Below are 144,179 nucleotides of genomic sequence, written 5' to 3' on the forward strand. Positions count from 1 at the left end.
GCGGGAAGGCCGAAGTTACGCTGTAGCGCAGACAGGCGAGCAGCAGCAGGATGTGAACGCCGGAAGCGCGAACAGACGGCCCGCACTTTATGCAGCAGCTCTGACATGTCGGGGTAGTTGTGAATGAACTTCTGCACCACCAAATTCAGCACATGCGCCAAGCAAGGGATGTGCGTCAAATTGGCTAGTCCCAGAGCTGCAACGAGATTTCGCCCATTATCACACACCACCAGGCCGGGCTTGAGGCTCACCGGCAGCAACCACTCGTCGGTCTGTTGTTCTATACCCCGCCACAACTCCTGTGCGGTGTGGGGCCTGTCCCCCAAACATATGAGTTTCAGAATGGCCTGCTGACGTTTACCCCGGGCTGTGCTGAAGTTGGTGGTGAAGGTGTGTGGCTGACTGGATGAGCAGGTGGAAGAAGAGGAGGAGGAAGCCGAGAAGGAGGAGGTGGCAACAGGAGGCAAAGATTGTTGCCCTGCGATCCTTGGCGGCGGAAGGACGTGCGCCAAACAGCTCTCCGCCTGGGGCCCAGCTGCCACTACATTTACCCAGTGTGCAGTTAGGGAGATATAGCGTCCCTGGCCGTGCTTACTGGTCCACGTATCTGTGGTTAGGTGGACCTTGCCACAGATGGCGTTGCGCAGTGCACACTTGATTTTATCGGATACTTGGTTGTGCAGGGAAGGCACGGCTCTCTTGGAGAAGTAGTGCCGGCTGGGAACAACATACTGTGGGACAGCAAGCGACATGAGCTGTTTGAAGCTGTCTGTGTCCACCAGCCTAAATGACAGCATTTCATAGGCCAGTAGTTTAGAAATGCTGGCATTCAGGGCCAGGGATCGAGGGTGGCTAGGTGGGAATTTACGCTTTCTATCAAATGTTTGTGAGATGGAGAGCTGAACGCTGGCGTGTGACATGGTTGAGACGCTTGGTGACGGAGGTGGTGGTGGTGGTGTTGGTGGTACATCCCCTGTTTGCTGGGCGGCAGGTGCCAACGTTCCTCCAGAGGCGGAGGAAGAGGCCGAGGCGGCAGCAGCAGAATAGGCCGAGGCGGCAGCAGCAGAAGAGGTAGCAGGGGGAGCCTGAGTGACTTCCTTGGTTTTAAGGTGTTTACTCCACTGCAGTTCATGCTTTGCATGCAGGTGCCTGGTCATGCAGGTTGTGCTCAGGTTCAGAACGTTAATGCCTCGCTTCAGGCTCTGATGGCACAGCGTGCAAACCACTCGGGTCTTGTCGTCAGCACATTGTTTGAAGAAGTGCCATGCCAGGGAACTCCTTGAAGCTGCCTTTGGGGTGCTCGGTCCCAGATGGCGGCGGTCAGTAGCAGGCGGAGTCTCTTGGCGGCGGGTGTTCTGCTTTTGCCCACTGCTCCCTCTTTTGCTACGCTGTTGGCTCGGTCTCACCACTGCCTCTTCCTCCGAACTGTGAAAGTCAGTGGCACGACCTTCATTCCATGTGGGGTCTAGGACCTCATCGTCCCCTGCATCGTCTTCCACCCAGTCTTGATCCCTGACCTCCTGTTCAGTCTGCACACTGCAGAAAGACGCAGCAGTTGGCACCTGTGTTTCGTCATCATCAGAGACATGCTGAGGTGGTATTCCCATGTCCTCATCATCAGGAAACATAAGTGGTTGTGCGTCAGTGCATTCTATGTCTTTCACCGCTGGGGAAGGGCTAGGTGGATGCCCTTGGGAAACCCTGCCAGCGGAGTCTTCAAACAGCATAAGAGACTGCTGCATAACTTGAGGCTGAGACAGTTTCCCTGGTATGCATGGGGGTGATGTGACAGACTGATGGGGTTGGTTTTCAGGCGCCATCTGTGCGCTTTCTGCAGAAGACTGGGTGGGAGATAATGTGAACGTGCTGGATCCACTGTCGGCCACCCAATTGACTAATGCCTGTACCTGCTCAGGCCTTACCATCCTTAGAACGGCATTGGGCCCCACCATATATCGCTGTAAATTCTGGCGGCTACTGGGACCTGAGGTAGTTGGTACACTAGGACGTGTGGATGTGGCAGAACGGCCACGTCCTCTCCCAGCACCAGAGGGTCCACTAACACCACCACGACCATGTCCACGTCCGCGTCCCTTACTAGATGTTTTTCTCATTGTTATGGTTCACCACAACAACAAATATATTATTTGGCCCAATGTATTGTATTCAAATTCAGCGGGATATAAATTTGAGGCCTAGTATTTAGGCGCTGGGTGACCGGTATGGATTTAGTGACAGAATTAGACTTGGAAATGCACAGAAGCGTGTGTGTGAAGTTATTCTGAATGACCCTATGTGCACCTTCAATATGATCTACCCTTTTAGGGATAGATTTCAAATAGCTCTGATATAGCAGAAACGACTAAATTATGAAATTGCTAAATTGGGAATTGTATTTCAACCCAGAACAAAAAATGTGCTTTGACGGACACTAAATAACTTTCCCAGCCACAACAGGACAGCGGTAACGAGAGATTTAGCGGGATATAAATTTGAGGCCTAGTATTTAGGCGCTGGGTGACAGGTATGGGTTTAGTGACAGAATTAGATTTGGAAATGCACAGTAGCGGGTGTGTGAAGTTATTCTGAATGACCCTATGTGCACCTTGAATATTATATACCCTTTTAGGGATAGATTTCAAATAGCTCTGATATAGCAGAAACCACTAAATTATGAAATTGCTAAATTGGGAATTGTATTTCAACCCAGAACAAGAAATGTGCTTGAACGGACACTAAATAACTCGCCCAGCTACAGCACTAGGGACAGATTTAGCTGGATATAAATTTGAGGCCTAGTATTTAGGCGCTGGGTGACCGGTATGGATTTAGTGACAGAATTAGACTTGGAAATGCACAGAAGCGTGTGTGTGAAGTTATTCTGAATGACCCTATGTGCACCTTGAATATTATATACCCTTTTAGGGATAGATTTCAAATAGCTCTGATATAGCAGAAACCACTAAATTATGAAATTGCTAAATTGGGAATTGTATTTCAACCCAGAACAAGAAATGTGCTTGAACGGACACTAAATAACTCGCCCAGCTACAGCACTAAGGACAGATTTAGCGGGATATAAATTTGAGGCCTAGTATTTAGGCGCTGGGTGACAGGTATGGGTTTAGTGCCAGAATTAGACTTGGAAATACACAGTAGCGGGTGTGTGTGAAGTTATTCTGAATGACCCAATGTGCACCTTGAATATTATATACCCTTTTAGGGATAGATTTCAAATAGCTCTGATATAGCAGAAACCACTAAATTATGAAATTGCTAAATTGGGAATTGTATTTCAACCCAGAACAAGAAATGTGCTTGAACGGACACTTAATAACTCGCCCAGCTACAGCACTAAGGACAGATTTAGCGGGATATAAATTTGAGACCTAGTATTTAGGCGCTGGGTGACAGGTATGGGTTTAGTGCCAGAATTAGACTTGGAAATACACAGTAGCGGGTGTGTGTGAAGTTATTCTGAATGACCCAATGTGCACCTTGAATATTATATACCCTTTTAGGGATAGATTTCAAATAGCTCTGATATAGCAGAAACCACTAAATTATGAAATTGCTAAATTGGGAATTGTATTTCAACCCAGAACAAGAAATGTGCTTGAACGGACACTAAATAACTCGCCCAGCTACAGCACTAAGGACAGATTTAGCGGGATATAAATTTGAGGCCTAGTATTTAGGCGCTGGGTGACAGGTATGGGTTTAGTGCCAGAATTAGACTTGGAAATACACAGTAGCGGGTGTGTGTGAAGTTATTCTGAATGACCCAATGTGTACCTTGAATATTATATACCCTTTTAGGGATAGATTTCAAATAGCTCTGATATAGCAGAAACCACTAAATTATGAAATTGCTAAATTGGGAATTGTATTTCAACCCAGAACAAGAAATGTGCTTGAACGGACACTAAATAACTCGCCCAGCTACAGCACTAAGGACAGATTTAGCGGGATATAAATTTGAGGCCTAGTATTTAGGCGCTGGGTGACAGGTATGGGTTTAGTGCCAGAATTAGACTTGGAAATACACAGTAGCGGGTGTGTGTGAAGTTATTCTGAATGACCCAATGTGCACCTTGAATATTATATACCCTTTTAGGGATAGATTTCAAATAGCTCTGATATAGCAGAAACCACTAAATTATGAAATTGCTAAATTGGGAATTGTATTTCAACCCAGAACAAGAAATGTGCTTGAACGGACACTAAATAACTCGCCCAGCTACAGCACTAAGGACAGATTTAGCGGGATATAAATTTGAGGCCTAGTATTTAGGCGCTGGGTGACAGGTATGGGTTTAGTGCCAGAATTAGACTTGGAAATACACAGTAGCGGGTGTGTGTGAAGTTATTCTGAATGACCCAATGTGCACCTTGAATATTATATACCCTTTTAGGGATAGATTTCAAATAGCTCTGATATAGCAGAAACCACTAAATTATGAAATTGCTAAATTGGGAATTGTATTTCAACCCAGAACAAGAAATGTGCTTGAACGGACACTAAATAACTCGCCCAGCTACAGCACTAGGGACAGATTTAGCTGGATATAAATTTGAGGCCTAGTATTTAGGCGCTGCGTGACAGGTATGGGTTTAGTGACAGAATTAGACTTGGAAATACACAGTAGCGGGTGTGTGTGAAGTTATTCTGAATGACCCAATGTGCACCTTGAATATTATATACCCTTTTAGGGATAGATTTCAAATAGCTCTGATATAGCAGAAACCACTAAATTATGAAATTGCTAAATTGGGAATTGTATTTCAACCCAGAACAAGAAATGTGCTTGAACGGACACTAAATAACTCGCCCAGCTACAGCACTAGGGACAGATTTAGCTGGATATAAATTTGAGGCCTAGTATTTAGGCGCTGGGTGACCGGTATGGATTTAGTGACAGAATTAGACTGGGATATGGCCAAAAAATAAACAGACTATTGCTGGTTAAATGCACTTGGTGTGACAGCTTCACCCTGATGTAGGCTTTAGCCAAAAAACAACCACACCATTGAGGGTTAAATGCACTTGGTGACAGGCGCAGCTTGCCCCTGATTTAGTATATGGCCAAAAAATGAACAGACTATTGCTGGTTAAATGCACTTGGTGTGACAGCTTCACCCTGATGTAGGCTTTAGCCAAAAAACAACCACACCATTGAGGGTTAAATGCACTTGGTGACAGGCGCAGCTTGCCCCTGATTTTGTATATGGCCAAAAAATGAACAGACTATTGCTGGTTAAATGCACTTGGTGTGACAGCTTCACCCTGATGTAGGCTTTAGCCAAAAAACAACCACACCATTGAGGGTTAAATGCACTTGGTCGCAGCTTGTGCTGGCGCACCACAAGACACAAAATGGCCGCCGATCACCCCAGAAAAATGTGACTGACAAACGGTCTGTGCAGCCTAAAAACAGTGAGCAATTGAGGATCAGCAGCTCAATGATCCACAGCTGCAGATCGATCAGTTAATCAAGTCCTTTGGAGGAGTTAATCTGCCTAATCTCGCCCTACTGTCGCAGCCGCAACCTCTCCCTACGCTAATCAGAGCAGAGTGACGGGCGGCGCTATGTGACTCCAGCTTAAATAGAGGCTGGGTCCCATGGTGCTCTGGCCAATCACAGCCATGCCAATAGTAGGCATGGCTGTGATGGCCTCTTGGGGCAAGTAGTATGACGCTTGTTGATTGGCTGCTTTGCAGCCTTTCAAAAAGCGCCAAGAAAGCGTCACAAAAGCGCGAAGAAAGCGACGAACACCGAACCCGAACCCGGACTTTTACGAAAATGTCCGGGTTCGGGTCCGTGTCACGGACACCCCAAAATTCGGTACGAACCCGAACTATACAGTTCGAGTTCGCTCATCCCTACTTATAACGTCTCGTTTATTTATGGCGCATTACTCCCATTATACCCCTGTATTTTAGATAGATTGGCATGCTTGTCCCATTTATGGTACCAAATGATGTACAGAGGATCCATTTTTAGGATTAAAATACTAAATGTCAGAAATGAGAAGAGATAATTTGACATTTTGTGCATGTTGATAACATTAAATAGATGAACGTTTGAAGGTTGTGTTGCTGAATGTGGTAATGAAGCCTGGTTGTAAGTCTTGAACGTATTCCCCGTGTGACAGTACAGCTGTTCTCCTCTTGTTTTATCGTCAATGGTGACAATATTTCACAAAGCAGCCCAGCAGGACTGTCACGGGGAAGGATTCTTGTGATGATTTAAACATAAGACTCCATACAGCCGAAATCCCAGGCCCTTCCGACCAACGGCTGGGAAACAAAACAACTGTTTCCTACAGCTACTGTGTGAGACAAAGCGGATTATGAAAGCCGAGACCTTAAAAATAATTGGTGGTTTTAAACTGCACCATAGGCAAAACGATAACAAATGAGGCTCATAGCACAGATTACAAAACACTGTCGATTTTTGCCAAAATTTCTCTATCAAATCATATAATATCTTCCACTGACAAAAACACCAGGTGGCTGCTGTTAAAAACAAGATTCTTTGTGTCATTGTGAGTCCACAAGTTTATTGAATCGTCGTGCAGAAATGTCTGGTTTGAAGAGGAGCGCTCACCGCTCCTGACATGTCTGTTGTAGTGACTACTTGCATTCCCCCGAAATAACAATTCTGCAGCATCTAGTCTTATGACTGCATGATGTGCAATCGCTTTATTACTCCTGCTAGAAGTGTATGGCACATGCACAGTGAAGTGAGAGTACCTGCTGCGGCTTCATTGGTGCACTACACAGGCGCTAGGCGCCTTCAGCCTGTCCGAAAAGGAGAAGAGCTAGAAGACAGCTAGGTTGACTCTTCTTAGTGTCTCCACCTCCGTGACTCCAGATGGGTAATTAGCATATGGCGAATGCAGGAAAATGACAAAATCCTGCTTGTACTTTTCCTAAGCGCGCTTTCACACGACCGTGTTTTGCGGTCCGCAAATTGCAGATCTACAAAACGCAGATACCGGCCATGTACGTTTTGCATTTTGTGCACCTCACATGGCCGGCGCTATATGCCTTTTCTTGTCTGCGATTGCGGAAAAAAATTGGACATGCTCTATATTTTTTGCGAAGCCGCGTAACGGAATTACAGATGCGGACAGCACAAGGTGTGCTGTCCGCATCTTTTGCAGCCCCATTGAAATGAATGGGTCTGTACCCGTTCCCGCAAAATTTGTGTGAATGCTCCCGAATAAGAAATAATCTTTTAACAGGTTTCAGTTTTAGATGCACTAATTTCAATTCAGTCGTATAATATTTAGGGGCATTTCACACACAGCTTTTGTCACTTTTTTTTTTATGTATTTTTATTTATTTTTTTTCTTGAGCCAAAGCCAGATGTAGATTCAGAAGGAATGGGAAAATGTAAAGGAAGGAATTGTTTTTCTATTGCTGGCATCCATTTCTGGCTTTAGCTCAAAAGATTGCCTCATAAATAGCTGTGGCATTTTTTTGGAAAAAATGTGTGCGAAAACAGCCTTTAAAGGGAATGTGTCATCAGAAAATGACCTACTGCTTAATTCAAGTTTTGTCTGTTAATTATACAGAGGTGATATCAGTCATTGTAATTCTGCCTGGGATGATAATGATATGACTGCTGAAAAGTACCTGTACAGGAAGTCTCAACATATTAGGCTTAGCGGCTAGTGCAAAAAATGCATGATTTTTGGTATTTGTTTTAAATATAGATAGTAACATGGAAAATGAAAACAAAAATTGTAGAAAAAATGTTTTAAATAAACTTGTGATTTAAACAATAGGTCATTTTCTGATGATACTTTCCCATTAAGGGTTTGCCCAAGTTTTGAATTCTGCAAAGAAAAAAACAGCGCCACACTTTTCCTCAGTTGGTAGGTGGTATTGCAGGTCAGCAGCATTCAATGGAGCCGAGCTACATAAACTTCTGCAGCCATGTCTTTTGAAAAAAAGTAGCAATGTTTTACTGACCCATCTCTTTAACTAAAATATTTTTTGTCTCAATATGTCCTACTTAATTAGATTGCTGATACTATGACTCAACTTAGAAGCACAGGTCATGTATACGTCCAGGCACATTGTTTTTTTCCCTTTGAATATAATGTATCTGGTTATCTTCCAGCTGGTATAATATTACAGGCTCATCCCTAAATAATGTTTGTTTGGGAAAGAAACTGTAAGAATGGTTTTCATTAAAGTAATATGACCAACATCATAAACCAGATGAATATGTATGAAATAAACCCATCGCCGTGACACATGTCCTACTCAGAAAAAGGATAAAAATCAGAGTTTACCACTAGATCAAAGCAGAAGAGATAAGAAGAAAAAACCCGCCTAGATTTAGAAACCGCACATGCTGAGTGCGGGTCAAGTTATTGTATATGGTGATTAGTATCATGTGTCCGCAGATGGAGAAGCTGCAGATCTGAAGGAGTAAGCTGAGCAATATCTGGAATGTGTCTTCTGTACTGATATGAAGAGAAGTCAGGGAAATATCTAGAACATAAAGGTAGAGCGTCAAGGGAGGAAACGGGACGAGCGTGTAAAGTTCAAAGCAAGTAAAAAGGAAACTAGGGTGAGAATGGGGCTGGTGTAATGTTAGAAGGTATGAGGCACACATGGTCTTCTTCTGTAGGCCAAACCATACTGACAAAAGCACACCTTTCAAGTCATGTCATAAATCAAGTAGCCTGACTGTAATGCGCTAAAGGCCGGATCTCTCTAGAGTCTATAGACAGGAGTCTTTTTGGCAATTCCAGTTCTGCTCGCACCCATTTCCATTTATGTATTTAAAAGCATTGTCTGAGAACAACCAAAAACGGGGGAAATGTTGGGAAATGCCATAGAATAATGAAAAATATGTTAGAGCTCTTTCACACGAGCAGATGCCGTGCGGGTAATCCTCTGCGTGAAAGAGAGCCAGGCCCCGCTCCGGACAGCAGAGACACGGAGCAGTAACATGATTGATTATACTCCGTGCCTCTCTGTGACCTTTTTACTACAAAATCACGATGACAACTTTATCTCACCGAGATTTTGTAGTAAAAAGGTCACAGAGAGGCACGGAGTATTATCAATCATTGTCTCTGCTGTCCGGAGCGGGGCCTGGCTCTCTCTCATGCAGCGGATTACCCGCACAGGATCCGCTCGTGTGAAAGAGCCCTTATTTAGAAACAAGTGACCACTGCAGCTGATTACTTGCCTAAAGGCTGCCATACACATTCACGGTCTCTCCCTACTCCCTCCTGACTACCCCATATACATACACGCTCATACGAATATGTATGTGTATTCAATAGGGAGGGAGGAGAAGGCCTCTACCAGCCACTTCTGTGGGAAGCTTATCTCCCAGGAGAACAAAAGGATTGGGCAAAAATATTCATCCCATCCTTCTCTCCCCCAACATCATCTGTCAGTAGAGTCAGAAGCTCCCCATACAAATTAGACTATTGACAAAAACAACCGTTCATGGCGGGTTCAGCTGACAATACACTTGTGTATGGCGGCCTAAGCGGTCTCCGTTTTTTTTAGATGAATAACCCCTTTAATCTAGCAACCATACCTATGTATTTGTCAAATGTGATCTTATTATTTATGGATGGAATGTGAGGGTATTGGAAGAAATACTGCATCCAAATATGTAAAGGGAGGGAACGCCACTACTAACCTAAAAATTACAGATTTGTCAAACTATGTAATTTTCTCAATATGGTCATTAAAGTGCACTTGCACCTTAAAGAGCCAATTTAACCATTTTGGACCTTTTTTGTTAGAAGGGTCCCTGATGGCTTCCTGGTCACAGGGTGTCCTTCTTCTAGGACTTTCACCACGGTCCATCAGGGTGCTACTGGTTGGGGGTGTGTCCCTGCACAGTATGGCATTATCCAATCAGTGCTGCCAATTTTAGACTGTGCAGACACACCCCCTAAATGGTAGAGCTAGAAGGACCTTTATTTCTGACTGCTGGTAATTCACTCATAAAGCTTTAGAAGGAATAATAGAGGAATGGCACAACATAAAGTCAAATGAGTAGATGCACCAGAATTGTAACACTATGGGGAATGCAAGTATTTACTAAAACGGAAATGTCGGGAGAGGTGACAGTCCTATTTAACCCTGTATGGGGTTTCTTATACACGTGCTTCTTTCAAATGCCCTGTGACACAATACTTCTTTATGTAACTTATGTGTCTCAATAATACACACTATAATATTAATTAGCTTTGTCTTCATTGTTTCCTCAGTGTTGCACAAGTAGAGCAGAAGCACGGCGAGATGCGGCCAAGGTTGCTTTAATCAACTCCCTTTACAATGAATTACCCACCCGGACAATCACACACGAGTTCATCATGAAAAGTGTCCAAGAAGCTGTGGCCTCCACAAGTGTAAGTCTAAAGCCAAAAACATTTGCCACGTACGGTAACTCTTTGCCACATCAACTCTCTAGGTTAAGGTTATGCGGAAGGTTTGCGTACAGGGATAGGCATAAAATATAAGTTATAACACCATAGGATGTGCAAAACAATACCCTCAGCTCTGCCGCATTTGTCATTAAATTTATTCCAAAGTGTCCTCTCCCTTATTCCTACAACCATCCGAAACATCTACTCCCAAAATGAACAAAGTAAGAGCTGACATAGAGATTCACTCATGCACATTTACTGTTTTCTGGATCTGTAACATTATGGCTAAGATGTCATCTTGCACATAGCCTTTGTCTGATTCGCTTGTTGGCCACGGCCGGTCAGTGAAAATTGTTGTTCTGGCCCAAAACAACAGAAGTTAAAGCGATCAGTCGCAAATCAATATCTGCCATGATCTTGGCATGATACAGACCTGAAGGTCTGTTGTTTGCCTTGATCACCTTTCCAAGTATTGTCAAAGACTGCATCCGTCACCCAATCACTGTTATCTATGGTGTTACATAGGACTGCAAGTTACCTCGTCTACATTATCTGTACATAGAGGGTTATCACAGTATTATCTGTGGTGTTACATGGGTCTGCAGGTAACATTTTCTACAATATCTGTACCTAGAGGGTTATCACTGTGTTATCTCTGGTGTTACATAGGACTGCAGGTAACAATTATTACGTTATTTGTACTCTGTTATCACTGTGCCATCTGTGGTGGTACATGGGACTGCAGGTAACAATTACAAAATTTTCTGTAACCAGTGAGTTATCACTATGTCATCTGTGGTGTTACATAGGACTGCAGGTAACATTTACTACATTATCTTTATTCAGAAGGTTATCACTGTGCTATCTGTGGTGTCGCATCCCATCACAGCTATGGTTACAGGGAGGAGGGGGTTATCAGTGATTGATAGCATTGTGTGTATAAGAGATCGCTCTGTCACTGATTACTCCTCCCCCCTGTACCCATAGCTGTTCGCAGGAAGTGGAAAAAGCAAAGATATATGAATAAATTACAGGTTTTACTGAATCTTTTCCATCAAAACTATATATCAATCTTCTTGGCTTCTCCTTCTCTATAACATGGTTCAGATTGCATTGCGTTTTGTGGTGAAAGGTCCTCTTTAAGGGTCCTTTACCTTGCCTGGGCAGATTATCACTAACAAGTCTTCATACAAGCTCTCTGTATCAATTACTTGCTGGTGTAAAGCTGCCACCGATTACCTATAAATGACCGAAAGGTTAACCTTGATCATTATTTGCCAGCAGCAGATCCCACCATCTAAACAGCAATGATTCTTTGGAGGAGATCGCTGCATGTAAATGTAGAGGCCTCCTCAAATGACGAGCAGGCGATTTGTCGAGAAGGAATGTTTGCATCCCGACAATCATCTACTCCATCTGGCCATGTAAAGGGGCCTTTAGAAGTAAATGGAGAGAGACATGCATGTGGAGTCACCTCCTCATACACTGCAGTAGGCAAATAAAGCTCTGTTCTCGAGAGTCCGCATCTATTGGACTTGTATGGTAAACCCACAGAAAAGTCAGAGATGGGAAATTGGGAATACCCCTTAAATGATTTTCACACACAATTTGAAGTTTACCCTATGGTTGCTACATGGGAATCCACCCTTATTAACAGATTCCCCATCTTTCATGATGTATCGCCCAGCTCCACTCAGTAACTGCAAAGGCTTAGAGCAGTTGTGTACTTAGATATGACTGGGCCCCACAGCAAATTTTTTAATGGGCCCCCTCCCCCAGCAACTTGTTCGCAACTCTCGAATCCTGTGCAACCCCCACTCCTGAGTAGCAGCTTCGTCTGTTTTCTACAGTGTAACTATATATAATGTAATTGTATAATACTGTTGAGGGGGCCCTGTATATAAAATCTGTTAAATCCTCCTCTTAGGTGGTCCCCTTCTGAGTTCAGGCCCCAAATCAGCCGCTTCCCCTATATCTACACCCCAGGCTTAGAGGGAACAATGGCAGTGACGTGACCCCATTCATCCAGAAGTTTACAGGATGGGGACCACACTGCTGAAGGGAGCAAGGGAGCCAAACAGAGCTTTGGTTAGTGCAATGGCCAGGATACGGAGATTTAAGGTTCTGATTTGTCGTGACTCCAATTGCAGCGTGTGCAGGGTACTACCCCAGGGCCCTTCCAAGGTGTTATAATGTATATCCCAGATTAGGAATGCCAGAGTGGTATGATTGCTTATAATGTCTCTATAGGGTGGTGATAATTCTGTCAACGGTGTTTCCGTTTCTTTAATGAAGATAATTTGTATCCAAGCAGTATACAGCCTTGGTCTCTTAGTCCCAGCAGGTTTTTAGCAATGATTGGCAGGAATGAGTGCTTCTGCTTTACATGTGGGGAGCTTTCAGGATAAGTAGTCTGCTTGGTAGCTCTGTAATTGTGACAGGAATTAATCTTCTGCACTTTTCTATAACTTCTGCTGTATGGGGGCAGACTAGCTGAAGAGGAATGGCTTCTCCTAGGTCTCTGGACTTATCTCTCAGATTTCTCAGGGAATGCTTTCTTCCTGGAACTCTGGAGGTTGTAGTTTCTGCTTCTTTTCATCCAGCTGAGGCTGAAGCTGCTCAGTCTGGGGATATGATCAAGTCTCAGCCGAGACAAGATCCTTGCTGTCTTCCCTATGCAGGGGATCTCCTACACACACACACACACACACACACCCTACCTCTAGCAGGGGGTGGGCTATACTGATTCTAACTTCCTTCTTCACCCATGCTGCAGGATGTTGGAACAGCCCACTTCTCTCACAGATGGGGAGCTAAGCTGGAATAATCCATTCCTGCCTAGATACACTAAACTAGGACTTGTACCTGACCAATGCATTGCTGCCATCTGCTGGTGAACCCGGGAAATTACAGGAACAATTGTATTTAACATGGTTTTATATGCACATTTGTGAAGACATAATATAAATTACATCAGATGACAATACACAGGCTCTTAGAAGATAGTAGCGGGGTAGAGGCGTGTAGTAACACAACTCTGGGGTGTTACATTAGCAGGCGAGTACGGGTTTTTGAACACGCCCAATGTGCAGATACTGCTGGACAACCCTTTTAAATATTTGAATCTTTCTAAACCTGTACCTCAATAGTGAAAAATAGGACAATATACAATAGGATGGATAAGAGGTAAAACCTCCTATCATTATTTACCCAAAACATTGCAGGATTAAAACGTGTAAACACTCCTATAGGGTAATGAATTTATTAAAGAAATAATTCTGCGTCCCATCTGAAACACATATTTCATCTGCACGTTTGTGGTTTTTGAAAAGTTCTAATATGGTCATCAGAGAACTGTGAAAAGCCTGTTCCAAATCTTCCACTTGCCTAAACTAACAGCCTCACGTGACCACTATCAGTTGCTGCGCACAGTTACAGAACATTTCTAGAAGTAGAGACATTTTATTTTTAATCCCCAGAACAGGTCGTCCAAACTTTTCTGCTTTTCTCTTAGATGTTAACGATCAAATATGCGTAGCTCAATGTACTCAGTGTCTCATAAACACAGATTAACTTCTATAAACTGAAGACAGAATCATGCCACTAAATTTTTCTCCAAAACTTGTAGATCTTCTCAGTCGTCTCTGAGGAGCTGGGTTAATAAGTTTTGTGACCTCAAATCTTCAATTAATGTTTTTATTGTTTTATTTTTTTCCGTCCAAAATACATCTAGAAAATGATATAAGATGTCACCCACAATGAAGGTGCGGGAGACAGAACAGATGTCATCAGTTTTTACATTGGATATGAAGAAACGCTGGCTATTAGCAAAGCGAGCGCAGGGCAGGAGCTCCCATTTCACATTGTTGCTCTACCCTGCTAAACCCCAAATGCTGTGGAGCTGGCGGAGGAGATGGGTCAAACACCCCCAGAGCTTCTGGTCACAGAGAAGCACACGTGTTAGATGTTTGGCCTAAAATCGAGACCCATGTGTGCAAGGTTTGAGAAGAGCAGCAGTGGTTTCCAGTCTTTACAGCCTTTAGTTTAGCCAGAGAGGAATCTGTACACCAGTATACAGCGGTGTACAGGAATATAAACTCTAAAGCGCAATAGGCTATGGAACTTTAGGCTCCTATTTCGCTAGTAAAAGTAAAAAAATAAAAATAAAGTATAAAAATAAACAAGTCAAAAATAATTTCAAACTTGTTTAGATAAAGTGTTTGTGAAGGTCGAGGTACACTTTAACCACTTCAGCCCCGCTAGGTGAAACCCCCTTCATGACCAGGCCTACTTTTTACACTTCGACACTACACTACTTTCACCGTTTATCGCTCGGTCATGCAACTTACCACCCAAATGAATTTTACCTCCTTTTCTTCTCACTAATGGAGCTTTCATTTGGTGGTATTTTATTGCTGCTGACATTTTTACTTTTTTTGTTATTAATCAAAATGTAACGATTTTTTTGCAAAAAAATGACATTTTTCACTTTCAGCTGTGAAATTTTGCAAAAAAAAACGACATCCATATATAAATTTTTCGCTAAATTTATAGTTCTACATGTCTTTGATAAAAAAAAAATGTTTGGGCAAAAAAATAATGGTTTGGGTAAAAGTTATAGCATTTACAAACTATGGTACAAAAATGTGAATTTCCGCTTTTTGAAACGGCTCTGATTTTCTGAGCACCTGTCATGTTTCCTGAGGTTCTACAATGCCCAAACAGTAGAAAAACCCCACAAATGACCCCATTTCGGAAAGTAGACACCCTAAGGTATTCGCTGATGGGCATAGTGAGTTCATAGAACTTTTTATTTTTTGTCACAAGTTAGCGGAAAATGATGATGATTTTTTATTTTTATTTTTTTCTTACAAAGTCTCATATTCCACTAACTTGCGACAAAAAATAAAAAATTCTAGGAACTCGCCATGCCCCTCACGGATAACCTTGGGGTGTCTTCTTTCCAAAATGGGGTCACTTGTGGCGTAGTTATACTGCCCTGGCAATTTAGGGGCCCAAATGTGTGAGAAGTACTTTGCAATCAAAATCTGTAAAAAATGACCGGTGAAATCCGAAAGGTGCACTTTGGAATATGTGCCCCTTTGCCCACCTTGGCATCAAAAAAGTGTCACACATCTGGTATCGCCGTACTCAGGAGAAGTTGGGGAATGTTTTTTGGGGTGTAATTTTACATATACCCATGCTGGGTGAGAGAAATATCTTGGCAAAAGACAACTTTTCCAATTTTTTTATACAAAGTTGGCATTTGACCAAGATATTTTTCTCACCCAGCATGGGTATATGTAAAATGACACCCCAAAACACATTCCCCAACTTCTCCTGAGTACGGCGATACCAGATGTGTCACACTTTTTTGCTGCCAAGGTGGGCAAAGGGGCACATATTCCAAAGTGCACCTTTCGGATTTTGCAGGGCATTTTTTACACATTTTGATTGCAAAGTTCTTCTCACACATTTGGGCCCCTAAATTGCCAGGGCAGTATAACTACCCCACAAGTGACCCCATTTTGGAAAGAAGACACCCCAAGGTATTCCGTGAGGGGCATGGCGAGTTCCTAGAATTTTTTATTTTTTGTCGCAAGTTAGTGGAATATGAGACTTTGTAAGGAAAAAAGAAAAAAAAAGAAAAATCATCATTTTCCGCTAAATTGTGACAAAAAATAAAAAATTCTAGGAACTCGCCGTGCCCCCCACGGAATACCTTGGGGTGTCTTCTTTCCAAAATGGGGTCACTTGTGGCGTAGTTATACTGCCCTGGCAATTTAGGGGCCCAAATGTGTAAGAAGTACCTTGAAATCAAAATGTGTAAAAAATGGCCTGCGAAATCCGAAAGGTGCCCCTTTGCCCACCTTGGCTGCAAAAAAGTGTCACACATCTGGTATCGCCGTACTCAGGAGAAGTTGGGCAATGTGTTTTGGGGGGTCATTTTACATATACCCATGCTGGGTGAGAGAAATATCTTGGCAAAAGACAACTTTTCCCATTTTTTTTATACAAAGTTGGCATTTGACCAAGATATTTTTCTCACCCAGCATGGGTATATGTAAAATGACACCCCAAAACACATTCCCCAACTTCTCCTGAGTACGGCGATACCACATGTGTGACACTTTTTTGCAGCCTAGATGCGCAAAGGGGCCCAAATTCCTTTTAGGAGGGCATTTTTAGACATTTGGATCCCAGACTTCTTCTCACACTTTCGGGCCCCTAAAAAGCCAGGGCAGTATAAATACCCCACATGTGACCCCACTTTGGAAAGAAGACACCCCAAGGTATCCAATGAGGGGCATGGCGAGTTCCTAGAATTTTTTTTTTTTTTGCATAAGTTAGCGGATATTGATTTTTTTTGTTTTTTTTCTCACAAAGTCTCACTTTCCGCTAACTTAGGACAAAAATTTCAATCTTTCATGGACTCAATATGCCCCTCACGGAATACCTTGGGGTGTCTTCTTTCCGAAATGGGGTCACATGTGGGGTATTTATACTGCCCTGGCTTTTTAGGGGCCCTAAAGCGTGAGAAGTCTGGAATATAAATGTCTAAAAATGTTTACGCATTTGGATTCCGTGAGGGGTATGGTGCGTCCATGTGAGATTTTATTTTTTGACACAAGTTAGTGGAATATGAGACTTTGTAAGAAAAAAACAAAAACAAACAAAAAATGTCCACTAACTTGTGCCAAAAAAAATGGCTGAATGGAGCCTTACCGGGGGGGGGGGGGGGGGGGGGGTGATCAATGACAGGGGGGTGATCACCCATATAGACTCCCTGATCACCCCCCTGTCATTGATCACTCCCCCCCTGGTAAGGCTCCATTCAGACGTCCGCATGATTTTTACGGATCCATGGATACATGGATCGGATCCACAGAACGCATGCGGACGTCTGAATGGAGCCTTACAGGGGGGTTATCAATGACAGGGGGTGATCAGGGTAATCAGGGTGATCACCCCCCTGTCACTGATCACCCCCCCTGTAAGGCTCCATTCAGACGTCCGCATGATTTTTACGGATCCATGGATACATGGATCGGATCCACAGAACGCATGCGGACGTCTGAATGGAGCCTTACAGGGGGGTTATAAATGACAGGGGGTGATCAGGGTAATCAGGGTGATCACCCCCCTGTCACTGATCACCCCCCCTGTAAGGCTCCATTCAGACGTCCGCATGATTTTTACGGATCCATGGATACATGGATCGGATCCACAAAACGCATGCGGACGTCTGAATGGAGCCTTACAGGGGGGTTATCAATGACAGGGGGTGATCAGGGTAATCAGGGTGATCACCCCCCTGTCACTGATCACCCCCCCTGTAAGGCTCCATTCAGACGTCCGCATGATTTTTACGGATCCATGGATACATGGATCGGATCCACAGAACGCATGCGGACGTCTGAATGGAGCCTTACAGGGGGGTTATCAATGACAGGGGGTGATCAGGGTAATCAGGGTGATCACCCCCCTGTCACTGATCACCCCCCCCTGTAAGGCTCCATTCAGACGTCCGCATGATTTTTACGGATCCATGGATACATGGATCGGATCCGTAAAAATCATGCGGACGTCTGAATGGAGCCTGACAGGGCGGTGATCAATGACAGGGGGTGATCAGGGAGTGTATATGGGTGATCACCCGCCTGTCATTGATCACCCCCCTGTAAGGCTCCATTCAGACGTCCGCATGATTTTTACGGATCCATGGATACATGGATCGGATCTGTAAAAATCATGCGGACGTCTGAACGGAGCCTGACAGGGGGGTGATCAATGACAGGGGGGTGATCAGGGAGTTTATATGGGGTGATCAGGGGTTTATAAGGGGTTAATAAGTGACGGGGGGGGGGGGGTGTAGTGTAGTGTAGTGTAGTGTGGTGTTTGGTGGGACTGTACTGACCTACCTGAGTCCTCTGGTGGTCGATCCTAACAAAAGGGACCACCAGAGGACCAGGTAGGAGGTATATTAGACGCTGTTATGAAAACAGCGTCTAATATACCTGTTAGGGGTTAAAAAATTCGGATCTCCAGCCTGCCAGCGAGCGATCGCCGCTGGCAGGCTGGAGATCCACTCGCTTACCTTCTGTTCCTGTGAGCGCGCGCGCGTTCACAGGAAATCTCGCGTCTCGCGAGAAGACGCGTATATGCGTCCAGGAGGAATAAAGCAACCACTTCCCGGACGCATATACGCGTACGGCGGTCGGGAGGTGGTTAAATACCCCACCTAGCTCGGAGATTGGACACTGTGACCGGAACCTGACTGGCTCAGCATCTAGGCTCATTGTTATAGCTGGAGCTTGACTGGTCAGCATGGCAAACCTCCCAGCACAGAATTTGGGCTGGTTGGTAGTAACCTCCCGACAACCAACCCTTCCCGAACCCCCTTTTGGCTGACATGTCAAAATGACAGATGACTACCGTAGTTTTGAGCGAACTTGTGGTTTCATGTTCAGCGTACAATGTTCGGGTTATCTAAGAATTCCGTTATAGACCATAACTTGGGGTCCATGGTAGCGAAATCCATAACTGAATTCTTAGATAACCCGAACCTTGTACACTGAACTTGAAACCACAATTTTGCCCAACACTACACGTGACATGATCACTGCAGCCAATCACTTTTTTTTAAGTGGACACCACTGAGGTCACTGCTGCAGCCAGTGATTGGTGGGGGACGTGGGAAGTGGCAGCACAGGGGAGGTGGGAAATTTCCTGTTTTCCAAGAACTTACAATACTTTAAATTTACCATGTTCATCTTGAAAAAAAATTAAAATTATGAATGCTTAGTGTATATAGTGTAGCCATATATGTTAGAAAATGTTCTTGACACATGGTTACCACTTGGCATGAGTATTCTCTTTTTAGCATGTCTGGCAGCTATGCGCCATAATACTTCTTTTGTGCATTACTGGAAAGCATAGTTGAGTAATCTTCATGGTGCAGAGGCATACCACAAATATGATATATTTTTTTTTTACCTTGAGAATATTTGAGAAACATGTAAGTTAGGATTAAACTCAAGTCCACCACAATACAACTTAATTTAAAATGGTTATTCATAGGAAATATACAATTTCTCATAAGACGGCTGGAAGGGTTGGAATGGGTTCAGGTGGGCTATTGAATGTTTTAATGACCACGGTAGACTACAGAAGTCAATGCAAATCATGCATATATTAACATCAGATAGGAATCAGTCCTTCCTAGCAGAACTTTTAGATCTACCAAAGTCATGCTTACATTTCAGGTAAAATGTCTGCTAACAGGCTATCCCAGACTTCTGCATTTATTTTGAATGGCACGACATTACTCAGACTTGATTTATGTTATGTACGGTGGTGGCTCTTGGCCATAAAGAGAGATTTTCCTGATACTTAACATTTCTAAGGCAGCCATACAATTTAAAACAACAGTCCTTGGAATACTATGGTTTGTAATCTAATTCAGGCATCATGATGGACAGGATGATAATTTTTGTTAAGTTTAGTTTTTGTTGATTTTGTTGAGTTTTGGTATTAACAACGGCTTTGTTCTATAAGAAGGAAGGTTAGAATTAGCTTAACATAACACAGGTTTTCCTTGCTACTTAAGAAACCCCACAGAACTAGGTATCTTTGTTCTTACACAACCTGGAGCAGATGTATTCAGCAATAATACAGCAATGCCTAAAAAAAATGCTAGTATTTAATTGTCCACCCAACTTTTCGCTAGTGAATCGGTGATTCTTGTCTTTCAATTTGGTGTAGCATAATGGTCTTTACCATTGAACTGGTTCTTCTTTTCATACTATATGCTATTATCCATATTGTCCATATTATCAGGTCTGCCTAGGTTTCCATCCTGCAGAATGTCTACCCCAGACATGGGCAGTCAAAGACAGAAGATCGGTATCTGGGTCCCTTGCTCTCCGATAGTGCCTCCTCATGTCTGTCTGACAATCAAGCAATAATTATGAGCCAGGAATTTCAATAGCTCAGTCCCTATCATCCAATATAATAGGTTACCAAAATCTAACATTAAGAATCTACTAGCTGCTTTTAGGGTATGTTAATAGCAGATTTGTTGCACAGCTGGAAGATTGGTGGTATATCGCTAGGATATGCCACCAATATCAGATAACTATCTCTAGAATGAAGGTCCCAAAGAGAACATAGAAATGCATGGCTGCCCTCCATTCATTTCTATGGGATTGCTGAAAATAGCCAAGTGTGCTACTTGGCTGTTTTCGGCGCTCCCATAGAAATGAATAGAGGGCGGTCTCGCATGTAACTTTTGAACTTTGGTCACTCCGTTCTAGAGATGGGTACAGGTCCCAGAGGTGGGACCCACACCTCTCTGATATCGCTGGCCATCAGTGTTCCAGTTGAGACAACTCCTTTAATGTGACTGCCCCATCCAATTGAATAGGACTTAAAATCTGAAACGGATATATAGTACGATGCAGAAACACACCCATTAAGATGTATGGACGGGACTTTTCGTTAGAGAAAGAAATTGTGAACAAACCCTATCCATAAGGGTACATCCACATGGGGCAGATTTTTCACTGTGGAATTTCCACTGATGATTGTTCTATGATTTTATGAGGACATCCTTAAAGGAAGCCTTGGCAAAATCCATATGTGCCACATGGCGATTTGTTTGTGAATTTTACTGCATGCTTGCTGTGGAATTGATTACAAAGTGTGAAATCTGCAGTGAAAATCTGCAGCATAAATTGATATGCCACAGATTTAAATTCCCCACTGCAGGTGGATTACACTGCAAATTCCACATGGATTTTTCATGCAGCATGTGCAGGAGACTTGGTAAAATCTCACATGCTTTGCAGCTGCTCTGTACACTGGATTTTCTGCCTGTAATTTCACAGCGATACATCTGCAGCTGAACAGATTGTAAAAGTAACAGTGTGCCCTCTTACCCTCTGTGCCCATATGCAGCTGCACTGGTTGAACAAAAAATATGCCCTCCCCTGCCTTATGGGGTGCATGCCATCTGTTTAGAGGGTAATTGCCCTATGCTCATGCATTAATCATAACCTTAGAATTTCTTGATGCTATTTGTCTGAATAGGGGGTACATTGAGAATCATTGAACTAGACTCTACAGCGGTGGCAGCAACTGGTCATCTCTACATGTGGTGCAAGCCTCCCTTTTCCATTTGTGCATATAGGCAGAACAGCAGAGTGTATGGAGCTGTGTACTGCTTGTAGTAGAATATATCAGACACAGGGGCTCAAACTCCATTATTAACAGACTCTGGTTTTGTTTTTTGTAGCTTATGTGTGGCCACCTCTCCACCGAATATGGTGGGCAAATATGGTACATTGCATGTGCAGTCCTCCAAGAGAGGCTAAGCCGCATCTTTGGTTCCCATGAAGTGGTATGTTGACTACCGGTGAATCTAAGAATGATGGAACTGATTAGCAGACGGGTTTTTCCACTGCTGATATTGGCATAAACCATAAAGTTAGCGAGGGTTGTACCGCTTGTCCATTCCAATGTTTTTTTCTCATACCAGGCTTGGACATAGACATGTTATTGTGTTTACTGGGCAACTTTGCTTATGTAGTGGTAACAGTTGATTCTGGAAAACTATTTTTCTTTTTAAATCGATTTTATAGTTTTTTTCCATTTGTTATTATTTACTGGTCCTCTGTGATGTTTTTTTTTTTTTTTTTTGGGGGGGGGGGGGGGGGGATTTACTGCATAATTTTAAGTGTATTGTACACTCCTGGCACCATAGATTACTCTTCAGTTTGATCAAAGCAGCTTAGTATTCTTTGCCAAACATCCCCATGCGGAGTTCTGCCAATGACTGGAGAATAATTCAATGCAAGAAGCAAATAAAGTAAGTCGAACCAGCATAAAAATTATCTAAAAAGACAAACACAGAAATGTCTGTACATACATGTATATGTGAATAATTTGAGTTTAAAGGTTCAAAGAAAAAGCTAGACAATTATGAGCTAGTTTGTAGTTCTAGTTTATAGAAGTTTAACTTCTATAAATGCAAAATGACTTGACCATTTATTGAGAGATCATGTTGGACGGTATGTTTTGGACAATGATATGGTCACCAGTAGCCAACATGGTTTTATGAAAGCGAGGTCTTGTCAAACCAGTTTACTTTGGTAATGGATGAAAGTGTCAATAGCTTTAAGAAGGGAATTGGGTCTCTACCATTTAGCGATATTTGCCTTCCTCTGGATCAACATGGGTTTGCAAGTGTTAAACAGTAGACTTAGGTGGTTTTTAACCAACTATGTACTGTTTTCCACATTCCCATGAATCGCCTCTTTATAAACACCTTAATGTTAACAAAAAAAAATGAAATGTGAACTTTCCTATGGGGTCATTCTGTCTTTCCATGGATTTGAGATTTTATTTTATTTTTTATATAAAATGTTGCAGGGATTTAGAAATCAGCACAACCCATATGCTCTGCTACAAACCGGATTCCGAAAAAGTTGGAACACTATACAAATCGTGAATAAATACTGAATGCAATGATGTGGAGGTGCCAACTTCTAATATTTTATTCAAAATAGAACATAAATCACGGAACAAAAGTTTAAACTGAGAAAATGTACCATTTTAAGGGAAAAATATGTTGAATCAGAATTTCATGGTGTCAACAAATCCCCAAAAAGTTGGGACAAGGCCATTTTCACCACTGTGTGGCATCTCCCCTTCTTTTTACAACACACAGACGTCTGGGGACCGAGGAGACCAGTTTCTCAAGTTTAGAAATAGGAATGCTCTCCCATTCTTGTCTAATACAGGCCTCTAACTGTTCAATCGTCTTGGGCCTTCTTTGTTGCACCTTCCTCTTTATGATGCGCCAAATGTTCTCTATAGGTGAAAGATCTGGACTGCAGACTGGCCATTTCAGTACCCAGATCCTTCTCCTACGCAGCCATGATGTTGTGATTGATGCAGAATGTGGTCTGGCATTATCTTGTTGAAAAATGCAGGGTCTTCCCTGAAAGAGATGACGTGTCTGGATGGGAGCATATGTTGTTCTAGAACCTGAATATATTTTTCTGCATTGATGGTGCCTTTCCAGACATGCAAGCTGCCCATGCCACACGCACTCATGTAACCCCATACCATCAGAGATGCAGGCTTCTGAACTGAGCGTTGATAACAACTTGGGTTGTCCTTGTCCTCTTTGGTCCGGATGACATGGCGTCCCAGATTTCCAAAAAGAACTTCGAATCGTGACTCGTCTGACCACAGAACAGTCTTCCATTTGCCACACTCCATTTTAAATGATCCCTGGCCCAGTGAAAATGCCTGAGCTTGTGGATCTTGCTTAGAAATGGCTTCTTCTTTGCACTGTAGAGTTTCAGCTGGCAACGGCGGATGGCACGGTGGATTGTGTTCACTGACAATGGTTTCTGGAAGTATTCCTGAGCCCATTCTGGGATTTCCTTTACAGTAGCATTCCTGTTTGTGGTGCAGTGTCGTTTAAGGGCCCGGAGATCACGGGCATCCAGTATGGTTTTACGGCCTTGACCCTTACACACAGTGATTGTTCCAGATTCTCTGAATCTTCGGATGATGTTATGCACAGTTGATGATGATAGATGCAAAGTCTTTGCAATTTTTCGCTGGGTAACACCTTTCTGATATTGCTCCACTATGTTTCTGCGCAACATTGTGGGAATTGGTGATCCTCTACCCATCTTGGCTTCTGAGAGACACTGCCACTCTGAGAAGCTCTTTTTATACCCAATCATGTTGCCAATTGACCTAATTAGTGTTAATTGCTCTTCCAGCTCTTCGTTATGCTTAAATTTACTTTTTCCAGCCTCTTATTGCTACTTGTCTCAACTTTTTGGGGATTTGTTGACACTGGGAAATTTTTAATCAACGTATTTTTCCTTTAAAATTATACATTTACTCGAATTAAACGTTTGATCTGTCATCTACGTTCTATTACAAATAAAATATTGACATTTGCCATCTCCACATCATTGCATTCACTTTTTATTCACGATTTGTTTAGTGTCCCAACTTTTTTGGAATCCAGTTTGTATAATGAACCAATAACTAAAGGTGCTCATAAAAATTAGATTCCTAAAGGCTTCCATTACTCATATTATCACACATTTTGAAATCCAACAAGCCCAATCCTTCTTTCCCCTGGAATCTGCCGTGGGGGGGAATATTGGTTCACCACAAAATACATTAGTCAGCTGATTCCCTGGAGATTGGTGGGTTCAGCCAACCTTAATTTAACGTATAGCTGCTATGGAACCACTGTTTGAATCAAGACAGAGGTACTTTCACACTTGCGTTGTTTGATTCCGGCAGGCAGTTCCGTTGCCTGAACTGCCTGCCTGATCAGGCAAACTGTATGCAAATGCATGTCATTTTTTCTGACTGATCAGGCATTTTTCAGATTGATCAGGAGCCTGATCAGTCTGAAAAATGCATTGCAATACCGGATTCTGGTGTCATCAGGCACATTTTTGAATGTCTGCGCATGGGTCCGTCAATGCGGCAATCTGAATGCCGGATGCGGCACTAATACACTCCTATGGAAAAAATTACGGATCCGGCATTTAGGCAAGTGTTCAGTTTTTTTGGCCGGAGATAAAACTGCAGCATGCTGCCTTATTATCTCCGTCCTGAAAAGTAAAAAAGACTGAACTGAAGACATCCTGATGCATCCTGAACAGATTACTCTCCATTCAGAATGCATGGGGATAAAACTGATCAGTTCTTTTCCGGTATAGGGCCCCTAGGACGGAACTCTATGCCGTAAAAGAAAAACGCTAGTGTGAAAGTACCCAAGTGATTCTGTAACAGTTTGTTCAGCCAAGGGGCGGGATAGACAGACAGAACATATACTGTAGCGGAGCTCATTAGCCCAAAAATACATGCAAATGCACACAAACAAAAAGAGGCATTAACCTCTACACATCAACACATGGCTCTAGATGCACACCCACAAGTATCCAGCAACCAGTCCACATGGCATACAATGGAACACCGTGAATAGAAATCCTCACGCCCTTCCTCCAGAGGACAGATGCCCACAAACATGGTGGGCCAGTACGCACAAGACAGAGGCAGATGTGCACATGGCTCTAGATGCACACCCACAAGTACCGGCAACCAGTCCACACGGCATACAGTGGAACACAGTGAACAGAAATCCTAAAAATGGCCAGCTTTAGAAGGTGATAGCATCAGACATTAGTGACCTTTTTAAAGTTATTAAAACCAATGGTATCTGAACTACTGGGTGTCACCTCAGTTAGCCTCAGAACTTGGACTATGTCTTTCACAACTTGACTAGTCTAGTGATTTATAGGCATCTTTCAGTTTCTTGCCCAACCTCCTTTTTGGCGAACTTAATTTCCTTAGTGTGCTACAGTGCCATCTCAGCTCTTAGAAGTCTGAAAACTTACTTACTGCAATGATTTGAAATCATTTTCCTCTGAAAACCAATTTTTGAGTTTTCAGCAAATCCCATCATTAAATTTCCTCCAAAGCAAATATGCCGCTTTGTTTAAAGTTGTTTTCACGCTTTGGCAACTCTTTTCGATCTTTGTTGGTGTGGGCCAGTAGAGTGACAGGTTTAGTGCGTGAACTGAAATGTTGCTAATTGTCGAGATATTACAGAAATCTTGACTAAACCAGAGGAATAGTCAGTTTCCTGGCGCAGGAAATATATATTGACAGACCGGCCTCAACACAACTTTCTGCCTCTTGTAGATACAATGATTGGACCAGATTTCAATAGTACCCAAAATAATTCACCATGTGTAACAGAATCTTAGATTGTGACAAAATGTCCCAAGAAGATATTTGCTGCACACATAAATATGTCAAATAAAGTATTTTACTAGCTGAGGAAGAAGGAAAGAGAGGCAAGTAAAGTACAAACAAAAATTTCCACTACAAAGACGGGAAATATAAAAGCACGCAGAAATGTAATAGGTGGGTTTTTTAATGTCCCTGAAATGTTTTCATTTGTGGGAACTTACAGACCTCTTAAGGACAGGCTTACTTCACCCCAAAGTAATTCATAACAAGAGGGTCTCCTGGAGCTTCGGATGCTGCAGATTTGCTAAGCTTATGGCATAGCCTTAAATGCACTTTACCTCTGGGCAATCTTATCTGAGCTGATTTCTACATTATTAGTGAACCTTTAATAGGGAATCCTTAGAAATGGAGTTTAGTATGTCTGAAGTTAATATTTTTTTTGCCTGATTCTGTAAAAATCTTACAGAAAATAAATATCTACAGATGTTAAATATACAGAACTTTTTATATACGGCACCTGATCATCGGATCATTATATAGCAGAGCCGTGCTACTGTACAGCTTCCAATACATGAGGCCTAGGTTATAGTTAGGCTACTTTCACACTCGCGTTTGGTGCGGAGCCATCTTGTATCTGCACAGACGGATCCGTACCAATAATGCAAATGCTTGTATCCGTTCATAACGGATCCGTTTGCATTATTCATAAAAAAAAAGTCTAAGTCAAAACGGATCAGTCTTGACTTACATTGGAAGTCAATGGGGGACGGATCTGTTTTCAATTGCACCATATTGTGTCAGTGAAAAACGGATCCGTCCCCATTGACTTACATTGTAAGCCTAGACGATCCGTTTGGCTCCGCATCGTCAGGCAGACTCTTAACCCCTTAAGGACCGGGCTCATTTTCACCTTAAGGACCGGGCCATTTTTTGCAAATCTGACCAGTGTCACTTTAAGTGCTCATAACTTTAAAACGCTTTGACTTACCCAGGCCGTTCTGAGATTGTTTTTTCGTCACATATTGTACTTCATGACACTGCTAAAATTGGGTCAAAAAAGTTATTTTTTTTGCATAAAAAAATACATTTTTTACCAAAAATTTAGAAAATTAGCAAATTTCAAAGTTTCAGTTTCTCTACTTCTGTAATACATAGTAATACCCCCAAAAATTGTGATGACTTTACATTCCCCATATGTCTACTTCATGTTTGTAGCATTTTGGGAATGATATTTTATTTTTTGGGGATGTTACAAGGCTTAGAAGTTTAGAAGCAAATTTTGAAATTTTTGAGAAATCTTCAAAATCCCACTTTTTATGGACCAGTTCAGGTTTGAAGTCATATTGTGAGGCTTAGATAATAGAAACCTCCCAAAAATGACCCCATTCTAGAAACTACACCCCTCAAGGTATTCAAAACTGTTTTTTCAAACTTTATTAACCCTTTAGGTCTTCCACAAGAGTTAATGGCAGATAGAGAAACAATTTTGAAATTTCTATTTTTTGGAAAATTTTCCAATATAATCAATTTTTTCCAGGAGTAAAACAAGGGTTAACTGCCAAACAACACTCAAAATGGGTTGCCCTGATTCTGTAGTTTGCAGAAACACCCCATATGTGGTGGTAAACTACTGTTTGGCCGAACGGTAGCACATAGAAGGAGGGGAACACCATATGGGTTTTGGAAGGCAGATTTTGCAGGACTGGTTTTGTTTATACCATGTCCCATTTGAAGCCCCCTGTTGCACCCCTAGAATAGAAATTTCAGAAAAGTGACTCCATCTAAGAAAGTACACCCCTCAAGGTATTCAAAACTGGGTTTACAAACTTTGTTAACCCTTTAGGTGTTCCACAAGAGTTAATGGCAGATGGAGAAACAATTTTGAAATTTCTATTTTTTGGAAAATTTTCCAATATAATCAATTTTTTCCAGGAGTAAAAGAAGGGTTAACTGCCAAACAACACTCAAAATGGGTTGCCCTGATTCTGTAGTTTGCAGAAACACCCCATATGTGGTGGTAAACTACTATTTGGCTAAACGGCAGGACATAGAAGAAGGGGAACGCCATATGGTTTTTGGAAGGCAGATTTTGCTGGACTGGTTTATTTACACCATGTACCCTTTCAAGCCCCCTGATGCACCCCTAGAGTAGAAACTCCATAAAAGTGACCCCATCTAGGAAACTACGGGATAAGGTGGTTGTTGTTTTGGGACTATTTTAGGGGTAAATATGATTTTTGGTTGCTCTATATTACTCTTTTTTGAGGCAATGTAACAAAAAAATTAAATTCTAAAATTGTTTCTACATTCGCTATTTAGTTTTGTGGAACACCTAAAGGGTTAACATAGTTTGTAAAGTAACTTTTGAATACCTTGAGGGGTGTAGTTTCTTAGATGGGGTCACTTTTTTGGAGTTTCTAGTCTAGGCTACATCAGGGGGGGCTTCTAATGGGACATGGTGTCAAAAAAAAAACTGTCCATCAAAATCTGCCTTCCAGAAACCGTATGGCGTTCCCTTCGTTCTATGCCCTGCCGTGCGGCTATATAGCCATTTACGACCACATATGGGGTGTTTCTGCAAACTACAGAATCAGGGCCATAAATATTGAGTTTTGTTTGGCTGTTAACCCTTGCTTTATTACCGGCAAAATGGATTTAAATTGAAATTTTGCCCAAAAATAGGTGTTTTGGCACAGTTTTTATTTTATATTTTTAACACCGTTCATCCGAGGCGTTTGGTCAAAAGTTATTTTTATAGCGACGACTTTTACGCACGCGATGATGCCCAATATGTATGGCTCTCAGACTTTGGACACACTAAGCAGGCATCCTAAAACTGCGGCCCTCCAGATGTTGTAAAACTACAATTCCCACTATGCCCTGATGATGGCTGTAGGTTGTCTGGGCATGCTGGGAGTTATAGTTTTACAACATCTGGAGGGCCGCAGTTTGAGGATGCCTGCACTAAAACTAATATTTTTTGGGGAAAGAAAAATAGTTTTCGTGTCTCCAAAGTCTGAGAGCCATAGTGTTTTATGTTCTCTAGTGAACTGTTGGGGATTATAAAAATTTAGTACTCCATGGAAGTGTGATACTCCCTGAAGCAATTGATAATGCAGAGGCCCGGATGATCGGGGCACGTGTCACACTGAGTTGTGGTGTCCTTCCGTATCCCCCTCTTGTGACACACTCTGCACTTTTTTTGGGTTCGTCCCTTCTTTCCAGTATGGGGGACCACACCTGGAAAGTGTTGGCCAGGGACGATCCGGGCGCCTCCAGTTCCCGAGGTACTCCGGCCTGCTCTTTCCCGGTCCGAAAAGATCAGGTCCTTGAGGACTGCCTCATAGAATTGGAGGAATGTCCCTGTGCTGCCAGCGCTTCGGGATAGTACAAAAGAGTTGTACATGGCAACCTGCACCAAGTAGACCGCAACTTTTTTGTACCATGCCCGGGTTTTGCGCATGGCGTTATATGGCGTGAGGACTTGATCAGAGAGATCAACTCCTCCCATATACCGATTGTACCTCGCACAGGGACTGGGGTGGTGCCGTTACCGTGGATTGTGGACAGCATAAGGACATCCATCACCCTCCTGCACCCTCCTGCCTCCTCCTGGTGGGGGGGGGGGCAAGTGGCAGGGGGGGGTCTGGGTTAGGGTTAGATGGATAGATGGAAGTTTGGATAAGTTTTTTTTATTTTTTTTTTTTTTTTTCCTAACTTACTTTTCCCTTCTTTCCCTGCCTAACGGTGCCTCTCCCTCACTGACCCTAACCTACCTGGGTGGCGATGGGTGCAGGAGGGTGATGGATGCAAGTGGGGGGGGGGCAAGTGGCAGGGGGGGGTCTGGGTTAGGGTTAGATGGATAGATGGAAGTTTGGATAAGTTTTTTTTTTTTTTTTTTTTTTTTTTTCCTAACTTACTTTTCCCTTCTTTCCCTGCCTAACGGTGCCTCTCCCTCACTGACCCTAACCTACCTGGGTGGCGATGGGTGCAGGAGGGTGATGGATGCCGATTAGGGGGACACAGGAGCTGGTGCTGGACGATGCTGCCGGGTGCTCGTGCAGAACAGGAAGAGGAGGGGAGAGAGGAGCGCAGGAAGTTTGAATCTCGCGCCTCTCTCCCCTGCACCAATCAGCACCCTGGACAGCAGTGTTCAGCACCAGGGCCAGCACCGCCTCCTCAAATCCTCGGACTGCGATTGATGGTGTATAATTACGCCACCGATCGCAGTCTTTTTCCGGTTCATCGGGTCACAGGACACCCGAATGGACCGGAAACGCAGAAAACCGCAGGTCTGAATTGACATGCGGTTTTCTGCGATCGCCGATACGGGGGGGTCAAATGACCCCCCCCTGCGTTGTTACGGGATGCCGGCTGAATGATTTCAGCCGAAATCCCGTTCCGATTAACCCCCGCGGCGCCGGAGTTACGGTTTTAAGTCAGGACGTACCGGTACGTCCTCGGTCCTTAAGGACTCGGGAAATAGGGCGTACCGGTACGTCCTCGGTCCTTAAGGGGTTAATAACTTCAGTGGATCGTCTGCCAGTTATGGGGATTTATTAATAAATGCGCCCGTATGTTAAGGTCTCAAGAAGTCTTTACATAAGGGTTTTACTACAATCTGACTTTACAGATCAGTGATAATTACTATATTTAAATGGCTAACATCAGCAGATGCTGACCTTTCAGTTATCTGACCTGTATAAAAATATGCTGATCATCGTGTTCTCAAAGCTCAATACCAAAATCCGAGTCTCCAAACCCATCCTAGATTAGTATTTAGTATTTTGGGAACAAGTAGATGAAGATGTGGGTACTTATCCTGCGTCTAGTTGCATGCCACAACCATGTAGACTGGTGCTTCCCAAGCATTTTCCCTCATTACCCAAAACCTTTTATCAGAAATTCCTAACTGCACAGGAAAACATACAGTATATGACAAGTGAAGAGATCACCACCCGTGGTAGTTTAATTTATTTTCATTTTAATATAAATACTTTTTATTATATATTTATATAAATGTGTTCTATATTTATATTATACATAATACTCATGGCTAACGTAAACGGCTTTTCCAGGATCCACTAGGTTTTGCCTAGTCCCTCTAGTGTGTTTCACCTAATACAAGAATCAAACTCATCTTGTCCCCACCGCGCCTGTCCCCGGCTGTGTTCTGCTATTCTGTGCGTTTGCTATCTTTTATAAGCCATGTCCCCTTGTTAGGCAGATCTTCCGTGCTATCACTCAGCCCCCTCTATTCACACACACACTGCAGAGGTATTAAACTCCCAGCAGTACAGGTGCACACTGGATAGAGGAGACGTCACATGGAGGCTATTAGCATGGTCACATTTTCTTACAAGACCTCTTTGTGGATAGCACAAAAGACTTAAACAAGGGGGGGGGGGGCATACACTATGAAATGTAGACAATGGCACAGAACTTCAATAAAGGCTATATTACTAAGCACCATATAGTCATCTTAGAAACACATTGGTCAGTAGTAACCAAAAAGTAGACAACCCCTTTAATTTGTATGGCTTAAATGTGGCCATACACACTAGTCTAAAGTTGATTAGAATGGAAAGGCTATAGACAACTTTTGTGGCAAAAAATAATACTTTTTAAACAGTTTTTTAATTAAAATGTTCTATGGTGTGTCTTTTACAGTTTACATTTTTACTGCTTCTGTAGACGGTTGAGAAGCGGAAGGAACAGTCTCCACATGCAGTGAGATTGAAAGCTGTGTACTGCAAATGTGGGAAAAATTTGAATAAAGACTAATTGGAGAAATTATTTTGACCCAAGATAAGTGGAATGAAATAATTATAATAAAAAACTAAACCTGTCGATAGCCTGTAACAACAATCAATTATATTAGCTGACTGATGACATAGTAAGGAAAAAATGTAGTAGAATTGCTAGTCGATGAACAAACTTTCCTGTGAAAGAACATTTTAGCCAGATCAATCATTCCGCTGCTGGTTCACTGAACACGTATGGCCAGTTTGAGTGACTGTAATGGCCAATATGGATTTGAATGTGTGTGGCTGCATCAGGGTAATGATCATTCACCAGATGGTCATTCGTTTACCTGCTGTTCAGCCATTAACCTACTTCTGTCTATTGTTTATGGCCTCTTTAAATGTGTTACTTTAATCTGAGCTACCTATTGCATTGTTCTTTGGCAATCCGAAACCAGCAGAATTTTGATTAATGCATTGGCCTCCAAGTGAATCAGTGGGAAAAAAATCAAAGCTTGCCATATTATGCAGGTGTTTTTGTTTTTATGTGCCAGAGAGACCCTTGGACCCCATCAGGTTTCAGGGTTCATTCGCCACTGCTACCGCTGCACCCCCTATAGCATGCACACACAAGCGCTAAACACACCATACACACCCAGTGTTAATCATAACCTGTCAGTTTTCCTTTGTTTTAATTTGTTCTTGAATTCCCTTTGAAATAACAATTATGGGGTTTCTTTTCTTACAACTTGATAGTGCCCCATTCCTGTCAGGAACTTACCCAGCCACGTGCCAGTGCCCAGCTCTTGTAGTAGGGTTGCCATGCCGACCAGATAAGCTCTTGCTGGTCACCCCATCAGTGACAGGATGTCACACCAGTCGGGTCACTGGCTCAGTGTCCAATACCAGAGCTGGGTGGGAATTTAAGTCGGGCACTTTCCGCTTGTCTTTGCCTGTGATTCATACAGTATGTGTCCTGGTTCCTGTTCCTTCTGTTGTGCATTGTGAAACTTTCTACTCCTGGTCTCTGGATTAACACTTTGTCTACTGATCTGGATTCAGTTGTCTCTCCTGGTGAACTGACTTTGATTTATATCTGGATTTACCCCTTCTCTACCGATTTGGCTCCTACTGGCTAGCTGACTATTCTTCTGTACTCCTTGGTCATTCTGATAGGTCTCTGCCTGCGATCTACTTACTCCACAGACTTAACTTGGGTCCCTAGAAGCCAAGTCCATCCGGCCTTGTGATGGTCTCTGGTGAACAACCTAGGGGTAGCACAGTGGCTTTGTGGTTAGCACTGGTGCCTTGCAGTGCTAGGGTCCTAGGTTTGAATCCAGCCGAGTTCACTTTCTGCATGGAGTTTGTATGTTCTCCCCGTGTTTGTGTGGGTTTCCTCCAGGTTCTCCCGCACTCCAAAGCCATACTGATAGGGAACTTAGAGTGTGAGCCCCACTAGGCACAGCTTGATGTCTGTCACCAGAGTGGTGAAGGAAGCATGGTGGCCGTTTTTGAGTTTTGATGGCTGTGTATCTGATCGGTGGCTTTTTTTTACAAGCAAATTCTCAGTTTTTCCTCTTGGAAAACTGCTAATAAATTGACAACAGGGTTGTCCTGTCCTAATTTTCCTGGTCAATGGAGTGTGTCCCTACTCTGTCTGCACTGATAGCACAGTGTGCAAGTATGTAGGTTCCCACCCCTTTGACAAGGAAATAAATAGCACCCCCTTGGCAATTTATTCATACATTTCCATAAGGAACATCAGAGGTATGGCACAAGACAGAGTTTTAAGAAAATGTATTCCAAAATTGTGATGATTATAGGGCATGCAAATATTTACTAAAACAGCTGAGAGAATAGAGGCCTTTAAGAGGCACAAAGACATTTCCATGGGGTATAAACCAACCACTTTTTGGGAAAAAACTAAAAGTCTAAGCTCAGCTATCCTGAACATTTCTGATTAACATATTTTGTGGCTAAGAAGAAAATGTCTCTTACCACAGAGCCGTGTTTTCTTTAGGTTAATTATTGCTAAGAAATCTTCTCAAACGAGCCATGCGTTATTTTATTCAGGCTATCCCTATCAGTGAAACCTAATCATCAATACATTGCAATCCTTCCCTCGTTAAGCCGGTTCCTGTGAAGTTTGCAGTTCACTGAAGGAATTGGCAGGGCTTTTCGTTCCTGCTACATTTAAGTATGGTAATTTGACCTTGCAGTAATAACTTTTGGATGGTGAACAGTTTGGAGAATTGCATTTAACTTCTGGGTGGCAGGTAAACAAAATTCAACCACAAAAATGACTTACAGCTTGGAAGCTTAATAGAAGACAAGCATATACCTAAGATATTTAACTGCTTCCTTGCTTTTCATATATTAGGTGCTTTTTGTAGATAAGACCATATTAAGAAATTTGATATGTACTCCCAGCAGTCCCACTTTTTTATCTACTTGTTTCTCATATAGCATTAAATCTGCCTTAGGCCTAGTTCACATGATAATTTTTTTTGCAAGTGTACGGGCCGTTTTTTTGTGTTCCGTATACGGAACCATTCATTTCAATGGTTCCGCAAAAAAAACGGAATGTACTCCGTATGCATTCCGTTTCCGTTTTTCCGTTCCGTTGAAAGATAGAACATGTCCTATTATTGCCCGCAAATCACGTTCCGTGGCTCTATTCAAGTCAATGGGTCTGCCAAAAAATCGGAACACAAACGGAAATGCATCCGTATATCTTCCGTATCCGTTCCGTTTTTGCTGAACCATCTATTGAAACTTTCATGCCCAGCCCAATTTTTTCTATGTAATTACTGTATACTGTTAATGCCATACGGAAAAACGGAACGGAAAAACGGAACAGAAACTGAAACGCAACAAAAAAACGGACCGAAAAACACTGAAAAAGACATACGGTCGTGTGAACTAGGTTTTAGGGTCCATTCACACATCCGTGTGTGTTTTGCGGATCCGCAAAAAACCAGCAATGTGCGTTCACACATTGCCGGCACTATAAAAGAATATGCCTAATCTTGTCCGCATTTCCGGATCCGGGCAGCACATCATTCGGCCCCATAGAAATGAATGTGGAACAGAATTGCGGACGCGTGAATGAAGCCTTTTATAAACTGGTTCTCTGCCCCCCATACTATTGACCTGGACATATTCTAGAGTTGTACTGTACCTTTCATGAAACTATCTTATCATGGATGGCAGCCAGAATTGTGCCAGTTAAAGGGGTCGTAGAGGATTGGAGAAAATGGCTGTTTTCTTCCCAAAACATCACCATACTCATGGATTTTGTCTAATATTGCAGTTCAGGTCTATTGAAGTGAATGGGGCTGGGCTGCAATAGAACACACAACTGGTGGACAAGTGTGGAATTGCTTTTGGAAGAAAGCAGCTATGTAATCCTGAAGAACTTAGATCCTAAGTATAGGCTATCAATATCAGATTGGTGCGGGGCTGACTCCCAGCAGTCCCACCCATCAGCTGATTAAATGGGCTACGTTGCTGGCTCATATTATTCATATACTGTATATAATTCATTCATAGTTTCAAATGACAATTTTTTAGTTTTGCACCCCTTACTGGTTCCCCATCATCTTTTTCCTATTATCTAGTGTTTAAAGTGGCTTCTCCTCAGGATGGGCCATCATTATGTGATTGGCGAGGGTCATAAACCCTGCACTCCTGCCAATCAGCTTTTTCAGAGCAGGTCCGACGCTGGAACTACACAACTCCGTCCACTGGGCAGTGGACAGACCTGGTTACTGCATTCACTTCATTGGGAGTTCAGTAGTTTCAGTGCCATCTTGATTATCAGAGCTACTGCAGATCAGCTGATTGGTGGGGATGCAGGGTGTTGGACCCCGCCGATCAAGATAGTGATGGCCTATGCTGAGGACAACCTCTATAGGAGCTAGGGTCATCAATGATTTGTCCTAATATAGCACTGTAATAATATTATTATTATTATTATTATTATTATTAACTTAGACAGTTTTTACACACACAGATAATGGATACAACCCAATAACTAGTTATCAAGATATTAATTTGAGCCAAACCATTCACCCATGGACACTGAAACAGGAAATATTAATATTGAAAAAACACTCGGTGATGATGGTTTCTGAATGGTCCATAGTGAAATACAGCTATGATCCTGCCCAAAAACAAAGGGTCGATTCCAGCTTCTGACGTATAAAATAATAAGTTCTTTATTCAGCTTTCAGAGTTTAAGATTATCCTAGTATTGAGAACTCTTAGTAGGACAAACTTTCCACATTGAAATACCTATATGGCCTGGATTTTTAACAGGAGGTTGCCCTTTAATATTTCACAGCACTCCTTACACATAACTGCTAAATGTTACATTCACAGGAGGAAATCCATAAGCTGTGTACTGTTCTATGTAATGATGTGATTTATATACAGCCATACAATTAAGCTGTAGGCTACACTGGCCAGTGACGGGGCAGCCTCTGACAGTGCCTTGGTGAAAAGATTTCTTACCAGTAATCATGGTCATGGAATATACACCCAAAAGTTACAGATATTGTAAGGTCACGCACACTTTTGCCAGTATTTTTTTTAACTCTAAATGCGTTGGAAAATTTATAGCATCTGAATCCAGCAACATTAACGCAGTGCCATTGAAATATTTATGCTGGCTTTTAGATATCCCAGAGGAAAGTCGCGCCCAGAAGTCTACAAAGGGTATTTTTAAGCAGAGAAATCTTCATAAAAATGATTAATTACTTAAAATTGCCATCCAATACCAAGCAGGAATAAATCAGCGGTTAAAAAGGAGCCATGACGTTAGCATTTAGCTTATTTAATTCGTATGATTCTCAAGTGCAGTTTGTGAATATGATTTAATAGGTAATGTGGTGATTTGGAAGGATCTCAGTGCTGCAAACACAAAATCGTCTATACATGGGTGCAAAATGTTTTCCCTGAGTTATAGCTTGATATGACGTGAAAAAAAAAGTTAGAAAACCCAAGGGTTAGGTTTTTTTTTTTCTCCATTGTATATAGGCGTTGTCTGTGAACACTAGTCATGATTCCTTGGCCATATACCTTACAGCTTTAATAAATAATAATAATTATCTAAACAGCCGAAATCTGTTCCTTCCAACTGCCCAATACTAATGTATGCTTAGCGCGGTCAAGTGTGCACTTGTTTTGCAATAGGGGGAGAGGCATATCTCCAGTGGTAACAGAGGATCATCTGCTGTTAGGCTAGAGTTGAGGGACCCCCACCCATTAGATAATCGTCCAGTACTGCTGAAATCGGTGGGGTTCAGCCAGCTTACGTCTAATGTGCATAGGCACCTTTACTCCAGAACAGCTAATTGTTACATGCCATCACTTCCTATAACCTGCTGGCAGATCCCCTTCCAAACCGAGGTGTAGCCATAAGGGGAGCAGAGGCAGGAGGCACACCCATAAGAAGACATCAGAATTATAAATGGCACATGGTAAAGTGGCAAGCCCTACATACAGGGAAATACAGCGCCACATACCTCTTACATCCAGTGACGTCTCTTTGATGTAGATGTTCTCTTTTCTCAGCTTCTCCTTTCAGACCTTCAGACCAGACCACCATTTTTCAGCCATTTCTCGTCTCTGCAGTTTGACCAACAAAATCTTAGTTTACTACTTTTCCATCATCCTCCCATCTTCTGGACAAATCATCCTACCACCCCCAATACTGTGACGCTGTGCTCCCCAATACTATACTGCAGAAACAGATAAACCCCCTGATAATAGTAGTATCATGCAGATAGTGCCCTTCAATAATTATTGGCACACAGTGCCCTAAAATAACTGCGCCCAGCAAATAGTGCCCCTGACACTAATAGTGTAATTATAACGTCCCCCAAAAATAATTGTGGTAAGCTGATACTGTGCCAAGGTGCCCCCACAGTAATTGTGCTCCCAAAAGTTCCACCAATAGGAATAATTCTCTGCTAGTGCACACATGGTAGTAATAGTACTCCTACAGTGCCCCCAACATGTCCCTACTGTGCCCCAGAAGTAATAATGCTCCTATAGTGCCCATACTAGTAATCATGTTCCCCATAGACCCCCCCCCCCAGTAGTAATAAAGCCCATTATAATGCCCCCAGAAGTAATAATTATACCCAGTTGAGCTAATGTCCTCATAGTGCCCCCATAATGTGCCAGTATAAAATACCCCTATATAGTGCCCCCAGTAAAGGCCCCATAGTGATCCTCTCCCCCCTTCTTCCTAGTGCCCCCATAATGTACCAGTATAAAATGCCCCATATATAGTGCCCCAGTAGATGCCCTCAGTGTCCCCCATAATTTGCAAGTATAAAACAGCCCTTCTTGGTGCCCCCTATAGATGAGCCCTTAGTACTCCTCTCTCCCCTTCCCCATAATGTGCCCTAGTATAAAATACTCCTATACAGAGCCCCCCATATAAAATACCCCTTCTTTGTGGCATCAGTAGATGCCCCCATAGTGCCAGTAAAAAGTGCCACTAATAATGTACCAGTAAGAAATGCCCCCATAGATGCCCCCAAATGTGCCAGTAACAAGTTCCCCATAGATGCCCCCCAGTCCCTAATCATGTGCCAGTAAAAAGTGCCCCCATAGATGCCCCCCAAATCATGTGCCAGTAACAGGTGCCCCCATAGATGCCCCCCAATTATGTGCCAGTAGTAGTACCATATATAAAAAAATAAACAGTTATACTTACCTCCATCAGGCTGGCAGCGATGCGATGCAGGCCTCTTATGGCCTGTATCCCACACTGTACAGCTCAGGCGGCACGATTATGTCATCGCGCAGCCTGCACCGGCCTCTGATTAGTGCCTATCAGAGGAAAGGGGAAGGGAGACGCCTCCCCTGCCCCGCCGCAGCACTTCCATCTGTATCAGATGGATACAGATGAGTATGGAGATGAGCGCTTCCACAATGGAAGTGCTCATCTCCCTGTGCCCTGCTGCCACCCCCCCACGTCACCAGTGGCCAGCAGGGCTCAAGAGGCAGCTGCCTTGGGCCCCCCAGGAGCAACTGGGCCCGGGCAGCTGCCATTTTTGCCCCGCGTTAAAGACGCCTAGGAGCTTCAGGTGATACCTCTGACCTAAAGAATACTTGTATGTCAAGAGGATCAAAGACTGTGATAATACAGTATAAAAATATACAGCGTAATATAATATTACAGTTACCAGGGTTAGACTGGCCCACCAGAGTACCAGAAGATCTTCTGGTGGGCCCAGGCTAGGGGTGGATTGGTCATAGACCTTACAGGGAAATTTCCCAGTGGGCCGATGCCCAGGGGGCCACCCAAATCCCCCTCTCTGCCGCTGGATGGGTACATAATGAGCTTTTAGTGGTAATTAACACTGTAAGAATCAAGTACACATGTACCCAGCCAATTCCTGCACATATCCTACTGAATTCACCTAAGCCCCCTGCTCCATAGACAATTGGAGGAGGAGGGCAGAAGATGGTAGCTATTGATGGCCAACACAGAGGGAAAGCTTTTGGGGCAATATATTGTGCTGCATTGTGGTATATGGTATGGTATTGCTGACCCCTCTTACTTATGTTGCCCCGCCTCCTGTCAATTTAGACAATCCTACAACATGGGACCACTTTTAGTTATTTTTTTACAGGCCCTTTTTATGTTCCCAATCCGCCCCTGGCCCAGGCTCTTATAACAATAGGTCCCAATGGTCCAGGAGGAGAAAAAATATTTGGTTGCCTTTAGAACTAATCACTTGCCAACTGGCTCTTTTTCTTTGATTCAACGCCTATTAAACATTACTGATGATATAGGTGTTGGGCCTTCAGAATAATTTCCTCTGGTGGGCTCAAGGTACCTCAGTCCGATACTGCCTGTTACAGATTTTGTTTTGGAGCCTAAGAGCTTCAGGTGATACCTCTGACCTAAAGAATACTTGTATGTCAAGAGGATCAAAGACTGTGATAATACAGTATAAAAATATACAGCGTAATATAATATTACAGAGTGGAAAAAGTAGAGCAGACAACCGCTCACCCAGCCCAGCACAAGTCCATACGTATCCAAACAAATAGGCACAGCAGGGAGGATTGTGTATGGGAAAATCTATGCTATTTGTATTTTATTGTCTTTTCCATGAAAAATAACATTTTAATATGGAGGGCGTTTCACGTTTTATGTCCCAATACAACACTGTGAAAGGCCATTTGATGTTTTCGATACTGGCGTACTTTCTAATGGATCAAGAGAATATTGGATGCACTTTAATGGCAAAACAGTGTAATCACACTGGAACAGAAAGAAATTGTACATGAAGCGTCTTCCCCTAAGCTCTATATAGTTTAGACATTTGTTGTTCCAGAATGAGTTTGTTCCATCCCCTTTACAGCTGGCAAGTTGCTAGCTTGGCTTATATTTGATATAAACTGGAAAAAAATATTGACTCCAAAAGAATGAACTGAATAAAAAAAAGACTTAAAGGGTTTTTTCTGGTTTGTATCAACATGTTTTAAAATAATAATTTTATTTAGGTAGTTTAAATGTTGTAATTTCTTAGTGTTCACATGATCATGTCCGTGCATCTTTTTCTTAGGCTACTTTCACATCTGTGTTTTTTGCTGGATCCGTCATGGGTTCAGCAAAAAGGCATCTGGCATATAATACAACCGTCTGCATTCATTCAGAGCGGATCGGGTGTATTATATTCCAAATGAACAAGACCATTAGTCAGTGGGTGCCGGATCCATTTTTTTTTCATGTCCCTAAAAAAATTTGATCCGTCATCATTGACTTGCATTGTGTTTCATGACGGATCTCTCTTGATCAGTATCTCTTGAAGCCTTCAAAAACGTTGCTTGCAGCGCTTTTGTGTGCGTCATGGGAACGCAACGAAACGGAACGGAATCCATTCTGGTGCACTCCATTCCATTCTGTTCCGTTTTTTCCCCACTCACAATGAATGGGAACAAAACGGAAGCGTTTTCTCCGCTTTAGAGATCCTATAACGGATCTCCATTGTGGAAAGGAAAAGCGCAAGTGTGAAAGTAGCCTAATTTCCTGTGATGTTATGTCCATGGACATGTCAAAGCAGCAACGGGGGCAGTGATAGGGGAGTGTCTATGTAAATAGCTGGTGGGAGGAGCTATAAACTAGCTGGGTGTTGTTAGGGGCGGTGCTGGGGGGAGTCTCTGTATAACTAGCTTGGTAGGAGGAGCTATAAACTAGCTGGGTGTTAGGGGCAGTGATAGAGCAGGGTGTATGTAACTACCTGAGTGGGAGGAGCTATAGAGCGGTAGAGAAAGGAGAAGTGCATCATGGGATTGGTTGGATATAGCAACAGGAAGTGCCACATACAGGATGGAAACAAAGCAGAATGATTTGTTTACATGGTGAAAACAGGTCAAAATGAAAAAAGCATAGGCGAAATAGTGTATACCATAAGCCGTAATAATCACTTCAAAGCCCTTTAAAGATGAGCCACATTAAGGAATTTATTACAGAACTGTATAAATGGCTGTACAGTGCATCTCAATAATAACCTGCAGACCTGGGCAGAAGTTTGAATTTCTGTGGTTGCCCTGTAAACCCCTCAAGAAGATACATGTCTCTGTTTACCTGTCAGCTTACCTGTCAAGGCAATTGTGAGCGAATAAGGCCCTAAGCACACGGCAGAACCGCATGGATGGAGTCAAGAAGCACACAAGGCCCCAACATTTCCATACTGTGGAACCGTAGGAACACCATCACCATGAGCCACTACATGGTGTATATACCCGTGTATTATAAAATATCTCCATCATATAGCACCAGGGCAACAAGGCACATTTGTTTTCCGATCAACATTATATAAATCTATTAAAGAGAAAATAAATCGTGTGTGTCTCGGTATGAAATGGGAGGTACGCCGAAGCCATTATACTTCTAAGGCCCCTTTCACACGAGCGTGATGGATTGGCTCCGGATGCGTTCAGGGTGCGTTCAGTGAAACTCGCACCATTTTGCAAGCAAGTTCAGTCAGTTTTGTCTGCGATTGCGTTCAAATGTTCAGTTTTTTTCCGCGTGAGTGCAATGAGTTTTGATGCGTTTTTCATTCGCGTGATAAAAAACTGAAGGTTTATAAACAACATCTCTTAACAGCCATCAGTGAAAAACACATCGTACCCGCACTAGCTTGCGGATGCAATGCGTTTTTCACGCAGCCCCATTCACTTCTATGGGGCCAGTGCTGTGTGAAAAAACGCAGAATATAGAACATGCTGCGATTTTCACACAAAACACAGAAGTGATGCGTGAAAAACAGCGCTCATGTACACAGCCCCATTGAAATTAATGGGTCAGGATTCCGTGCTGGTGCTATGCGTTCACGTCATGCATTGCACCCGCGCGGAAAACTTGCTCATGTGAAAGGGGCCTAAGAGTGCTGCAATATGACTCCTACCAACTTCATATCTGTAGCAAGCTGTGATATGGCCGTGAGCGCGAGGCCTAATATTTGATGATGGAACTGCAAGACCAGTGCATAGAGTTTGCACCTACAGTACAGACCAAAAGTTTGGACACACCTTCTCATTCAAAGAGTTTTCTTTATTTTCATGACTAAGAAAATTGTAGATTCACACTGAAGGCATCAAAACTATGAACTAACACGTGGAATTATATACATAACAAAAAAGTGTGAAACAACTGAAAATATGTCATATTCTAGGTTCTTCAAAGTAGCCACCTTTTGCTTTGATTACTGCTTTGCACACTCTTGGCATTCTCTTGATGAGCTTCAAGAGGTAGTCACCTGAAATGATGCTTAGCACTTGTTGGCCCTTTTTGCCTTCACTCTGCGGTCCAGCTCACCCCAAACCATCTCGATTGGGTTCAGGTCTGGTGACTGTGGAGGCCAGGTAATATGGCGCAGCACCCCATCACTCTCCTTCATGGTCAAATAGCCCTTACACAGCCTGGAGGTGTGTTTGGGGCCATTGTCCTGTTGAAAAATAAATGATGGTCCAACTAAACGCAAACCGTATAGAATAGCATGCCGCTGCAAGATGCTGTGGTAGCCATGCTGGTTCAGTATGCCTTCAATTTTGAATAAATCCCCAACAGTGTCACCAGCAAAGCACCTTACACCATCACACCTCCTCCTCCATGCTTCACGGTGGGAACCAGGCATGTAGAGTCCATCCGTTCACCTTTTCTGCGTCGCACAAACACATAGTGGTTGGAACCAAAGATCTCCAATTTGGACTCATCAGACCAAAGCACAGATTTCCACTGGTCTAATGTCCATTCCTTGTGTTCTTTAGCCCAAACAAGTCTCTTCTGCTTGTTGCCTGTCCTTAGCAGTGGTTTCCTAGCAGATATTCTACCATGAAGGCCTGATTCACACAGTCTCCTCTTAACAGTTGTTCTAGAGATGTGTCTGCTGCTAGAACTCTGTGTGGCATTGACCTGGTCTCTAATCTGAGCTGCTGTTAACCTGCGATTTCTGAGGCTGGTCACTCGGATGAACTTATCCTCCGCAGCAGAGGTGACTCTTGGTCTTCCTTTCCTGGGGCGGTCCGCATGTGAGCCAGTTTCTTTGTAGCGCTTGATGGTTTTTGTGACTGCACTTGGGGACACTTTCAAAGTTTTCCCAATTTTTCGGACTGACTAACCTTCATTTCTTAAAGTAATGATGGCCACTCGTTTTTCTTTATGCTTTTTTCTTGCCATAATACAAATTCTAACAGTCTATTCAGTAGGACTATCAGCTGTGTATCCACCTGACTTCTCCACAATGCAACTGATGGTCCCAACCCAATTTATAAGGCAAGAAATCCCACTTATTAAACCTGACAGGACACACCTGTGAAGTGAAGACCATTTCAGGTGACTACCTCTTGAAGCTCATCAAGAGAATGCCAAGAGTGTGCAAAGCAGTAATCAAAGCAAAAGGTGGCTACTTTGAAGAACCTAGAATATGACATATTTTCAGTTGTTTCACACTTTTTTGTTATGTATATAATTCCACATGTGTTAATTCATAGTTTTGATGCCTTCAGTGTGAATCTACAATTTTCATAGTCATGAAAATAAAGAAAACTCTTTGAATGAGAAGGTGTGTCTAAACTTTTGGTCTGTACTGTACATAATATTTCATGTGAGGGGCAACTAGTGATTTCTAAAGTAGCATAGTATCATGAGCATAGAAGCTCTATTTGATGTATCCCATGGTCTTATTAGTCTCAGCAGTAGCTGCCTGACACTGGTTGCTACAGTTAAGTTTACTAACCACCAATAGCTATGAAAAAAAATTCTTACTCTTCAGTGTTTTGCCCAACTAGTGATTGCAATTTGACTTTGTTTGACTTTTTCTGTATCCCCCATATCTGTATATTTAACTTTTTGCATTTTACAGGGCAATGTAGACGATGCTGATGACCCAAGTACAAGCATTGGTGCCTATCATCATATGTTGGAGGCTAACATTGGAAGGACTATGCTGGAATTCCAGGTCAGTAACATAAGTAGTATCATTTGTGTATTTCTTGATTGTCATAAAAATTTCACTGTACTCCAAGGACCAGCCCAAAAACCAGAACAGTCTGATAACGTATACAGAAATAAAAGATATATGACTGTTTCAGGAACATATAAAACACCAAATGGTTCCAAGATATTGAATATACCTCAGATGTGTGAGCAGGGAGCCCGTCTGCATTTCATCAGATTTTCATTATCTAATTAATATAAAAAGTCTGAATTCGTACAAGCATGTGAAAACCAGGGAGTCAGTGTTAAGCCTCCTGCACATGACCGTATGGCTTTTTCAGTGCTTTGCGGTCCTTTTTTCACGAAACCGTTGTTCCACTTTTTGTTTCCGTTTTCATTCCGTTTTTTCGTATGGCATATACAGTAATTACATAGAAAAAATTGGGCTGGGCATACAATTTTCAATAGATGGTTTCGCAAAAACGGAACGGATACAGAAGACATACGGATGCATTTCCGTATGTGTTCCTTTTTTTGAGGACCCATTGACTTGAATGGAGCCACGGAACGTGATTTGCGGGCAATAATAGGACATGTTCTATATCGGAACGGAAATACGGAAACAGAATGCATACGGAGTACATTCCGTTTTTTTGCGGAACCATTGAAATGAATGGTTCCGTATACGGAGCGCAAAAAACAGCCAGTAAACAGGGGGGGGGGGGGGAACGGTACGGTTGTGTGCAGGAGGCCTTAGATGGTTGTAAGGAGGACATCAGGGTTTTTCATTTGACATGGCTTAAATACACCCATCAAAGAAAGTCTCCTAGTTGTGATGCAGCAGTGGTGAGATGGCATTTCAATACAGATGTTGTAACTTTAACTGAGCAGATGAAAGATCCTCACCACATTTTTGGATGAGTACTGAATTATGTGATAAATATTAAATACTATATTTTATTAGAAGCCGAATTAGAGTCCTTTATTTCAAATGTTTCTTGTCATAACCTCACATTCGAGCAGTCTGTGATCATGGACCGTCACTGATTTCCAGAATAAAAGAACTTTATGAAATGCTGAAACTCATTTCAGTTTTCTGTTTCTAGAAGACTAACACAACAATATGTGTAACTGAAATCAATGGTAGTTTGCTTCAGAGTTTGCTGTCACATACGGCAAGCGGCACTTGCTTCTAGTCGACTGGTTGAACCTATAGTATTGGGCGTTGTATAGCAAGCACAGTGCTTGTTGTCAATGTCCATTGGGATGTCTGATCAACTACCTACTGAACAAATGCTAAGCTAAATATAAGTGACCTTTGTTATAGAGATCGGTTGCTTCATTCTGAAGACAAAGTACAGTACTTTGAATCCATATGTATATGAGCAGTTAGGTGCACCAGTGGCAGCCCCAAGGCACTCTGTGCACCCTTGCTCCTCCTGCTTCCGGTGTCAGTCCCTCCCATTCCTTTTTGACTGACAGGGCCAGCGAGATGACTATACAGGAACTTGGCCAATCAAGAAGTAGTAGAAGGGCCTGGCAGTGGATGCCCGAGGAGTGCACAGAGTGGTTTGGGCCCACCTTTATTTGTATATGATTGAAAATATTTTTTCTCCAGATTGAAGCAACTAATCTGCATACTAAAGGTACCTGGCATTATAGCTAATCCTGCTTAGAGATGCTTTTACGATTAGAGCACAGTGAAATTACCATTTTCTCAATATGGTTCTTGTTACAAATCCGTCCCTAGGTCTGAAAGAGGCTATGTTTGGTCTTCAAGATCTGAGCTTCTAAAGCTGAACTGTAATGCCACCTTTAAAATGGGTAAATTATAGTCTGGGGTTTTCTGGGACTTTTTAACTGATGCCTCTAGAGCTCTGGTGACTTTTCAAACAGTTAATCGGTAGGTGTCCCGGGTGTCGGTCCCCCACCAATCATATACCGATGAGGATAGGTCAGTCTTGGGAAGCTCCTTTGACAATATATTCTGGATGTAAGTCCAGGTCAGTAGACCTACAGAGGGGGCAGGGTGTTATACAGTGGCTATAAAAAGTCTACACACCTCTGTTAAAATGTCAGGTTTCTGTGATGTAAAAAACTGAGACAAAGATAAATAATTTCAGAACTTTTTCCACCTTTAATGTGACCTATAAACTGTAAAACTCAATTGAAAAACAAACTGAAATCTTTTAGGTAGAGGGAAGAAAAAATATAAAAATAAAATAATATGGTTGCACACCCTTAAACTAATACTTTGTTCAAGCACCTTTTGATTTTATTACAACACTCAGTCTTTTTGGGTATGAGTCTATCAGCATGGCACATCTTGACTTGGCAAGATTCGCCTACTCTTCTTTGCAAAAACATTCCAAATCTGTCCGATTGCGAGGGCATCTCCAGATTTTCAATCGGATTTAGGTCTGGGCTCTGGCTGGGTCATTCCAAAACTTTAATCTTCTTCTGGTGAAGCCATTCCTTTGTTGATTTGGACGTATGCTTTGGGTCGTTGTCATGCTGAAAGATGACGTTCCTTTTCATGTTCAACTTTCTAGTAAAAGCCAGAAGGTTTTGTGCCAATATTGACTGGTATTTGGAACTGTTCATAAAATTCCCTCTAGTTTAACTAAGGCCCAAGTTCCAGCTGAAGAAAAACAGCCCCAAAGCATGATGCTGCCACCACCATGCTTGACTGTGGGTATGGTGTTCTTTTGGTGATGTGCAGTATTGTTTTTGGGCCAAATTATCTTTTGGAATTATGGCCAAAAAGTTCAACCTTGGTTTCATCAGACCATAACACCTTTTCCCACATGCTTTTGGGAGACTACAGATGTGTTTTTGCAAAATGTAGCCTGGCTTGGATGTTTTTCTTCATAAGAAAAGGCTTTCATCTTGCCACTCTACCCCATAGCCCAGACATGAAGAATACGGAAGATTGTTGTCACATGTACCACATAGCCAGTACTTGCCAGATATTCCTGCAGCTCCTTTAATGTTCCTGTAGGCCTCTTGGTAGCCTCCCAGACCAGTTTTCTTCTCGTCTTTTCATAAATTTTGGAGGGACGTCCAGTTCTTGGTAATGTCACTGTTGTGCCATATTTTCCCCTCACCCATGACGGCACCCAGTGCGACTCAGGACCTCCCATCAGGACAGGAAACCTGAGAAGATAAAAAGGACACACCTCCTCCCAACACCAGTTCAGGTTTCCTGTTCTCCGGATGGGAGTTCCTGAGAAGCAACGCAGCGGATCGCTGCATGACATACCTCGAGGAAGACCCAGCGCTGGGGGGGGTCTGTGGCATGGCCGTGGGAAGACCTATCCCTGGGGAGCGGTAGTTCTGTGGCCGTGCCGGAAGCCGCTCCCCACAATTCTGCCTGCTCCCGCACTCGCTACCGGTCCTGCGGGGAGCCGCTGTGGCCGTGTTCAGGCGGCTCCCCACGCCGACATGCCCAGGTTAAAGGTGGCGCCCGCGCGTCTAAGCGCTTATGCGCATGCGCGGGGCCGTCCTTCAGGGGGCCGGCTGATGACGTTGGGGGGGCGGGGCTCTCTCCCGACGCGCAGGACCCGGAAGTGAGGGCCGAGGTGCGTCTTTTAAATCTATAAATGCGGCAGCAGGTGCAGGCAGCCAGCAGGGCACAGTTCTTGTGCTGAAGTAGGATACAGCTGGAAGCATGTCGGACCCTACTGATGGACGCGCTGAACCCCTGGACCCCTTGAGGCCTGCAAGTCTGGTACTGGTCCTAAGGACGGGGAGAGGAAAATTCACTGGGTGAGAACGTTCCTTTTTTAACTAATAAGGTGTTTCTGTCTTAGATCCCCAAGCCTCCTAAAAAATCATCTTCCAAGTCCAAACACAAGGAGTGTGCAGACTGTAAGACGGCTCTATCTGCATCCTATCAGAAATCTCTGTGCACAGCTTGTATAGACAAGCTGATAGCGGTTCAGTCCCAGACCCTTACAAGATCTATGAAGTCCCTAATCAAAGCGTCCTTCAGGGCGTTCAGTAAAGGCCGTGCCAGATCCCCGGATAAAGCCACAGAATATGATACTGTGGAAATGGACTCATCCGATAGTGAAGCCAGAGAATCCGGACAGTTAGATTCCAGTAATTCGGACTCCTCGGACGAGGAATATTCAGGGAAGTCCATTTTTTCCCCTGACGATACGCAGCCGTTACTTAAAGCGGTCCGAGCAACTATGCAATTGGAGGACATTAAGCAGACCAGATCGGTTGCGGATCAGGCCTTTCAGGCTTTAGGCCCTAAGAAGCATCGTTTTTTCTGTACATGAGAGCATGCAGGCGATTATTAAAAAGGAGTGGAAGAATCCTGACAGAAAGTTCTTCATACCCTCCTCTGTTAAAAGAAAGTACCCCTATGAAGAAAAAGTGTCCTCAAGCTGGGATAAGGCCCCTACGGTGGATGCACCAGTCGCCAAGATTGCAAAAAAGTCTGCCCTCCCCTTTGATGATTTAGGTTGTCTCTCGGACCCATTAGATAAAAAAGCGGATATATATCTTAAACGGGCTTGGGAGACGTCGGCCGCCTGTCTCAGGCCGGCAGTCGCAGCCACTTGGGTTTCCCGGTCGCTGAGACTATGGATTGACCAGCTAGAAACGCACCTTAAAGAAAAAAGGCCTAGAGAAGAGCTCCTAACCTCTCTTACCTCCTTCTCAAGAGCAGCTGATTTTTTAACGGATGCCTCCACTGATGTGATGCGCTTTTCCGCCAGAGCCTCTGCTATGACAAACGCGGCTAGAAGGGCTATTTGGCTTAGATCCTGGAAGGGTGACCAGGGATCCAAGGCCAGACTCTGTACCCTTCCGTGTGAGGGCGACAGATTATTTGGGTCATCTCTAGATGACATCCTAGAGAAGGCCTCTGACAACAAAAGGGGATTTCCTGTCCCTCAGAAGCCCCCCTTTTTTCGTAGGCCCCAGCAGAGTTTCAGAAGGCAGAGGGGCAAGCCCTATGATAGGAAGGAGAGGGATCGGTTTCAGAGGAAATCTAGCGGCTTCCTTTTTAAAACCCAAGATAATAAAAAAGATAAGCAGCAATGACGCCAGTCTCCAGGTTGGGGGAAGACTCTCCTCCTTCCTCCCGGCCTGGTCAAAGGTCACCCAGAACAAATGGGTTTTGGGAGGGATAGCAGAGGGATTCAGACTGGAATTTCTCTCCTATCCCCAAAATTTCTTCACCCGCACTCCAACTCCGAAAGATCCCTTAAAGTCCACAGTGTTAGAGGCAGAGGTTCAGTTGTTATTGGACAAAGGAGTCGTTTGTCAAGTTCCAAAAGAAGAGGAGGGCAGGGGGTATTACTCCCCACTCTTTCTGGTAAGGAAACCCAATGGGACTTTAAATCGTTTTAGATTTAAAATCATCCGAAAACAAGTTCCTGAAATACAAAAGACAACTATAGACCTGCTATACAAGGATTGCTGGATGGCAAGTGTAGACTTAGAGGATGCTTATTACCACATCCCTATTCATCCCTCCTCCCAAAAGTATTTGAGAACAGCAGTCCAAGTGAAGGGCCAGCTTCTGCATCTTCAATACAGGGCCCTCCCGTTTGGGGTCTCACAAGCCCCGAGAATTTTTACAAAGGTTGTGGCGGAGATGGTGGCATTCCTCTGATTGTCCAGGGTAGTGTTAGTACCCTATCTGGACGACTTTTTGTTCATAGCCCAGACAAAGGTACAGTTACAGACGGATCTTGTCCTGGTGTGTTCTCTATTGAAGGATCTGGGATGGAAGGTCAATCGAGAGAAATCTTGCCTATCCCCCTCTCAAAATTGCATATTTCTAGGGATGCAGCTAGACTCCACGGCTCAGAAAACGTTCCTTCCTCAAAAGAAGGTAGTTTCAACAAGAGAACATGTTTGGATCCTCTTCCGCTCTTTCCGATGCTCCATCAGAAAGGCGATGACAGTTTTGGGGCACCTGACGGCCACGATTCCCGCTGTACCGTTTGCTCAGATTCACACAAGATCGTTACAGTGGGATATCTTAAAGATATGGAATGGTCTTCCACAGACGCTAGAGGAAAAATTTCATCTCTCCTCCAGAGCAAGGTATTCCCTCCTATGGTGGACATCCGAGAAGAATCTTTCGGCAGGAATGCCCTGGTCCTTCATAGAACCCATACGGATAACAACAGACGCCAGTCCTTGGGGTTGGGGGGCTCATTCAGATGGGAATTACTGACAGGGAAGATGGGATTTAAGAACCAGAGCCTGCACATCAAATTACAAGCTCAAAGCAGTAGAAAGGGTTCTAAGAGTGGCAGTTCCAGATGTCTTAAACAAAAAGCTGGTCTTTTACTCGGACAATTCGACGACGGTGGCCTATATAAATCATCAGGGCGGAACAAAGATACTATCCCTAATCTTCCTCTGCCAGGAAATTTTCAAAATAGCAGAAGACAGGAACCTGCTTCTATCAGCAGTACATCTGAAGGGAAAAGAACATGGTGGCCGACTTTTTGAGCCGAGTGGAACTCAATCAGGCAGAGTGGAGTCTGAACTGAGAAGTTTTTTCCCAGATTGTCTTAAAGTTTGGGACCCCAACTATAGACCTCTTTGCTACCCGGAAGAACAGGAAGACGGAGAGGTTTTTCTCTTTAAATCACACAGAGAATCCTACAGTGGTGGACAGTCTGGCCCAGGACTGGAGCCGGGAACGCAGCTATGCCTTCCCGCCTATTTCTCTAGGAGTTCCCCACACATACCTTTCTCAAACATTATAGGTTACAGCTCCATTCTGACGCCTCGTTTGGGGAGAAGGTCCTTCAAGCTGTGCCCCCCCCCCCTAGACTCTACTTATAGTCTATCTCGCACTGGGTGCCGTCATGGGTGAGGGGAAAACAACATTGCTTACCGGTAATCGTTTTTCTCGATACCCATGACGGCACCCGATAGTTCCCTCCCCATATATAGATATATATACAGATATATTTATAATATAAATATATATATATATATATATATATATATATATATATAGGGTATCAGTCAGGTCTATATGAAGTAATATAGATTTAAAAAATAAAAAGGGTCTTTAATCCCTTATCACTTCTCTCCGGAGAACAATTTATTTCTTCCACTGGTGTTGGGAGGAGGTGTGTCCTTTTTATCTTCTCAGGTTTCCTGTCCTGATGGGAGGTCCTGAGTCGCACTGGGTGCCGTCATGGGTATCGAGAAAAACGATTACCGGTAAGCACTGTTGTTTTCTCCACTTGATGATGACTGTCTTCACTGTGTTCCATGGTATATCTAATGCCTTGGAAATTATTTTGTACCCTTCTCCTGACTGATACCTTTTAACAATGAGATCCCTCCGATGTTTTGGAAGCTCTCTGTGGACCATGGCTTTTGCTGTGGGATGCGACTAAGGAAATTTCAGGAAAGACCAACTAGAACAGCTGAACTTTATTTGGGGTTAATCAGAGGCACTTTAAATGATGGCAGGTGTATGCCGACTCCTATTTAACATGATTTTAAATGTGATTGCTTAATTCTGAACACAGCTACATCCCCCAGTTATATAAGGGTGTGCACACTTATGCAACCACATTATTTTAGTTTTTGTTTTTTTTCCTCCCTCCACCTAAAAGATTTCAGTTTATTTTTCAATTGAGTGGTACAATTTATACGTCACATTCAAGGTGGAAAAAGTTCTGAAATTTTATCTTTGTCTCATTTTTATTTAATTTTACATCACAGAAACCTGATATTTTAACAGGGGTGTGTAGACCTTTTTATATCCACTGTATCTGCAATAAAACCTATTAAACAATATGCCCATCTGATTGAGACCTTACAGAAACTTGAACCCTTTTTTTTTTTTGCTATGTTATAGAAAACCTTCAAAAATCTAGATATTTTTTTTTCTTCATTTCATGGAGAATTAAGGAGAACTTATCGATGCAGTAGTAACACATGGGCAATTTTTTTATTTTTTTCGTCAAAGTGTTACAATCCGGCCATGAAACTCAAGACATCAAATAGGTAGCTGCCAACAATGTCTGAAATTTGCTGTACATTTGGGAAATATAAGAAGGCAAAAGAATAGTTGTGCAGTTTGTACAGCAAATTTAATTCAACGCATGCATTTTGCTGTGCTCTCGATCCCAATACTAAACATTTCCCCATACACCACATAAAAGAGAAGTTGATGGTGCCAGCAGAAAGCTGAGGCACCAGATGATTGTAAATGGCAGGAAAGTCGGATCCAAACATGCACTGGCCAATTATCAGAGCAGATTAAATAAACATTTTCAATGCTTAGATGCTGATTATTGAGGGTGTGATGAGTGTGTCCCGATAGAGCTTGTTAATGCAAGTAAATTTATGCTAGGAGATCAGATACCCATGAATAAAACATACTACCCTACAAAGAAATATAAAATGTCCTCTAAGGTATATGAACCTACCATATTTTTTCCAGCAGGAAATTAGTTCTTTCCTCACCTCCAAACATTAATAGGTGAGAACAGTGAGTGGCCAAAAAATAGACCCTGAATACGGCTCTTTGGGGAAGGCTGAAATGAAACACAGCAGGGGGTACGGTTACAGTATTTGCCCACTTCTATTTCTCTAGGAAAACAGACAGATTTGCTGCACCAGGTTTATGTCAATCAAAACGGTTAATTAAATTTGATTTTGTTCGATCATTACCCCATGGAATTTTTTTCCTATTCCATTGGAAGTGAAATTACGGGATATTTTTTTAGATGACCACATTAATGCCAAATACTACACAGACTTGGCTGTAAAGGCTGCATTGAAAAAACATTACATCTAAAAAGTTACAAAAAGCCTTGTTATATTTCATTACTTAAAGGGGTTGCACAGGTTTAGAAAACCTTAATGAGTCTGACTTGCAATGCCTTCTACAAGCTGTGGCCAGGTTTCCCACTGCTTTTGGAAGAAAACAAAGTTATAAAATGGGAATCCTGTTGGCAAATGTGTTTGTTACTCAGGTCTTCAATCATTTAGATATTGTCATGTAGCCTTCTTATATGTGGTGGAAAAGTGGTGGGAAGACTATGCTTTGTTTCAACCCATTAAGAAGGCAGCCTAGTTTGATACGTAAAAGGGTTGAACTTGTTCACCTTCAGGGGCCTTTCTGCCAACCCCTCCCCAAGCCTCCAGACGTGAGAAGGGAAGCATACTTACCCCCCCACCCCCTCCTCTGAGTTCCAGCTCCTTCAATCCCCTGACACCACTGCCTTGTTCCGACCTCCGCATGTCAACATTCTTTTTGACGCAGGTCACGTGGCCACAGCTGCCAATGACTGGTCGCAGTGATGACGCGTCCCCCATGCATGATGTGACCCAGCGACATGACATCTGGGGGACACACCACCACTGCGGCCAGTCATTAGCTGCAACGACCACGTGACCCTTGTCAAACAGACATTTATATGTGGAGACCAGAGCAAGGCAGCGGTGGCACAGGACCGAAGGAGCTGGAACCCAGTGGTCAATAGCAGGTACGTATGCTTCCCTCTGCAGGTCTGATGTCTGGGGGCGAAGGGGGTCAGGCAGAAAGGCTCCCTGAAGGTGAACAAACCCTTTAAGGGCAAGGCAATTATTATTTTTTTATTTTCATTTTTCATCTGTGCTTTTCAAAAGCCATAACTTATTTGTCCATAGACATAGACATATGGGGGTTTATTTTTTGTGCGATACATTGTTTCTTTTTGATATCAACATGAGGGTCGGCGGTATGAAAATACACAGTGATTCTGCCATTGTTTTTGGGTTTTGTTTTTACAGCATTAATTGGCTGGTATAAATGACATACATGCCATACATTGATCCATTGCTTCTCGGCGTCATTTATAAACACCTACTATACGTTTTGATCACATGGTGACCCCCGCCCCCACAAAACAGCACCTGCAGCTGTGATCCTGTGCCTGTGGGCTAGTGGGGCCCAGCGTTCTGGCCAGCAAGGGTGTTGTTGGGCTTCTGGGTCTCACCACCCGCAGGTTCTGTGTTGCAGAACCTGCGGGTGTTGCAAATATATAAATTGAGAGGGGGCAAAAAAATGAATGTATAAATTAAGAAAGGGGGCAAAAATGAAATACACATTGAGAGAGGGGGCAAAAAATGAAATGTATACATTGAGAGAGGGGGCAAAAAGGTGTAGGTTTGACTTGGGGCCCATAGAACTCTAGTTACGCCACTGCATGAAATGGATATCTAATGCTTTTAACCTTTGATCCATTGTCCTCTTATCCCATTATCCTTGAAGGTGTTTGTTATCCATAAACAAAAGAAGCTGACAAATGTCCACTAATCAAGTTCAGTATCTAGAAGAACCTATGGATTACATAAATGTGTCACTAAAACTGTATGATCTCATAACTAGCTAGTTCTAATCATAAAACAGAACATATAATTTCTTAGCAAAAGTACATCAAGCTTATTCACTAACCAAGCTATTTCTTTACTTTAACTCTTCCTCAAACTTTAAGGTAGAAATATAAGATAGATGTCTGACCGAGACAGCATGGCGGAGCCACAAATAGTATCCTACTGCTTTTTCTGGCAGCCTTACACTCTTAGGAATGGTGTTTTCCTGGCGAAAAACTCTTTAGGTCTACCTTGCAGCAACTCAAAGCAAACAGGTCTTCTGTCTTGTCTGTTCACTTGCAGACTCTCTACTAACCAGTGGGCAGGACCAGCCTGTCTCCCAGCACCTAACCACCAGTTTAACTGTTTCCTAACTATACATAGACTTTAGGAATACATGAAGCATAGAGAAGTTACATTAGACATTTGTACCACTAAAAATACAGTGGTCCCTCAAGCTGCAATAGTAATTGGTTCCAGGACGACCATTGTATGTTGAAACCATTGTAAGTTGAGTAATCGGTTCCAAAGCCCCAAAAGGTCATCCAAAATAAGAGAAATGAAAATTTTAGAAAAATAAGCAGATAACAAAGATAGATAAAACAAGTCCTTAAATATAACAGTCAGGGATAGATGCTAATAGGTTGGATCGGAGTCTGAGACATTGTATGTTGAGTCTGGTTTCAACTTATGATGGGTCAGAAAAGACCATTTTATGTTGAAAATATTGAATCCTGAGGCCATTGTATCTTCAGGGAATACTGTACACAGCATCTCAGTAAACATTGTAACAGCTTTTAAAGTAGGAGTGATAGGATTAACCCTTTTTGGCAGTAAATCACGGTATTAACCCTTTAGCAGTGATCCACCAGGTCACTGCATTTCCACCCATGTACTGTATCAAACAAAATCCAGGTCCACAGTTCAGTATGAGTTAACTAAGCCTGTAATCTGCTTGCCCGGCAGATAAGACCTCACCATTTTAGGGTTAGCAATAAAAAAATCATTTTGTAACGTGTTTGTGCACTCAGCTATAAATGTGTCACTTCCTTCCCCGTTTGCAGGCCACCCACGACTTCAATAACGCATGTTATGTTCTTTAAACCACGAGCGAAGCCTGGTTACTGAACACATCAGACATAGCAGAGTTTATGATCTGCTCAGGGTTTGTAATATGTTGTTTCAGGACTGTGTACTGGTGACAAGATGGCATTTTATAGCCAGCACGACCTGTAATTCGTGCTGTTTAAGGACAGATGCACACGGAGCCCTGGCTATATCACTATGTACTAAAATGGCTGCAACAAACCAATGCAGTATTCTAGTCATTCAAATCCTCCCGTTGGCACTAGCGCTGACAATCTTAACGAAAACACAATTACAATATAAAGAATAACAGAGCAGCATCTCATCACACAGAAATTCGCCGATCCGGCCAAGGAAGAGTATTGCTTTCAGGAAAGGCTGTGGTAGGTTTCAGAACCGGAGTCTTGAGGCTTCAGTGAGTTTATAATGAAATAAAGAAACAGCATTTTTTGGGGAGGTCAGACGCACATTGGCATTTCATATTTCTTTTATTATATTATCCATTTGAGAACATTTCATTTACCTTTGTGCCTTTTATAAAGAAGTAAAATTATCGGGAATGAAAGCATTTTTTGGACAATAGAATTAGTCTGACTTATAATGGATATAAATAATGAGTGGATGTTGAAGCAATCTGTTGTATCATCAAGATGTAGCATGGCTGAATTTGTCATTTAACCCATTTTGTCTGCGTTGTTTATTAATCATCTTTTTGCTATGATGGAAAAAACACATCTGGGGAGATTTATCATAAATCAGGCGCAGCATCCGGCAGCACACCTGGGTATCATAGCCAGGTGCACGCCGCCGGCCCTCACCCTTTCTGGGAAGGTGACAAAGCCTACGCCGCCAGCCCGCCCCCTTTCTGGGAAGGTGACAAAGCCTACGCCGCCGGCCCGCTCCCTTTCTGGGAAGGTGACAAAGCCAGCGGAGAAATGCCACTTGTGCAAATACTTTTGCGCACATGTCGTTGAAAAGTTTGAAATGCACAATTAGCAACTGTTTCGCACCACAAATGTGGCATATCATAATGATAAATCTGGCCAACAATAACTTCTGTTTTTATGATGCCATATAGGGGCTCACCTACAATGCTCACATTATAATGTCATCATCATAGGTCAACCATAGTGTCACACTGCCTCCAAAATGACAAATGCTGCATACCTTCCAGAGTCAGCAGCAAAGTCTCCAGTGGCAGTCCCAAAACAACAGGCAGAATGCCCCTAAAAAGGGTTGTGTGACCATAAGTACTTTTTCATTAACGAGGGGCTGGAGTAAAGCAGTGGTCCCCAATGCCCACTGCCACTCCAATCATCTCTGTGGGACCACCAGAGATAGACAACTGCTAGAAAAAAGTTCCTATGGTGGGACAACCTTTTAAAACATTTTCAGGATTCCAAGCAAAACACGTTATAGAGCGTGCCGTCAAAATCAGTCCCAGCAACAGAGCTTTCATTAGAAGTGAAATAGTGCCCCAGTGCCGCCTCATCTGTGCCCATGTAAAAAAATAAAAGTGCCCCCCTAAATTATTCATCTGGTAACCAGTCTGGTGCCAATAAGTAAAAAGTCGCAATTCAGAGGATAGAGATCAGTATGAAGTGTTCAGTAACTGACAGCGCCATCTCAACCGGCCTCTGACCTTGCGAAGAGACTAATATACTATTGCAGTCTATGGTTGAGAAGTTAATATTAAAAGGGTTGTCCTGCCATATATATTGATGACCTATCAGGTACGACCTATGGTCACGCCTGCCAATCAGCTGTTTAAAGAGGAGGCAGCGCTCCATGCTGCCGCTGCTTCCTGGTCTTTACACTACGTGTCTCCTGTGGAATGGCGGCATAGTGTAATTAAAAGTACCCGCTCCATTCAAGTGAACGGAGTGAGTACTTGTCATTACACTGCACATCTGAGGTGAGGTGCAGGGTAATGAAGAGAAAGCAGCCTTTGTATGGAGCGCCACCTCCTCTTCAAACAGCTGATTGACGGGGTCCCAAGTGTCGGACCCCCACGATCTGATATTGATGACCTATCCTGACGATAGGTCATCAATATATATGGTTGGACAACCCCTTTAAACTCTGCCTGAGGCTAACTATGGCAGGCCTGGGACTCTTCAGAAGGACTCAGGCTGTCATAGCAAGTGAATGGCTGCTGCAATCTCATTGAGGATGAGCTGTGAGCTGACATTAAATCCAGCTCAGTCCCTATAAATTATTTCTCAGATGCCATGCCATAGTTGACCAGAGCATCTGAGGGCTTAAATGTCCATGATCAGAGTTGTCTCCATAGGGCAGTTGTATGCTGTGTAAAACAGCAAGCACACCTGCAAGACATGACTACTGACAGCACCTCAATGGGAGTCATCTTTAGAGACCAGACATCTGACGAACATGTATGGCCGTTGTCTGAAAGTGGGGAAAAAACAGCAATCGGTGACTTAATGTTGAAAACTATGCCTTTATTGTCACCTCATTAAAATTAAGGGGGGTCTGTGCCATAACACCCATGAATTCTCTTGTTGTCATTCATAAACAGGCTTTCATGAAACATTTGACCACTGAGAGGTATAGTACACATGTGGACAAAATTATTGGTACCCTCCCGTTAAAGGAAGATAAACCCACAATGGTCACTGAAATCATTTGAAACTGACAAAAGTAATAATAAATACAAATTTACTGAAAAACAGCGGAAATCAGACATTGCTTTAATAGTTTAACATGTCCCCGTGGTAAAATTATTTTCAATCTTTTCTAGGGGTACCATAATTTTTGTCCAGGACAGTTTCATTAGTTTTTTTTAGTTTTTTATTATTATTCTGTTTAACCAAAATTTTAAAGGCAATGTCTGATTTTCAGTAAAATGTTATTTATTATTACTTTTGTCAGTTTCAAATTATTTCAGTGACCATTGTGGGTTTTTCTTTCTTTAATGGAAAGGTACTGACATTTTGCAGAAGTGTAGCAGAGACTAAGATGTAGATGTGTATTATTACGAAGATGTAGCAGTGGCTTGGTGATGTCCTGGATTCGAATGTGACCAAAGACAACATCTGCAGAAGTTTCTATCTTCTCCCCTTGTAGGCATGGACATCCTCTAGTTCCTTCCCATACCACAAAAACATGCTGATAGGATTAATTGCTTTCTATGAAATTGTCTCTAGTGTGTGTCTGAGATATGGCAATTATATTGTGAGCCCCATTGAGGAAGGCGACTGTAGATCACTGCAGAATACGTTGGTATTATACATAAATAATGTCTGAGTGAACAGATAAAACAATATGGAAATATTCCTTTGGACTGTGTTGTATAAATAATATTCATTGGGTTTTATTCCAACAATTACAGTTAATAAGAATTAAATTTTCAAGATATCACATTGTCATGACTCCTAATAAACAATATATAATAGCTATGTATAATGTATATGTTCAGTAAACAATAAGTGAATGTTGTGTAATAATCTTATTCCTGGTATTACCTCCTTTATTACAGGAACTCATGATAGTCTTTCAGCTCCTGCACTGGAACGGAAGTCTTAAAGCCCTGAGAGACACAAAGTGCTCCCGTCAGGTAAGAAATATCTGACACATTAGCCAGTCCATGCGTTTAACCCATAAACACTTACCCAGCATGTATTTGCTTTTTATTCTGAAATCCTACGGATTTACTGAGAAACAGCTGTGATTTTTGCATCATCTCCGATGCCAATTCTTGTTCTCAATAATGCTGCCAACGGCAAGTAAACTGTTGAGCATGTGATTAAATGCAGAGCTGGAGAAACTGAAGTACTCTGTGCAATATTAGTGTATATACAATTTTACTTGATAATACATGATATGAGTTGTATCAAGCAGAAAAAGAACCTGGCCGATGCCTCAGTGACTCTAACGGGCAGTGACACATCTTTCTAAACTGGGATTCCTAGTGTACTGCCATAATGATCTCATAAAAGTGAAGAGAATATACGCTCCATTACTTTCCAACACTTTTGTGTGCGCCAGTAAGTGATTCCAATAATCAAAGAGTAAGACTCTTGCTATCTGGCCCACGCAGAGCCCTATTGTTGACTGACTGTAGGGTCAGCTGTCTAATTGGTCCAGGACTACACCATATTTCACCAACTTAAGCCACATTTGCCAAATTACTCTGAAGTTAAATGGGTTGTCCAGCCTTTACTAAGGATAGGCCATCACCAACTGATAAGCGGGGTCAGACAGTCTACACTTTGGCCAATCAGTGGTTTAGGAGTAGCTCTGTTGGCACTGGAACTACACAACTCCATCAATCTTGAAGTCAATGGATGCATGCAGAGCTGTAGTTACAAACTCCCTCTACTACAAGGTTGATAGAGCTCTGTAGTTCTGCTGTCGTCTTCTGGCAGTGGAGCTACAGCCAGTCGCTGGTGGTGCGGGCTGTCGGACCTCTGCAGATCAGCTAGTGATGGCCTATGCTGAAGACAGGACAATATTTAGTAAAGGTTGGACAACCCCTTTAATCTAGAGGGGATTATCCAGATATTTGTTATAAGAGTACAATTAGGAGAATCGGGGAATCTCTAGGTTCCATCCCAACATGGTTTGTAAGGTACAGAATTGTATGGCAGAAGCGTAGTTGTACAAACCCAAGGTCAGGGCAGAATGACTTTATTCAGTAGGTGTAAATCGATATAGGTCAAGGCAGGCAACAATCATATTGTAATAAAATATTTGCCTGTCAGTCCAAATAAATCAAGTGATAACTACACCCAGCACTTAGGAACCTTATTTCTCATTCAAGGATCAGGTGACTGCACTAGGTGTTAATAGTTAGGGATGCCAAAACTAGCGCTAGAAGCTGGAGGAAACTGGCATCAAGGAAACCTACTATGGTGGCAGTTCCAGGGAGCAGAGAGGGATGTTGTCTGCAATTCTTCCTATGTGGAACATTTATGGCCTATCTCTGGAATGCACCATAAATGTCTAATAGGTGTACGGCTCACCTCTAGAACCCTCTCCTATTTCCTCATTCTCCCTCCTAAGAATGAGGCCCCAAAGTCATTGGAAAGAAAACAGGGCATGCCTGGCCACCCCTCCATTCACCACTATGGGACATCTGAAAATAGTTAGGCTATACTTTTTGTTGGCTGGATGGTATAATTTGGATCTATTTTATACATTGCTCTCTTTTAATATACAAACAAGGTTATAACAGAAAACCCCTAAGGGAATAGTATATGAAATACGTTTACAAAGCAGATACATTAAGAGCACAAATCATTGTGAAAAGATGGTTCCTGGCACTAGCAGTAAATAAACCTAAACATTTAGCTGGATCTTACTGAAGCAGACGATGGAAAAAATTATTCACCGCCCCAGCACACCGACACTGCTCCTTAGGACAGTTTATGGCAAAACTATTTTCACTGTATCCTGTGAAACTGTCAAAACAGTTCTGCTGTATCAAACATGCATTCTCAGATTCCCTCTCAGAGGTGGGAGGATGTGTATTATAGTTTGTGTTTTATATTATTTATCACCATGTGGGGGGTTTAGACACACATTGTAGAGATAGAGCGAGATGGTGAACAGATCAAAACACTGACAGAATCCATGGATGGCAGGCTTTTGAGTGTCCTTGCAAAGAAAGGTGGCTATATTGGTCACTGATTTGTTTTTGTTTTGTTTTTGAATGTCAGAAATGTATATTTGTGAATGTTGAGATGTTATATTGGTTTCACTGGTAAAAATAAATAATTGAAATGGGTATATATTTGTTTTTTTGTTAAGTTGCCTAATAATTATGCACAGTAATAGTCACCTGCACACACAGATATCCCCCTAAAATAGCTAAAACTAAAAACAAACTAAAAACTACTTCCAAAAATATTCAGCTTTGATATTAATGAGTTTTTTGGGTTCATTGAGAACATGGTTGTTGTTCAATAATAAAATTAATCCTCAAAAATACAACTTGCCTAATAATTCTGCACTCCCTGTATTCAGAACATGGTCTTGTTACCAGTGGGGTACCTCAGGGATCTGTTCTGGGACCCATATTGTTTAATATCTTTATCAGCAAAATTTCAGAAGGCCTTGATGGTAAGGTGTGTCTTTTTGCTGATGACACAAAGATTTGTAACAGGGTGGATGTTCCTGGAGGGATACACCAAATGCAAACTGATTTAGGAAAACTAGAGGAATGGTCAAAAATCTGGCAACTTGATAAGTGCAAGATAATGCACCTGGGGCGTAAAAACCCAAGAGCAGAATATAAAATCAGTGATACAGTCCTAACCTCAGTATCTGAGGAAAGGGATTTAGGGGTCATTAGTTCAGAAGACTTAAAGGTAGGCAGACAATGTCATAGAGCAGCAGGAAATGCTAGCAGAATGCTTGGGTGTATAGGGAGAGGCATTACCAGTAGAAAGAGGGAGGTGCTCATGCCGCTCTACAGAGCACTAGTGAGACCTCATTTGGAGTATTGTGCTCAGAACTGGAGACAATATCTCCAGAAGGATATCGATACTTTGGAGAGAGTACAGAGAAGAGCTACTAAACTAGTACATGGATTGCAGAATAAAACTTACCAGGAAAGATTAAAGGACCTTAACATGTATAGCTTGGAAGAAAGACGAGACAGAGGGGATATGATAGAAACTTTTAAATACATAAAGGGAATCAACAAGGTAAATGAGGAGAGAATATTTAAAGGAAGAAAAACTGCTACAAGAGGACATAGTTTTAAATTAAAGGGGCAAAGGTTTAAAAGTTCTATGTTTCTCTGAAGAAGCAGGTGGATCAAGGGTGCACAGACTGACTTGGGCCCACCCACAGTGCACTTAACTTCTCATTTGCATATGAATTACAAGTATCTTTTCGCCATAACAGATCACTAAGTGAAAAGTATCATTACATTCAGATGAGCTAGCTCTACAAATCTTTGTGTCCGGTTTACCAGTGAATTTCCTGGTGACAGACTCCTTTTAAATGCAGTGACTTAATCGTGCATTTTTTTTTTGCTTAAGAGGACGCGTTTTCTCTAGCTCACCGGATGTGCCACTTTCTGAAGGGATAATATGTGACAAGCAGATTACAGTTTGATTATGTCAATATAATTTCCCCTCTGAATACTGATGAATGTGACTTTTGTAAGGATGTGGGGCAAGAAACCTTAAATATATTACTCTGCAGGTGAAAATTGTATAATTACTGCAATGTCTCACTTTGGTCAGTAGATATCCGCAAAGGATAACATGCTAAAAGTCTATATGGAGCTGCCTATAAGAGTAATATGAATAACCTGTTTTGTTTGCAAAGTTGGTAATTAGCTACTGTAATTTATGGCTGTTTGTGTGCCCCTACTAGAGTGATAGCAGGCTGTATATGCAGGGTTGACACTGCACTTAGCAAATGACTTATTGCATCACACTCTCTCCCTGTAAAAGGGAGGAGGGGCCTGCTGGGGCAGGAAGTGAGCAGACGGAGGTTGTGCTGGGTGCTGCTGGAGACCAGAAGAGATCTTCACTGCAGATTCTGGAAGGGAATGGACTGGCTCACAGTGCAAACTGGCGACAGCACGAAGGGGAGGATTGCAGCGATGACCCCAGGAGGGTCGTGTCTGTAGGATCCAGTTCTGGAGTGGACCAGAAAATAAGATAAAGCACCATGAACCTGCTCAAGGAACTCTAAGTGCGGCTCTGCCGCATCACATTGCACCACACTGGTAAAGTGGCATTTGGACAGACAATAATGCTCCAAATACAGTTGCATTGCGGTGTACGGACTGCAATCTAATACAAAGCTCTAAGGGACTCATACGCTGACACCTTTATCTCAGTGGCTTCTCATAGGGTGTTATATACTGGGAGCTGGAGAAAGGATTACAGCTGCAATCAAAGGGACAGACAACATTTACCTGTGGATTACAAATAGTATTGCGCAATACTTAGGGTGCACCCCAACAAGGAGCTCATCCAGGAACATACAAGTGCAGCTAGGCTGCTTAATGGACTTTGGGGAAAACATTGCATTTACTAGTTTATTGTTAGGCTGTGTTAAATTCACTGTTGGTTTATTTTCTGTGTACCAATCTGTTTTATATATTCTCAGCTTCTTGTTCATTATTGTGGCAGGCGCAGCACTATGAAGTGCCTTTTGCGCTGTGGCATTAGAAGAATTTTGATATCTGACTTTTTAGTCTAACCAGACTGTCTGTTACTCTGTAATTCCTCTAGCACCGTTCTATGGAAGCAGTAGGTTTAAAGAGCACACCGAATGCTTGAAATAACTTCCTTATTAACTTCAATATTTTCTTCATATACAGTGAGGAACAGAAGTATTTGAACACCCTGCGATTTTGCAAGTTCTCCCACTTAGAAATCATGGAGGGGTCTGAAATTCACATTTTAGGTGCATTCCCACTCTGAGAGACAGAATAAAAAAAAAAAAAACAGTAAATCACATTGTATGATTTTTAAAGAATGTATTTGTCTTGCACTGCTAAACATAAGTATTTGAACACCTGAGAAAATCAGTGTTAATATTTGATACAGAAGCCTTTGTTTGCACACACTACAACAGGGATTTTGGCCCACTCCGCCACACAGATCTCCTATAGATCTGTCGGGTTTCGGGGATGTTGCTGAGCAACACAGAGTTTCAGCTCCCTCCAAAGATGTTCTATTGGATTTAGGTATGGAGACTGGCTAGGCCACTAAAGAACCTTGATATGCTTTTTACGGAGCCACTTCTTGGTTATCCTGGCTGTGTGCTTCGGGTCATTGTCATGTTGGAAGACCCAGCCACGACCCATCTTCAATGCTCTGACTGAGGAAAGGAGGTTGTTGCTCAAAATTTTGCAATAAATGGCCCCATTCATTCTCTCGTTAATACAGTGCAGTCGTCCTGTCCCCTTCGCAGAAAAGTACCCCCAAAGCATGATGTTACAACCCCCATGCTTCACAGTAGGGATGGTGTTCTTGGGATGCAACTCATCCTTCTTTTTCCTCCAAACACGACGAGTGAAGTTTAGACCAAAAAGTTCTACTTTGGTCTCATCTGACCACATGACTTTCTCCCATGCCTCCTCTGGATCATGCAGATGGTCATTAGCAAACTTCAGACGGGCCTGGACATGTGATGACTTGAGCAGGGAAACGTTCCGTGCAATGCATGATTTGAAACCATGACGATGTAGTGTTCTACCGACAGTGACCTTTGAAACTCTGGTCCCAGCTCTCTTCATGTCATTGACCAGCTCCTCCCTTGTAGTTCTGGGCTGATTCCTCACCTTTCTTATCAGTGATACCCCAAGAGGTGAGATCTTGCATGGAGCCCCAGTCCAACAGTCATCTTTAGCCTCTTCGATTTTCTAACAATTGCTCAAACAGTTGCTCTATTTTCACTAAGCTGCTTGGCAATTGCCCCGCAGCCCTTTCCAGCCTTTGTGGAGGTCCACAATTTTGTCTCTGGTGTCTTTTGACAGATCTTTGGTCTTGCCCATGGTAGTAGTTGGCGTCTGACTGACTGTGGGGTGGACAGGTGTCTTTAAAGAGCTCAGACAGGTGCTATTAAGTTAAATTAATGAGTGGAGTAGTGGTGGAATTTTTGAAGGCACAGTACCAGATCTTTGAGAGCCAGAATTCTTGCTGTTTCTCAGGTGTTCAAATACTTATGTTCAGCAGTGCAAGACAAATAAATTCTTTGAAAATCATACAATGTGATTTTATGAATGATTAATTTATTTTTTATTTTGTGTCTGAGTGGGAATGCACCTACAATGTGAATTTAAAACCCCTCCATAATTTCTAAGTGGGAGAACTTGTAAAATTGCAGGGTGTTCAAATACTTCTATTCCTCACTGTAGCACTGCCGCCTCCGCATCTGATAGTCCATGTACAAAACAAGTGTTGAATAAAGTATCACAAAATGGCGGTATGCATAAGATGGTGGTTCAACTGTTCAATCTTGTCATTCATCATAACATTGTGGATATATCTCTCTCTTGAGTATCTGTACTCTCACTTTAAGTTATTTAAGCACTATATGATCTCTGTGAGAGGTATATCTGAGGTCTAACTAATAGTTCACTTGCTGAATTTGTTCGCAATTTTGCAGTATGCAGTTAGCAGTAACTATTTGCAGATTAGTTGAATATTATCTGGTATGGTTGTATGCAATTTGGATTGCAATATGGAATTTGAATTTGGATTTTAAACTTTGCAATTGTATGGTATATGTAATTGGTGGAACTGGAAAGTAAACACACACATAACTGGTTCAGTATGCAGTTCTAATCACTATATTAACAGTAGGAACATCATATAACTGTTTTAAATACCTATTTTGGCCTCTCTGCTTCCATAAAACACAGCTCTTAGTGGAGTGAATGTCTGTTCAGCTTCTCTCTGGTGAATAATAATTTCTAGCTGTTGCTGCTAGGGGATTTCCCACACAGGCTGTGTGTGAGACTGGCTGTGATTGGCCAAGACTCCTGCTATGTGTGAGGCTGGCTGTGATTGGTCTAGACTCCTGCCCAGCAACTACAGTTTAACTCTATGCTTCCTGTTTCTGCTTTGTTATTGAGCCTACCTCACATCCATATAATTAATCTTAAAGGCATATTATCTTTTCTGCTTCTGTGAACACAATATATATAACAGTTATGATATCCAAACATGAAGTCACTGTAAATATCTCAGCTTTTGTCTTTAGCACACAAACATAGGAACTGTATTGAGGTTATTGGCTGTTCTAGCTGTATAAACATATAAGCTATATTAGCAATCTAGGACAGGTCTTAGCTGGCCAGCTACAATTATATTGTTCAGTAAACTCAACTGCTGGGAAAGAACCATTGTCTGTGTCTGTGTGGCATCGTGTATCCTCTGTACCTGTGGGCCTAGCCCTTGGTCTTCTTTCACTTTTATTGTGTGGTCTCAAAGGAATTGAATGCCAGTATCTGCTACTTTACTTAATACCAATAGTTTTCAAACTGTATTCGCCTCCTACATGGGAAATAAAATATTACACAGCCCCAGACAAATGAATGGGCAACCATGTTACGGTATAAATGGTGATGCCAAGTCCACATGAACAAAAGCCACGCTATCAAATAGTGTAACTACTCATGATTCATCATATCATGATTTGTTATCTTTGTCCTTAAAAGGGTTTTCCGAGACTTTTCTACTGATGACCTATCCTCTGAATAAGTCATCAGTATCTGATCGGTGGGGTGGACCCCTGCCAATCAGCTGTTTGAGAAGGCATCAGCACTCTTGTGAGTGCTGTGGCCTTCTCTCAGCTCCCCAAGCACACCGCCATTCATTTGATAGCAGCTGTGCGTAGTATCGCAGCTTAGCAAGTGATTAGATACCAGAGCATAGGCCATCAGTAGATAGGTCTTGGAAAACCTCTTTCCCACCAAAAATGACGAGTTTGACTGATAATAGTCTTACGCATATGGGGTCTTTTAGTCATGTTCTCCTCTCTAACTGCTGTATAACACTTAGACCCTGATTTATCAATGGTCTTGATGGGCCCTGCACTGCTGGAGCAGGCCTTGTCATGAATTAAATGCCTCCTCCGTGCACAAGATTGAAACCTACTCTGGGTTGTAGATGGTGTAGATCTCAGTCATTATTTACACCAGTTTCTGGCGTAAATTATGAAAACTGGCGAGGGCAGCATACATGTGATATTATCATGTGGAGATGTCTCCTTTCACTCAGGCATGCCGATAATTTGCTAATTTAGCTGACCTCTTTCTCTCCTGACACCTTCATACATGAACTCTCAGATCAGACATTGGTGCATATTTATTGGAATATATGGGGAGGTGAATAAGAGGGAGAAGATGAGAACAAGCTGCTCCTAGACATCTCTGGCAGCAGCCTGTCTTCTGGGAAAACAAAGGTTTGGACATGTCAAATTCCAACATGCATAATCCTTCTCTTCACGGATGCCAAGCCTGTGAAGTATCAGGTGCGCCCACACACAGACACACATATTATATCGTCAGACAATCCATCCTAATCTAATGACCAGCTTTAGCTTGTGGGTACGTAGTCTACAGATGACGACTTTGACTTTCTTGAAACATTCTGGCCTTTTTTTTTAAACAATGGTATGCCTCTTGTAATCCCTGGACTACCCTTGTAACCAATCCTCCCACAAACAGGCTACAATGAAGCCACTGGTTCTTTGGTCACTTAAGGGTGTTGTCCAACTTGGTTAAGGGGTGGCCTAACCTCAGGGTACTGTAGGTCATCACTAGCTGATTAACACATCACAACCTTGCCAGTCAGCTGTTCAGGAGTAGCTCATTTGCCTGAAGTTGACAGCAGAACTACACAACGCTGTCGCTCTTGAAGTCAGGCGACATCAAGAGACATCCCCTTTAACTGTTGCATTGACCATCCGCATGTGCCTTGCTAGGTGACCTTCTTGTAGTCACATCCACCCACCTACAGGACCAGATTATAGATACGTGGGGTCAGCATAACTTTTTCATCTCATCGGTGTTTACCTAGCTGTCAGTAGTGTCTGATGCGAAAAATGTGGATCACTGCAATTTTGAGCTGAAAATGATAAGGTTAGTGCTTTCACCAAAGCTGGTTTGATGCATACGTAGAATGATTAGATTATCAGCTAAGGATTGTGTTCATATTTAATTGGATTTATTCGGGCCTGAGAAGAAAGCTAGGGAAAATTGGAAAGTGATTAAACAACACATGGCAATGATTATATTTGTTTGAGATTTGCTTTGTAGTTTAAATATGATAAATTGAATTAGTTTGTACATGGAAGTTATTGAGACAAAAACAGTAAAAGTAGAAATTGTAAAGAATTACTTAAGCTTCTATATTAAAGATACAATTTCCTAGAAAATAAAGATATGATCTAGGGATAGAAATAAAAATATAATGGCAATGATAATTTGATGAGTACATACTGTATCCATTTAGATTTTTTAGGTTGATATATTTTTTTTTTTACAAGAATTCAATATTGATGGTCTATTTTCAGGATAGGTATGATTGATGGAGGTCCAACAACTGTCATCCCCTCCTGTTTAAAGAGGTCAAGACACTCCAGTGAGCGCTGCGGCCTAGTCGCAGCATACCAAGACCAGTGGTGTACATTGTACAGAAGCTGTGCTTGGTATTGCAGTCCATTCACTTGAATGGCACTGAGCTGCAGGCAGGCCATGTGACCAATGAACGTGATGTCACTGGCATAGGCATTGGAGTGCTATGGCCTCATCAAGCAGCTGATCAGCGGGAGTGCTGGTAATTAGACCCACCAATCAAATGTTGATGACTAGAGATGAGCCAAGTTTGGCCGATTCACTGAACTTTGACAAGAAACTCGATTGGTGACAAATTAATTCTTCAAGAATTGCTATAAATCAGGTATACCCTTGGCTGAGGGAATGTATGGCGTGGGCTGCTGCAGTAAGCCAGCTCCATACGTGGAGGGTGCCAGTTGTATCCTACAGCAGACACCCAGCCATAATGACTGGGAATGGCGATCCCACCGAACCCTGTCATTTAATTCCCCAGAAGCCACGATCAACACCTATCACGGAATTTGTGCGGGTCCCACTGCCTTCTAATTGGAGCCCCCACAGTAAAATCACAAGTCTCCAATCAGTTACCATGGTAGCCTGGACACTTTTGAAGCTTCCCATTGCTGCCATGGTAACCTCCCTCAGCAAGGAGTGTGTCAAAATGCTAGATCTCTATTAGGGTAATTAGGACAAGGGATCAAAGAATCCAAGGTTCTAGCCCTCACGGGTGGCTCACAGGTGGCTCAGTGATTAGCACTGGTGCCTTGCAGTGCTGGGGTACTAGATTTGAATCTGACCAAGGACAACATCTGCATGGAGTTTGTATGTTCTCCCTGTGTTTGTGTGGCTTTCCTCCAGGTACTCCGGTTTCCTCCCACACTCCAAAGACATACTGATATGGTACTTAGATTGTGAGCGCTGTGGAATATAGTAGCGCTATATAAATGCATAAAATAAACTGTAAAAAATAAAAATCACCCCCCCCCCTTAAGAAAAAAAACATATTAGTTATCAACTCGTCCAAAAATGTCTAAACTGGGTGCTGATCGCCATAATGGAAAAAAATACACACAAAACTTGAATAACAGTGATAAAAAAGTCGTACGTAAAACCTAAATTTCGTCCTGCGAAAAACAAGCCCTCATATAAGTCTGTAGACCGAATTATAAAAAAGTTATGGCTGTCAGAAAATGGTGATGCAAAGAAAATATTTTTTTCAAAGGTTTTAATTTTTTCAAAAGTAGTAAAACAAAAGAAAAAAATATTTGGTATTCGTAATGACCCACAGAATAAGAATGTTATGTCAGTTTTAGCACACAGTGAAAGCCGTAACCCCACAAAATTTTTTTCCCCATTTTCAAATAACAGACATGGTAAAATGAATGGTGCCCTTAAATAGTACAATTTATCCCCCCAAAAATAAGCCCCCATGTGGCTATATAAATGGAAATTTTAAAAAGTTATGGCTATTGGAAGGTTGGGAGGAAAAAAAGAAAATGTAAAACCAAAAATGGGCCCAGTAATATATGCTCTGAAAACAATACAATAATGAAGAGCTTTCAAAAACGGATTAAGAATAAATATAAAAATGTACACATTGTCAATGGCTCTGTTCTGTCAAATGGAAAACTACTGAAAGAACAGAAATTATTTTTTTATAATGTAGACATTTTCCATATTCTAAGTGTAAAATTGAAAAGTATACAAATATATACTATGAACTGGATGGTTTTTCGCTTTAAAAATGTATTAGGGTTAAAACCAGTTGGGCCGAACATGGTGGATGGATCAAACATGGCCGCTGGATTATTGCCATAAGCGACAGGAGCCTGAAAACTAGTAGCTGCCCTATAATGCGTTAGCCAAACAGGCACTGTTGCTGGTCTGGGGTTTGGCTGGTTAGGTGCGTGGCACAATATGTAAATTATTGCTGTTGTGGCCTGCAATCTCCTGAAAATGCCCCTTTTGTATGAGAATTACATAAAGGGGCCACATGGAGCCAACAGTTGACCACTATATCCATTTTACTTAATAATTAAAGTTATACTTTCCTTTAACCCTTGCTTCCTATAACTACATATGAAGAGTACCTCATGGCGCAGCAGGTAAACGGCAGTTGGATCCAACAAACTGATAAAAGAGGAGAGAAACCTGGTCATGGGGCATTCCTGGAGTGAGCCCCCTCCCCCAGTTGCGAATCCACTTCTTCAACCTCAACTGTTCTCCTGCCCTACAAGTGGAAGACCCTTCTTCTGCCATCTGCTTTTCCTCCTTTTCCACATCTTCTAATATCGAATATGTCTTCATGCAGTGGCGTAACTACCGGGGAAGCAGGGGAAGCGGCTGCTTCGGGGCCCGGGCTGCCAAGGGGCCCGGTGCCCGGCAGCGTCTGTGAGTCTGTGACAGTTTATTTTCAAGTTAAATAGTTAATCATGATGGATTCAACTTGTCTTAAGTTGTTCAGGGCCCCTTCACAGCAGGCGCAGCAGCGGCGGCAGAGCCCCCCCCCCACTCCCCCCCCCCGGGTGACCCCCCCGTCCAATCTCTTCGCTAATGTGATCTATCTATTCTTACTGTCTCCTAAAGTCTGAGTACAGCGCGCAGGCTGTATTAAGCACGCCCACATACTGATGATTCAGAGCAGAGAGCGGCAGGCAGCAGTAGGCGACAGGAGGCGGGACAAAACAGCCAGGAGGACAGGAGCTGCAGGCGGCAGCAGTAGAGAACAGGCAACGCAGCAGCACGTCAGGTCCAGCACCAGCGGTCCGGTCCAGCGCAGTGTGTGGTAGCTAGGATAGGAGTCGGCAGGTATGGAAGTAGTACTGGATTTCATATTTCTTACAGTCCTCCTAGAGCTCCTTTCAAGCCTACAGGTCATCAGCCTACCAGAAATGAACTTCAGTAATCAGTAGATTGCACTACATCCTCCTGTCCTGCTGGGAAGGTATATAATTATCATGCTATTAACTCATTGGGTTGCACCCCATTTTGGAACTGGGTGCAGTCAGAGGACCTTTTAATTATCGCATGTCCATTTTGCAGCTCTATAGTAACTCAACTGGACAGTGGCTTGCCTAGTGACAGCCCATCTTAAATGACACTTCAGATAATAATTCATGGTAGTTCTGTAATTCAGTTTCTAGCTATGAACTGGGAAGATTAGGATGAGCAGCTCCACAGGCCATTATATCTGAAGGAAATAACTGCAGGCTGCAGCAATAGCTATGTTACTTACATGTATGAGTTATGCTGAGTGATTTGATCAGTTATTGTGAGCCAAAACTATAATCTCTGAGTAGGCCACACTACTGGTTTTGGCTCACAATAACTGACCAGAGAACAAGTGTGAACCAACTCACCTTAGGCTACTTTCACACCTGCGTTTTGGATTCCGTTTGTGAGATCCGTTTCAGGGATCTCACAAACGGTCCAAAATGGATCAGTTCAGGTGAAAGACTCCCTTTAACTCACAGGGGCTTCTCTAATACTAGGGGGTCATAACTACTGTTTGGGTGCACTAAAAGGACATTATACTGTGAAGGGGCACTAAGGGGCATGATTACCAATTGGAAATAAGGGAAATAACTATTGTGAGGGGGCACAGAGGCATGCCGCATAATTATGGGATGTAACTACTTTGTGAGGTACTAATGGAAAATGTCTACTCTGTGGGTCAATAAAGGGGCATAACTAGTGTGTGGACACTAATTGGGAATAATTACTATGTGTGAGAGCTTTAACAACATTTTACTGCGTGGGGGCAATAAGGGAGCATAACTACTGTGAAGGGGAAATAATGGAGCATAACTACTGTTTGGGGGCACTAAGGCGCATACCTACTGAGTGAGTGGGACGTCCGACGTTGTAAGACGCCTACACTCACCACACAAGCCGCTGCTGAGGGAGGAGGGAGGGGTTGTGGGGAAGTTGCTCTGGGCATTCATACATTTGCTCTGGGGCCCATACATTTCTAGCCACTGTCTGCGCCTCCCTGGCCACTTTCTGTACCCCTGGGCCCTGACCCTTATCTGTGCCCCCCTGCCTTTGTCTGCGCCCCTGGCCCCTGTGTGCACCTCTCTGGCCCTTTCAGTGCAGCCCCTGGCCCTTATCTGCGCCCCCCTGGCCCTGACCTGTGCCAAAGGAGTGGGGTTTACACAGGAGGAGGGAGGTGCGAAGCGCGCTGGGGGGGCCCTTACAAAAATTTGCTGTGGGGCCCAGTCACTTCTAGTTACGCCCCTGTCTTCATGAATATCCAGATCCTCCTCTCTGCATCTTGCTGACTTTTCTCAGACATGGAGACTGCAAAGGATGGTTTGGAAGAAGTAAAGCCAGAAAAAGATGAAGATGGTGCACCTGGGTGCATAAAAAAAATTAATTATTTCCATATTCTACTACATACTACTTCCATAGTCAACAACATGGAAAGGGAGGGACTGTAGTACCAGCAGCTTAGCCAGGTGCACGTTCAGCTTCTGCGCAGTTGGATGAGTGCATATATACTGTTATCTTTTTGCAATCACCTCAGTGATCGATTGCTGTTAGAACAAGTGATGAAGAGTAGGAGGAAGATCAGGAGCTATAGATGACTTTGAAGTCTATGGGAAGGAACTGCTGATGTTGACAAGCCGTGACCGCTGGAGAGGGGGAGCAGGCCGGTAGAAGATGCAGCGGTTGCTGCATCAGGCTGTAACACTAAATGAGTGGCATGGTTTTCCCACGCCACTTTATAGTGACGCTCCATGTATTGACGCAGGGCCAACATGTCAACATTAGCACCCTAGCCACACCTCACCTTCTGCCCACACATTCTTTATACAGCCACTCTAACATCCCCAGGGACTTGATGAAAAATTCCCACACTGGCATTCTCCCTCCACCACTGTGTGATGCCTGCCTGCCGCTAGCATCTGCTTGTGTGTTCCTCATAGGTACATAGTCTTCTGAGTAGCAGACTGTGTACCCCTCCCATGCAGGGTTGCCAACAGTCCCAAAATTTCTGGACAGTCCGTAAAAATAGGCGACTTTTTTCCTGTCCGTGAAAAAAAATAGCAGTGTCCGTGTTTAAGGCTGGCGGTACTTTGACTGCATTATTTTGGTGGTAATTATAATCATTTTACAGCTCGCAGTAAATGCTGGTAATAAGGTGTTATCAGTATGTTGAGCTATAGACATTAGAGATGAGTGAATTTTAAAAACTTCTTCAATTTGGCCAGTTTTCGGAAAAAATTTGGTTAGATCCAAATTTATTTGCGGCGAATAGCTTTAAAAAAAACTGCTGTTTCCTACCTGCAGAGAGCCTTTATAGTGCTTTGCAGTAACACACATAGGGAGTCTGCTGTGGCAGTGAAATAATACTGTCAGTATGACACGCAGATGACAGGCATCGCTCTTAGAATCACTGCACACTTGAGTTATTTGGTCAGTTTTGGCCCCGTAACTGCCCAAATAAGTAAAGTATGAACTCAGCCTTACAGGGCGATGTTAGCGCCAAGAATAAGCACACTCGTTTTACACAGTTGTCAGCTGATTCCACATACAGTCAGGTCCATAAATATTGGGACATCAACATAATTCTAACATTTTTGGCTCTATACATCACCACAATGGATTTGAAATGAAACGAACAAGATGTGCTTTAACTGCAGACTGTCAGCTTTAATTTGAGGGTATTTATATACAAATCAGGTGAACGATGTAGGAATTACAACAGTTTGCATATGTGCCTCCCAGTTGTTAATGATCCAAAAGTAATGGGACAATTGGCTTCTTAGCTGTTCCATGGCCAGGTGTGTGTTATTCCCTCATTATCCCAATTACAATGAGCAGATAAAAGGTCCAGAGTTCATTTCAAGTGTGCTATTTGCATTTGGAATCTGTTGCTGTCAACTCTCAAGATGAGATCCAAAGAGCTGTCACTATCAGTGAAGCAAGCCATCATTAGGCTGAAAAAAAAAGAAAAAACACATCAGAGAGATAGCAAAAACATTAGATGTGGCCATAACAACTGTTTGGAACATTCTCAAAAAGGAACGCACCGGTGAGCTCAGCAACACCAAAAGACCTGGAAGACCACGGAAAAAAAAACTGTGGTGCATGACCGAAGAATTCTTTCCCTGGTGAAGAAAACACCCTTCACAACAGTTGGCCAGATCAAGAACACTCTCCAGGAGGTAGGTGTATGTGTGTCAAAGTCAACAATCAAGAGAAGACTTCACCAGAGTGAATACAGAGGGTTCACCACAAGATGTTAACCATTGGTGAGGCTCAAAAACAGAAAGGCCAGATTAGAGTTTGCCAAACATCTAAAAAAGCCTTCACAGTTCTGGAACAACATCCTGTGGACAGATGAGACCAAGATCAACTTGTACCAGAGTGATGGGAAGAGAAGCGTATGGAGAAGGAAAGGAACTGCTCATGATCCTAAGCATACCACCTCATCAGTGAAGCATGGTGGTGGTAGTGTCATGGCGTGGGCATGTATGACTGTCAATGGAACTGGTTCGCTTGTATTTATTGATGATGTGACTGCTGACAAAAGCAGCAGGATGAATTCTGAAGTGTTTTGGGCAATATTATCTGCTCCTATTCAGCCAAATGCTTCAGAACTCATTGGACGGCACTTCACCATCAGATGGACAATGACCCAAAGCATACTGCAAAAGCAACCAAAAAGTTTTTTTAAGGTAAAGAAGTGGAATGTTATGCAATGGCCAAGTCAATCACCTGACCTGAATCTGATTGAGCATACATTTCACTTGCTGAAGACAAAACTGAAGGGAAAATGCCCCAAGAACAAGGAGGAACTGAAGACAGTTGCATTAGAGGCCTGGCAGAGGATCACCAGGGATGAAACCCAGCGTCTGGTGATGTCTATGCGTTCCAGACTTCAGGTTGTAATTGACTGCAAAGGATTTGCAACCAAGTATTAAAAAGTGAAAGTTTGATTTATGATTATTATTCTGTCCCATTACTTTTGGTTTGGCGCATGGCATATGGATTGGCGCATGGCATATGTGGTGCCAATATTCAAAAAGGGGCCAAAAACAGACCCTGGAAACTATAGGCAGGTAAGTTTAACATCTGTTGTGGGTAAACTGTTTGAAGGTTTTCTGAGAGATGCTATATTAGAGCATCTCAACAGAAATAAGCAAATAACGCCATATCAGCATGGCTTCGTGAGGGATCGGTCATGTCAGACTAATTTAATCCGTTTCTATGAGGAGGTAAGTTCTAGACTTGACAGCGGCGAATCAATGGATGTCGTATATCTGGACTTCTCCAAAGCATTTGACACTGTACCACATAAAAGGTTAGTATATAAAATGAGAATGCTCGGACTGGGAGAAAACATCTGTATGTGGGTAAGTAACTGGCTCAGTGATAGAAAACAGAGGGTGGTTATTAACAGTACACACTCAGATTGGGTCACTGTCACTAGTGGGGTACCTCAGGGGTCAGTATTGGGCCCTATTCTCTTCAATATATTTATTAATGATCTTGTAGAAGGCTTGCATAGTAAAGTATCAATTTTCGCAGATGACACTAAACTGTGTAAAGTAATTTACACTGATGAGGACAGTATACTACTACAGAGGGATCTGGATAGATTGGAGGCTTGGGCAGATAAGTGGCAGATGGGGTTTAACACTGATAAATGTAAGGTTATGCACATGGGTAGGAATAATGCAAGTCACCCGTACATACTAAATGGTAAAACACTCGGTAACACTGACATGGAAAAGGATCTAGGAATTTTAATAAACCGCAAACTAAGCTGCAAAAACCAGTGTCAGGCAGCTGCTGCCAAGGCCAACAAGATAATGGGTTGCATCAGAAGGGGCATAGATTCCCGTGATAAGAACATAGTCCTACCACTTTACAAATCGCTAGTCAGACCACACATGGAGTACTGTGTACAGTTCTGGGCTCCTGTAAACAAGGCAGACATAGCAGAGCTGGAGAAGGTCCAGAGGAGGGCAACTAAAGTAATAACTGGAATGGGGCAACTACAGTACCCTGAAAGATTATCAAAATTAGGGTTATTCACTTTAGAAAAAAGACGACTGAGGGGAGATCTAATTAATATGTATAAATATATCAAGGGTCAGTACAGAGATCTATCCCATCAGCTATTTATCCCCAGGACTGTGACTGTGACGAGGGGACATCCTCTGCGTCTGGAGGAAAGAAGGTTTGTACACAAACATAGAAAAGGATTCTTTACGGTAAGAGCAGTGAGACTATGGAACTCTCTGCCTGAGGAGGTGGTGATGGTGAGTACAATAAAGGAATTCAAGAGGGCCATGGACGTATTTCTGGAGCTTAATAATATTACAGGCTATAGCTACTAGAGAGGGGTCTTCCTCTGGATCAACTTGCGGGATAACAGGCCGAACTGGATGGACAAATGTCTTCGGCCTTATGTACTACTATGTTACTAACAAGTGGGAGGCACATATGCAAACGGTTGTAATTCCTACCCCGTTCACCTGATTTGGATGTAAATACCCTCAAATTAAAGCTGACAGTCTGCAGTTAAAGCACATCTTGTTCGTTTCATTTCAAATCCATTGTGGTGGTGTATAGAGCTAAAAATTTTAGAATTGTGTCGATGTCCCAATATTTATGGACCTGACTGTAGGTGTCTAGAGAAACTGTTCTATATTAAACTCTTATACAAGTAGAGCCCCCCGACAGAGTGGAGAGGGTGTCAGTAGTAAGTTTGTGTTGACGTCACTGATTATTTTGCTCTTCCTCTGATCCGTCAGAACAATAACCCTCAAAAAACTGATCCTGTCTGTTGAGCATCTGCCTTTACTCGGTCAGCATTTGGTCAGTAATCCATCAGTATTGCTAAAACAAAAAAAAAATGGAGTGGATTCAAAAACAGAGATAACCGAGTTGACCATTCCAGAACTGCTGGGTTGCTGTTCTAGACACGACCGCTAAATGACACTGGGAGCTCAGGCCTCTCATAGCGACTCCTGCTGCCACGCCCTATTACTCTGCTGCGACCTCTGCCACTCCACTGTGCAGGGCCTGGCACTTCTCTGTCTGACATACTGTTAGATCAGATAAAAAAATAACTAAAAAGGAAATTAAAACGCCCCCAAAAATCTGTAATTTTCTCACTTCACCACACAACCGCTAATAAGCCCTTTTTTTCGCAACTAATGCACACCAAAAAAGGGCTGTAATTTTCTCATTTCACCACACGACGACAAATACTTTTTTTGTGCCACTAATACACGCCAAAAAGGCATTAGAACATATAACTGCATCGGTGAACGGCAAATATATTTTTCTTTTGCCAGTAATACACGACAAAAAGGGCAGTATTTTGCACTCCACCACACAACGGCTATTAAGCCCTTTTTTTTATCACGAATACAAGCCAAAAAATGCTTTAGAACATATAATTGCACTGCACAAGGGCAAATAAAAAGTATAAATATTTCCTTGTAATAAACCCTGTTAATGGCTGTATCAAACAGCACTTGCACCCCAATAACAAGAACGGTTTGCTGGGATTACAGAGCTGTATAATGGCAATTTGGGTCCCTAGTCAGTGCAGCAAGGTGTAATAGGATTGTTCCTATTACCCAGGCTGTAACCTCCCCTACCGAACCCTGTTCAACTTAAATGCTGTGGAATGATTCCTCCTTATCCTTTACCTACACCTTCAATAATCTTTCCCTGAACTTGTAAATCATTTTTAGCACAATTAAGTTTTTTCTAGTACTGTCCCTAGCGCCTGCAGACGTCTCTCCCTGCAATAAATACGCTGGACAATGGCAGAATCTAAGATGGCTGAGGCTATTTATAGGGCTATGACATCACGGGGCTGGCTGGCTGGTGATTGGCTGCATGCATGGCATTATGGGTGATCCCGCCTTCCCAGAGTTACTTGCTCCATGTCCTCACACGTGCAGAAGCCATTTTAGGAAAAAATGCTATTCGTTACCACAAAGCATGAGAAAATTCGGATTCGGTGCGAATCAAATTTTTCCTTAAATTCGGATTGAATTCCACTTCATTAACTTCGATTCGCTCATCTCTAATAGACATGTATTACTAATCTATATAATTAATTATGGTTTTCCAGTTTGTCCTTAAAAAATGTTGGCTGTATGTGATTTTGGGATAAGTTGTCCAGAAAAATGTTCTGGTTGGCAACCCTGCTCCCAATTTTGGCTGCAGATCTCCCACTACTTCCATCCTGCTGTCTCAGGGGCACGCTTCCACCCTACTGTCTCATGGGCGTGCTGCCACCTTCTCCCGATGATGAAGACTATGCCCCCTCTTCACCTGGTTCTCGCGTGCGATTGGCTACATCATCATCTACATCTGTTTGGTCATCACTTGTTACCCTCACCTGTCTCTTACGCATGTTCCTGACCTCTCACAATATATGCTCCCACCTGACTGTCATCATCAGTAGTTGCATGCCTAGAGGAGTCCGCAGTGGACCTCCTTGAAGTCTATGCTGGCCTGTAAATGCTGACTGTCCTCACAAAGCTTGTCCTTGCTGAAAAGCGGAGCAGAGCCAAAGTCATACATTACTTGGCTAGCAGAAGGAGCAGTATATTAAAAAAAAGATTTGTTATTACCACTAAGCACAAGGAAATTTGGATATGTGGCAAATCAAATTTTTCCTACACTTCGGATCGAATTCCACTTCAGATGCTTTGATGACCTATCACTGTGGTTACTATGGGAAAGGGAGTATCCATAAGACGAGGCTTCAACGTAGGATCACCCAATGAACCACAGTCCACACTGTAATCAGTCGCTGTTCACACTTCTCGCGTCTCCTCCATCAGACTCCCTGTTCATCCACTCTCTCAAGCAGGTAGAACAGTGATCTTACAAGTATAATAAAATCCTGCTGTTTCGCACACTGTTTGGCAGTACTTCACTATTTGGATTTAATGTTCTACCTACTTGAGACAGTGGATGAAGAGGGAGTCTGGAGGAGACTCAAAGTGTGAACAGCGACTGATTACATTGTGGACTGTGGTTCATTGAGTGGTCTTATACCTACTTCATACAGATTTTGCTGCGCTCAGCCTAGACTGTTGAAGGACTTTTTTCTTTGTGCATCATGAGAAATGAAGGCACTGCTGTGAAACCTGGCGGTAGGTTCACTGCTATGATTACCAAAGTAAAATCAGGGCCAAGGAGGTCTACTGTGACTGGTTCACAAATCTGGTTCAGTGCATTTTTTTAAAGCATTATAGGCATGGGCTCTAGGTTCTTGACAAGTAAATCCTGCACGGTTTACTGTGCTATACTTTTTATACTTGCAAAATGCATCTAGATAAATGAATACATTTGGTCTGTAATATCTTTGAACATAAACTCAAAGCTGTCTCTTTGTGCTAGTGCTATTAGCATTTATTGAATTTGTAATACTTTACTATCTTTCATTAATTTTGTCAAGTGTCTTGCTTAAAGGATATGTGTAACCAATGTTAACTTCCAGTTAAAACCAGATAGCGTCACATCATCTTTTTTCTCTAATTTGTTTTTATTTTCTGATTGCAGATTTTATTATATTTCCTGAACATGATTATGGGGGGCGGCCATCTTGCCCGAGCTGTTCTTAACAGTATTTAGAAAGCATTAGGAAAATTGCTTTATGGCAGCCACCATGGTCCCTAAACACAATCGTCAAGAGGGGACCTCATTGACTTTTATGGGAGAGTTTTCTAGGCATGCTCTGTGCCCTGTGCAGAGGTCATTGTACAAGGAACGAATATATAAGCTTTGCCAATCACCTATTGTGAATGGTCTTATCTATGATGGGCAGCACAGTTGCTCAGTGGTTAGCACTGGTGTCCTGTATTGTCCGGGGTTCAAATCCAACCAAGGACAACAGTTTGTATGTTCTCCACATGATTGAGTGGGTTTCTTCCCACATCCAAAGACATACTGATAGGGAACGTATGTTGTGAGCTTGATGCTAATGCCTGTAAAGCGCTGCGGAATATAGTGCATAAAATAAATAAATCTATACCGTTACAGGCAGGATCTGAATGAGACGAGCACGAGACTCCAGTAAAGTGATCTGTAGTGACCAAGAAGTCACGCCTATTATTAGGCTTAGTGGCCAGTGGGAAAACTGCAGGATTTTATGGTTATTGTTTAAACATAGATATTGACATGGAAATTTTAAAAAAAATCACAAAGAATTCTTTAAGAATATGTTCAACTTAAAAACTTAATTTTCTGATGAGACATTCCCTTTAAATGATTGAAGAGCTGAAATACCATTATCAGTATGGACGGAAATAAAATGTTTAAGACATTTTTATAGAATTTATAAAAATTTAGGAGGTTACTAACTATACGTTATGCATAGGATTATGTTCTTTTGAGCCAATGTTTGTAATTTGAAATTAAGCTTAATGTAAGCTATTCTATTTATGTGCCTTTTCTTTCAAATAACATGAGTCTCACATTTCAGTTTTCTAAGTCGAAATAGAGTGGATTGAATGGACTACATTGTCTTATTTGTGTTGGACTATTGTTTTGCCATCTGCTCCCTGCGTCACAGTATTTTATACCATGTTTTATATGTGTTGGCTCCGTAACATTGCAACCAATTTCAGGTCGAGAAGTAGCCAAACACGCATTCTTAATTAATTACTAAATCTTCAGCTTTCCATTTCACTCTCATCCTGGATTTATAAAGTAAACTCTTTGCAGCATATCCTGTGTTTCTGTAGCTGAATCACCATTGTTCTAAATCCTTTTAAAAATGTGAAATAAATTCCATGTGTTATACGGAAGTATGCCGTACACAAACCATGTGCTGGGGAAGGTCCGCTCTCAATTTTCTCTAGTTAGATCTGTGACTAAAAATATATTCACCCTTCACTTTGTTTATTAGTGAAGGGTAAGAGTCTAAATTAAGAATTCAGATGTTACAGAAGCCAGTTCCAGGCAGTTTGATCATTATGATGATATCTATACCATATGTATTAAAGAGACAACCCCTTTAAGAATGCAGTTGCTGCAGCAATCAGTCCAGTAAGATACAGGGAGTGCAGAATTATTAGGCAAGTTGTATTTTTGAGGATTAATTTTATTATTGAACAACAACCATGTTCTCAATGAACCCTAAAAACTCATTAATATCAAAGCTGAATATTTTTGGAAGTAGTTTTTAGTTTGTTTTTAGTTTTAGCTATTTTAGGGGGATATCTGTGTGTGCAGGTGACTATTACTGTGCATAATTATTAGGCAACTTAACAAAAAACTAATATATACCCATTTCAATTATTTATTTTTACTAGTGAAGCCAATATAACATCTCAACATTCACAAATATACATTTCTGACATTCAAAAACAAAACAAAAACAAATCAGTGACCAATATAGCCACCTTTCTTTGCAAGGACACTCAAAAGCCTGCCATCCATGGATTCTGTCAGTGTTTTGATCTGTTCACCATCAACATTGCGTGCAGCAGCAACCACAGCCTCCCAGACACTGTTCAGAGAGGTGTACTGTTTTCCCTCCTTGTAAATCTCACATTTGATGATGGACCACAGGTTCTCAATGGGGTTCAGATCAGGTGAACAAGGAGGCCATGTCATTAGATTTTCTTCTTTTATACCCTTTCTTGCCAGCCACGCTGTGGAGTACTTGGACGCGTGTGATGGAGCATTGTCCTGCATGAAAATCATGTTTTTCCTGAAGGATGCAGACTTCTTCCTGTACCACTGCTTGAAGAAGGTGTCTTCCAGAAACTGGCAGTAGGACTGGGAGTTGAGCTTGACTCCATCCTCAACCCGAAAAGGCCCCACAAGCTCATCTTTCATGACACCAGCCCAAACCAGTACTCCACCTCCACCTTGCTGGCGTCTGAGTCGGACTGGAGCTCTCTGCCCTTTACCAATCCAGCCACGGGCCCATCCATCTGGCCCATCAAGACTCACTCTCATTTCATCAGTCCATAAAACCTTAGAAAAATCAGTCTTGAGATATTTCTTGGCCCAGTCTTGACGTTTCAGCTTGTGTGTCTTGTTCAGTGGTGGTCATCTTTCGCCTTTCTTACCTTGGCCATGTCTCTGAGTATTGCACACCTTGTGCTTTTGGGCACTCCAGTGATGTTGCAGCTCTGAAATATGGCCAAACTGGTGGCAAGTGGCATCTTGGCAGCTGCACGCTTGACTTTTCTCAGTTCATGGCCAGTTATTTTGCGCCTTGGTTTTTCCACACGCTTCTTGCGACCCTGTTGACGATTTTGAATGAAACGCTTGATTGTTCGATGATCACGCTTCAGAAGCTTTGCAATTTTAAGAGTGCTGCATCCCTCTGCAAGATATCTCACTATTTTTGACTTTTCTGAGCCTGTCAAGTCTTTCTTTGGACCCATTTTGACAAAGGAAAGGAAGTTGCCTAATAATTATGCACACCTGATATAGGGTGTTGATGTCATTAGACCACACCCCTTCTCATTACAGAGATGCACATCACCTAATGTGCTTAATTGGTAGTAGGCTTTCGAGCCTATACAGCTTGGAGTAAGACAACATGCATAAAGAGGATGATGTGGTCAAAATACTCATTTGCCTAATAATTCTGCACTCCCTGTGGTGGAAGCTGCAGCCAGCCAGGGATTTGCTCTTCAGCGGGCAATCATGATATATAATTACTATGTACAGACCTTCATCAGACCATCCAAGATGTCATACTGTGGTCAATATCTTGTGGCTCCACCTTCAATCCACCATGTGGACTCCACCTGCAAGTAGTAAATTAGTGATTTGTTGGTTTATTAAAGGGATTTTCCAAGTGTTTTGTTTTTTACTAATGACGTATCCTCTAGATAGATCGTTAGTATCTGATCTGTGGGGTCAACACGCGAGATCTCTGCCGATCAACTTTTTGAGAAGTCAAACTGTGAGCGCCACAACCTTCTCCAGCCTTTCCTAGGCCATGTGGCATCACATTCATTGGTCACACTGAAGTGAATGGGGCTAAACTGCTATATCAAGCACAGCCACCATAAAATGTACAGCGCTGTGCTTGGTGAGCAGAGAGAATCCTGTGGCACTACTGCCAGGTGTTGGGACCCCCAATGATCAGATACTGATGACCTATCCAGAGGATAGGTCATCAGTAGGGATGAGCAAACTTCAAGTTTTGAAGTTCGGGTTCGGGTATATGCTGAATTGTGTTGTGGATTTCATTACCACGGACCAGAACGCAATGCAATCATGGAATGCATGATGGAATGCTTTTAGAGGCATTCTGTTATGCATTCAGTCATAATAGAAGTCTATGGCCAGCATAACTGATCCATACTGTTTCTGTTATGGACGGATCCGTTGTGTTGGCTATGGAGTTCTATTATGATTGAATGCATGACCGAATGCCCCCTGTAAACTTGAAGTTCTCTCATCCCTAGATCCCTAATAATCAGTAAAAAAACAAACTCTCAGAAAACCCATTTAATATACAAAAATATATTTAAAAAATATTATCTCAGTGGTAAATTCTTTAATATATTATCTTTTTTTTCACTAAACAGGAGGTTATTGCCTACTACTCCCAGTATTCCTTAGATGAGCGAATGAGGAGCCACATGGCCTTAGACTGGATCATGAAGGAAGAAGAGATTCCTGGGACTATATCTCAGGAGCTTCAGCTTGCGCTCAGAGAATTGGAGGAGTCAAGAAAAGCAGGAAGAGAGTTGCGATTCTATAAAGAAAAGAAGGAAATCTTGAGCTTAGCTCTCAGCCACATCTACAGCGACTGCATTACTTCACCTACACATGTTGATCATCTGAACTTTACTCTAAATGGTTATCACTAGCAGATCTCTGGCTTTTAAGTCTGATAGCAGAACAGTAAATGGAAACATAGGCTATAAATTCTTGTTGGACCACCCAGGTTCAACAAGGAAACTTTTATAGACATTGTTACTAAGGTGTGTATTTCATAGAGATTTACAACACATCATTTCTTTTTATTGTGGTAAAACTACAAGTTTTTTTGGTAGAAGCTTTAATATGTGTATTTTGTATATGAGCTCTTTAATTGTACAATAAGTTGCTAATATCTTAAGCAGTTATGGCCAACCTGCGAGCAAGCACCGTGCATGGTCCCAGATCCTTTAATACCACATAAGACATTCTCAAACATGACACGTACTGTATGTGTTTAAAGAGAATCTGTTATACAACATGATTTCCTATGTGCAGACCTAACAGTAAAGAGCAAGAGGAGCTCAGTAAATATTTGTGGGAAATGCTTCAGTATAACTAGAAATGTATTCACTTAATTTAAATCAGTGCTAATTCTGGGTTTAGGAGTCAAGTGGTTACAGGAATGGCTGTCACCTTCTCCTCACTCACTGCTCTAGATACCTCTTTTCTTGCACACTCAGTCTGTCCCTTGCCCAAACTCCCCTTCCTCACCTGAAGTAGACCCCTCTTTAACAAAGCCACATATACTCATTACAGCTGCCACCAACCCCAGGACTCCTAAGTGTACCACCCACTGGAGTACTAAGATGGCTGCCTTTTTTTTCTCCTGGACCCACAATGAGCATTAAGTTAAATGAATAAATTACAAGTTATACTGAATCTTTTCCCACAAACTTATATACTGCCTGCAGAAAGGACATCATGTTCAATATGACAGGTTCCCTTTAAAAGGCCATCTTTTGCTGCTAATTGTAATAAAGCATGCACCCGCAAGAGTTAAGAGTATTCCTATCCACAGGATATGCCATGCATATCTGATAGATGTGAGTCACACCCGTGGAACCTACACCTATCCCCATTGACTCCCCATACCACTTGGTGGCGCGGCCACTATGAGTGAAGAGGTGACCACACTTGTGCAGATCTCCATTTGCTTCTGTTGTAGTTCTGAAAACATCCTGAGTCCAATATCTGTGGATGTGCCATAAATGTCTAAGATCCGAATACCACTTTAATGGTATTGTTCCACCTTAACAAATAACCTATCCACAAGATGCATCAGACTGGTTTAATCACTGAGGGTTCCAACGCTGGGACCCCACCAATCATTAGGATCAGGGGACCTCCCCCAACCCACATTTAGATGGAGCAATGGTGATGCATGTGTACTACTTCATTTAAAGCTTATAGAATTGATAAAGATAGCTTAGGCTACTTTCACACTAGCGTTTTTGCTGGATCCGGCAGGGTTCAGCAAAAACGCTTCCGTTATGGAAAATACAACCATCTGCATCCGCTATGAACGGATCCAGTTGTATTATCTGTAACATAGCCAAGACTGATCCGTCATAAACTCCATTGAAAGTCAATGGGGGACGGAACCATTTTCTATTGTCAGAGAAAATCCGTCCCCATTGACTTGCATTGTGGGTCATGATGGATCCATCTTGCTCTGCATCCCAGGATGTAAAGCTCCGGTATAAGAATGGAACGGAATGCATTTTGTAGCATTCCGTTCTGTTCAGTTACGTTTTGTCCCCATTGACAATTAATGGGGACCAAACGGAAGAATATTTTTTTTCGGTATTGGGACCCTGACGGATCTCAAAACCGGAAAATATTAACGCTAGTGTGAAAGTAGCCTAAGTGCTGTACTCACCCATTTTCAGCACTCCCATAGAGAATGGAAAGAGTAATAGCGCGCATCTGTGTCTGGCGCCCAGTTAATACTGGGGACCCCTAGCGATCAAACAGTTTGTCACCTATTCTGTAGAGCCGGGTTATAAGTTGTTGTGGTGGGACAACTCCTTTAAGCCTTGTTGATGTATGTTACATTAAAGGCTATGTACACCTTTGGGGACAATTTTTTTATTATTGCATTGTACTCATTTTAAGCATTTTTTTTTTTTATTGGTCTTTATTACAAATATGGAACCCTTTTTTCTGTACTGCCTTTCGTTTCTCTAGTAGCACCATCTAAATTTCCCTCTTTTCCCACAGCCATCTCACCTGACGGGCTCCTTATCTCTGATCTGACCTTTTATAAACGCTCATTATTGCTCAGTTCTTATCTTACTGATAAAAATGTGGTTTAGGCTACTTTCACATCTGTTGTGAATTTCTGCAGGCTGTTCCGGCAGAGAACAGCCTTCTGGAATCCTCTGCATCCAGCGCTGCTGGATACAAACGGAATACCCACAGGCCTCATTAGGTATAATGGGGTCAGGCGGAGATCCGAACGCTGTTCTGGCAGACAGCCGTCCGGAGAGTCAGCCGGACACAAACAGCTGCATGTCACTGCAGGAACAGCGTGCCGGAGTTTGACACCGGAGATATGAGGCTAGCGTTTAATGAGTGTTCATGACCTCTTAGTAAATTAGAGATAAGGGTTATTAGATGACCATCGCAAACCGAGAGGAAAAAGTACCATTCACACAGCTAAGGCTACTTTCACACTAGCGTTCGATCGGATCCGTTCTGAACGGATCCGATCATAATAATGCAGACGGAGGCTCCGTTCAGAACGGATCCGTCTGCATTATTTTGGCATATAAAAGCTAAGTGTGAAAATAGCCTCGTACGGATCCGTCCAGACTTTCAATGTAAAGTCAATGGGGGACGGATCCGCCTGAAGATTGAGCCATATTGTGGCATCTTCAAACGGGTCCGTCCCCATTGACTTACATTGTAAGTCTGGACGGATCCGCACGCCTCCGCACGGCCAGGCGGACACCCGAACGCTGCAAGCAGCGTTCAGCTGTCCGCCTGTCCGTGCGGAGGCGAGCGGAGCGGAGGCTGAACGCCGCCAGACTGATGCAGTCTGAGCGGATCCGCTCCATTCAGACTGCATCAGGGCTGGACGGCTGCGTTCGGGTCCGCTCGTGAGCCCCTTCAAACGGAGCTCACGAGCGGACCGACGAACGCTAGTGTGAAAGTAGCCTAAACAGTTAACCCTTTGTGACCGAAGGGCGGCTTAATATTTTTAATAAAGACCAATTGAAAAAAACAATGTTTGCCCAAAATGAGTGAAATGCAATCATAAACAAATTGCCTCCAAAGGTGAACGTAGACTTTAAAATTATCAGCAAAGAAATGCTTTACAGCCATGCTATTTATTTTATATGGTTTTAAAGAATCTCTTAGGAATTGAATAAGAACAACAAATGTAGTCTCTGTTTCTGTTTCCCAGCCTGTGTCCGCTGTGATCTGATGCATTGGTAGGGACTACTATCCTTCTCCAGAAGGATATAGATACTCTAGAGAGAGTTCAGAGAAGAGCTACTAAACTGGTCCATGGATTGCAGGATAAAACTTACCAGGAAAGGTTAAAAGACCTTAATATGTATAGCTTGGAAGAAAGAAGAGACCGAGGGGATATGATAGAAACTTTTAAATACATAAAGGGAATCAACTCGGTAAAGGAGGAGAGCATATTTAAAAGAAGAAAAACTACCACAAGAGGACACAGTTTTAAATTAGAGGGGCAAAGGTTTAAAAGTAATATAAGGAAGTATTACTTTACTGAGAGGGTAGTGGATGCATGGAATAGCCTTCCTGCAGAAGTGGTAGCTGCAAATACAGTGAAGGAGTTTAAGCATGCATGGGATAGGCATAAGGCCATCCTTCATATAAGATAGGGCCGGGGCTATTCATAGGATTCAGATATATTGGGCAGACTAGATGGGCCAAATGGTTCTTATCTGCCGACACATTCTATGTTTCTATGTTTCTATGTTTCTACTGTTTTTTTTTAGCACTAGATACAATAAATGCTTTATATGGGTTGTCCAAGTTATTTTTAGGTCATCAATATCAGATCGGCTGGGGTCCAACACCTGGGACCCTCGCTGATCAGCTGGTTAAAGAGAAGGCGCACATCGTGTCAGCGCTGCCTCCTCTTCATTGTTTACCTGCTCACCATCGCAACAGCTTAGGTGTAATTACACTACACCTGCTCACGGCTGCTGAGTTGGGTTGCGACGTTGAGTAGGTAAATAATTAAGAGGAGGCAGCGCTGGCACAGAGTACGCCTTCTCTTCAACCAGCTGATTGACGGGGGTGCTGGGTGTCAGATCCCTGCCCATCTGATATTGATGACCTATCCTCAGGATAGGTCATCAATAAAAATAACTTGGACAACCACTTTAGTCCTCATAATCTCTAGGATTAACAGACACATTACAGTATCATACGATGATGTTTAAATGGTTCATCTCCAGAAAATTTGGAAGAAGTGAAACATCAAACTAGCTGTTTTTTAAATTTGATGTCAAGGAAATGTCATAAAATATTTATTGAAGGGAAAAATGTCATAAATGCCCTTATTTATACTGCAAACTATCCAAAATTCCAATGACCGTGAATGATTCTGTCACTCCGATTGTTTCCATGCAACACTAGCATTACTTACAGGGACGCTACACCTCACATTGAATGAGAGAAAACAGAAACGATACATGTAATTTCTCATTCAGATCATGAATCCACAGAAACCTACATAAAGATGGCATCATAAGCTGCACCTTCACTTTCCTTTAGTTTGGCTGACAGCTATTCCTCCTGTCTATCCCATGTACAGTCACACTCTGACTGAGGGTGCATGTGTTTTCCATGAGGAGAGGGGAATAAACTGTTGCCAAACCTGCCTGGCAGCAGTTTATCTTCTGTAGGAACAAAGAACCTGACATGTTGAAATCCAACATGGCCAACTCTTATTTTCCCCAACATCTACCATTGTCAACTCTCATCTAATGTCTATGGGACCTTTAATTTTTCTGAGGCACCATTGCAAACTGCAATTGTAAAGCGTTGCTAGTATTTTTTATTTTTTTTTACTTCTACTTTTATTTTGTAATGCATTTTTCAAATGTTCTTTCCCCTTTGAGCAGACTAGGAGTACTAGGAATTTATAAAGAATGGGAGGCCTCTTAATACATTAGGTGCATCTTCTGGCAGTATGTGCGGCAGAAAGGCAAACCTACTCTCTAATTTTGTGCTGGCATAGAGGTGTGCTATAATTTAGTTTCTGGCATTAATTATCATACATTTGTTGTGCATGGGAGGTGTGGTGAGAGTGGCATAAAATTTCAATAAGTTGCACATTTTTGCGCATATGCTGCTTGCACAAAAATGCGTTCATTTTGTATGCCAGAAAACTGGTATATAGACTTTGACGCATTCTCCCCGTGGTCTTAAATGCTCTTGGAATTTAAAGTTTTCTGTAGTTTTCCAGTATGTGCTGCAGATTCACCACTGGGCCCCTGTAAGAGTCATCAACACATTATGGTTCATTTGTAAAATTGTGTGTATAAATGTTATTTTCTTTACCTTTTCCTCTACGTTGTTTTCACATGAAGGATTCTGGCTAGTACTTCAAAACCGTGAACAACCTGCAAAAAAACTAAAACAAAAAAAAGTAAAAAAGAAATGTAATATTAGTCATTGTGTGGCTGCATGGTCCAGTAGCTCATTTGTCAAATGTCACAAAGCCTACATCCTCTGGACAGAGCAGCCACATGACATGACCCATTGTCACTGCATAGTTTAAACTAAAGAAAAAGCATGAATCGCCTATCCACAAACCATGCATTTCCTTCTCAACATGGTTAGTAAACTGTACATGTGGCACTAAGAATACTTTTTGATCAAGATACACAAACCCACTCACCACATCACTATGGCCTTTTTCAAGTGGATCCCTACACTAAATGTTACTGTGGCTTAGTCGTCGCACTGGAGTGCAGAGGACCAACCAGCAGTTTTGACAGTAATTATATAGCAAATTTTGTTTTCCATCAGGATGGCAATTTTATTGTTTTAACAGGGTTACAAATATTTTTTTTATTTTATCTAATGCTATTACCAGAATTAGGGACGGGGGTGCTTGGCGAGCTCTGCATCAGAAGTGCAGTGGTCCACCAAATATGGTTCCTTGATGGTCAATTCACCTCTTAGAAAGAATATCCCCATCCAGGGGTGTAACTACTATAGTGGTAGACCATGCAACAGCTATGGGGCCCAGGGCAAGAGGAGGCCCAGTCTTAGTTGGGATTATCTCCTCTTCTACTGGAGGTGAAAACTTGGTCAGGACTCTACACTCTAAAGGAACAACTTTTAGCAAATAAGGCAGTGGAAAAATGGCCATTGGGTCATTGAAAAGAGTCTAGGCAGAAATCCTTCTGTCCTGTGGGGGGGGGGGGGGGGGGCTGGTTTGATCTTCGCTATGGGGCCCTTGCGTCTCTATGTACGCCACTGTTCCCATCCTCTCTTAAACCTAAGAGTCATTATCTTCTCACAAAATAATCATTTGGCTTACAGCTACTCTCCTTGATTTATCCATTCCAATGCACAAAATCTCATTGATATGACCTGCTTTAGAAGTAAAATTTTGGTCTATTTAATGGGTAGAAAACAAAGGAACAGTACCACATTTTACAATGCACCGTTAGCCAGAGTCCAATATTTGTATAGTTGTTGCCTTCCAAGACTGAAATAAGAGCTGATATAATTATAAAGTAGATAGAATCCTATAAAGAGATCTGCTGTGTCTCATTAATAAGAATAATTTCTTAGTAGAAGTTTATTTTTGACTACTTGTGTTTTAATTCTTCAAATCTCTTCATTGGTGGAGATTATGCTGAGCCCATGGATAAATGAACAGCTTTAGGAAAACTAGAAAATCTCATGCTTGCCATCGTACCTGCTCTTGTAACTGTATTAACAGCCATGTAAAATTCCACCCATGTCTCAGTTTTAAAGGCTATGAACACCTATGATGGCATTTTTTTTAATCGTTGCATTTTACTCATTTTGTGGGGAATATTTTTTTTTCAGTTGGTATTTAATACTATTTTTCAACATGTTTTTGTTCTACATCCTTTATTTTCAGTGCAGCTGCAGACTATCTTGCTTTTTCTGACAGATGGATGTGTAGCCCTTATCTCTGAACTCCTGGCAGCTCATAGGAATATGGTTTAAATGAGTGTTTATGAGCCAGAAGTTCAGAGATGAGGGCTACACATCCAACCATCAGAGCAGCTCCTTGAGAGATTCACTGTCAAACAAGATAATCTGCAGATACACGTAAATTAAAGGCTGTAGAACAAAAATGGTTGAACATTTTTAATGCAGACCAAATGAAAAAATGTTTTTTAACCCAACATGAGTAAAATCTAATGGTAAAAATTGCCTTTGAGAATGTTCTAGCCATTAAGATCATTTAACCTGCAGCTTATTTGCTTTTAGTGGCCTTGCACTTCTTTGCTGATTCATTAGAAAAGTGAACAGTTTTTGCACTTAGTATTTTTCACTTTTTTTCTGACTTTATAACTTGCTAACCTTTTGAAGTTTTTGTATGTGAACTTTCATGAAAATAATTTATTACAAGACGGTAGCTTGTGCCATCTTTATAAACGTCCATTGATAAAATTAGAATAAATGCATATTCAATAGTTACAGTATATTAGCCCCCATTTTTTTCAAAATTTTAATTTTTTTAGTGTGACCAATAATTGTTATTCATGAGGTCAGATTGCTTTTCTACACATTGACATCTTCAGGCTAGAAGATGTACCATCCAAATAGGTTTTCTGTAATCTAGGCTGGGAAACAGTGTACACAGGTTTTCACTCACCATCTTTAAAAATATATATATACTAAAAATATGTCCCACAAGTGTCTCCAGGCACGCTATAATTTAATCTCTAATCTTCTAATATGATTTTCGATGCTGTTGTCTCATCCACTGTACAGCGGTGCATATAGAACTTTAATGCTATAAGTTCTACATCAAACGGTAAATGGAGAAAAGAAAGATGGTGCAGTGAAGTACCATATTTTTTGCCCCATAAGACACACTTCCCCGCCCCCCCCCCCCCCCAAAGTGGGGAAAGAATGCCCCTGCGTCTTATGGGGCGAATACTAATGAAGCACTTCCATTATGGAAGCGCTCATTAGTACCAGAGGACTGGGAAATGGTGAAGGCTCTGTACTCACCGCTTCCTGGTCCTCGGCTGTCAGCTGTGCAGGGCTGCGCACAGCGTGAGGGCACTCTGTGACCTCACGCTGTGCGCGCTGGTTCACAGAGCACAGCCAACAGCAGGATGAAGAGGATCGCGAAGGTGAGGAGTGGTGGTGTCCAGGAGCAGGAGAGGTAAATGTTTTTTTTAAATTTTATTTGCGCTGATGGCTGTCATGAGGGCTGATGGCTGACACGAGGGCTGATAGATGGCTGATGGTTGGGGGGTTGATTTAAGGCATTGGGGGTCTGATCTGAGGTCTAATTGACATTGGGGTCTGATTGGGGCTGTAAGCTGAGGTCTGATTAACATTGGGGTCTGATTGCTGGTCTGACCTGAGGTGTAATGGAAAATATTTTTTTCTGATTGTCCTCCTCTAAAACCTAGGTGTGTCCTATGGGCTGGTGCGTCTCATAGGGCAAAAAATATGGTAATCTTTATATACTGATATGGGAGTTAGTAAAACAAGCTAATCAACTAAAATCACACCTAGGCTAAATCTTCATGCCCGACCCTGGGTTTAACCTATGTAGCACCTTCCTCCGGGACATATTTATTTTCTCTATTTACTCTTTGATGTAGAACTAGAGATATACTACTAGAAATATCTATATGTTCCCACTTGTAGGACATATTTTTACTATATTATTTTAAAGGTGGTGTCTATACTTGACACCATTTCTCAGTGTACAAAACTAAAGAGATGGCCATCAAGTGGTGGATTGGTATTAGGGATTTGTCTCTTTTCTGCCGTTAGAAGACAGAATAGTGCTAACAAAGACTGGGGTTAATTTAGAAGTGGTAGTACAGTAAGTGTAAAATCAATACATTGTCACAGAATGACAAAAATATAACATTTTTGTAAAAGAAAACAATTTCAACTTGATTTTTTTTAAATTGCATAACTCTTTTTACAATCTAAAATGGTAATTTAGCAATTGTGCACATAGTACGTTAATAAAGGATTTACATAAAACAAAATGTTATGATAGTGTTACAATGAGTGGATATGGAACCACCATGTCAACCAACCTGTTTGACTTTGGGCTAAACCTAAAGGCATTATCCTGGTATTCCCCTTATACAGAGATCTGGATTTCGCTGCAGGGGAGCCATCAGGCCACGCCACCTGGAGTAGTCCTGGTGAGGTTGACAGCTGACCCATGGGGGTCAGAGACACCGGTGTAGGGCACCGAGGGATCAGGCAAAACTCGTAGTAAGGTGAGGGCAAGCGGTGTTTGTGTAAATGTGTGAAATAAGTCTGAGATCAGGGCAGGCACCAAAGTGTGAATATGGTAATCGGCCACAGGGCAGGCAGCGGACAGTTTATATATACTGTGTGTATGTGTGTGTGTGTGTGTGTATATATATATATATATATATATATATATATATATATATATCTAGCAGAAGCTGATTAGAAACAGCCTAGCATCTGCACACACAGCCAAAGAATGGTTTAACCCTTGCAGTACTGCAGAATGAGGTGAGGTTCAATGAAGAATATCCACAATAAACACCCGGGACACTGGCACCAAGTGCTGGAACTATGACAGAAACAGGGTGAGTGAAGTGGCACCCGTGCCTGCCTTAGTAGTAGGGCAGCGGTGGGCACAAGCCACATGTAACAGACAGACAGGTTTTGATTCAACTATCTGCAGTTGCATTTTAACCTGTTTTTGAAAGTTATATACACAATACAATAGTAGAATATAATATAACCACAGTATACAATCATAGACTGTCCAAATCAATAATGTACAGGCAGTCTACTACAAGGCATCATACCAAAAAAGAAGAAAGACAACTGCTGGTGCCAAAAATAACAAGATCACATTTACCTATAATACTGATGGCAAACATCAAAATGTCCACCACATAAAGACCTAAAGGAACACTTCTACTCCACAATTAGTGATGAGCGGCAGGGGTCATATTCGAATTCGCGATATTTCGCGAATATATTTTTTAGAATATTCGTCGAATATTCGAATATTCGAAAATTCGAAAAAAAATTCTTGCAAAAAATCGGTAAGGTAATGATTGTGTAATATGCGAATTTTCGTAATTCGAATTTTCGGATTCGAATTTTTATTGCGAATTTTTCAACTTTAAGACAAAGAAGATTATAGCACTATGTTAGCTAAATTGCTCTATATTCGTTTTTTTCGAATATTCGCTATATTGCTATATATTCTTGATTTAGAATATTACAAATATTCGAAAAAACGAAGTTATAGCAATATAGCGAAAATTCGAAAAAACGAATATAGATCAATTTAGCTAATATAGTGTTATAATCTTCTTTGTCTAATAGTTGTAATTTTTTTCTCATCTGAAGTTCAGATTGGAAAAAAATTACAACTATAAAAAGAAGATTATAGCACTATATTAGCTAAATTGCTCTATATTCGTTTTTTTCGAATATTCGCTATATTGCTATAATTACGAATATTCGAAAAAACAAAGTTATAGCAATATAGCGAAAATTCGAAAAAAACGAATATAGAGCAATTAAGCTAATATAGTGCTATAATCTTCTTTGTCTAATAGTTGTAAGTTAAAAAATTCGCAATAAAAATTCGAATCCGAAAATTCGCATATTACACAATCATTACCTTGCCGATTTTTTTCACGAAAAAAACAAAAGATTATAGCACTATATTAGCTAAATTGCTCTATTTTCGATTTTTTGAATATTCGCTATATTGCTATAACAGCTTTTTCGAATATTCGTAATTTATAGCAGTATAGCGAATATTCGAAAAAAACGAATATAGAGCAATTTAGCTAATATAGTGCTATAATATTTTTTTTTATAGTTGTAATTTTTTTCCAATCTGAACTTCAGATGAGAAAAAAATTACAACTATTAGACAAAGAAGATTATAGCACTATATTAGCTTAATTGCTCTATATTCGTTTTTTTTCGAATTTTTCGCTATATTGCTATAACTTCGTTTTTTCGAATATTTGTAATATTCTAAAACAAGAATATATAGCAATATAGCGAATATTCGAAAAAAACGAATATAGAGCAAATTAGCTAACATAGTGCTATAATCTTCTTTGTCTTAAAGTTGAAAAATTCGCAATAAAAATTCGAATCCGAAAATTCAAATTACGAAAATTCGCATATTACACAATAATTACCTTGCCGATTTTTTCAAGAAAAAAAAATTGTGCATTTTCGAATATGACCCCTGCCGCTCATCACTACTCCTAAAGTCAAGTATATTGCAGCCTTCTTATTGGCCCACAAGCTAGAAGCAGGAAGGGATCATGTGTACTGATAAAAAAAAAAAAAAAAAAAAAAAAAAAAATCGGAAAAAACGAATATTCGAAATTACGAATATATATAACTATATTCGAAATATTCGCGAATTTTCGAAGTGGCTATATTCGCGATAAAAATTCGAAATTCGAATATTCGTGATCAACACTATCCACAATATGTAAGAAAACGGACACTAATGAAAAAATCATATTGCAAATGGAAAAAATACCATCTTTATTGAATAGATAAATACCACATCAATTAAAAACTGCATTAAATATGAATCTCTAAATCTGCCACAGCAGACATCATGTATGTAAACTCTAAGAGGTCAAAATAAAATGATTGGAAACTCACAGGTAGTGAAACTTCAGTCTTAACTTGATACTCCAAATCAATTATAGTAAAAATAAAGGGGCACATTTATTAAGACTGGTGTTTTGCACACCGGTCATAATAAACCCTATACCTGGTGGTGGATCCGGCCTCTACATAACTTCGGCGGATCCTACATCCTAGCTGTCTTATATTTAGACCATTTTCTACGCCCAAAACAGATGTTGCAATGTGCTCCAGAAATACAGCTAATTTAGGTGTATTTCTGTTTAATAAATGACCTCCAAAGTGTATATACTACATAGTATTCACTACATAGTAATCAAGGCTCAATGAATACCCATAATGGGCCAAGAAGGGAACAGGAGGGGTCAGGCATCCACCCTGGCATGCATTTTGGCTGGGGGTGGCACTGCTCATTATCCAAACCTAATTTAACTAACGCACCTTCCAATGGGGTGGACACTGGTCTCCTCCTGTTCTCTTCTTAGCCTATTATGGTTATGCAGTCTTGATTGCTAGCTATGGACTTTATGTTTACTATAAATGATTTGGCGCATTGAGTATAGACCTCTGTTTCACTACCTGTGAATTTCCAATCATTGTATTTTGATCTCGTAGGTATAACATATGTGGGGGAGGGTCTGGGTCCTATTTTTTGAGATTCATTTTTAATCCAGCTTTTTTTTTAAATAAATGCAGTATTTATGTATTCAATAAAGTTGGCATTTTTTTATTTTTCATGTATTTTTTGTCGTTTATGTCCTTTATATTTTAGTAAGCAGTAGACTGCTCTGAAACTGTATATTACGTGACGGTGCATGCATACTTTGTACTTTCATTTTAGAAAACATTGCACTTACTGGATGGATGTGTTAGGAAGTTGTTAGTTTTCTTAGTGTTAGAATACGATGAAATCAAATTAAACTTTTGTGTTCATTTTCCAAGTTAGGCTACTTTCTCACTAGCGGCAGCCTTCTCCAGCAGGCTGTTCCAGCGGGTGAACAGCCTGCCGGATCCGTGCTGTCGCTAGTGTACTCGTGCCGCTCCGGACCCATTGACTATAATGGGGGCGGGCTGGAGTTCCGGCGGCAGCACGGCAAACATGCCGAGGGGCGGCTGGAATAAAACTACATCATGTATAGATTTAGATTTTTTTGTAGTATATATGTAATTTTAAATAAGTTACATTGGTTGGTTACAGTGACTCTTGAAATCATAGTATAGTCAAGAAAATATGGAACATTTACACGGCACAAACATCTACAGTAGCAGTTTACACTCTAAATGCTGTTGGAATTATTTTGCTCTTTTTGTGTACTTTTGTAATACAAGATGATGTATTTTTTGTTACTTTGCTCTAAATGACAGTTTAGTTGATCAAATAAAAATGTACAGTCAATTTGATAACATTCCGTGTTTTTTTGCTATATTTTCCATTGCATATTAAAGGGGTTGTCTGCATAGGGTAACAATGTACAAAGGACATAGAGACGCAACAATAAGCAACTCCCATTGTAGAGATTGTATACATGGTGTTACCGTCTGTTATTTTCTGTGAAATATTACATTTTAGCAGATTGTCAGGGAAGGGGCTGCATTTAGAGAAGAGGTGCCACTGGTGGAAAAAAAAAAACTGGGTACCATCTGCACATGCACAGGTCTAAACATTTGAAATTCAGTAAGGTGTGATTCAATGGAGGTTTCATGATAAATGTTGGGTCCCATTCTGCTCCAGGATCCTGGGTGAGTGCCTTTGGCTTCAAATATCTAGAAAACTGCCTAAATTATTAAATAAAGTTATATTAGAAAGGACCATATACCGATGAAATTTAAAAAAATTGAATATCGTGCAAAGTTCATTTATTTAATTAATGCAACTTAAAAGGTGAAACTAATAAATAAGACTCATTACATTCAAAGCAAGATATTTCAAGCCTTTATTTGTTATAATTTGGATGATTATGGCTTACAGCTTATGAAAACCCCCAAAGTCACAATCTCGGGTACCCTTTGCTCAGGGGGTATGGATTAATTAGCTGACTAGAGTGTGACACTTTGAGCCTAGAATATGGAACCTATTCACAATATTCTAATTTTCATTGCATTACTGAAATAAATTTACTTTTGCACAATATTCAAATTTTTCGAGTTTAATCTGTAAAGCACATTACTATTGACTAGTGTTGATCGAGCATGCTCGGCTGAACACCAGTTCGGCTCAAGCATCGCTATGCTCAGCACATCGCGAAGTTCAGCTGAATACCACGTGTGCGTGAGCGCGATGCTTGAGTCAGTGTATTTAAATGTAATTTAGGGTACTTTCGACTTTTTAGTCCGGCGGCTTTCGCCGTGCACCGCCGTGCTGTGCCGGAGCTCAGCCCCCGTCCCCATTGACTATTCGGCGATACGGCGAAACAGCGGAAGGACGGATCCGACAGGGAGACCAGCCTGCAGGATCCGTCCTGCCGCAAGTGTGAAAGTAGCCTTAGCATCTATTTCTGAAAAGATACTACATTAGAGGCAAGGACCTTATCCTCTCAGCTATCCTGGCAGAAACATTTCAGAAACATATATACATATATATATATATATATATATATATATATATATATATGTATGTTTGTGTGTGTGTTTTTAGCCATTAAATATTTACATATATTATTATATATTAAAATATATAATATATGTAAATATATTATGGCTAAAAACATCAGTAGTAGTTTCCCACATATTATGCATTCATATACAGTATATCAGAAGTATGATTTTTATATATATATATATATATATATATATATATATATATACACAGTCAGGTCTATAAATATTGGGACATTGACACAATTCTAACATTTTTGGCTCTATACACCACCACAACGGATTTGAAATGAAATGAACAAGATGTGCCTTAACTGCAGACTGTCAGCTTTAATTTGAGGGTATTTACATCCAAATCAGGTTAACAGTGTAGGAGTTACAACAGTTTGCATATGTCCCTTCCACTTGTTAAGGAACCATAAGTAATGGGACAATTGGCTTCTCAGCTGTTCCATGGCCAGGTGTGTGTTATTCCCTCATTATCCCAACTACAATGAGCAGATAAAAGGTCCAGATTTAATTTCAAGTGTGCTATTTCCATTTGGAATCTGTTGCTTTGCTGTCAACTCTCAAGATGAAATCCAAAGAGCTGTCACTATCAGTGAAGCAAGCCATCATTAGGCTGAAAAAACAAAACAAACCTATCAGAGAGATAGCAAAAACATTAGGAGTGGCCAAAACAACAGTTTGGAACATTCTTAAAAAGAAGGAACGCACCGGTGAGCTCAGCAATAGCAAAAGACCCGGAAGACCATGAAAACAACTGTGGTGGATGACCGAAGAATTCCTTCCCTGGTGAAGGAAACACCCTTCACAACAGTTGTCCAGATCAAGAACACTCTCCAGGAGGTAGGTGTATGTGTGTCAAAGTTAACAATCAAGAGAAGACTTCACCAGAGTGAATACAGAGGGTTCACTACAAGATCTAAACCATTGGCGAGCCTCAAAAAAAATAAGGCCAGATTAGAGTTTACCAAACGACATCTAAAAAAGCCTTCACAGTTCTGGAACAACATCTTATGGACAGATGAGACCAAGATCAACTTGTACCAGAGTGAAAGGATGGGAAGAGAAGAGTATGGAGAAGGAAAGGAACTGCTCATGATTCTAAGCATACCACCTCATCAGTGAAGCATGGTGGTGGTAGTGTCATGGCGTGGGCATGTATGGCTGCCAATGGAACTGGTTCTCTTGTATTTATTGATAATGTGACTGCTGACAAAAGCAGCAGGATGAATTCTGAAGTGTTTCGGGCAATATTATCTGCTCATATTCAGCCAAATGCTTCAGAACTCAATGGACGGCGCTTCACAGTGCAGATGGACAATGACCGAAAGCATACTGCAAAAGCAACCAAAGAGTTTTTAAGGGAAATAAGTGGAATGTTATGCAATCGCCAGGTCAATCACCTGACCTGAATCCGATTGAGCATGCATTTCACTTGCTGAAGACAAAACTGAAGGGAAAATCCCCCAAGAACAAGCAGGAACTGAAGACAGTTGCAGTAGAGGCCTGGCAGAGCAACACCAGGGATGAAACCTAGTGTCTGGTGATGTCTTTGCGTTCCAGACTTCAGGCTGTAATTGACTGCAAAGGATTTGCAACCAAACATTAAAAAGTGAAAGTTTGATTTATGATTATTATTCTGTCCCATTACTTTTGGTTCCTTAACAAGTGGGAGGCACATATGCAAACTGTTGTAATTCCTACACCGTTTACCTGATTTGCATGTAAATAGCCTCAAATTTAAGCTGAAAGTCTGCAGTTATACAGTCGGTTACAGCACATCTTGTTCGTTTCATTTCAAAACCATCACATTGTGGTGGTGTATAGAGCCAAAAATGTTAGAATTGTGTCGATGTCCCAATATTTATGGACCCGACTGTATACAGTGGAAATAAAAAGTCTACACACCCCTGTTTAAAATGTCAGGTTTCTGTGATGTAAAAATAGGAGAAAAAGATAAATCATTTCAGAACTTTTTCCACCTTTTAATGTGACCTATAAACCGTACAACTCAGAAAAGAAAGAAGAAGAAAAAATATAAAAATAAATTACTATGGTTGCATAAGTGTGCACACCCTTAAACTAATACTTTGTTTGAAGCACCTTTTGATTTTATTACAGCACTCAGTCTTTTTGGGTATGAGTCTATCAGCAGGGCACATTTTGACTTGGCAAGATTTGTCCACTCTTCTTTGCAAAAACACTCCAAATCTGACAGATTGCGAGGGCATCTCCTGTGCACAGCACTCTTTATATCACCCCACAGGTTTTCAATCGGATTCAGGTCTGGTCTCTGGCTGGGCCATTCCAAAACTTTAATCTTCTTCTGGTGAAGCCATTACTTTGTTGATTTGGAAGTATTCTTTGGGTCGTTGTCTTGTTTTTAGCCATAATATATTCACATATTCTAAATATATAATTATATATGTAAATATATTATGGCTAAAGACTTTTTATATATAAATATATATATAAAATGTTTCTGAAGAGATTCAAACTCTCAACCTTGTACATTAGAGGCAAGGATGTTAACCACTACACTATACAGCTACATGTTAACCTGCACAGAAATATAAAATAAGTCTTCTGCTGAATAGGAATACTCCCTACATCAGAAACTTCTATGAGGTTTTTCTGACACAGTTAAGTATTCAGCTTTATAGCTAAGTGGATAAGGTCCTTGCCTCTAATGTACAATGTTGGGAGTTCAAATCCTGGCAGAAACTTTTTAGAAATCAGATTTAAATACACTGGGGTGTCCCCAAGCACTGACTCCATATATGGACATAGCTATATATAGAGTCAGAGCGGGGACTCCCAAGCCAAACTAGAGTCCCGACACCCTCCCCTCTTCAGAGCAGGGAGTAACTGGGGCTCTCCCATTGACTTCCATTGTGCTCGGGTGCTCGGTAGAACACCCGAGCATTGCAAAGTGTTCTACACGAGCACTTTGGTGCTCGATCAACACTACTATGGACATGTATAAACCTAAAATAAAGTGGCCAACCCTTCTATAATGGAACTCCCACCAGCGGTAGGAGTTCCATTGTAGCAGACTTAGAATATAATGGAATTTTTTAATGGAATGCAAAACGGAAGCCTTTAAGAATCTAATATCTGTCCTAATATATTTCTTTGGACGCATATAACTGTTACAAATCTTTCTGTTATGCATGACTGAAAAGAAAGTCCTGTGCGACAGGACTTTATTTTTCGTCCTACATAACGGAAAGCAGACGAATATGTTATGCTTGCCTGTAGACCTCTATTAAGGCGGATCAAAACGGAATGCCTCTAAAGGTTTCCGTTTTGAATTCCATCTTATGAATTCCTTTATTTTCCATTATAACCATGTTATAATGTAAAGCAATAATGAAATTCATAACGCTGATGTGAACCTTCCCCCCCCCCCCAAAGATGTACATTAAACACCAAGCTGCATACATGGCATTTGCAAACAAAGACCCTGATTATTGTATGAAAGAAGATTTTATTTTGCTTTGATTTAAATGATTTGTACATAAATTGCTGTCATCGTTGTAAAATGTGCTGAATGATCGGTGCTTTGTCTGGTTGAGTTCAGACAAAGCTTTACATACACTGAACAAAAATATAAACGCAACACTTTCGGTTTTGGTCCCATTTTGCATGAGCTGAACTCAAAGATCTGAAACGTTTTCTACATACACAAAAGACCCATTATTTTCAAATATTGTTCACAAATCTGTCTAAATCTGTGTTAGTGAGCACTTCTCCTTTGCCGAGATAATCCATCCCACCTCACAGGTGTAGCATATCAAGGTGCTGATTAGACAGCATGCATACTGCACAGGTGTGCCTTAGACTTAAAACGCCACTCTGAAATGTGCAGTTTGATCACACAGCACAATGCCACAGATGTCGCAACAATTGAGGCAGTGTGCACTTGTCATGCTGACTGCAGGAATGTCTACCAGAGCTGTTGCCCATGCAATGAATGTTCATTTCTCTACCATAAGCCATCTCCAAAGGCGTTTCAGAGAATTTGGCAGTACATCCAACCGGCCTCACAACCGCAGACCACGTGTAACTACACCAGCCCAGGACCTCCACATCCAGCATGTTCACCTCCATGATCGTCTGAGACCAGCCACCCGGACAGCTGCAGCAACAATTGGTTTGCATAACCAAAGAATTTCTGCACAAACTGTCAGAAACTGTCTCAGGGAAGCTCATCTGCATGCTAGTCGTCCTCATCGGGGTATGGAACTGACTGCAGTTCGTCGTCGTAACCGACTTTAGTGGGCAAATGCTCACATTTGATGGCATCTGGCTTGTTGGAGAGGCATTCTGTTCACTGAGTCCCGGTTTTCACTGTTCAGGGCAGATGGCGGACAGCGTGTGTGGCATCGTGTGGGTGAGCGGTTTGCTGATGTCAAAATTGTGTATTGAGTGGCCCATGGTGGCAGTGGGGTTATGGTATGGGCAGGTGTATGTTATGGACAACGAACACAGGTGCATTTTATTGATGGCATTTTGAATGCACAGAGATACCATGACGAGATCCTGAGGCCCATTGTTGTGCCATTCACCCACGACCATCACCTCATGTTGCAGCATGTTAATGCACTGCCATATATTGCAAAGATCTGTACACAATTCCTGGAAGCTGAAAACATCCCAGTTCTTGCATGATCAGCATACTCACCGGACATGTCACCCATTGAGCATGTTTGGGATGCTCTGGATTGGCGTGTACGACAGCGTGTTCAAGTTCCTGCCAATATTCTGCAACTTTGCACAGCTATTGAAGAGGAGTGGACCAACATTCCACAGACCACAATCAACAACCTGATCAACTGTATGCCACGGAGATGTGTTGCACTGTGTGAGGCAAATGGTGGCCACACCAGATACTGACTGGTTTTCTAACCCCCCCCCCCCCCCCCCTTCCCCCAGTAAGGCAAAACTGTGCACATTTCAGAGTGTCCTTTTATTGTGGGAAGTCTAAGGCACACCTGTGCAATATTCATGCTGTCTAATCAGCACCTTGATATGCCACACCTGTGAGGTGGGATGGATTATCTCGGCAAAGGAGAAGTGCTCACTAACACAGATTTAGACAGATTTGTGAACAATATTTGAAAATAATGGGTCTTTTGTGTATGTAGAAAATGTTCCAGATCTTTTAGTTCAGCTCATGCAAAATGGGAGCAAAACCAAAAGTGTTGCGTTTATATTTTTGTTGTATAAATCCAACTTTAGTGATATTAACAAAGACATATTGAAAGCAACACAATGAGAATCCAGACGCCATAGTATTGAAAACATGGGAAATAAAAGATGAGATGCAATATGAGATAATAGCCCTCTACATGATGTTACCGAATCTAGAGGTTATGCAGAATAAGAACCCATTGTACCATAATCGTCAATATCAATCTTGATTTACAGATATGTAACACAAAGCAAGGTAAGCAGAGCTCGGGTTGCCTGCTTCTTCTTCTTAAAATGTTTGCAGCATGATTCATTGTTGAATTCGATCACATAAAAGAACCTTGTTTTGCACAGACCGAGACATCAAAATAATGACTTGACAGCTGACATGATTTCTAGAAGCCAAAGATTGGGCAGAAGCCTAAATAAATAGAGGCTGTGGGAAGTGAAATCCACCGAGCAGAAAAGGAAATACAATGAGGATCTTTTTACTCTTTTGCAACCATGTGAAAAACACCAAATAACTTTTTATTTGTAATATTCAGTGCCATGGAAAGATGTTACAGGCTTAGAGATGAACAGTACAGCATTAGCCAAGCCAAGTGAAAGGAACTATGTATGTGCTGTTAATACACAAGGCGCATAGCTATGTACTGTATTATACTGAAAGGCTGCTCTGTACCACAAAGTATATTGAAATGAGCAAAATTCTTCTAGGTCAGATAATAGTAGCTACAATGAAAGTGTTGTATTTCATTTTGGCAGGGATATTTATGGCTTGAACAGAATTTCTACTTCTTAAAAGGAATTTTAGTGCCAGAAACTAACCAATTGTTGAATTCAAGCTTTAAATTAAATATTTATATTGATGATATTTTTTAAGACGTTTTCTGTTATTATCTGTATTAAAGAGGACCGTCACCAAAAAATGCAATGAAAGCTGACAGCGCCATGTCAGACATCTTTTTTGTATGGACAATTTTTCAGCTTTTGCTGTGAAAACTGGGAGCAGGGGCTGGATTACAATGCAAGGTAACACCACTGTTGTAAGGAGATAGAGAACAGAGGATCCACCATTGGAAATCATTGATATGGACGGCTCGCCTCCTCCTGCTCCTTCTTGCACAGTACTCTCTGCAGATGTCACAGAGCATGCCCACAACACTCTGCCAGATAAGTTACTAAGGCTAGTTTCACACTAGTGGCAAGGAACTCGGGCAGGCTGTTCTGGCGGGTGAACAGCCTGTCGGATCCATGCTGCTACTAGTGCACGCGTGCCCCTGGACTACCGCTCCGGCCCCATTGACTATAATGGGGGTGTGGTGGCAGCACGGCAAACATGCCGAGAGGCGGCCGGAATAAAACTACGACTTGTTCAGCACGGATCCGACAGGCTGTTCACCTGACAGAACAGCCTGTCGGAGTTCCTTGCCACTAGTGTGAAAGTAGCCTTTGTTGTTCCTGCTGTTAAGCAAATTTCTGTCCTCCTAACCATGCAAATTAAATATAATAAAAATCTAACAAAAAATGCAATCAGATAATCATATTAATAATAAGAGTATGTTTTAGGATATATCTTTAACTAGTTAAAAGAAAATAAAGTATACAGATGTAGGGCAGCATGGTGACTACTACAGTACAGACCAAAAGTTTGGACACACCTTCTCATTCAAAGAGTTTTCTTTATTTTCATGACTATGAAAATTGTAGATTCACACTGAAGGGATCAAAACTATGAATTAACACATGTGGATTTATATACATAACAAAAAAGTGTGAAACAACTGAAAATATGTCATATTCTAGGTTCTTCAAAGTAGCCACCTTTTGCTTTGATTACTGCTTTGCACACTCTTGGCTTTCTCTTGATGAGCTTCAAGAGGTAGTCACCTGAAATGGTCTTCTAACAGTCTTGAAGGAGTTCCCAGAGATGCTTAGCACTTGTTGGCCCTTTTGCCTTCACTCTGCGGTCCAACTCACCCCAAACCATCTTGATTGGGTTCAGGTCAGGTGACTGTGGAGGCCAGGTCATCTGGCGCAGCACCCTATCACTCTCCTTCATGGTCAAATAGCCCTTACACAGCCTGGAGGTGTGTTTGGGGTCATTGTCCTGTTGAAAAATAAATGATGGTCCAACTAAACGCTAACCGGATAGAATAGCATGCCGCTGCAAGATGCTGTGGTAGCCATGCTGGTTCAGTATGCCTTCAATTTTAAATAAATCCCCAACAGTGTCACTATCAAAACACCCCTACACCATCACACCTCCTCCTCCATGCTTTGCGGTGGGAACCAGGCATGTAGAGTCCATCCGTTCACCTTTTCTGCATCGCACAAAGACAAGGTGGTTGGAACCAAAGATCTCAAATTTGGACTCTTCAGACCAAAGCACAGATTTCCACTGGTCTAATGTCCATTCCTTGTGTTCTTTAGCCCAAACAAGTCTCTTTTGCTTGTTGCCTGTCCTTAGCAGTGGTTTCCTAGCAGATATTCTACCATGAAGGCCTGATTCACACAGTCTCCTCTTAACAGTTGTTCTAGAGATGTGTCTGCTGCTAGAACTCTGTGTGGCATTGACCTGGTCTCTAATCTGAGCTGCTGTTAACCTGCGATTTCTGAGGCTGGTGACTCGGATGAACTTATCCTCCGCAGCAGAGGTGACTCTTGGTCTTACTTTCCTGGGGCTGTCCGCATGTGAGCCAGTTGCTTTGTAGCGCTTGATGGTTTTTGTGACTGCACTTGGGGACACTTTCAAAGTTTTCCCAATTTTTCGGACTGACTGACCTTCATTTCTTAAAGTAATGATGGCCACTCGTTTTTCTTTACTTAGCTGCTTTTTTCTTGCCATAATACAAATTCTAACAGTCTATTCAGTAGGACTATCAGCTGTGTATCCACCTGACTTCTCCACAACGCAACTGATGGTCCGAACCCCATTTATAAGGCAAGAAATCCCACTTATTAAACCTGACAGGGCACACCTGTGAAGTGAAAAACATTTTAGGTGACTACCTCTTGAAGCTCAACAAGAGAATGCCAAGAGTGTGCAAAGCAGTAATCAAAGCAAAAGGTGGCTACTTTGAAGAACCTAGAATATGACATATTTTCAGTTGTTTCACACCTTTTTGTTATGTATACAATTCCACATGTGTTAATTCATAGTTTTGATGCCTTCAGTGTGAATCTACAATTTTTATAGTCATGAAAATAAAGAAAACTCTTTGAATGAGAAGGTGTGTCCAAACTTTTGGTCTGTATTGTATATGTTGACCCCATGTTTGCTTGGGTTACCCATGGCACGCTAAAAACATACTTGTAAATTTAATTATATCTGAATTTGGCCCTTGTGCAGGGGAGTAGCTATATGGGTGTTAGTTCGCAGTGGCACACACCAAATTATGTATTGCCATCTTCAGGACAGCGATACAGTTAGGTGCTGATGCATGGCAATGGAGCAATGCCTTCCTGCCCCACCTTTTCTACTGATGCCTGCAGCCTATCAGAGCCCCAATGATGATTACGGGCAGCGACCTGATCTGGGCAGTGTACAACTCAGGAAATAGCCCGGAAGAGGCCTGCACTGCATCACCAACAGCTGCATGGAGGTATTTGAGTTTATTGTATTTTATTTGGCAGTTGGCACCATGCTGTTGGGCCACCATGGGGGGAAGGAGCACTATGGGGGCATCTGCTGGGGGCATTAAATAGGGGCATTTTGTACTGGCACACATAAGGGGGCAGTTTGTGTACTGTCATGCATTATAAGGAGCATTTTTTGCGCAAATGCCCAGTTGCATAGGTAGGTTTAGCGTAGGTAGGTTTAGCGTACGACCCACCTGACCCTGGGAGTAGCATTCCTGTGTACTTTTGCCCTTCCTATCAAACAGACCGCCTTGATTAGGTGGTACATATAGGTGTGCTTGCTCCTCTTCTCATTGGTTGCTGGATGCACATAGAAGTGACTAGGAGCAGCACACTATATGTGCAGGGTCTGTGCTCCTGAACATAGATGCCCAATGGCATAGATAGGTTTACCATGGGCCTGCCTGACCTGAGACCACCTTGGCTGGGGTAAGTGGGCACAGATGTGTTTTGATCAAAATACATTGGCCAAGAGTCTTAGATTTTATTACATCAGAATGAGGGCTTAGTCCATATATAATGCTTGCATTTTTATCTTCTTTTCTGTGCATTTTTTGCACTGCCACACATTATAAGGGGGTATTTGTGTGCTTGTGCACATTATAAGGGGGTATTTTATGCACTACCACACACTATAAAGGGGCATTTTTTTTATAAGGGGGTATATTTTTTGTACTGGCAAACATTGTAAGGTGGTATTTTAGCAGTGGCACACAATATAGGGGGTATTTTGTGCACCGGTGCACATTATAAGGGGTATATTTTGTACTGGTGCACAAGGTAAGGAGGTATTTTTGTACTGGCACACATTAGAGGGCATTTTTCTACTGGGGAACTATGGGAAACATGATAACTAGTATGGGAACTATGGGAACATTACTACTATTAGGAGCACTGTTAACACGAAGTGCACTCTGGCAGATAATTATTTCTTTTGGTAGGACTTTGGGGAGCACTATTACTGTGGGGGCACCCTGGCACAGTATCACCTTAGCACAATTATTTTTGAGGGACATTATGTTTACACTATTAGTACCAGGGGAACTATTTGCTGGGCACAGTTATTTTTTAGGGCACTGTGTGCCAATAATTATAGAAGGGCAAACTATCTGCGTGGTACTAGTTTTCAGGGGGAATGTTTCTGCAGCATAGTATTAGGCAAGTAGAGTATACAGTATTGGAAGTGGGGTATTGAGAAGGTGGGGGGGATGATGGAATAGTAGGAAACTAAGATGTCTGTTTGTTAAACTCTGCAGAGACAAGAAGAGATGGCTGAAAGACATCATCATGGTGGTCTGGTCTGAAAGGAGAAGATGAGGAAAGAGAACATCTACAATGGAGGAGACGTTACTGGATGTAAGAGGTATTTGGTGCTGTATTACCCTATATGTTTTGTAGCGCTGTATGTAATAAAGCACATCTTTGAAGCTGCCTTTCACAGTCTTGAGCAGGTTGGCTTCCCTACCTATAACCATATAATGAAAGTAGATCTTGAAAATATACCTTGTTATAAAAGTTTTTTATTTAAAAAGCTTAGAAAGTTTACTTTTTAATTATACTAGTGTTCACATACCCATTTAATTCATGATACTATTACAGAAATTAAACTTGACATTCATCCCAAGTCCCAACATTTAATAATTGCATTTAAAAACAATTTTCCATTAACGTGATAATAATCAAAAGTCTGTAAGCAGAATTCTCAAGCAGCATTCATATAGGCTTAAATTAAATAGTCGTGTGTTTCACTGTACATTAAAATAGTGTGCCATATTGTCAATGTCACTTGTTGGTAAATACTTCTTATGGCACAGGGCCAGACATTAAGCCCAACATACCCAAGTCTTAATGTTGCCATGCGTTTGTCTAGACCCACCGCCATCTGCCGCCTGTCAGACAATTTTTTATACAGAGACACATGTATTTACATTATACCTACTATAACCACACAAAATAACATTCCAAACCTGATTTTCAGATCAAATATCGGTGAATTCTGAGTTTGTTTTCACAATGAGGGTCAGTTTTGCAGCGCTTAACAAGGAGACAGGCATGCTTATGGCAAATATGTGCACTCACTATACAGACAGTGTACACATCTTACTCCCTCTTTTTTAGTATTTCTGTTTGGTGAATATCTAACCCCTTTTACAACAGATTCCTTGCTAGCACAATATGTATTAGATAAGAAAGGTATAATTTGTCTTTCTCTGCAGGCATTGCACCTAGCTTCTGAGAAATAACACAATCTTAGAAGTCCTCCTCTGGTTGACAACAAAGATGGCTTTGCAGCTTGACAGGAAATGGCAACTCTTTCCTCATAACACACTGATACACAGGTGTTTATTGGGTTTCGGTATCTCTCTTTCCTGATGGCACATTCTCCACATACAGTTCCAATGCCACTTTATAGCAGGTATTTACTTTCAGCAAGGTTTGTCTACAGGTGTTCCGCTGCTCCAGGCTGCAAATGCTAGGAAATGCAATCTGGATACCTCTACCCTCTCCACTGCGGTGCTAAGCTGCTTGACTGTCTAGACCCTGAGGCAATGCCCATTTTGTGAGCATCACCCACCTCCACTCACTAGCTAACAGTAATGCAGGAGTCTGCTGGCTCTCTGTCCCACCAGCTGCAGCACCTACCAGCACAGTCTGTATGCATTCTTTCTGTATCATATCAGTAGGTCCATTTGGGTGCCTCAGGCATCACCCTCTGTACGATCACTGACTTAGGCCACCACTGTCACATTTTTGCCCAATAATTCCTGCACATCCAGCCACTATCCTACTCAATAAATACAGTGGGCAATATTTATAAAATTGGCTAAAAAAAGACAACAGTTGCCCATGGCAGCCAATCAAAACACATCTTTCATGTTTCATGAGTACTATAAGAATTTTAAGATTGGTACAGGTGAAATGTCTTGCATGAAATTGGTCTATGGTGCAAAAAAGTTTGGGGACCACTGCTTTAAAAGATACCAGTGACAGCAGTGACAGCCACACTTCACCGACTGCATTAGTGACCTAAAATTGTAGCTGCAACCTACCAGTAAATTTCAGGGAACCAGTAGATCTTGATGTAACTCCACCTGGCCGTTCTCTCTATTGGTTTATGTCGCCCTAGCCTTTTTGAGTGAAATTCTAATTGTCAAATCATAAAGAGTTCTGTCATTAGCTGACATGTTTCAGCTACATGATTAGCTCTGTTCACACCACACTTGGTCATGCATCAAAGGTAGTATTGAGCGAAGCATTCAAAGCAAAATTTGGTCTGACGCTTAGGAACACTAAATAAGTAAGAGGCCCCGGAATGTGAGATCACCCATAATGCCTTGCAGCCAGCCAATGCACAGATAGCCATTCCCTGTGATGTCACAGCCCTATAAAACCCTTATGCCATGCTGTCTCCGCCATTGTCCTGTGAGCTGAGCATAGGGAAAGACGTGACAAGCACTCATGTGCTAGGGACAGTGTTGCTGAAAACAATTAATAGAAGAGTACAGGAGAGGGAGAGTGCAGGGAGAGTGGAGGCAGACTTATTCTTATTCTGCATTCGTTTTATGGATTTATTCCTACATTTACTTAATTCCTTCATCAGCCATAAATGTAATTCAATACCAATAAGATAGAAGCCTTTATTATTCTGGTGCCAGCGTACCAGCCAAGTCTGCATCCCTTATGGGGGCCAGGTCTTAATGATCACCATCCTCATCTTTTGCTGGTTTTAGTTCCTAAAAAAGTCATCAAGATGCAGAGAGAGGAGGAGCAGGATGTTCCTGATGACATATTTTTATCCATATGAGATGATCTGAAAAAAGAGGAAAAGCAGATGGCAGAAGAGGGCTCCCACCTGTAGGGCAGGGGAGCGCTGGGGTTGCAGAAGTGGGTATGCCAGTGAAACATAGAAACATAGAATGTGTCGGCAGATAAGAACCATTTGCCCTATCTAGTCTGCCCAATATACTGACTACTGAGTATTCAATATATTGGGAAGACTAGATGGGCCAAATAATTCTTATCTGCCGACACATTCTATTGCATGGCCACAACCCACCTGCAGCATGGCCGCTCCATGTGTCCATACCATACAGAGTGGCCTGGGTATACCTGATGTATAGCGATTCGTGCTAAATTAATTTGTAGCAAATCAAATTTCTTGGCTAACTTCAGCGAAGTTGCCGAATTTAAATTTTTCAAAACGCTCATCTCTAATCAAAGGCATTCCTCGATGTACACCTCAGATGTATACCCATAACATATCATGCAATGAAATATGTTGGCAATTTGCCACAATGTTAAAAAAAAGTACACCCTTTAGGCCTCCACCAAATGAATGTGAGACTTTGGCTATGCTTGGCCAACAGCTTTCCCAATGCATGTGCCAGAGTAATTCACATACCATCAAGTGAATAGATCCTTAGAGCATCCTGTTAGTGACATTCCCTGTTAAGAATAAAACTGACGTTATACTAGAGGAAATAAAATTGTCTGAAATGTATTCTGTTTTCATGCTCGTCTGTAGATGTGTATCTTTCTGCTACGTATGGCTGAGTTTTCATGCTCCCTCATGCAATTTACATAATTTTAGCTATAGTTTTCATACTGTATGATCCTAAATACCTTACAAGCAATTACGATTCTGAAGCCACAGGGAAGGCTGTAAAATATTGGTTTCCAAGTCGGTTGCCAGATGTAAATTAAAGTGAGCTTGAATGTATAGGATGACGGTAGTCTGTGGAGCCTTAAAGAATAGATTTCAAGATTAGCGTACCAGTACAAGTGTGGAATAATTAAAAGTGATGAATATGAAAACATACCTGTCTGCTGGGTAACTGGAAACACACAAAAGCTTTAAGCTACGCTGCTCTCAGTCGCTGCATGCATTGCCAAGTCCTTTGAAGGGAAGCAGAGTTGACATTCATGTTGGCTTTCATAGAAAACTTGGGTTATGTTATAACCTAAGACCTTGAATCATAATTACAACAGAAAATCTGAATTCTGCCTGTTCTACTGACCAGAAAGGTATCCTTGTTATTCTGATAACAATCTACGAAAAAAACAAGACTGATTGACAGGTTTATTAGGAGTCAAAGGTACTGATGTAATACTTATTGCCAACCCATTAGAGGCACAGGAGCAAGGTACAGATTCTGGCAATGTTCTGTGAGATGTTGAAGAACAGGTGATGTCATCAGGACAAGGAAAATTGAAACCGAAGTTGTAACAGTTTTCCTTGTTTTGTTCTACAGGTCCCATGTGCTCCTGGTGTTTCTTGATTTCTTGGATAGAATCCCTGTTTCTGACCAAGCTTGACCCTTAGGCCTTTTTCACATGTCCATTTCCATGATGACATTAGTGACAAGATGGTTAGTGGTTCATCCGTGAAGAATCATTGTTTGGTCCATTCGGCAGTTGTTTGCCCTCTGTGTGTCATCCATATTCCATGTACACTGCTAGGCTGAAAATTCATTTCCAGAGCACCTCCTAGTAGTGATCCTTGAAAACCACGGACTACGAACATCCATGTGTTTATTGTTTTCACAGACCCATAGACTATATGTGCATGAGGGATTCTTAAACACGGACAAAAATAGGGCATGCTTCTGTGGTTTCATCACAGACCCACAGTCCTTGGAAAACCCCTTCTTTGTAAATACACACATTATAAAGTCAATGAATACATGAGCGGTCCATGGAGACCAAAAATATGTCTGGTTGAGAAGAAGATTAAGAAAAACATATGATGTAAAAACAAAGTCCCATGCATTATCAAAAAATTATGCAAACGTATTTAAATAACTGAACGGAAAAAAAGAGTTATTGCTTTTGAAGTTACATGTACAAAAAAAGCGAAAAATGTGTCTAGTTAAAGACAGGGAAAAATGGCCCAGTCCTGAACTGGGTTCATTTAAGAGTATCTTGGAGAACCAGTAAAGTCTTTATATTCCTAGTAACAGTCCTAATATTAGACCATATTACAGCAGAATACTGTATCATTTCTCAGACATAAATCTCACCCTTCTATGCAAAGTTACAATTCTGATGAATGCACATAAAATCCATGTATAGTGAATGCATTTCCACCATCCGGTTAGATCTTGGGTAGAGGGTGCCATAATATTTTCTTTCTTCCCTTTACAAGAACAAAGTACTTTGGTTCTATACATCTGAAAGTCATTTATAGAAGGTTACTGTCCAGCTGGATTTTTTATAAGCCTGTGCTCTATTACCTGCAGGAATGTTGGCAACAAGCAGGAATGACACTGTACTTCTTCATATGAACCTGGACGTCCTAGGCAGCAGAATAAACAAGGAAACATGTTTAAATCACCAGCCCACTTGATCAGAACTAGCAGAAGGTGACCGGCTGGCACATTATGAATGTTTGATATCAGGTCTGGGTCTCATTCTCCCTTTTCGCCTCTAGTAATGGTTACAAGTTGTGGCACATCCTAAAGGAGCACAAATATAAAGTATTACAACGTATTATTTAGTTAATAAAGTCTCCAAATACCCATATTTAATATAACACCAACTACTGCGCAAATTACCTGTTATATTATTCAATGAGTATGAGCTGGTCGTGACATACTGCTACTATATAATACCATACCCAAACAGAACGGAACTTGAGATGCGGAAGCTGTGTAGCTCACTATTCTACTGCTTTTCTATAATTCACTTTCCCTTTTAATGAGAGTTAAGGAAACAGAGTAGCTCAGTCATCTTGTCTGGATCCGTAAACCCCCTATTACCGAGTTGTGGTGTCCAGAGGGACACTGTGAGGTTGGATGGCGATGTGGGAATCCCTGTTCTAGACATGTATAGGTTCCATAGGTAAAATACACATCTTTCCTCCTGTGGATACGCCATAAATGTTTGAAATGAGAATATCCCTTTAACATTGTGTTGTTGTTATTTAGAGCAATAGAATAATGACTGAATTGGTATCAAGAGTAAGACTCTGTTCACAATGTCCTTCTCCATTAGATTTATGTTGTTTTTTGGCGGATAGAATAGTATAACATGTATAATCTTCCATCCATTGAAAAACATGGATATCTAACAGAAAACAGATGGGGAAAAAACATGGATTTGAATAGATCATGAAAGATGATGATGGATCAAACAAATATTTCATAACTGATCTATCTTATCAGGGACGTACACAGATCTTATAGAGGCCCAGAGCAAAACTTAGTATGGGCCCACCTGCCCCACCAAGTTTCCCGGTACATGTGCATCAATTACTTCCAGCCAATGCAGGATGCAAAGATCAGGATGCTTTGTCTGTTCAAGTGAACACTACAGAGCTGTCCCATAGAAGTGAATGGTGACACCATACTTGTAATTACACTGCTCACCACTGATATTGCTGCGGCAAGCAGGTAAACAGATCAGAGAAGGCAGAGTTCTTATAACTATAAACAGCTGATCGGTGAGGGTGCCAGAAATCACAACCCCGCCAATCTGGAGGAGGAAAGAAAAGTATTTGAGAAAACATCAGGAAGGTTGAAGGAGCTGACTGATATAGCCCTTAAGTTTAAGACGGACCCTGATTTCAATAGACGAGAATTATCCCAATAGACGAGATTCCAGAGTCTGTTGAAGGAACGAAAACATAGGCAGTTCATGAGGGATCTGGGTGATTTTATGGAGAACAGGGCTTATCAGCTTGACAAGAAGGACATACCCCTGTCTGGATCAGAAATTTCATCTTCTGACCCTGACCTGTCAGACATTGAGACCAATCAAGGTCACAATAAAGGAGGGCAGGGGAAAAGGGGACCTTTACATAAAAAGCAAAGTAAAAAATGGTGGAGGTGGGGCAGAGAGCCGAACAACAAGCAAGGGACGGGCCAAGATAGTATGTTACTATCCTCCTCCTTGGCCTCTTCCACTGGCAATGTAAATACTTCCTCGTCTTTTTTTTTTAGAACAGGGCCAGGTGCCATATCAATTACGAGACAGAAACAGGGAAAACCGTGCACTGACAACACCCTACAGGTCATAAATCTCTCCCCATGACTATTGAGCGATGTGGAAATAGGTCTGTTGGGAAGAGGTTTATGGTTTGTACCAACTGTAGATTTTAGACCCTTTACTTGGATCAAGGATCTACATCTGTTGTGTAGAAAGCTAAAATGGCACAATTCTTTTAGAAATAACAATAGACAAACTTGTTGATACATTGTGGATAAATGAGGAAGATTTCTCTGACTTACAGGTCTTCCTTGACCTCATGGAAGAAGGCTCAAGAGGGACCGGTGAGGGTCCAATTACAAACTTACGTCCCACAAGTACCAGATTGCCAACCTTGTTTAATTATGAACATATTGACATTTTTCTTCAACTCGTCATCTCTTATCTTGAGAAGGTGGACGTCAGACATCCTTCCCATCAGAATTTATCCATAAGTGAGATGGAAGCTGTAACGGATCTCCTGGCACCCCGACTGGGTACCTCCGTTGATGGATGCTCCTAGTGCTTCCTGAGGGCTCAAAGCACTCCGCTCGACACCGCAATCACCAAAGGAACAAGGAAAAGGAACAGCTCTTACAAGAGCTAGGGGTTATAGCCAGGGGAGTATACAGCGTATAGCAATCCCCACACACATGAGACGAGGCTCTATGTTGAAGGCCAAAACAGGAACTCTTTATTGACCACACAAGCATTGCCTTTTATACACATTTTCCAACAAGGGTACCACCCCGTGGACTTGTTTGGTAACTGAGGACATAACATAGTAGCCAATCCTTTACAGTTTTACAGTTTAAACACAAAAACTATACATTCAACAAACACAATGGCATTGCCTGTGACACAATCAATAACAGAATAGGCATTGTCTGTGATGCAATTAACAACACAATGGCATTGCCTGTGACATATTTAACAAACACAATAGACTCTGCCCTTGATATATTTAACAAACACAATGGACTTAATTACTCACAGGCATAAAATACTCATTTTTCCCAACCACAGAAAACGCCCCAAAAGACCACATATCCCTATAAAAGTTACATCCTCTGATAGCCTTGATCTGGGTGAACAACCCATCCAAAAATCACCCAGATTGGTTCAGGGGTTAAGGAATTTCCTGGAAGTCTTATTTTTGCCCCACCATGCACATGGTCACATGCCCCAAATATTTCCAGTAAAAAGTCCATGGGGCAGAAACAGAGCCTTTGAAATCCAATATTCCCAAATAGTGTCTCAGGGGCCATAGTCACAGGAACAAGAGGCTGGCAAGCAGGCCTCTCCAACTCCCAGTGACAAAGGTGCTTTCGTCACAGAAGCCTTTTGGAGTCTTGAAAGAGACAAATCTATTGTTATAAAACCGTCTGATAAGGGTGGCAATCTGGTCATTTTGAGTCATGAGGATTACCGTGGAATGTGTCTTGATCTGTTATAAGATAGGGAGGGTTATGAGATCCTTACATCTGACCCGAGTACTGGCTACCTGAGGGAATTGAAAAGCATTCTTATGGGTGGGATCGACAAGGAGGTGATTAGTCAAGCAGAGTTTCATTTTATTTTACCAGAAAATCTACAAATCGCAACCTTTTATGGATTGCCTAAGGTACATAAAGGGAATAATCCTCTGCGAGGTCATCCATTCAAGGGTTGACTCTTTAATACAAAACTGTGGTATCTATTTAGATCTTGTATTGAGAGAATTTGTACTCACATTGCCATCGTATACGAGGGATACAATGGACTTTCTGAGGAAAATCGAAACGATCAATGTTGATTCCTCTTGCATGTTGGCCAGCATCGATTTTAGAATCCCTCTACAGTAGTATCCCCCATAAGAATGGATTGCGAGCAGTAGCTTATTATCTACGCACTCGTGGTACTCACTGTAGGTCCCACAACAAATTTATTCTCGATCTCCTGAGATTTGTCCTCACACAAAATTTCTTCTTATTCAATGCACGTCTGTACCACCAGCTCAGATGTACCGCAATGGGGAGCCCATGTTCCCCACCTTTGCTAATTTATTTCTGGGCTGGTGGGAGGACAACATCGCTCCCTGACCACCAAATGTGGTTGCACGATAAAATCATGTTATGGACTCGTTACATTGACGACGTGTTCATCCTGTGGAATGGTAACAGCACTGAATTCACTCAGTTCATTGACAGTCTCAATGTTAACAAAATTGGCCTTGGTTTCACTTATGAGATCCATAAATATTCCATCACCTTCTTGGATGTGAGGGTCTCCAAATGGGGGGAGAGCTTGGCAACTAATATCTACAGAAAGCCAACTGCAACCAACAGTATTCTATATTGGGATAGTTGCCACCCTCTCCCCCTGTAAAGGGATATCCCGAAAGGCTGAGATATCCCGAAAGGCTGAGAGTAAGAAGAAACTGTTCCATAGGGAGGCCAAGAGGCTTCACACTAGGTTTCGGGATTGGGGTTATCCCCAGGGGATCTTGAGGAATGCCTTTCAAGGAGCTTAGGCAAGGGATAGAAGTGATCTCCTAATTCCTAAATTACAAATACAAAATCAGACCCCTATCCGACTTATTTCCACGTTTGACTGTGCTAATGTGGAGATGAGAAGGATCCTCAATAAACATTGGCCTATCTTATGGACTCTGACCTCACTGACACTATCAGGAAGTACCTGAGCATCACCTACCATAAGGGTAGGAGCCTCCGTGACCGTCTAGTTCATAGCCACTATGTGGCTCCACTTGACAAGGACACCTGGCTATCAAGGAAACCTATTGGGATGTTCAGATGTGGAGGATGTAAGGCATGTACCTTTATCGCCACCTCTAAAACGGTTACGTGTTCGGTTACTAACGATTAGGGATTTTGTCAACTGTAAGACCAGGGAGGTGGTTTATATCTGCCAATGCCCCGGTCCAATGGATTTTGTTGGCAAAACCATCCGTGAGTTGAGGAGGAGAATTTGTGAACACGTCAATGACGTCTTAAACAATAAAGAAACCCCAAATGCTAGCCACAGGATGGATAAACATTCAGGGGACCCCAATGTATTGTGTTTCTCAGTGTTGGAAACGATTCCTCCACCACCGAGGAAGGGGGACTGGGATAGGAAAATCCTGCGAAAGGAATCAGAATGGATGTACCGTTTCCGATCCCAGTCCCCTAGGGGGCTCAATGAAAAATTGATGTTTAGTTGCTTTCTGTAAATAATTGAATTCCGTTTCTTAAATTTATGAGTTCACTGTGAGTTATGTACCCTACTCCCTGTAGCGGCCATGGATGTGCGAAGCATCCTATTATATATGTGGGTGACGTCTATTCTGCTACCTGACCATATGTATCTGTTATCCTGCCCTTTTCAGTTTGTGTGGGGGCTGAACTTGTCCTTGTGTGTGTGGCTGTTTATCCATACAACCCTATCAGTGGGTGTATATGTCTCTAGTCCTTTTAAATGAGCAGTTTTTGCGCATTGATATTTATTGTGGTCATTCTACATCTATATATATATATTTTTTTTTTTATGTCTGTTCCACGTGTCTGGCGAAACGACATGCTCTCCTCCTATTTATTACCGTGGGGGAGGCGAAGCTGGGTTCTGCACTGTGGCCTCCCCTACAATTGTGTAGTGTGTAGACAGAGGGACTGGTTCAACGTGCTCTCCACCAACCAGAAGTGGGGTGCGTTCCATGCTGGAACGCGCCGGAAACCAGAAGTCTAGTGGCTATTGGCATGAATGTAGCGCACCTAGTACGGGCTATTTAAACCTGCATTTTCAGCCAGACCACAGGGCCGTTTCATCTTGGCACCTCTGGTGGGGCTGGACACAGGAGAGTGTAGACAATAGTGTGAGTACTGCTCTTTCATCTCTTTTCCACCAGGATTGATTGTTAAATAGGACTGGGTCATTGACTGGGGTCTCCTCTATTTATATCTTTCAGGAGGAACCCAGTCATCTCTATACTGGATCACATGTCGACTTCTGGTATCTAGGGATCAAACACACCCACCTCTTGGCTTCATTTTTTTCCCTCCACTTTTTGTTATAGGTGGAGGGGGGGAAATTGTTGCTTTTGGTTAGCCCTTTAACCACCCTTTATGTGTACCCCCTGATGAACTCAAAGTATGGGGGAAACGCATCAGGCTAACAGGGTACTAATTGGTTTGTTAGGGCGCTTTTAGGGCAATCTAGGGCAGGTACGAGGATGGAGGATCACCACCATGCGGTGATGCCTCCGGGCTGAGGACGAATCTGGATCATTATAGGGAAAGGGTTTGTTCTCCGATGGTGGTATCTTCACATATACCATGATTTTTTGAATAAGGGTGTTTTTGTTCTTCATTTAGCTATATCTGAGCATTATTGGTCTTTTTAAAAATACTAATAAATATTTTTGTTTTAAGAGTTCTACTGTTAATTTTCGATTAGATTACCCCGCCAATTTGATATTGAGGATAGGTCATCAATAGTTAAAAGTGGACAATTCTCATCAGTCAGACACATATTACCTATCGCCCTCATAGGGATGTCGTGATTGGGCCCAAATCTGTGTGTGTAGACCCAACCTAAGATGTGCATAAACATCACATATTTAATGGAATGTTAGCATATTTCCAAGTCTATATATTTGTATGTTTGTAAAAAAAGAGGGAAATATTGGAATATTTCTCTCATTGCACATTTCTTATGAATAACAGCCTACAGATCTTGGCAATCTTCCTCAGGACTGTAAATAACCACTATAAGTACCCTGTTGTTCTCAGCGTGCTGTTTGTATTACAAGAATGGTTCCTTGGTATCCCTGCGGTTTTCTTTATCAATTATTTCTGGATGGTATGCTTGATTTATGGCGTTTTTTTCTCAACTAAAGAAATGTCTCAAGAAAAGATTATTTTCCATCTGCCCTAAGCATCTGAAAAATTCTGATTTACCTCAAATCTTGGTTTGTAGATAAACAACATTTTATATGCTTGGGAGAAAAGCGGTTTTATATGAAGCACTATGAGCAGAATGGCCTGTGGGCTGTTCATGTAGATGGCAATATCTAGCTGATCAATGGGGGTCCGACACCAGCACCCATGCTGTTTGTGTGTAGTACCATACAGAACTATTGTATGTAGTGGACAGAACTCAGCACTGCTCCCATTGACTTCAATGTACAGGGAGTGCAGAATTATTAGGCAAGTTGTATTTTTGAGGATTAATTTTATTATTGAACAACAACCATGTTCTCAATGAACCCAAAAAACTCATTAATATCAAAGCTGAATATTTTTGGAAGTAGTTTTTAGTTTGTTTTTAGTTTTAGCTATTTTAGGGGGATATCTGTGTGTGCAGGTGACTATTACTGTGCATAATTATTAGGCAACTTAACAAAAAACAAATATATACCCATTTCAATTATTTATTTTTACCAGTGAAACCAATATAACATCTCAACATTCACAAATATACATTTCTGACATTCAAAAACAAAACAAAAACAAATCAGTGACCAATATAGCCACCTTTCTTTGCAAGGACACTCAAAAGCCTGCCATCCATGGATTCTGTCAGTGTTTTGATCTGTTCACCATCAACATTGCGTGCAGCAGCAACCACAGCCTCCCAGACACTGTTCAGAGAGGTGTACTGTTTTCCCTCCTTGTAAATCTCACATTTGATGATGGACCACAGGTTCTCAATGGGGTTCAGATCAGGTGAACAAGGAGGCCATGTCATTAGATTTTCTTCTTTTATACCCTTTCTTGCCAGCCACGCTGTGGAGTACTTGGACGCGTGTGATGGAGCATTGTCCTGCATGAAAATCATGTTTTTCTTGAAGGATGCAGACTTCTTCCTGTACCACTGCTTGAAGAAGGTGTCTTCCAGAAACTGGCAGTAGGACTGGGAGTTGAGCTTGACTCCATCCTCAACCCGAAAAGGCCCCACAAGCTCATCTTTGATGATACCAGCCCAAACCAGTACTCCACCTCCACCTTGCTGGCGTCTGAGTCGGACTGAAGCTCTCTGCCCTTTACCAATCCAGCCACGGGCCCATCCATCTGGCCCATCAAGACTCACTCTCATTTCATCAGTCCATAAAACCTTAGAAAAATCAGTCTTGAGATATTTCTTGACCCAGTCTTGACGTTTCAGCTTGTTTGTCTTGTTCAGTGGTGGTCGTCTTTCAGCCTTTCTTACCTTGGCCATGTCTCTGAGTATTGCACACCTTGTGCTTTTGGGCACTCCAGTGATGTTGCAGCTCTGAAATATGGCCAAACTGGTGGCAAGTGGCATCTTGGCAGCTGCACGCTTGACTTTTCTCAGTTCATGGGCAGTTATTTTGCGCCTTAGTTTTTCCACACGCTTCTTGTGACCCTGTTGACTATTTTGAATGAAACGCTTGATTGTTCGATGATCACGCTTCAGAAGCTTTGCAATTTTAAGAGTGCTGCATCCCTCTGCAAGATATCTCACTATTTTTGACTTTTCTGAGCCTGTCAAGTCCTTCTTTTGACCCATTTTGCCAAAGGAAAGGAAGTTGCCTAATAATTATGCACACCTGATATAGGGTGTTGATGTCATTAGACCACACCCCTTCTCATTACAGAGATGCACATCACCTAATATGCTTAATTGGTAGGCTTTCGAGCCTATACAGCTTGGAGTAAGACAACATGCATAAAGAGGATGATGTGGTCAAAATACTAATTTGCCTAATAATTCTGCACTCCCTGTAGTAATAAGCTCCCTCCACTGCACAATTGACTGTGTTGTGTAGTTTCAGCCCCAACTTCCGTCAATGGAGCCATGTCCAAACAGCTGATTGGGAGGGTGCTGTTGGACCCCTACTCATCAGCTGAGAAACACCTTTAATATATCTATATAATGTTCAGAGCTTAGAGGGAGCCTCTGAGCTTAGTGCATACTGTCAATGTACAAATAAGGTACAATAAACTCCCTCTAATGGCAGCTTTAGGCAGCTGTAATTTTAAAGGTACTGTCTGGTGAATAAAATTACTTTTAAATCAGCTCACAATGGGGTACTAACATATAAAAAAAGAAAACTCAACTCACGATCCCCTACCACCTCTGTTCCAATGTTGCCAGGGTCAACTGCTGCTCTCTGATTCCTGATCCCTCTTCACCCACAGGAAATGCCACTCAACCAATCACAGGCTGCAGTGATCACCCGCCTCAGCCTGTGATTAGATGAGCATTTTGAGAGAGACCAGGAACAGTAGCGGAGGACCCAGGCAGCAGAAAAGGAGCGATGGAGTATCCATGAGGTGCATGGAACTTCAAGCTCTGTATCATAAAAATGAGCACCAACTGCTATGAAGGTATTTGAAAAAAATTAATCCACACAGAATTTTTAACTTATAAATAAATTATTGCCATTCAAAGGTGGACATCACTTTTAAATAAGGTTTCTTTAAGATAAATAATTGATAGTGTTGATCGAGCACCCAAGCACAATGGAAGTCAATGGGAGAACCAGAGCATTAAACTAGGCACCTACTCTGAAGTGGGGAGGGTGTCTGGTTCACAGGAAAGGGTCAGAAATTGATGGAAACACCACAGAAATGTTTTGGGAACAGCATGGGGAGGATGTCTGGATACATCTTGGACTCCCAGGTCGCTGCTGGGAACGATGTTGTCCGAATAGTACGCCACTTTTACAGACTGACAATAATAAGCACAAAACTGAAGACAAAATCGATTTTAGAGGAAAAATTGTTAGGAAACATTCTTTCCTGTATATTTACTTGTATATAAAGTGCAAGTGCTGCCAAAAATTGCAAGGAAGAGGTGCTCGAATACAATCTGTATATCACATAAAGGAGGGCCTCATTCACATTGTGGTACAATTGTTCAGGTAGTGGGACTCCTACACTCATAAAGCCTATGCACTAAGTGAAAGGGCTGCCAAAAATTACAGGGAACCGGCAATCCAATACACCCTTTATTACACATAAAGGAGGGCATCATACACACCCTTGAAAAATTATGAAAACCTCTTAAACATTAGGATCAAAAGCCTGCAGGTGACCCTCTAAAACATTAGGGGCGAGGGCCTGCTGGTGACCCTCTAAAACATTAGGGGTGAGAGTCTGCTGCTGAGCTGACCCTCTAAAACATTAGGAGCAAGGAGAGCCTAATAAGCATGTTGATATGATGGAAGAGGGGGAGTAGGACGAGAAAAGGAAGATTGAACCATATACCCTTTTTTGTGGTGGAAGGGGTGCATGGGAATACAGTGTATTCAATACACCATAAAAGCCACATTTAGAGTGCCTTTATATTTAGCCACTAGTAGAGAGTGGAGTAGAGAAGTCAGGGGCAATCCAGGCCTTGTTCATTTTGATAAGTCAACCTGTCAGCATTTTCAGTTGACAGGCAGATGCGCTTATCAGTTATTATGCCCCCAGCAGCACTAAATACCCGCTCTGACAAAACGCTGGCGGCAGGGCAGGCCAGCACCTCCAAGGCGTAGAGCGCTAGTTCATGCCACGTGTCCAGCTTAGACAACCAATAGTTGCAAGGCACAAAGGGCTCCTTGAGGACGCTGACACAGTCTGCTACGTACTCCTTCACCATCTTCCAAAACTTTTCCCTCCTTGTGACACTAGGCCGCGCATCAGGGTGAGGGTGCTGGCGGGGTGTCATGAAACTGTCCCAGGCCTTGGATAGTGTTGCCCTGCCTCTGTTGGAAATGCTGTGTGTTCCTCTTGTCTCGCCTCCTCGCTTGCCCAAGGAACTACATACTCTGCCGCCATATAATACCAATATAAGAGCACTGTCCCTAGTGTAATAGCTGTGAGGTAGCTATAAAGCAGATAACCCCTAAAAATACACAGAGATTTCCTCAGGGGAAATCTGAGGAAGCGATAGCGAAACACGTGTCCGGGCCTGGACTACAACAGTCAGTGAGCTGGCAATTGCAAGCGCTGCTGCAGCGTTGCCAGCTGTAGATGACTTTCAGAAATGGGCGAACACACAGCGCACCTTCACCAGTAGCTCAAGCAAATTGGGATAGGTTTTGAGAAACCGCTGAAACAGTAGGTTGAACACGAGGGCTAGGCATGGTATGTGTTTGAGCTTGCCGAGCTCCAAAGCCGCCACCAAGTTACGGACATTATCAGACACAACCATGCCTGGTTGTAGGTTGAGTGGCGAGAGCCACAGCTCAGTCTGGTCCCTTATACCCTGCCACAGCTCTGCGGCAGTGTGCTGTTTTTCACCTAAGCAAATAAGCTTCAGCACGGCCTGTTTCAGCTTCCCCACTGCAGTGCTACACTGCTTCCAGCTACTGACTGATGGCTGACTGGTGCTGCAAGATGAGAATTCAGAGATGGAAGTGGAGGAGGAGGAGGAAAAGTGGGGGTTGTAGCTACTAATGTAGGTAGTGGCGGAAGTCATGATGGAAGAAGGGCCTGCAATCCTTTGCGTCGGTAGCAACTGTGCCATCCCAGGGTAGGACTCTCTCCCGGCCTCCACAACGTTCACCCAGTGTGCCGTCAGGGAAATGTAGTGTCCCTGGCCAAAAGCACTTGTCTATGTGTCAGTCATTGAGTGGAACTTCCCAATAACTGCGTTGGCCAGGGCATGGGTGATGTTAGGGGACACATGCTGGGGGGAGACGGCTCACCGGGAAAAATAGTGGCGGCTGGGGACTGAGTAACTAGGGACGGCCACCGCCATCAGGCTGCGGAAAGCCTCAGTGTCCACAAGCTGAAATGGCAACATTTCCAGTGCCAGCAACTTGGAAAGGTGTGCATTTAGTGATATGGTCTGTGGGTGGGTGGCTGGGTATTTGCGCTTTTGTTCAAAGGCCTGGGGTATGGACATTTGTACGCTGCGGTGGGACACATAAGTGGATGTGCTAGATGATGGTGCTTGCGAAGGTCCAGGTGCAGGGTGGGAGGCATCCGGGCCTGTGTCTTGGACAGGGGATTGGCCAGCACGTAACACAGGAGAAGAGGAGGCAGTGGTATGACCCTCAGACACTGATTGTGGACCCAGGTGTTCGGCCCACCTATTGGGGTGCTTTGATGCCATGTGGTGGATCATGCTGTTGGAGGTGAGGTTGCTAGTGTTCATACCCCTGCTCATTTTGGTACGGCACAGGTTGCAAATGACAATTCTTTTATCGTCTGCACTTTCCTCAAAAAAGCGCCAGACTGCAGAACATCTACCCCTTTGCAAGGGAGATTGCCGCAAGGGGGTGCTCTGGGGAACAGTTGTGGGCCTGTTAGTTGTGGCCCGCCTTCTCCCTTTTGACACCCTACTGCCTGTTGCGGTGCTGGGTATCCCTCCCCCTCTGTACTGCTGTCCTTGCTCGGCTTGCCACCTTCCCAGGTTGGGTCAGTAATTTCATCATCCACCACCTCCTCTTCCATTTCCTCACTCTGGTCATCCTCCTGACTTGTTGACCTAACAAAAACCTCACTTATTGACAACTGTGTCTCATCCTCATCATGAACCTCTTGAGACACTAATTGCTGTTGACTTATTGGCAACTGCGTCTCATCATCATTAGCCACCTCGTGAAACACTAATTGCTGTTCTCCACCGTCATCTTTTTCTGACTGTGGATGCTCAAGAGTTTGGGAATCAGTGCACAAGATCTCCTCATGTCCCTCTTCAAGCGGGCTTGGCGAGAGCCCCAAATCAAGGAATGGTGATGAAAAGAGCTCCTCAGAATATCTGAATGTGGGATAAGGGTGGTGCTTAACCGACTGGAAGCATTATCTGCTGCAATCCAACCGACCACCTTGTCGCACTGGTGTGACTTCGAGAGTGGTGTCCTGCGCCGCCCTGCAAACTGGGACATGAAGCTAGGTATTGTGGTATTTCTTGTGCTCTGGCAGCAGGCACAGTTTCTCCGCGCCCAGGGCCACAGCCTCTGCGTGCACCATCAGCAGCACGGCCACTTCCTTGCCTTGAGCATATTAAATGGTATATATGCTTGCAAGTATGTCACACATACAGAAGCGCAGGTTTTGAAAGTGTATGCGCAAATAAATTACACTGAATGTCACAGAAATTTAGGATGCGCAAGCGTTACACAGGAGATGTAGCACAGGTAATGTTGCTGTCACAAGCAGTGAAAAAATTACACTGAATGTCGCAGATATTTAGGATGCACAAACGTTATATAGAAGATGTAGCGCAGGTAGTGTCGCTGTCACCAGTGGCGAATAAATTTTACTGAATGTCACAGATATTTAGGATGCGCAAACGTTATACAGGAGATGTAGCGCACGTAATGACGCTGTCACCAGCGGCAAAAAAATTACACTGAATGTCACAGCTATGTATGATGCACAAACGCTATACAGGAGATGTAGCGCAGGTAATGTCGCTGTCACCAGCGGCAAAAAAAATACTCTGAATGTCACATATGTGTAAGATGCGCAAACTTTATACAGGAGATGTAGCACAGGTAATGTCGCTGTCAGCAGCGGGCAAACAATTGCGCTGAATGTCACAGATATTTAGGATGTACAAATGTAACAATAGATGTAGCAGAGGTTGTGTCACTGTCAGCAGTGGCCAAACATTTGCACGCAATTTAGCGCAGGTTGCGCTAATGATACATTTGCAAGAAAAAGTATGTGAACCCTTTGGAATAATGTGGATTTCTGCACAAATTGGTCATAAAATGTGATCTGATCTTCATCTAAGTCACAACAATAGACAATCACAGTCTGCTTAAACTAATACACAAAGAATTGAATGTTACCATGTTTTTATTGAACACACCATGTAAACATTCACAGTGCAGGTGGAAAAAGTATGTGAACCCTTGGATTTAATAACTGGTTGAACCTCCTTTGGCAGCAATAACTTGGGATGTCTGGTGTGAATCGCTTTCTTGAGGTCATGCCACAGCATCTCAATCGGGTTGAGGTCAGGACTCTGACTGGGCCACTCCAGAAGGCATATTTTCTTCTGTTTAACCTCCTCCCGACCGCCTAACGTAGGGATTATTCCCTGACGCATCGATGCATCATCCCGCGAGAGCCGAGATTTTGCGTAAACGCACGCATGCACACGCGTTCACAGCAGCACGCAGCTAAGAAGTTGATCTACAGCCTTCCAGCAGCGGTCATTCACTGGCAGGCGGTGTATGTGAAATTTTTCTTAACCCCAAAAAGGTATATTAGATGTTGTTTTGTTAACAGCGTCTAATATGCCTGCTATCTGGTCTTCTGGTGGTCCCTTTTGCTTGGATCAACCACCAGAGGACACAGGCAGCTCTGTAAGTAGCACCAATCACCACACTACACTACACCCCCCCTGTCACTTATTAACCCCTGATCACCCCATATAGACTCCCTGATCACCCCCCTGTCATTGATCACCTCCCTGTAAGGGTCCATTCAGACTTCCGTATGTGTTTTGTGAATCCGCGGATCCGCAAAACACGGACACCGACAATGTGCTTTCCGCATTTTGCGGATCCGCACACTGCCAGAACTATATAGAAAATGCTTTTTCTTGTCCGCAATTGCGGACAAGAATAGGACATGTTCTATAGGCTCTACAAAAAAACGCAGTGATCGGGCATGATCTCGTGCGCACACTTGCGTTCAGTCCGCCCCACCGCAGTGACAGATTTTTTTTTTCTTATCACTGCAAAAACACCGTAAAATCGCTGCGGCGCTATAAAGATCACTTTTGAGGGGCATGGCGAGTTCATAGAAGAATTTTTTTTTTTTTTTTTTTTTTTCAAAGTCTCATATGCAACTAACTTGTGACAAAAAATAAAATCTTACATAAACTCACCATACCCCTCACGGAATCCAAATGCATAAAAATGCCCTGTGAAATCCTAAAGGGACTCATTGGAATTTGGGCCCCTTTGCGCATCTTGGCTGCAAAAAAGTGTCACATATGTGGTATCGCCGTACTCAGGAGAAGAAGGGCAATGTGTTTTTGGGTGTATTTTTACATATACCCATGCTGGGTGAGAGAAATATATCTGTAAATTGACAACTTTGTATAATTTTTTTTTAAAAGTTGTCATTTACAGAGATATTTCTCATACACAGTATGGGTATATATAAAAATACACCCCAAAACACATTGCCCTACTTCTCCTGAGTACGGCGATACCACTTGTGTGACACTTTTTTGCAGCCTAGGTGCGCAAAGGGGCCCAAATTCCAATGAGTACCTTTAGGATTTCACAGGGCATTTTTTACGCATTTGGATTCCAAACTACTTCTCACGCTTTAGGTCCCCTAAAATGCCAGGGCAGTATAAATACCCCACAAGTGACCCCATTTTGGAAAGAAGACACCCCAAGGTATTTCGTGAGGGGCATGGCGAGTTGATGTAAAATTTTATTTTTGTCACAAGTTAGTGGAATATGAGACTTTGTAAGAAAAAAAATAAAAATTCAATTTCCGCTAACTTGTGACAAAAAATAAAAACTTTAAATGAACTCACTATGCCCATCAGCGAATACCTTAGGGTGTCTACTTTCCGAAATGGGGTCATTTGTGGGGTGTTTCTACTGTCTGGGCATTGTAGAACCTCAGGAAACATGACAGGTGCTCAGAAAGTCAAAGTGCATAAATTAATTTTTTTTGCACCATAGTTTGTAAACGCTATAACTTTTACCCAAACCAATAAATATACACTTATTGCATTTTTTTTTATCAAAGACATGTAGAACAATAAATTTAGAAAAAAATGTATATAGAAATGTAGTTTTATTTGAAAAATTTTACAACAGAAAGTGAAAAATTACATTTTTTTTGCTAAATTTTCGGTCAATTTTGATTAATATCAAAAAAATTTAAAAATGTCAACAGCAATGAAATACCACCAAATGAAAGCTCTTCTAGTGAGAAGAAAAGGAGGTAAAATTTATTTGGGTGGTAAGTTGTATGACCGAGCAATAAACCGTGAAAGTAGAGTAGTGCAGAATTGTAAAAAGTGGTCTGGTCATTAAGGGGGTTTAAGCTAGGGGGGCTGAGGTGGTTAAGCCATTCTGTTGTTGATTTACTGCTATGCTTTGGGTCATTGTCCTGTTGCAACACCCATATTCTGTTGAGCTTCAGCTGGTGGACAGATGGCCTTAAGTTCTCCTGCAAAATGTCTTGATAAACTTGGGAATTCATTTTCCTTCGATGATAGAAATCTGTCCAGGCCTTGACGCAGCAAAGCAGCCCCAAACCATGATGCCCCCACCACCATACTTCACAGTTGGGATGAGGTTTTGATGTTGGTGTGCTGTGCTTCTTTTTCTCCACACATAGTGTTGTGTGTTTCTTCCAAACAACTCAACTTTGGTTTCATCTGTCCACAGAATATTAACTTATTAACCCCTTATTAACCCCTGATCACCCCATATACACTCCCTGATCACCCCCTGTCATTGATCACCTCCCTGTAAGGGTCCATTCAGACTTCCGTATGTGTTTTGTGGATCCGCGGATCCGCCAAACACGGACACCGACAATGTGCTTTCCGCATTTTGCGGATCCGCACACTGCCAGAACTATATAGAAAATGCTTTTTCTTGTCCGCAATTGCGGACAAGAATAGGACATGTTCTATAGTCTCTACAAAAAAACGCAGTGATCGGGCATGATCTTGTGCGCACACTTGCGTTCAGTCCGCCCCACCGCAGTGACAGATTTTTTTTTTCTTATCACTGCAAAAACACCGTAAAATTGCTGCGGCGCTATAAAGATCACTTTTGAGGGGCATGGCGAGTTCATAGAAGAATTTGATTTTTTTTTTTTTTTAACAAAGTCTCATATGCAACTAACTTGTGACAAAAAATAAAATCTTACATAAACTCACCATACCCCTCACGGAATCCAAATGCATAAAAATGCCCTGTGAAATCCTAAAGGTACTCATTGGAATTTGGGCCCCTTTGCGCATCTTGGCTGCAAAAAAGTGTCACACATGTGGTATCGCCGTACTCAGGAGAAGAAGGGCAATGTGTTTTTGGGTGTATTTTTACATATACCCATGCTGGGTGAGAGAAATATATCTGTAAATTGACAACTTTGTATAAATTTTTTTTAAAGTTGTCATTTACAGAGATATTTCTCATACACAGTATGGGTATATATAAAAATACACCCCAAAACACATTGCCCTACTTCTCCTGAGTACGGCGATACCACTTGTGTGACACTTTTTTGCAGCCTAGGTGCGCAAAGGGGCCCAAATTCCAATGAGTACCTTTAGGATTTCACAGGGCATTTTTTACGCATTTGGATTCCAAACTACTTCTCACGCTTTAGGTCCCCTAAAATGCCAGGGCAGTATAAATACCCCACAAGTGACCCCATTTTGGAAAGAAGACACCCCAAGGTATTTCATGAGGGGCATGACAGGTGCTCAGAAAGTCAAAGTGCATAAATTAATTTTTTTTGCACCATAGTTTGTAAACGCTATAACTTTTACCCAAACCAATAAATATACACTTATTGCATTTTTTTTATCAAAAACATGTAGAACAATAAATTTAGAGAAAAATGTATATAGAAATGTAGTTTTATTTGAAAAATTTTACAACAGAAAGTGAAAAATGTCAACAGCAATGAAATACCACCAAATGAAAGCTCTATTAGTGAGAAGAAAAGGAGGTAAAATTTATTTGGGTGGTAAGTTGTATGACCGAGCAATAAACCGTGAAAGTAGAGTAGTGCAGAATTGTAAAAAGTGGTCTGGTCATTAAGGGGGTTTAAGCTAGGGGGGCTGAGGTGGTTAAGCCATTCTGTTGTTGATTTACTGCTATGCTTTGGGTCATTGTCCTGTTGCAACACCCATATTCTGTTGAGCTTCAGCTGGTGGACAGATGGCCTTAAGTTCTCCTGCAAAATGTCTTGATAAACTTGGGAATTCATTTCCTTCGATGATAGAAATCTGTCCAGGCCTTGACGCAGCAAAGCAGCCCCAAACCATGATGCCCCCACCACCATACTTCGCAGTTGGGATGAGGTTTTGATGTTGGTGTGCTGTGCTTCTTTTTCTCCACACATAGTGTTGTGTGTTTCTTCCAAACAACTCAACTTTGGTTTCATCTGTCCACAGAATATTTTGCCAGTACTGCTGTGGAACATCCAGGTGCTCTTGTGCAAACTGTAAACGTGCATGTTTTTTTAGGACAGCAGTGGCTTCCTCTGTGGTATCCTCCCATGAAATCCATTCTTGTTTAGTGTTTTACGTATCGTAGATTCTCTAACAGGGATGTTAGCATATGCCAGAGAATTTTGTAAGTCTTTAGCTGACACTCTAGGATTCTTCTTCACCTCATTGAGTAGTCTGCGCTGTGCTCTTGCAGTCATCTTTACAGGACGGCCAACCCTAGGGAGAGTAGCAGCAGTGTTGAACTTTCTCCATTTATAGACAATTTGTCTTACCATGGACTGATGAACAGCAAGGCTTTTGGAGATACTTTTATAACCCTTTCCAGCTTTATGCAAGTCAACAATTCTTAATCGTAGGTCTTCTGAGAGCTCTTTTGTGCAAGTCATCATTCACATCAGGCAATGCTTCTTGTGAAAAGCAAACCCAGAACTGGTGTGTGTTTTTTATAGAGCAGGGCAGCTGTAACCAACACCTCCAATCTCATCTCATTGATTGGACTCCAGTTGGCTGACACCTCACTCCAATTAGCTCTTGGAGATGTCATTAGTCTAGGGGTTCACATACTTTTTCCACCTGCACTGTGAATGTTTACATGATGTGTTCAATAAAAACATGGTAACATTTAATTCTTTGTGTGTTATTAGTATGTCTATTGTTGTATATTGTTGTGACTTAGATGAAGATCAGATCACATTTTATGACCAATTTGTGCAGAAATCCATATCATTTCAAAGGGTTCACATACTTTTTCTTCCAACTGTATATATTGCAGCCAGATAAAACAATAGTCCTTAAAAGGACTTTTGGGTCTCTAACACCTTTCAAGACTAAACCCTGCCTAAAAAAAAAAAAAAAAATACTGTCCCTACACTATCTATCCGTTCTGCTGCAGCTTGCCCTGACTAAGACTGAGCAGAACCACGTGTCTTGGCCAGCCAATCACTGTAATGCCAGTAACCAACATGGCCACGGCATTACAGTGAATGCCAGTGCTTCCCCGCACATATACAAACGTGTGGGGAGGAGACTCGAGCTTCACACTCGAGCACACAAGATGTTTGGCTGAACACCGCGATGTGACGAGCATCGCGATGCTTGAGTCAAAATGGTGTTCAGCCGAGCATGCTCGCTGAACACTAATAATTAACAGTTTGTGTAAACTACATTGTATTATGTTGTTTCATGTGTATACTTCTGACCTGAAAAGGAGAAGAATGTACAGTATTTTGCTCAGTATATAAGACTGTGAAGTACCAGGTGATTTTTTTTGTAGAGTACCACGCTTCACGTGGAGTGTAGTTTTAAAAGGGTTGTCCCTCGAAAAATATTCTACAGTTTTCAAACCAGCACCTGGATCTGAATGCTTTTGTAATTACATGTAATTAAAATTTTTGTATAGCCACTCATTTATGCAATAAAATGTATCTGTATAGCGCCACCTGCTGCAGCAGAAAATACACTCCCCTTGAGCTGTCAGCTTGATATAAATCTAGCCGAGCAATGAATGGGGAGATCTCTGGATCCATGTGAGGTAGAGGGCTGGTTCTAGCTTTGTTAGTGATTGTTATGAACTATCTGATGTCTGATTTTCATTTTCTACATTAATCATGGGATAATCCCTTTAACTATGAATTCCTTCATTTATCAACTCTTATGATCATCTAGAGCAAGGAATACTGGATGATATCACAACATTGGCACATCACGACAAATAGGAGTCTATTACATGTGGCTATACTTCTTGAGAATCCTTGTAAATCTTTCTTGTAAAGGAAAACAAGGGTTAAACTTTCCAGACTGCAGGTTCTCCTTCCGCCATATACCTGCTTTCAATTTAAAATATATGATATCTGCCTGGAATCGTTTCTGAGTCTGAGATGAATTCAGTTCTTCCCACTAAAACCAGCCTTTGGCCTCAGGGGACAGACTTGGACAAATTCAGTTTATCATAATGTAAAGCAAACATCCACATGAATATAAACTTGTGTGAATGATAAGATGGTTTCCGGACAGAGGAGACAATAATAAAGGGTGACTCTGCACATTGTGTAACAGCGGCTGCCGTACGCCGCGTTTCCCTGCTTATTGCCGCAGTTTCGGGCGCCGCGCTCGGCAGTGACCTGTGGTCGGTGCTTCCCATTTTACCGCTGCGGTCCTGGGCTCAGTTTCTGTAGGTGGTATTGCTTTTGAGGATTCCGCTCCACAGCTTCCACTCAGCCCTGGACACAGCATGAGGTTGGCTGGTTTTGTGTTACACTGCTCTAAGGGCAGAGCGCATTACTCTTTGGGCTGTGTGGGATAGGTCAGGTGATCTCGCTGACCAACCCTGGCTCTCCTACAAGTATTTAAGTGGCTCAACCCTCTTCCCAGATGCCTCAGTGTCAAGGTCCTTGAGTTTGTTGGTTCCTGATACTCTTGTGTGCTCCTGATTTATACTTCGTCTGATTCCTGCCTGCTTGCCTTGTCTCTCCTGTTGCTGATCCGGATTGCTTGACCTGTACCTGTGCCACCTGACCTGTACCTGTGCCACCTGACCTGTACCTGTGCCGCCTGCTCTGACCTTTTGCCTGTCTGACCATGCCTCTGCCTCATCCTTCGGTATTGCACTGTTGCTCCTGGTAACGACCCCGCCTGCCTGACTAGGCGTGTACTTCTGGTACCTACCCAGGTATCTCCTGGTCCGCCTGGACGAGCTGCCACTGACTCTGGGATTGCTCTGGAGTTGCCCCTGGCAACTACCCTAACGGCTCAAGTCTATCCTCACCATCTGAAACTCTAGTGAAAACCAGGTAGTTGCTTAGACACGCCCCTCCAGAGTATAGCCAGTCAGTGGCACAGTGGGTTCACACCCGCTGGTTTGTGACACATTGGTCATGAAGGTAGAATCTGAACAATTCTAGTCATGTATAGAAATCCTCACATCTCTTCAGGTCAATTGATTCAGGTCAATAGATTTAGTCATGGTGACCTAAAGGATTTTAGCAAGTTCAACTTGCAAGACAGTCTCCCGCATTTTCCTTCCACTCTTCAAAGACCTACTGTCTGCGTTCACATCTCGTTTTTGTCCCACATTTAATATATACATTGGGGGAAAAAAGATTGCAAAAGCATAGTACTCTAGGGCTTTTCCATCCTCCAGGATCCAGCAAAAACATATACGGGCTTCTGTCACCCCATTAAACCGTTTTGGTTTTTTTTTCTTTTCTTTACTAATAATCCCTACACTGCGATCTCATCATACATAAGCTAATTAATGATTTTCGTTCAGTAGAATTTGTTAAAAATCGATTTTTGAAATATGTAAATTACCTTGCTACCAGCAAGTAGGGCGGCTACTTGCTGGTAGCAGCCGCATCCTCCGATGGTAATGACGCCCCCTCCGCTTGTTGATTGACAGATCCCGTCCGCTGGCCCTTTCTCTGCTGGCCCTGCCTGTTTTGATTCAATATCTGGCGCCTGCGCCGCGGCCGTACCCCTCTTCAATCTGCGCAGGCGCACTGAGAGGCGGCCACTCGCTCGGCCGCTCCATCCTCAATGCGCCTGCGCCGATGACGTCACATCTACACCCTGCGCAGATTGAAGAGAGGTACGGCCGCGGCGCAGGCGCCAGATATTGAATCAAAACAGGCAGGGCCAGCAGAGAAAGGGCCAGCGGACGGGATCTGTCAATCAACAAGCAGAGGGGGCGTCATTACCATCGGAGGATGCGGCTGCTACCAGCAAGTAGCCGCCCTACTTGCTGGTAGCAAGGTAATTTACATATTTCAAAAATCGATTTTTAACAAATTCTACTGAACGAAAATCATTAATTAGCTTATGTATGATGAGATCGCAGTGTAGGGATTATTAGTAAAGAAAAAAAAAAACGGTTTAATTGGGTGACAGAAGCCCTTTAATGCATAATGTATGTCTTTTGACGATGGGAGGAAACCAGAGTACTCGGAGGAAACCCAAGCAAACACAGGGAGAACATACAAACTCCATGCAGATGTTGTCTTTTGTCAGATTTGAACCTAGGACCCCAGTCCCACAATGCATCAGTGCAATATATTAATACATGAGTTTCGGCAGAATAGGACTAGAATGTTGTGTTTTATAATGCACCATTTAATGTTAAAAACCGTAAACAATTATTTATGGGGTGAAATGGAAAAAACACGTAATTCCACATTGTTTTGGGGGATTTCTTTTTTACACCATTCCCTGTGCAGTACAACTGACCTGTTTATTTTATTCTGCAGGTCGTTATAATTGTGGAGATACTAAAAATATGTTTTAATATGTTTCACCACTTTAAAAAATTCGCTTTGCACCATCATATTATGAGACATCCATAATGTCTTCCATTCTTCTACTGATGGAGGTGTGTGATTTTTTTTTTTTCAGTGCACATTGGACTTTTTTTTATCAATTGTTTAAATCAATTTTTGGGTGTGGAATGGAATAAATATTGTCATATTGTAACAATTCAGACTTTTTCAAATATGCAATACTAACCTGGAGTCATGCATTTCTGTGCATCGTGAATTTACTGTTATTCTGTTAAGCTCTGCCTCTGGGCCTATCCTAATGCTAGGCCGTCATTAATAAGTCGGTGGATGTCCAACTCTCAGCACCTTTCTGCAGCCTCTTCGTTGTTTACATTGGTCCCGACACTGGTCTGACTGCAGAACACCATACTTTTAGTATTGACAGTGCAGAGTATTACATTTGATCATAATTGAGCATAGATAATGGATTTGGATGGATAATGGAGAACACAGGGGAGACTGGAGATCAAGCCGTCAGATGATTTGATTGGTAATGGCCTTACAGCAGCTTGCTATATATTATGATATATAGAAGCTGCAGAAGCAAAATGCTTCATCTTTTTTTTAATAAAACCCCCTTACATACCGTATTTTTCGCCCCATAAGACGCACTCCCCCCCCCCCCAAGTGGGGGGGGGATTGCCCCTGTGTCTTATGAAGCGCTCATTAGTACCAGAGGACCAGGAAGCGGTGAAAGCTCTGTACTCACCAATTCCTGGTCCTCAGCTGTTGGCTGTGAAGGCTGCGCACAGCGTGAGGGCGCTCTGTGAACTCACGCTGTGCGTTCCAGTTCACAGCACAGTCAGCAGGAGGAAGAGGGTTGTGATGTGAGGAGCAGCGGTGTCCAGGAGCAGGAGAGGTAAGTGGGTTTTTTATTTTGTGATCTGAGGTATAGATGGCTGGGGGCTGATATGAGGCTTGGAGGTCTCATCTGAGGTCTGATTGGGGGTCTTCTTTATATTGGGATCTGATATGAGGTCTGATTGGGGGTCATTTACATTGGGGTCTGATCTTAGATATGACGGGGGCTGATTATATGACTGGGAGCTGATCACAAATGATTGGGGGCTGATATGAGGCATGGGGGTCTCATCTGAGGTCTGATTGGTGGTTTTCTTTATATTGGGCTCTGATCTGAGGTCTGATCTGAGATCCTATTAACATTGGGGATCCGATTGGGGCTGCGAGCTGAGGTCTGATTAACATTGGGGGTCTGATTGCTGATCTGGGGTCTAATGAATAATTTTTTTTCTTATTGTCCTCCTCTAAAACCTAAGTGCGTCTTATGGGCTGGTGCATCTTATAGGGCGAAAAATACAGAATTTGTTTTTCAGCCAAACAATTACATGTATTACGGTAATATTAAAATAGCTCAATTTAATAGCCTCTATATCCTTTGAGTCAACAATGTCCCTTTAAAGTGGTTATCAAGGGAGCCTCTGAAATAATAATAAAAAAAAAAGCTTTCAGTGCCTACACTGCATTTTTACCTACCTAAATAATTTTCTACATTATCCCGCTTTGCCATATGTTGCTCTCTGAAACATTCTGACCGGTCCTCCCAGCATCCTCTGCCTCCCCTCCTGCTATCTCCTCCACCAATTCATGCCCCGTGATTGTTTTGGTTCTGCCTACTAAAACAAAATCCAAAGTGTGGCTGCTCCGGCATTCTTCATCCCGACACCCAGGTTGTCTTGATGACAATCTGACACAAATGGGTGGGGATTTGAAGCCAAATAAATACTTTTGTGGAAAATGCATCAGTACAGCAAACTGCATCCTGTCTCCGTCAGTGTTCAGACCTGAGAGATTCTTGGCTACGAGCATCTATTAGCTGTCACTTACTCAGCAGTAAACATTCAGAACATTATCTTCATTTTTTTTATTACTACTAAGTTCATGGCATCAAGTAGGAGTTCACCTGTCATACTTTTGGGGTGCACATATTTGAAGGATAGTTGTGTTTAGTGTATCTGGTATCATGGGGGCTATTTTAATAGCTACTACATGGGTGGTATGACTGAACTTAAAGGATACAGATGGAATGTAACACAGCATGACACCCTTTTGTTTGGTTTTCAGACTTTCTGGCATGTTGCCCTCCATTTACTTTTGGCAAATGGTTAAATATTGATTTCATTTCAAGTCTACCTCACACATACTACATACACAGAGATATAACCCAACTGCTGTCCTACTAAATCCACCATCTATCCATATTGTATGTATCCTAATAAAGTCAACACATGGCTACTGCTTGTAGTCCAGGAGCACAGAACATGCTGCCAGTAGGTTTCCATGACATAAACTGCAGACAATTCTTCTCTGTCATTATGCTTACTGGTCGCAGGTCCAGTTTTGCGAAAGATCTCAGGAAGTGAATGACAAAGGTCAGTACACTAAGGATCTGTGAGCTGCCATCTACACTGCTACATCCAAGTGGGTTTCTATGAAACGTGCAGTAGATGATGATGCCACGATTGACACCTCTTTTATGATTTTGGGCTCAGGCCAAGTAGTTGGATTACTTCATTTTCAAGCTTGCTTTCAATTTTATTACTACATAGACATGGAATACAGAAAGGGGCAGATTGGCCATAGACCTTACAGGGAAATTTCCTGGTGGGCCGATGCCCTGGGGGCTACCTGAGCCCTCCCTATGGTTGGCCAGTGGAAGTTTTTGGTGATGTACTTTGTGCTGCTGGTGACAGCATTTTGTGATGGACTGTGGTATTTGGTTCTGTTGGGTTGGTATAATGTGCCACAATATGGTATTTATGGCCCTGCCTTCCATCAATTTGGACCCGACTACAAAACGGGGCCACTTTTAGTATTTTTTCCAGGGCCACTTTAAGTTCCCAGTTCGTCCCTGAATACAGACAACCCAAAAGATATTAAAATAGTATTCTGTTGTGGTGGTGGCTCACTCCCTATTACCTATGGTATGGTGCTACCAACCTAAGTGAGAGGACACCCTACCTCTCAGAAAAAGGAGGAGACTGAAGTAAATGTGTGTATTGGGCGAGCACTCTAACATCAGGCTAAAGCTAACACAAATCACATTTATTATGTAAAATATAATGATATAAAACAACTGTAGTAATATAACCACTATAAAATCGATATAAAATCAAAATGAATCGCAATGTCCACAAACTACTATACGCCATCATGAGAGTCCGTATTGTAATAGTGATCTCTTTACCATACAAGCGCATATGATACTCTTTGTTTCCTTATGAAGCCTGGAGAGTTGATGTTATGTCAAAAAAATAATCGCAAATAGTGGAGGTAATGTTGTTACTTTCAGGTAAGTTCTGATACAATCCGAAGGGTGATAGCATCAAAAATAGTCATATATGACTTGGTCAAATTGTGACAGATGGTAGTATCGGCTATTCAGCCGCTTACCTTCTTCCCTCAAGGGTAGTCCGTGGCGTCTCCGCTAGTTGAACGAGGGGCGAGTCAGGCTGGAGGAGACCAGGGAGGAAGCGGAGCCGGAGGGGGGTAAGTAAGGGCCACTCTCTTCCATAATAGAGGGGGCCATTCATACTAGTGAGCGCTTCTGGATGCGCTCACTAGTATGATACTAGTGAGCACTTCTAGAAGCATTCACTAGTATGAATAGGCCCCCTCACACGCCGGGCCCCTGTGCAGCTGAACCGGCAGCACAGGCGATATTTCCGTCCCGGTGCCATTAATCCCAAGGTGTTGTATGTCTAAGAGGAGGTTACACATCTAATATATAAAGCTGAGTGTCTGTGTGTGTGCGTGTATGTCCGCTAAAGGAATCCGCACCGTCGCATTTACATTCACGAAATTTGGCACACAGGTACATCAGGTGTCCGGAAAGGTTTTAGACCAGGTCTCAGCTCTCTAGGATGTACAGTTCCTGAGATATTCCCAAAAAAATGCATTAGCCAATAGAAGCTTGGTCACATGACCCTTATCAACTAATATAAGCTCGCAGGTCCTCCAGCCTCCACATACACAGTTTTACTCCAGGTTACTATAACAACCCAGCCATTTATCTTCACTGCTGTAGGAGAGCTTTAAAGGAAATCTGTCACCAGGATAATTGCTATTGAAGTAATGCCATGGCCTAATAGCACTTAGTACCTTATTTCAAGATGTGCCTTTGTTCTAGCAATAGATGTTTTTATCCTCTGAAAATCCAGTTTATTTGGTATGCAAATGAGCCAGTAAGGTGCCCATTCACTTCAATGGGGCCGCAAAAGATGCATCTGCATCCGTTACTCCGTTCGGTGGCCCCGCAAGCGCAAAAAAAAATATAGCATGCCCTATTTTTGTCTGTTTTGCGGACAAGAATAGACATTTCTACAATGGGCCGCCCGTTCCATTCCGCAAATTGTGGAAGGCACACAGACGGCTTCCATTTTTTGCGGGTTTGTGGTTTGCGTCCTTCAAAAAAGGGAATGGTCTTCTGCATGAGGCCTTAGAGTGAGCTGTTCAAAATGACACGCCCCCGATCCAGTAAAGACCGCTGTTAAGGGGGCGGGCCCCTGTGGAGGTCACTGTCAAGGGGGTGTTATGCTGTGAAAGTAACTGTTAAAGGGGAAGGCTGCCGTAAAGGTCAAAGTTAAGGGGGTGGGCTCCTGTGGAGGTCCAATTTTAAGGGACGGGGCACTGTGGCGGGGTCAGTGTTAAGGGGTGGGGGCTGTGGAGGTCACTGTTAAGGGGGTGGGGTGCTGTAGATGTCACTGTTATAGTGGATAGTGTTGATATCTTTTAACGACACACACAAACATTAAATGAAATAGATTAAGTCTACCCGAGCGAAGCCGGGTCCTTCAGCTAGTTTATAATATAAAACAACACAAGTACAAAGGGCATGAACTCAGTAAAAGACTGGTAAAGAGGGGAAGAGGACAGCCAAAGCTTACAATCTACAAGGTTAGCCTGATAGTAGAGTCTGGCACGCATCATGTTTAGCAGTACACTATGTTATTCTCTGAAAATGGATAAAATAAATTTTTTTGTCTAGCTCAGTTTAGTATAGTAAATCTATTATAAGACCATGTAATGTCTGAGGAGGATATGGGATATGTCTGAAGGGATACATGTAGGAAAATATGTGCTTAGGCGGCAAAAAGTGCCAAATGCTACTTTCACATACGCGTTTTTGCCTGATCTGGCAGGGATCAGCAAAAACGCTTCCGTTATTGATAATACACCCGTCTGCATCCATTATAAACGGATCTAGTTTTATTATCTTTAAAATAGCAATGATGGTTCCGTTACTAAAACCATTGTAAGTCAATGGGTGTCGGATCTATTTTCTATTGTGTCCGAGAAAACGGATCTGGCACCATTGACTTACATTGTGTGTCATGCCGGATGTGTTTTCTCGGACACAATAGAAAACGTTTTACTTCAGTTTTGTCCTCATTGACAATAAATGGGGACAAAATAGAAGCATTTTTCTCCCTTATTGAGATCCTCTGCTGGATTTCAATATCGAAAAAAGCAGATGTGAAAGTAGCCTAAGTTTGGTGTACTTAGGGCAGCCCAGGAGAAGACTGTGCTCTCAGATGGTGCTATCTAGACATGAGCGAATTTTAAAAAAAATTGACTCGTCCGGTTCGCCAATTTTTTTTACATTTGGTTTGATCCGAATTTATTTGCGGCGAATTGCGTTAATAAACTATTTCCTGGCTGCAGAGAGCTTTTATAGTGGTGTAGAACACTGTGCTTTGCAGTAACACGCATAGGGAGTCTGCTGTGGTAGTGAAATAATACTGTGAGTCAGTATGATATGCAGATGACAGATGTCGCTCTTAGAATCACTGCACACTTTTTTTTGCAATTCACAATTGACAAATACAGTACGTCCAGGGCAGACCTGAAAAGGGGCATCAAGAAGGCCAAGCACAGCTACAAGCTGACGGTGGAGGAACACTGTCAATGACGCATGTGGCTGGGCTTTCAGGCCATCTCTGACTATAAGCCCAGCAATTCCACACAGACAGCCATGAATATGTCCTCCCTCAATGAGCTAAATGACTTCTACGCTTGTTTTGACATGGACAACAAGGAAAAGTTTGTCAAAACCGTACCCTTTGATGACTGTCATACCTTCATTCTCACTATTACAGATGTCCATGGGCAGCATCAACGTTCACAAGGCTGCTGGCCCTGAGAGCATTTCTGGATGTGTGCTTTGAGCATGTGCTTAGCAGCTTGCAGGGGTCTTTACTGACATCTTCAACCTGTTGCTTGCCCAGGCAGTAGTATAATCGTGCTTCAAGACCACCTCCATTGTGCCAGTGCCGAAACACTCATCACCAACGTGTCTGAACGACTACCGCCCTGTAGCACTCACACCTATAGTTATGAAGTGCTTTGAGCGACTGGTCCTGGCACACCTCAAGTTATGCTTTCCCCCCACACTGGATCCATACCAATTTGCCTATCAAAGTAATAGGAATACAGAGGATGCTGTATCTACAGCGCTTCACTGTGTACTCTCACACCTGGATAACAAGAATTCTTATGCAAGAATGCTGTTTGTTGACTTCAGCTCAGCATTCAATACAGTCGTTCCCTCTAAGTTGATCACTGAACTTGTGGATCTTGGAATCAGCAACTCTATCTGTAACTGGATCATGGACTTTCTGACCAACAGACCCCAGCATGTTAAGTCAGGAAATAACTGCTCCTCCACCATCACATTCAACACTGGCACTTCACAGGGCTGTTTGCTGAACCCGATCCTCTACTCCCTTTTCACCTATGACTGAAGGCCTAGGTATGGATCCAACTCCATCATTAAGTATGCAGATGACACCACGGTGATCGGTCTCATCAGTGACAATGATGAGTCTGACTATAGGGAAGAGGTAAAGCACCTAGCTGTGTGGTGCGCTGACAATAACCTGCTCCTGAATACCAGCAAGACAAAAGAGCTCATTGTGGACTTCAGGAAGGAGAAAAGGAACACCCATGACTCCATCCACATAAATGGCACGGCTGTTGAATGGGTTCCCAGCTTCAAGTTCCTGGGGACCGACATCTCTGAGAACCTCTCCTGGTCAACCAACATCTCCAGCCTGGTGAAGAAGGCACATCAGCGCCTCTTTTTCTTGAGGACACTAAAGAAAAACCACCTGTCTGATGACATACTGGGTAACTTCTATCGCTTTGCAATAGAGAGCATCCTGACCAACTGTGTCACAGTTTAGTATGGAAATTGCTCTGTTGCTGACCGCAAGGCACTGCAGCTGGTGGTGAAAACCGCCCAACGCATCATAGGGACTCCACTTCCTGCCATTGAGGATGTTTACAAGAAGAGATGTCTATGCCGGGCATGCATCATTTTTAGGGACTCCTCTCATCCTTATTCAGAAAGGGGTAATCCTAAAACATAACATTTATTAAAAATGCAGATAAAATATGAAAAAGTCCTATAAATAGTGTGCAAAGACAGACATTGGGATAGAGGGTAATGGACCCCCAAGTGATACAATAGTTATTATCCCAAATGAAAAACATACAAAAAATATATATAAAGTGTGCAGTGGCAGTAACCAGCAGGTCCTACCGCTACCATGGGACGGACACCAGATCGTTCACCACCAGTTGTATTCGTTGAATGCCTATCCGTGGAGGATGACTAATAGACAAAAAATACTGACAGTGATACACAGCTGTGTAGGGTCCCTGTTCAACCCTTATGGCTGTCTAGCCGTACAACCCTGATACTAAATAATGAGTAGCAGCCTGACCACAGGGCACTCGTCCTAACAAGGACGACCCCGTCCGGAACCTGTCCCTAAATCTAAAAATCTATATGTCCCTAAAGATCCATGAAACAC

At 42.2% G+C, this 144,179-nt stretch overlaps 1 protein-coding gene across 1 annotated transcript; it reads left to right on the plus strand.

The window, feature by feature from the left end:
- The first annotated feature begins 10,257 nt into the window (after nucleotides 1–10,257).
- On the plus strand, nucleotides 10,258–86,174 carry LOC122935548 (protein limb expression 1-like). The gene is made up of 4 exons (XM_044291320.1): nucleotides 10,258–10,401; nucleotides 44,360–44,455; nucleotides 59,378–59,455; nucleotides 84,481–86,174. Exons 1-4 carry the CDS (start codon nucleotides 10,366–10,368, stop codon nucleotides 84,763–84,765), a joined length of 495 nt encoding a protein of 164 aa, XP_044147255.1. The 5' UTR covers nucleotides 10,258–10,365; the 3' UTR covers nucleotides 84,766–86,174.
- The last annotated feature ends 58,005 nt before the right edge of the window (nucleotides 86,175–144,179 follow it).

The sequence above is a fragment of the Bufo gargarizans genome, chromosome 1 (assembly GCF_014858855.1).
Source record: "Bufo gargarizans isolate SCDJY-AF-19 chromosome 1, ASM1485885v1, whole genome shotgun sequence".
In the NCBI taxonomy this organism is placed as follows: domain Eukaryota; kingdom Metazoa; phylum Chordata; class Amphibia; order Anura; family Bufonidae; genus Bufo; species Bufo gargarizans.

Coding starts and splice junctions, on each gene's coding strand:
- LOC122935548 (XM_044291320.1), top strand. CDS start 10,366: ATGAAAAGTGTCCAAGAAGCTGTGGCCTCCACAAGT. Junction 10,402..44,359: donor AAGCTGTGGCCTCCACAAGT/GTAAGTCTAAAG, acceptor TGCATTTTACAG/GGCAATGTAGACGATGCTGA. Junction 44,456..59,377: donor GGACTATGCTGGAATTCCAG/GTCAGTAACATA, acceptor CCTTTATTACAG/GAACTCATGATAGTCTTTCA.